Source organism: Triticum dicoccoides, chromosome 6B (genome assembly GCF_002162155.2).
Source record: "Triticum dicoccoides isolate Atlit2015 ecotype Zavitan chromosome 6B, WEW_v2.0, whole genome shotgun sequence".
Lineage (NCBI taxonomy): Eukaryota > Viridiplantae > Streptophyta > Magnoliopsida > Poales > Poaceae > Triticum > Triticum dicoccoides.
The window spans coordinates 254,052,723-254,196,901 of NC_041391.1; positions in this window are offsets into that span (position 1 = coordinate 254,052,723).

Sequence of the window (144,179 nt, forward strand, 5' to 3'; positions counted from 1 at the left end):
GACGGGCGGACAATGGACCACAAGGAGATGGCAGCCACTGCTGCCGACTGGCTGGCCGGTTGGCAGCTGGAGGACGAAGACGTCCCAATGGAGAACATGGTAGTCGACGATCCGGCGCCAACCCCCTCCTCCGCACCATCCTCGCCGGTGCATTGCACCGTGACCATCAGCGAGGCCCGTGCCCAATACATGAACACGGTGAGGCAGAAGCATGAGGAGCCGTTCCGGGAGGCGCAGGTCGATGCCTCCTACAACCACCATCTCCTCTAGGAGCACCTGGAGGCGGAGGAGGAGATCGCTGCGGAGCGGGCGGAGCATGAGGCACTGCTCAACTCATACCGCTTCGCCCGTGAGGGCCGCCTCGAGCGCTGGCGGTACCGCATGCGGGTGGCCGAGGATGCCGCCTACAAAGAGGGCGATGAAGCAGGAGAGGCGCTATTTGGTGAGATCGAGGATGAGGCAGAGGACAATGCCGGCTCCGACGAGTCCCCGCTCCGCTGGCGTCGATGAGGCCCTGGTCCGCCAAGGCCCCGCGGTGCCAACAACGAGGCAGAGGACATCGCTGGCTCTGCCGAGGCCCCGCCCCGCACACAACGAGGCAAATGACATCATTGGCTCAGCCGAGGCCTCACCCTGCCAGCAACGAGGGGGAGGATTTCCCTCGCTACACCGAGGCACCGCCCACCGACAATGAGACAGAGGACATCGCCGGTTCCACCGAGGCCCTACCCCACCGACATAGAGGGGAAGGCCCTACTCCGTCGAGGCCCCGCCCCGCTGCCAACGAGGCCACGCCACACAGAAAACGAGGAAGAGTAAAACATGGTAGATCGCCGCCGCTCGGGTCCAAGTAAGGCCAGCGCTGCTACCCTCTGATTGAAGCCATGCTAGGAGGGATGACCATTGACGGCCGATTAGCTTCTTGGCGGCGACGTGGAGTCGGAGAGCTATGTTGAAGAAGGACGCTGCTTCTACTTAACTACTGGTGCAGTTGGCTGACTGACACGTGGGCCCAACAGCCATCTGGGCCACATGTCAGTAATGCAACTGCACCTGCAGTTAAGTCAGTGAAGCTTCTGTTTGGCTCAACCGGACACAGGTGGGTAGCTTCGGTTAATTAATTATACCTACAGCACACCCCTTTTTAGTTGAAGAATATATGAAATGTAATGAAATCCGGCATGTTTATATAAAATCCGACCGTTTATGAATGAGTTTATTTCGATTAGTTCGAATTCTTGTATCACTAGCATTGGATGAACATGCAAAACAATATGTACTAGCATTATTCCTAGGGTGATCACCTCATTTGTAGCAGTTTCACAGGTACTCCCTCCAGTCCGAAGTTTTGTCTGCAGTCAAAGTATCTCTACTTTGACCAATCTTATAGAAAAAAGTATGCACTTTCACAATGTGCGAAGTAAAAAGGAACAGAAGTAGTACAAAGAGTTTGAGCTGCTTTTTAGCGTTCCTGTACATTGCAATCAAACACACATGCCTCGCAATTCATAGAGAACATTCAAAACAATTGATGATTATGCATCTCAGAGATTCACATGTCAGAGCCAATATTTACTTCACAACTAAAGAATAAAGAAAAAATTGATCGACGCTGCTAACAACAAAGGGCGTCCCATTCGAAAATATCAAACGCATGTCTTCTTGCTAACATCAATGAGCAAAATTTGACAAGGTTGTCCCATTCCAAAATATCAAATGCGTACGGTTGTGGAATGGGCAAGGTTTTCCATCAGTTCGGACATTAACATGGCACCTCGTGCTAAATAAACCAGCTGTTCTTTTTATGCAGTTCCACCTAAATCAACCAAATTCGTGTAGCTTGTATGATTTCGCCCTTATATGTTGCAACACCTTGAACTTATCGGAACCTCCTTTGTTGTGGTGGAAATGAATGATTCGATGTATTCATGAACATTTTGTGCAGTTCCCATTGAAATCAAGCTGAGCACCCCTGTTTGCACAAATACAAAAAAGTGATTAGTATAAAGCAAACTGTACTATGAATTGATAGTTTAAACAGGCACCTACATGGTCCGTGTAGAGCACACTTTTAGAAAATGGAACTCATCGGAAAGAATCGTAGAACAACATTGTACTTGTGCATCACAACAAGAAAATGGAGATTTATCAGTCCTTCTGAGCCGAAGTTAGTTTGGTTTTGTGGGGAGTAATGTAACCACCCTTCAGCTACTCCTTCGGATGAGAAGATAGACAGGGCTTCTTCATCCTGGCATAATCGGAACTAGTCACTTCACGTACTCCATATTCTTCTTCAGAGGAGGATGATCCTGTTGTGCAAAGATAAGAGCACAACTAAATGCTAGCATCCCTGTTTGCTTGAAAAAAAGGAAAGGAAATATTAAAAACATCACAAATGAAGCACTTCTCAAGGACAATACCACTTTTTCATGACAGTATCTAAACAGTAGCACAACACTAATAGAGATGACAAAGATCAATCATATGGATGAAATCAGTGGGCGAGTACTAACCTTTGTCAGGAGGCTTATGGCGTAGAGCATACAGATGAAGCACTTCTCCGGAACCATCTGTTGCTATCTACTGTGGTGGCCATGCTTACTATATACTGGACGATTAGTTTAATGTTTCCAACATCTTCTTGTGCAGTTCCACTAAAATATATGGTATCTTCAAAGAAGATCCCTGTTTGTACAAGTAGACATAATTACGTATTACGTTAAGAGTGGCATCAAATCAGTGGCAAAACAATTGCTCGTTCCATCCATAGCAATAAATTAAGATGCAAAACTATATCATTACTTGTGTCATCACAGTTCCAGTGCTTCATTACAGCACCGAGAGTTGATTTTTGTTTTTCTACCGCTTGTTCTTCCCCTTCATCACTTGGTTCAATAACAGACAAGCTTCGCCTTCAATGTAAGATTTGGCATGTCAATTAGGGAGCACAAGTATAGCACTAAACACCAACATTAAATTTTTGATGAAAGTGGCAAAATACAGGCTAACAGTTGTGAAATATCCTTCTTACCTCAATTGGATACTACAGTGCACATACAGATTGGAAGTCTTGTCTCCATTTGTGCAGTTCACTAAAATCAAGCAACATTATTGTACAAGTAGCACAACATATGAAAGCACGCTACAGAATCACGTGAAAGAAGGCTATTACTGACCTCTCATGACGCGGAATTCAAACAACTCACAAGAAGAAGATTTGAACCAAGTTTGCAAACACGGATAGGAAGTAAGATCTCCTGTTGTGCAGTTCGACTAAGATCGAGCAATCAAGCAACATTGTCGGTGTGACATTTTGGTTGAACTGCACAAAACACTCTTAAAACAAAAGTGTTTTGTGCAGTGCAACAAAAGGTCACAATGGCAACGAGGTGAAGTAGATAACCCTATTTACACAGAGGTGCAAAGGAAACAACTAGTGGTCAATAACGGTGGATGACACAGAAGCCAACAAAAAGAAGCATCTACCTTATCTAAATGGGAAATAAAGCAAGACAGTAGCATTTCTCAAAACGGTGGCATTGATTAATATTAACAGAGAGATTATATTAACAATACAATTCATTAAACATGTAATTTGCTTTTAACTATGGCATTGCATCAATTTTCGAGCGGCATTATTAGAGGGTGTTTGTTGACAGGGACATTTTGGTGTAGGGACTAAAAAAACTCCGTGTCAGTCCCATCTAAACCAAACAGGAGGGACTTTTAGGGACTAAAAGTGTGCATTTTTGGGACTAAAGACAAAAGAGCCCGAGGGAGAGTCTTTTTGGGACTTTTTCCACAGTTGCCCCTGCCACGCATCACACCTTGTCTCTATTAGTTCATTACTAGGGGCAACATGGTCTTTTAGCATGTCATTTAATAACCTCTAGTCCATGTTTAGTCCCTGGAACCAAGCAGGTAGGGACTAGGGAGTTTTTAACCAAACAGGGCCTTAGATTAACAACAGCTAAAGAGTTGCACGGGACAGTGGACGCACCAGCACCATGTGCATCTATCAATGTACTCGGGTGATGCACAGTCTGTTGCAACAAAGAACAAACAACCAAGGAGCATATTTGTTGTGTTGGTCCCAGTTTTGTTATCTTGAGACACCTTTCCCTACGTGAGCAAAACAAATCTAGTCCTACTCAAACTGTACAGCCTTGTCCCCCAAAACAAAAGATCAGTTCGTTACAGATGTGTGTACTGCGTTTGTCATTGTTTTCCCTTTTCGACCAACGTAGGTGCTGGATAGCCAGTTTGTACTAGTACTTTCCCCCCTTCCTTACCTCGTTGAACCACGTCCTAGATTTATGCTATACAACTTTCCCCACTACTTTCCCCCATTCCTTCCTCTTTGAACCACGTCCTAGATTCATGCTATACAACTTTCCCCACTACTTTTCTATTTGATCCAACACCTAGATTCGAGTACAGAAGCGGAAAAATCCCACATGCAGCTAGAGCAATGCATGTGGAATAAGTAAATTATACCTTAAGGGTGTGGTTCAGTGGGCGACCGAAGGCTGTTCGGCCCACACTATGTATGGCGGCAAAGAAGAAGGGGTCGGAGGCCCTCCCGCGCCACCGCTGGGTGAAAGTGAACAACTGCGTCGGTAGTGGATTCCCTCCCTCGCCGACGGCGACAGTGTTAAGCCTCCTTCCCTTCCCGGCGAACGGATCCTGCCGGCTCTTTAACCAGCAGTGAGGGGAGAGAGAGGGGCCAACGAAGTCTTGTTTAGATCTGGAGAGGGTGAGAGAGTGTGAAGAGAGCAACTACAAGCGCTGAGGCTCCAGCGTGTATATATATATACGGGAGAGAGAGTGTGAAGAGTGCAAACCCTAGAAAACAACCGCCGAGGCTGCAGCTTATATGTGATGAGGTGATTATACAGTCACTACGAGAACGTATAGCTCCGTATCCATCCATTTTGACAAGACAAATAATCCTCCTGGCATGAATTATGCTCAAGTGAAGTTATCGAACCCGAGACCTCAAGTTTGTTGAGCGAACAGGCTAACCAGCTACACAACCCTCCCGTTATATTCAACGAGAGGAAAATAACCTTTTAGACATTCCTGCATCATGTGACAAGCATGCCGTGTTTTTTTGTGTGGGAGTCATTTGGATTTAAATCATAATCGTGTCATGTGGCTTTGGTGGTAAGACTATCAAAAGTGGTGCAGAAATAATGCAGCCTTAGTCACCTAACCTCGCTCCACGTAGTACGTTGGGTCACACCAGTCAGAGTGTGAAACAAACTAATTAATAAGAAAAATTAAAAGCGCCAGCGTTGTTTCTTACCTCACACATCTCGCTAATGATCGTGAACACTTCCAATTGATCCCTCTGTTTGCTCACGTACTATTTTAACTGAATCCTTATTATAACATGCACACAATTCTGGGCACGTGTATTCGATCTAATGTAGTGTGCCACCGTATCTCGTACTACTCCCTCCGTCTAGGTGTAATAAGTCATGTTAGAAGGTGCAGCGGGACCAAGGTGCAAGTAGTTTGCAAGAGAAGGAGAAACTTGACCGGTCATTCCTCCAATCAAAGCCCTGATTTCTGTCTCGAAACGCAACAATTAATCCAGACAACTAAGAGATGCGGTTTTAGCTACCATGCAATGACACGTATTAACTCGCATGCAAGCCGACTTTGATTTCTTGACTGGTCAACGCGTAGTTGTGCTCCATGCATTGGGTTTCCGGTGGAGATAACAAGTCAGAGTAAGGAGCGTTTGGTTACATTGCTTAGGATGGTCATAGTGGTGAGTAACTTGGACTGGTAACATGCATGTATTGCTAGTCTATGTTACCACTACGCGAAATTTGCCATCGGAAGCGAGCCGATCTGGCTCTCCTGAGCTAGCAAGGTTTTTCTAGCCCACCCAAGCTAGCTGGCCCACAAAACTTAACATATTTTAACAGTTCCAAACGCTTAACCTTACCCGGTGATACGTCTCCAACGTATCTATAATTTATGAAGCATTCATGCTATTATATTATCTATTTTGGATGTTTACGGGCTTAAATATACACTTTTATATTATTTTTGGGACTAACCTATTAACCGGAGGCCCAGCCCATACTGTTGTTTTCTTGCCTATTTTAGTGTTTCGAAGAAAAGGAATATCAAACGGAGTCCAAACTGAACGAAACCTTCGGGACGTGATTTTTGGAACGAACGTGATCCAGGAGACGTGGAGCTGAAGTCAGGGAAGCTTCGAGCAGGCCACGAGGCAGGGGGCGCGCCCTCCACCCTCGTGGGCCCCTCGTGGCTCCCTTAACCGACTTCTTTCGCCTATATAAGTCCATATACCCTAAAAGCTTCGGTGAGCACAATAGATCGGGAGTTCTGCCGCCGCAAGCCTCTATAGCCACAAAAAACCAATCGGGACCCAGTTCCGGCACCCTGGCGGAGGGGGGGTCCCTCACCGGTGGCCATCTTCATCATCCCGGTGCTCTCCATGACGAGGAGGGAGTAGTTCACCCTCGGGGGTGAGGGCATGTACCAGTAGCTATGTGTTTGATCTTTCTCTCTCGTGTTCTTGATTTGGCACGATCTTGATGTATCGCGAGCTTTTCTATTATAGTTGGATCTTATGATGTTTCTCCCCCTCTACTCTCTTGTAATGGATTGAGTTTTCCCTTTGAAGTTATCTTATCGGATTGAGTCTTTAAGGATTTGAGAACACTTGATGTATGTCTTGCCGTGCTTATCTGTGGTGACAATTGGATATTCACGTGATCTACTTGATGTATGTTTTGGTGATCAACTTGCAAGTTCAATGAACCTATGCATAGGGGTTGGCACACGTTTTCGTCTTGAATCTTCGGTAAAAACTTTGGGGCACTCTTTGAACTACTTTGTGTTGGTTGAATAGATGAATCTAACATTGTGTGATGCATATCATATAATCATGCCCACGGATAATTGAGGTGACATTGGAGTATCGAGGTGACATTAGGGTTTTGGTTGATTTGTATCTTAAGGTGTTATTCTAGTATGAACTCTATGATAGATTGAACGCAAAGAATAGCTTCGTGTTATTTTACTACGGACTCTTGAATAGATCAATCAGAAAGGATAACTTTGAGGTGGTTTTGTACCCTACAATAATCTCTTCATTTGTTCTCCGCTATTAGTGACTTTTGAGTGACTCTTTGTTGCATGTTGAGGGATAGTTATATGATCTAGTTATGTTATTATTGTTGAGAGAACTTGCACTAGTGAAAGTATGAACCTTAGGCCTTATTTCCTACCATTGCAATACCGTTTGTGCTCACTTTTATCATTAGTTACCTTGCTGTTTTTATATCTTCAGATTACAAAAACCTATATCTACCATCCATATTGCACTTGTATCACCATCTCTTCGCCGAACTAGTGCACCTATACAATTCACCATTGTATTGGGTGTGTTGGGGACACAAGAGACTCTTTGTTATTTGGCTGCAGGGTTGCTTGAGAGAGACCATCTTCATCCTACGCCTCCCACGGATTGATAAACCTTAGGTCATCCACTTTAGGTAAAGTTTCTACTGTCCTACAAATCTCTGCACTTGGAGGCCCAACAACGTCTACAAGAATAAGGTTGTGTAGTAGACATCAAGCTCTTTTCTGGCGCCGTTGCCGGGGAGGTTAGTGCTGGAAGGTATATCTTTAGATCTTGCAATCGAATCTTTTTGTTTCTTGTTTTATCACTAGTTTAGTCTATAAAAGAAAACTACAAAAAAATGGAATTGAGTTTGCCTCATACTCTTCATATTTTTAATATCTTTCGTGAAAATGATGGAAAGGAAAATTGTGCTCAATTACTAGAAGAAGAATGCATTAAATTGTTTGGTACTAGATCTTTGTATGATGAGCATGACTTCAATGTTGTTAGTATGAATTCCTTGAATATCCATGATGCTAATGATATGCAAAGCCACAATCTTGGGGAAGCTATGTTTGATGAAGATGATATTTTTAGTCTCCCAAGATTTGACATGCAAAGTTGTTATGATAGCATGCCTCTTACCTATGATGATTATATAGATGAAAGTGGGTTTGGAAGAGTGTCAACTTTAGTAAGTAATGATCCCACTATTTCGGAGGATGTTGAATCTTATTATGATGAATATGAAAGTGGATTTGGAAGAGTGTCAACTTTATTTAGTGATGATTCCACTCTCTTGGAAGAGGTTTCAATCAATTATCATGAGAACAAAGTTGCTACTTATGATGATTATTGTGAAGAAACTTATGCTATAAAAAGTAGTGATGATTATATTTATAAAACTTGTCATGATTATGATTACCCTTTTTCTGAAAATTACTCTTTTAATATGGAAACAATTTATAGTATTCGAGTCTCTTATGATACTGTCACTATTCCAAATGAGAAGAATTTTGCTTATGTGGAGAGTAGTAAATTTTCTATGCTTGTAGATCATGAAAAGAATGCTTTAGGTGTTGTTTATATTGTTGAATTCATTCATGATGCTACTGACAATTATTATGAGGGAGGAACATGTGCTTGTAGGAAATGCAATAATGTCAAGTTTCCCCTCTATGTGTCGAAAATCTTGAAGCTATGCTTGTTTTTCCTTCCTATGCTAGTTGATTATTGTTCCCATAAGTTGATTTCTCAAAACATCCCTATTCATATGAAGAGGGTTAGACTTAAATGTGCTAGTCATATGCTTCATGATGCTCCCGTTATGCCTCAATTCCTATCTTTTACGTGAGCATCATTGTCATCTTCATGCCTAGCTAGAAAGGCATTAAAGAAAATAGATTGTTGGGAGACAACCCAATATTTACCCTTAATGTTTTTGTGTTTCCACATGATTATGCTACTGTAGTAATCATGTTTTATAGCTTTTATTTCAATAAAGTGCCAAGTAAGACCATTAGGATAGCTTACGGTGATAGTTGTGTTGATCCTGCTGAAAATCAGAAACTTTTGCACTCAGTAAATTAGTTTTGATAATTCACAGAAACGTGCTTTTGATCTGATTGTTTTTTATCTGGAATGGTACACAAATTTCTCAGGTTTTCCTAATTTGGTAGAATTTTTGGAGTTACATAAGTATTCGAGAGTTACATATTACTATAGACTGTTCAGTTTTTGACAGATTCTATTTTCTTTGTGTTGTTTGCTTATTTTGAAGAGTCTATGAGTAGTATAGGAGGGTATGAATCATAGAGAAGTTGGAATACATTAGATATTACACCAATATGAATTTATAATGAGTTCATAACAGTACCTAAGTGGTGATTTATAATGAGTTCATAACGGAGTTTATGAGTTTTCTGTTAAGTTTTGTGTTGTGAAGTTTTCATGTTTTGGGTAAAGATTCGATGGACTATGGAATAAGGAGTGGCAAGAGCCTAAGCTTGGGGATGCCCATGGAACCCCAAGGTAATACTCAAGGATAACCAAGAGCCTAAGCTTGGGGATGCCCCGGATGGCATCCCCTCTTTCGTCTTCGTTCATCTGTAAGTTTACTTGGAGCTATATTTTTATTGACCACATGATATGTGTTTTGCTTGGAGCGTCATTTTCTTTTGTTTTCTTTTGCTTTCTGTTTGAATAAAATACCAAGATCTGAAATTCTCGAATGAGATAGAGTCTTCACATAGTTACATAATTATTTAGCTACGCATTGATCTTCACTTATATCTTTTTGGAGTAGTTTGTCATTTACTCGTGTGCTTCACTTATATCCTATGAGTAAATGGTTGAATGAGTTGAATGTCATAAATCTGAAATTATATATGTTTCATATGCTTACCCCGTTGGGAGTAATGACTTCACATATAAGAATCAGAGTAGTAAATTTATTGAAGGTTAGCAAGCATTGTATTGGTCACTTGAACAATTCATGAAAGTATATTGAAGGAAGAGAAATTTCACATATAAATATACTATCTTAGACATCTTCTATGATTGTGAGACCCATTAATTATTTTCAAACCTGAGCAAATTAGTTGAAGTTAAACAAGGAAGACAATGTAATGAGTTATGCTTGGGTGTATTTGTATAGAAGTTATATTGTTATAGATCCTCCAACATGTGGCGCTTGCTATTTAGAATCCTTTGCTAGCCAAAATATCTGTACTAAGCGGGCATACTGCTTGTGCATCCAAATTCCTTGAACCAAGTTTCTTCCATGAGTGTCCACCATACCTACCTATATGCGGTATTTACCTGTCGTTCCAAGTAAATTTGCATGTGCCAAACTCTAAACCTTCAAATAATAATCTGTTTTGTATGCCTGAATCGCTCATGTAGCGACCATGGGCTGTCAGTATCTTCCATGCTAGGTGGGTTATTCTCACGATGAGTGGACTCCGCTCATCATTCACGAGAAAAATGGCTGATAACTAGGATGCCCAGTTCCATGATCAAAAGATCAAAATCAAATCAAAAATAATTGCATACAAAACTTCCCCCAGGATTGATGTTAGTTGGAGGCACCCGTTGTTTCGGGCAAGCCATGGATTGATGATTGTTGGTGGAGGGGGAGTAAAAACTTTACCATTCTGTTTGAGAACCGCCTATAATGTATGTAGTATAAAAGATATTGGGAACTCTTGGTTGTTATGTTGACAATGAAACCATAACTCTCAAAATTATTTTCATCTCTATTTCAAAATCAAGCTCTGGCACCTCTGCAAATCCCTGCTTCCCTCTGCGAAGGGCCTATCTTTTACTTTTATGCAAGAGTCAGTAGTATTCCTTCTCATTCCTACCTACTCTTTAGTTGGCAAGCATCGTGTGTTGGGGAAAGATCTAAGCATATATGGACATGCAAATATATTTGATCATGAATTATTATTGTTGACAATTATCTATATGATAAGTGAGTTGGGAGGCGAAACACTAAGCCCCTATCTTTCTCTGTGTTTGATGGATGCTATTTGTTCTAAGAATATACTTTGAGTGGTAGCAATCATGCAAGACTATATGATAGTTGAGTATGTCGAGTTTGCTAAATCAAAGCTCTAACATAGACCCTTCCAGAAAATAAGATGAATTGTAATTGTTTGATGACTGAGAATGAAGTTTGCTAGTTTTCAAGAAAGTTTATGGTCTATGCTTTAAAATGTGAATAGCTTGTTACTTGATCTTGAGTAGTTTTGTGAGATGAAGTACTGTTATGACATATAGTCATGCTAGAAAAGGTGATTGAAATTATCATTCATCAAACTTGTGCACCTGGTAGCATTCACACTTCATAAATTCTTTCTTTTATCATTTACCTACTCGAGGACGAGCAGGAATTAAGCTTGGGGATGCAAATACGTATCCAACGTATCTATAATTTATGAAGCATTCATGCTATTATATTATCTGTTTTCGATGTTTACAGGCTTTATTATACACTTTAATATTATTTTTGGGACTGACCTATTAACCGGAGGCCCAGCCAATATTGTTGCTTTCTTGCCTATTTCAGTGTTTCGAAGAAAAGGAATACCAAACAGAGTCCAAACGGAATGAAACCTTCGGGAGCGTGATTTTTGGAACGAACGTGATCCAGGAGACGTGGAGATGAAGTCAGGGAAGCTTGGAGGAGGCCACGAGGCAGGGGGCGCGCCCACCCCCTGGGTGCGCCCTCCACCCTCGTAGGCCCCTCGTGGCTCCCTGACCGACTTCTTTCGCCTATATAAGTCCATATACCTTAAACCTTCGGGGAGCACAATACATCGGGAACTTCGCCGCTGCAAGCCTCTGTAGCCACCAAAAACCAATCGGGACCCTGTTCCGGCACCCTGCCGGAGGGGGGGATCCCTCACCGGTGGCCATCTTCATCATCCTGACGCTCTCCATGACGAGGAGGGAGTAGTTTAGCCTCGGGGCTGAGGGTATGTACCAGTAGGTATGTGTTTGATCTCTCTCTCTCTCTCTCTCATGTTCTTGATTTGGCACGATCTTGATGTGTCGCGAGCTTTGCTATTATAGTTGGATCTTATGATGTTTCTCCCCCTCTAATCTCTTGTAATGGATTGAGTTTTCCCTTTGAAGTTATCTTATTGGATTGAGTCTTTAAGGATTTGAGAACACTTGATGTATGTCTTGCCGTGCTTATCTGTGGTGACAATGGGATATTAACGTGATCTACTTGATGTATGTTTTGGTGATCAACTTGCGGGCTCAATGAACCTATGCATAGTGGTTGGCACACGTTTTCGTCTTGACTCTCCGGTAGAAACTTTGGGGAACTCTTTGATGTACTTTGTGTTGGTTGAATAAATGAATCTGAGATTGTGTGATGCATATCGTATAATCATTCCCACAGATACTTGAGGTGACATTGGAGTATCTAGGTGACATTAGGGTTTTGGTTGATTTGTGTCTTTAGGTGTTATTCTAGTACGAACTCTATGATAGATTGAACGGAAAGAATAGCTTCGTGTTATTTAATACGGACTCTTGAATAGATTGATCAGAAAGGATAACTTTGAGGTGGTTTTGTACCCTATAATAATCTCTTCATTTGTTCTCCGCTATTAGTGACATTGGAGTGACTTTTTGTTGCAAGTTGAGGGATAGTTATATGATCTAGTTATGTTATTATTGTTGAGAGAACTTGCACTAGTGAAAGTATGAACCTTAGGCCTTATTTCCTACCATTGCAATACCGTTTGTGCTCACTTTTATCATTAGTTACCTTGCTGTTTTTATATTTTCAGATTACAAAAACCTATATCTACCATCCATATTGCACTTGTGTCACCATCTCTTTGCCGAACTAGTGCACCTATACAATTTACCATTGTATTGGGTGTGTTGGGGACACAAGAGACTCTTTGTTATTTGGTTGCAGGGTTGCTTGAGAGAGACAATCTTCATCCTACGCCTCCCACGGATTGATAAACCTTAGGTCATCCACTTGAGGGAAATTTTCTACTGTCCTACAAACCTCTGCACTTGGAGGCCCAACAACATCTACAAGAAGGTTGTGTAGTAGACATCGCCCGGCTATCCTATAAGCTGTTCTTGCTAAGGATCCAAATGCTTCCTAAGAAACAACGCTCGCTAGCAACGAGGCCAGGAGGGCATTGAGAGGCAAAGTTAATGGAGGACGCCTAAACATTTTGGGAATACCTGATTTCCGTAAAATGGCTTAACACCTAGACGGAGGGAGTACTACTCCTCAGTCCAGGTTTGATGGAATATTCGTCACCTCTTCTCTCCTTGTACATACTCCATTTGTATCTCACTTCCTGTGGCTTCGCACTCGCACGATTTTCCTATTCTATGAAACTGTGTGTGTGTGTGTGTGTTTAACATCATGTTTGTGTTAGAGAGGGAGACAGATCGACCTACTCCTACGTAGAGATGGTGTGTAGTGTATGATATTAGCCACGAGAGTCGGTGCATCCTCTCATTTCTGGGCATCCGATAGGGACATGCGGACAGCTGCCATGCCCGCTCCTGACTAGCCTAGCCCACCCAAAGCCCTTACATCACCCGCGCGCGCTTCCCACCCGAAAATATCAGCGCCGCTCCAAAGAATCGGTGCCACATTCAAGCCTGGGAAGAGCGGAAGCGACCTCTCACTGGCGCCTGCATTGAAGGGAGAAGCGGATTCAAGAGTAATGGTTGCTTCGTCCGTCCAACTTACTGTTGGGTCTATGTGATTTGACGGCTCATTGGTCATTATTACTGAGGTGGTAGGACTATTGGATGTCCCACACTTTCGGCGAAAGGAGGTACTACTAGATTACAATTTTCTCCATTCTTACAGCGGAGGTGTGCAAGAGCAGTGAAAACAAACATGCTTAGTGATTACATGGCCCACCTCACACTATCACCATATTTTCTGGACACCGTGCGATACCTAACTCTTTACATAGTACTCCCTCCATTCCTAAATATAAGTATTTGTAGAGATTCCACTAGGTGGACTACATACGGAACAAAATGAATGAATCTACACTTAAAATGCATCTATATACATCCGTATGTGGTTCATGGTGAAATCTCTACAAAGACTTATATTTAGGAACAAAGGAAGTACTAGTACAGTACGTACTACAAGTTATCAGCAAGATAAATTTGTACAATGCTATGGAGCCTCCAGCTTCTGTTACATGTATCTTGCGTCCAAGGTTGCCCGTTGCAACATTTCATCAAATACAAAGGAGACTAACATGAATGCTATTGCATCTCAATGATTGACAGATCATAGCAAATATGTACTCCCTCCGTTCCAAAATAAGTGTCTCAACTTTATGCAAACTTTAGTACAAAGTTGTACTACTACTAAAGTTGACACTTATTTTGGAACAGAGACAACTAAAGAAAAAAACGATCCATGCAGTCCCTAGCCCTTGAAGCGTAAACCCTAACCAGGCTTTAATTTGCTGGCAATGTTCGAGCTTCCCAATAAATGAAGTTTGCAAGCATTTAACCATCGGATCATTTTGTGCAATTTCACCAAAATCGAGATGAGCATCCATGTGGAAAAGAAATTGAAGAACCATGATTAGAATAAGATTACTGGGACTAGTTGATGAGACATAAACTCATCACAAATACATTATGTAGAGCCAGTAGAGGTATGTGCGGGGCAAAGAAGTAGAGAAATATCCACATGGAGTGATGTGGGCAACTGGAGCAGTGGTGCCAGCAGGCTTTAAAGGGAGTTGCACCTGAGGGATGTCGGGACGTAGCTCAACCTTGAGGAGGGCAGCGGGAGGCGGCAACTTCCCATGTCACGGCAGTGAGCAAGGAATGAATGCAACCTCACCGGCTTTGTGAGAGAGAACGGCGGGGAGCCCTGATCGGAACGTGCCGACAGTGGGTTTTCGCGGTCGTCGACGTCGACCGCATCTACACTAAGCATCCACCCCTTCCCCCGGCGGACGTGATCAGCCGGGATGTTAGAGATGTGGGCACAATTGTTTTGTGTGGGAGAGTGTGAAGAGAGAAACCCCAACAAGCAACCGTGTAGACTGGCCTGTCCTGACTATGTATATTGTGGAGCGGTTTCCTTTTCTCTCCATATGAACCTATTATATTGCGTACGTGCCACTAGAGAAAAAACCTTTGTTTATAAATGATGCGGCACCTACTACATGTTCTCCTATAAACCTTGCACTTGGCATTTCTAAAACATTCACCATGCGATTGGCTCTTCGCCTATTCGGGAAGTCGAGCAATAATGGTACTGCAATATATATCGTTCTAGCTATATGAGACAGAATGAATTGCTGCACGTCCACCACATGGGTGAGGGTCGAGGAGCGAGGGAGAGTGTGTACTATTATGTCCGTTTTTGGGGGTGTTTGTTTCTAGGGACTTTTTAGTGTAGGGACTAGAAAAAGTCCCTCTTAGTGACTTTTTAACCAAATAGGAGGGACTACTAGGGACTAAAAGTTGCTTTTTGGGACTAAATGAAGAAGACACTCAAGGAGAGTTTTTTGGGACTTTTTGGGCCTTTTCCAACAATGCCCCTCCCTGCACCCATTGCCCCGCCGCCCCATGGTGTTGTTTGGTTGTTATTTTTCTATATAATAGGGGTAACATGGTCATTCAATAACCTCTAGGGAGGGACTAGGGACTTTTTAGCCCTAAAAACAAACAGGGAGGGACTTTTAAAGAGTAGGGACTTTTTTGCTAGGACAAGAAAAAGTCCAAGGACTTATGAACCAAATAGGGCCTCAATATGGACTACATACGGAGCAAAATGAGTGAATCTACGCTCTAAAATACGTCTATATACATCAGTGTTTGGAGTATGTACTAGTAGTTCATATTGAAATCTACTAAAGGACATATATATTCCAAACAATATGATAATCTCTCTAACCAAGGTAGGGACAAGTAGTAGACGGAGGGAGTAGTAAAATTTTCTCCTCGTCCTGCGAGCCACCGCGCACGTGGGCGAGTGAGAGGGCGTAAGGCGTACAGTACTAGGAGTAATAGTAAGCAAGCTTCACCTCATCCTGCGAGCCACCGCGCCCGTGGGTGGGGGAGACGGCATACTAAGCAAGCTTCCCCTTGTTCTGCGAGTTGACAGGACAAATCAAAAGTACTCCAGTGTATAGAGCCTTGCCTCTAAGGTAGGCCCCACATGGTTTGCCTCTTTTTTAACATAACACGTCAAGTCGCAATTTTTTTGTTCACCTGTGACGATTCTCCCTCCATCAAGTGGACAACCAGTGCACGTGTCAAATTACCACGTGGGCTACCTTTTCATACAGAAATGATCTCCACCATGTAACCGCGCGGGTGTGGTTGGGAAAGAGACGGGAGTACGTGCGCCATGCGTGCACCTCTTCTCTTCGTGCACGTCCCCCACCTACGTGGGTGTGTGGGAGAGAGATACAAACCTAGACAGATGGCGTGTGTGTTCATGAGTGTTTTTTGTTTTGGGGGGGGGGTTGATTTCGTGAATGTATTTGTGGGAATATGGGTCGATGACATCTCAAACAAACTTTTGCATGCAATGTGTGTGAAATGGAGGCCTATCCATACCATATATAGAGGGTCGGGCGATCCACGAGAAGAGAGGGAGGGGTCACAGATATCGATAGAGTCGAAGAGAGGATCAAGTGGGTGGGTGGGTGCGAGATCGATGAAGAGAGCCATCGAAATTGTGTGTGTGTGTGTGCAAGTCAAAGATAAAGGTCGACTGACCTACCGGAATGTCAGAGGGCACAGGTCAAGTTTGTCTGTGGCAGGGAGACATGACTAGAGCGCTTGATGTATTGGTGTGTGTGGGGAGAGGGGGTGGGGGAGGGGTAGGCACAGGCCTAACTATAGATGTAGAACGACTCGTATATGTGTTGAGAGGGAGAGACCCAGCTAGGTCTTGAGGGAGATTGGTCGACATCCATACATAACTGAAGGATGGGAAATAGGATGGGACAGAGTGAGAGAGGAGAGAGAGAGGGATGGATAGGGGTAGAGTGCGAGATGGGTGATGGAGTTGCTTCTCGAAGATGGTGGGAGAGGCCTACTAGACAAGCTGAGTGTGGAACTGCAATATTATCAATAAGAGTGGAGATGTGTTTCTGTGTGTGATAGATCTGTCGGGACGCATCCATGGATGATGAAGGGGAATCATGTGTTTGGTAAGCAAACCTAACTATGTCGGTAGATCAATTGTTGTTTGTCGGAGGAAGGGAGAGACATAACTAATGAGGTAGATTGATCGACGCGTGGGGAAAAATGAGTTATAAGGACCTAGCTAGCTATATGTATAGCGGGAGATCAGTCGGTGTACGTCCATTTGTTAGAGGCAGATAAGGACCAGCGAGACGGATAGACAGAGAGAATGGAGCTAGGAGGTGGTGCGAGAGGCCCAACTACTAGCTAGATAGGGGGAGGAGTGTGCGGTTGTGAGATCGATGAAAAGAGGGGCGAGAGTTTACACGTGTGTGGGACCGTATGGGAGACACTAGGCAAGGACACATAAAGGAGGATATTCAAGGTGCGTGTGTATGTTGTAGGCAGACATCACTGGAGAGGGTTATCCATCGGTGTGTGCCGGAAAGGAGTTGTAGAGACTGTGGGAGAGCGACCTAAAAACATGAATGTGTGCGATGGATAGAATGCTGAGGTAGGGGGAGGGAGAGGAGGGTATGTGCATGCACAAGAGAAAGTTAGTGGTAGCTACAAAGGTTAGAGGATTGTGTGGGTGTTAGAGACTAACAAATATCATAATTTGATATGAAAGTGGATTCATATATTTGAATAGGATATCATAGTGTTATAAACATATGCATGCATGAATATAGCGGTGATACGCATGTTGTGGGTTTGCACATGTTATACCATAATGTGATAATGCATGGCATTTGCAACTCACAGCTAAATGTCGACCAATCTAAACCATAGTATACATCAAACAATCTCACATTTTATTTGAATTTGTGATAATGTGTGGCGTTTGCAGCTTACAACTAAATATCGAACAATCTGAACAATACTATATATCAAAGATTCTCATATTTTATTTGAATTTGTGGTAATGTGTGGTGTTTGTAACTCACATCTAAGTACTTGTAGGCGTAGGGGGCGGGGTGTAGGTGTCAAAACCAGCGGATCTTGGGTAGGGGGTCCTGAACTGTGCGTCTAAGGCTAATGGTAAAAGGAGGCAGGGGACACGATATTTTACCCAGGTTCAGGCCCTCTCGATGGAGGTAATACCCTACTTCCTGCTTGATTGATCTTGATGATATGAGTGTTACAAGAGTTGATCTACCACGAGATCGTAGGGGTTAAACCTTAGAAGCTAACCTATGATTATGATTGTTCTTGTCCTACGGACTAAACCCTCCGGTTTATATAGACACCGGAGGGGGCTAGGGTTACACAGAGTCGGTTACAGAGAAGGAGATCTACATATCCGAATTGCCAAGCTTGCCTTCCACGCAAAGGAGAGTCCCATCCGAACACGGGACGAAGTCTTCAATGTTGTATCTTCATAGTCCAACTGTCCGGCCAAAGTATATAGTCCGGCTGTCCGAGGACCCCTTAGTCCAGGACTCCCTCAGTAGCCCCTGAACCAAGCTTCAATGACGATGAGTCTAGAGAACAGATTGTCTTCGGCATTGCAAGGCGGGTTCTTCTCCAAATCCTCCAGAGTATTGTTGTAACAAGCAGTGTCCGGCTCCTCATCAATGTCGCGCTCCTCGGCTTTGGTTCTTCAATAATGCCGTCTCCACTGTAACGCCCCGGATGTATCTTTCCATATTTGTAACTCCAACTCTTGCCATTTTCGGCTATGTGTCATGATATTCCCTCCGTGGTGGGGTTTTGTCTTTCGTTTTGCATTTTGTTCATGTCATGCATCTCATATCATGTCATCATGTGCATCTCATTTGCATACGTGTTCGTCTCATGCATCCGAGCATTTTCCGCGTTGTCTGTTTTGCAATCTGACACTCCCACGTGCACCCTCCGCACCCCTCTTGTTTCTTTCCGTTTACGGGTGTTAAACTTTCTCGGATTGGCCCGAGGTTTGCCAAGCGGCCTTGGTATAGCACTGGTACACCGCCTGTCAAGTTTCGTGCCATTTGGAGGTCGTTTGATACTCCAACGGTTAACCGGGTACCCGCAAAGGCCTCTTTTGGGTTCCAGCCCAACACCCCTCCAAAACAGCCCAATAACCCATCTAAGTCACTTCCATGCTCTCGGTCGTTCGATCACGATCGTGTGGGCGAAAACCTCTCCTCAATTGGAGTCTCCTAGCTCCCTCTACCTATAATTGTGACCCTCACCGAATTCCCGCAGTCCAAAACCCTAGCCCCGCTCCTCTCTCCGTGCCGGACACGTCTGGACAGCGCCAGACGCATCTGCCACCGCGCCCTCAACCAACCAGAGGCCGCCATGTGGCCTGCTCCGCCGCCCACCGCCGCCGGCCCGCTCGGCCGCTTCCGGCCCCCGCGGGCCCAGCCGCCGCCCTCCCGCGCCTCCCCACGCATTATCGCCGGTAGGGAGACGCCGCATCCCCACCGCCGACCGCTCCAGCTCGCCGAGCCGCCGCCGGCCCCCGCGCCCCGCGACCGCCCTGGCCGCCGCCTCCCGCGTCCAGCCCTAAACATTGCTTCCTGATGCTGTTTCTGCCATGTTCACAAACATGTATTCTCGCTGGTGCTATGCTTATCTTGTCATGCAATGACTTGTGGTGAGCGAATCGAGCTCGCAAAGATGCCTTCATAATTCTGTTAATGCGATGCTCTGTTTGCTGAATCTGTTAACGGAACTTGCTATGTTTACATGGGTGCCATCATATCTTCTGGTACTTTTTGGCTCATGGACATTAAGGGACTTTTGTTCTATGCATTTATTAGTATCATGACATGCCTTAAATTTCTATGATATGGTCCTGTAGCATGATGTTTGCTTGCCCTAAACATTGCTTCCTGATGCTGTTTCTGCCATGTTCAGTATTTTCACCAAGTCTGTGGTGCTGTTATCTTTTGCACTTATGCCATGCTTGTTTGAACCTGCTATTGTGTGATCTAGCCGTAGCCCAGTGTTCATCTGTTGTCAAGCATCCCTCGTACTTCACTGCCATCTTCTTTGTTGCTATGTTGGAGTAGAGTAGCTTAGTTTCTTGTTGCGTGCTAAGTAGCATCGTGCTGTTAGTCGCAGAATTGTGCTATCCTTGTTTTGCTTGCCATTTGCAAACCGTACATCCGATTCCGGTGATCTTTATATCGATTTCAACCGAAATCATCTCATCTTTCCAGCGGCATACTTGGTTTGCCAAGTTGATGCTTTGTTAATAATTTTCCTTCCGGAGCACGCATATGCATTGCATATCACATCTTGCATATCATGCCATGTATTGCATCATGTTGCTTGTCCATTGCACCGTGGTTGATTGTGATTCCATTGCTTGTGTTCTTGCTTTGGGTAGAGCCGGGAGACGAGTACGTGTGCCAGGAACCTGTTGTGTACGCTAACAAGGATCAAGCTCTCGACAACTCTGAGAACCTTGCAGGCAAGATGACCATACCCTCGATATCACTTCTATCTTTGCTTTGCTAGTTGATCGCTCTATCGCTATGGTTTCTCTACCTACCATTTGTTTATCATGCCTCCCATATTGCCATGTCAAGCTTCTAACCATCCTTTCCTAGCAAACCGTTGTTTGGCTATGTCACCGCTTTGTTCATCCCCTCTTATAACATTGCTAGTTGCAGGTGAAGATGAAGTTTGTTCCTTGTTGGAACATGGATATTTTGGGATATCACAATATCTCTTGTTTAATTAATGCACCTATATACTTGGTAAAGGGTGGAAGGCTCGGCCTTATGCCTGGTGTTTTGTTCCACTTTTGCCGCCCTAGTTTAAGTCATACCGGTCTTATGTTCCTTGATTTTGCGTTCCTTACGCGGTTGGGTGATTTATGGGACCCCCTTGACAGTTCGCTTTGGATAAAACTCCTCCATAGGGCCCAACCTTGGTTTTACCATTTGCCACCTAAGCCTTTTTCCCTTGGGTTTTCGCGAGCCCGAGGGTCATCTTTATTTTAGCCCCCCCCGGGCCAGTGCTCCTTCGAGTGTTGGTCCGAACTGAGCTGCCTGCGGTGCCACCTTGGGGAAACTTGAGGGCTGGTTTTACTCGTAGGTAGTCTCATCCGGTGTTGCCCTGAGAACGAGATATGTGTAGCTCCTATCGGGATTTGTCGGCACATCGGGCGGCATTGCTGGTCTTGTTTTACCATTGTCGAAATGTCTTGTAAACCAGGATTCCGAGACTGATCGGGCCTTCCTGGGAGAAGGAATATCCTTCGTTGACCGTGAGAGCTTGTGATCGGCTAAGTTGGGACACCCCTGCAGGGTATTATCTTTCAAAAGTCGTGCCCACGGTTATGTGGCAGACGGGAATTTGTTAATATCCGGTTGTAGAGAACTTGACACTTGACATAATTAATATGCATCAACCGCGTGTGTAGCCGTGATGGTCCCTTCTCGGCGGAGTCCGGGAAGTGAACACGGTTTGAGTTATGTATGAATGTAAGTAGTTTCAGGATCACTTCTTGATCACTTCTAGCTTCTCGACCGATGCGTTGCTTCTCTTCTCGCACTCACTTGTGTATGTTAGCCACCATATATGCTTAGTGCTTGCTGCAGCTCCACCACCTTACCCTTTCCTACCCATGAGCTTAAATAGTCTTGATCTCGCGGGTGTGAGATTGCTGAGTCCTCGTGATTCACAGATTCTACCAAAACAGATGCAGGTGCCGAGGATATCAGTGCAAGTGGCGCAACCGAGCTCAAGTGCGAGTTTGACGAGGACCTTGGTCGTTACTATGTTTCGTTTCTTGATGATCAGTAGTGGAGCCCAGTTGGGACGATCGGGGATCCAGCATTTGGGGTTATCTTCTTTCCTTTTGGATTTGACCGTAGTCGGTCTATGAGTGTATTTTGAATGATGTATGAACTTATTTATCTATTGTGTGAAGTGGCGATTGTAAGCCAACTCTCTTTATCCCATTCTTGTTCATTACATGGGATTGTGTGTAGATGACCCTTCTTGCGACAAAACCTACAATGCGATTATGCCTCTAAGTCGTGCCTCGACACGTGAGAGATAGAGCCACATCGTGGGCGTTACAAGTTGGTAATCAGAGCCATCCCCAACTTAGGAGCCCCCCTGCTTGATCGAATCACTGGCGTTGTTGAGTCTAGAACAAAAATGTTTTGAGTCTTAGGATTATATATATCGGAGAGTAGGATTCTTTTTACTCCTCAGTCCCTTCGTCACTCTGGTGAGGTCCCTGACATAGATGTTTTGCCTTTCCTGTCCTCAAATGTAACTAAAAAAATTTAGGATCACGCGGGTATCTTGGAATCATTCAGATGGTTTTGTGACGAGAACATTGTTCTTGGTGCCTCCTGACATTTAGGAGTTCTGGCAGTGTCCCAGAGAGTTGAGCTCCGAGGTGTTGTCGTCACAATTTTATCAATGTAGTTCTGGAATACCTGAGTTTTGTCGACATAGAAAATCCCTTTTATGCAGTTGTTGGTGAGATAACCTCGACGTCACCCAGTACTGGGGAGTTCGGGAGTATTGCCATAACTCGTATAATGGATTCTTTTCGAAGGTTGAGGTACACGATTTCCAAAGGTTTCTTTGTTATGTGTTGACGGATGGATACAGTTGGATGTAGGGATTGTTAGTTTGGGTGAGATATATTTCTTCCCCTGTATCCCCAATACCTGATTGCATAACCAGAAAGTTTTGGGAGTTTATAGGTGGGGTTCAATTAGCTCTTAGCATTTCTTCCCGCAGATATTTCGTTTGTGATTGTGTAATCCTTACCACTTATTTGTTCCAGTTGTACCTTGTTATTTCATTCATCAACCCCTTATCAAGTGGCTTCTCACCTTAATGGACATGTGGTGTTAGCTTTGGAATTCATTCGTTCATCCTTGTTCAAATGTTTATTGTGAAGACTATATGTTGCAATTTCTATCCATTGATTCAACTTGTCTATCTGTCTATCAAGATGCTAACGGATGTCACCCTCTTCAGGATGGCTCCGCCAACGCGTCGGAATTCGGATCACAATGATGGGAGTCAGGCGAACCCTCCACCTCCACCTCCGCCTCCGGAGGCATGGCAAGCTTTGATGGAAGCCACAAACGCCAATGCTCAGATGATGATTTAGCTCCTGCAGGAGCGCAACCAAGGCCAAGGCAACCAAGGGGATCAAGGTCAAGGGCAGTTCAATCATCAGCCTCAGTTTCATACCCTTAACCAGTTCCTTGCAAATTAGCCGAAGTCTTTCAGCTACTGTACCGAGGCCACAGACGCCGATGATTGGCTCATGGATATCAACAAGCATTTTGAATGTAGCAATGTCAGGCCTGAGGACTACGTCAAGTTTGCTTCTTTTCAGCTCAAGGACCAAGCAGCTCATTGGTTCCAGCAATACAAAGATTCCATAGGAGGTAGAGTGATTACTTGGACTGACTTCTGTCGGGACTTTAAAGCTCACCACATCCCTACTAGTGTTGTTGAGAGCAAACGTGAGGAGTTCCGCAATCTCAAGCAAGGCAGCATGTCTGTGTACGAATACAACAAGCAGTTTCAGAAACTTGCTCGCTTCGCTAAACAAGACGTTCCTGATGAGAAGAGTATGATTTATTAATTCAGAGGTGGCCTCAGAGAGGATCTATAGTTAGCTCTCGTTCTTGTTGAGCCTACTCAGTTCGATCAATTCTACATTATGGCCCTCAAGCAAGAAGATGCTCAGCTCAAGTGTGAGGCTTCTAAGAAGAGAATCAGGGATGCAGTTCAGTCTTCTTCTTCCTCACAAGTGGCAGCTAAGCAGCAGAAGTTCTACCTTCCTCCTCCTCCGTTTCGTCAGCCTTACCAGCAGAAGAACTCAGGTGGTCGTGGATCTTCCCACCCACCCAACCCAGGCTATCAGAACAAGTGTCATTCTCAAGCTCGAAGGTCAAATGCTCCTTATCATCGTCCGCTCTCAGAGGTGACTTGCAACAAGTGCCAATAGAAAGGTCACTACGCGAACAAGTGCTTAAACCAAAGGCGCCTTCCACCTCCTCCTCCTGTGAGATCTTCAAGCAATGCAGTGGTCAAGCATAATCCAAAGTGTGCAAAGGTGAACATGATGAATGCAGCTCAAGCGGAGGAATCTTCAGAAGTGATAATGGGTAATCTTCCAGTTAATGATATTCCTGTAAAAGTCTTATTTGATACCGGTGCATCGCATTCTTTCATGTCATATCCTTTTGCATCGAAGAACAATTTTGACACAGAGGAATTACCTAAAGAAATGCAAGTTATTTCTCCGGCTAAGTGTTTGAGCTCTAGCATGATGGTACCGATTGTCAGTATCAAGATGGGCTAATATAAATTTTTGGCTAAACCAATTGTTCTTGGTGGCTCGGATATCGATCTAATTCTCGGGATGGACTGGCTTTCTAAGCACAAAGCTCAACTTGATTGTGCTGCCAGAGAAATTCAATTGACACACTCTTCTGAGGATGTTATCATCTATGCCGCTCGTGATGAAACCATTTGGTTCTTTTCTCTCAATGAGAAGGGCGAGCTAGACGCAATCTGTGAGATTCCAGTCGTTTGTGAGTACCAAGATGTCTTTCCAGAAGAGCTTCCGTGTATGCCTCCGCACCGGCCAGTCGAGTTCGTTATAATCTTGAGCCCAGCACTGAAACCGTTTCCAAGCGTCCATACAAGCTTGGACCTAAAGAGCTGAAGGAAATGAAGAAACAGCTCGATGAACAAGAGCGTCTGGGTTTGATCAGACCGACTTCATCTCCATGGGGTTGTGGAGTTCATTTTGTCCAGAAGAAGGATGGCACGGACCGACTTTGTGTTGATTACCGTCCATTGAACAAGAAGACAATCAAGAACAAGTATCCAATTCCCAACATCAATGAGCTATTAGAGCAACTCAAAGGAGCTAAAGTTTTCTCCAAGGTTGACCTTCGTATGGGTTATCATCAGATTCGCATTCGTGAACAAGATATTCCAAAGACAGCATTCAGAACAAGCTATGGTTCTTATGAATATACTGTCATGTCTTTCGGCCTTGTCAATGCTCCTCCAACATTCTTTTGAATGATGAACTTCATGTTCAACCCCTACACCAATGAATTCGTTCTGGTGTATCTCGATGATATATTGGTCTTCTCCAAGAATAAGAAGGATCATGCCAAACATTTGCAATTGGTGATCGACAAGCTTAGAGAGCATCAATTCTATGTGAAGTTTTCCAAATGTGAGCTCTGGCTTGATGGAGTTCTTTACCTTGGTCATATCATCTCCGCCAAGGGCATTGCTGTTAATCCCGAGAAGGCGTCTGCAATTGTGAATTCGGAACCTCCTCAGAATGTCAAGCAGCTCCGCAGTTTTCTTGGTCTTGCAAGCAATTGCCGGAGATTCGTTGAGAATTTCTCTAAGATTGCAAAGCCTCTTTCCAACCTCCACCAGAAGCATGTCAAGTATGTCTGTTCGCTTGAGTGTGACATTTCTTTCAACACCCTCAAAGAGAAGCTAGTCACAGCTCCTATCTTGACTCCTCCTGATGATTCCAACCCATTCGAAGTTTTCTGTGGTGCCTCCTTGCAAGGTCTCGGTGCTGTGTTAATGCAAGAGAAGAAAGTTGTGGCCTATATCTCTCGCCAGTTGAAGCCCAACAAAAAGAAATACCCCACTCACGATCTTGAGTTGGCGGCAGTTGTCCATGCATTAATAACTCCAACTCTTGCCATTTTCGGCTATGTGTTATGATATTCCCTCTGTGTTGGGGTTTTGTCTTTCGTTTTATATTTTGTTCATGTCATGCATCTCATATCATGTAATCATGTGCATCTCATTTGCATACGTGTTCGTCTCATGCACCCGAGCATTTTCCCCGTTGTCTGTTTTGCAATCCGACACTCCCACGTGCACCCGGCGCACCCCTCTTGTCTCTTTTCGTGTGCGGGCGTTAAACTTTCTCGGAATGGACCGAGGTTTGCCAAGCGGCCTTGGTATAGCACCGGTAGACCGCCTGTCAAGTTTCGTGCCATTTGGAGGTCGTTTGATACTCCAACGGTTAACCGGGTATCCGCAAAGGCCTCTTTTGGGTTGCAGCCCAACACCCCTGCAAAACAGACCAATAACCCATTTCAGTCAGTTCCATGCTCTCGGTCGTACGATCACAATCGTGTGGGCGAAAACCGCTCCTCAATTGGAGTCTCCTAGCTCCCTATACCTATAAATATGTGACCCTCCCCGAATTCCCGCAGTCCAAAATCCTACCCCCGCTCCTCTCTCCGCGCCGGACACGTCCGGATGGCACCGGACGCATCCGCCACCGCGCCCGCAGCCAACCAAAGGTCGCCACGTGGCCTGCTCCGCCGCCCACCGCCGCCGGCCCACTCGGCCCCCTCCCAGTACCCGCTGGCCCCGCCGCCGCTGCCTCCTCCGCGCTCGTGCCGCCGCCGCCTCTTCCGCCTCCACGCGCGTTCGCGCCGCCCGGGAGCCGCCGCATCCCCGCCACCGACCGCTCCAGCTCGCCGCGGCGCCGCTGCCTCCCGCGCCCCGCGACCGCACCGGCCGCCGCCTCCGCCGTCCCGCGGTCGCCAAGCTCTGCCGCGGCCGGATCCAGACGCCGACGACCTTCCCCGCGCCTCCCGCACCAACTCCGGCGAGCTCCGGCCGCCTCAACGTCCGCGCCGTGACAAGCCCTAGTTCTAGATCGGGACAAGGTTGACCCTGGTTTTCTTCCAAGTCTTTCTTTGTAGTTATTTTTGTGCCATGTTCATCACATCATAACTCATCATCCGTAGCTCTGTTTCGTGCGTGCGATATATCGAAATGTTCACCATGAGATGCTCTTCATTTTGTTCCGTTGTGTCATGTCCGTTTGAGCTCATCTTAATGCCTAAATCATCATTGCAAGAGTGCTATATGATGTTTACTGCTGTCTGTTAACAGAACTTGATGTTTTGTCATTTTTGTTGCATTTGATGTGTGCATCTTATGAGCATGAGCTCTACATGTGTTTTGAACTATGCCATGCCTTATTTACAGAGGTGCTTGCCATGTATTTTTTGTGATTTATGTGGTGACTAGAACAAGCATGCAAACTAGGCTCCGTGATGTTGCTGATTTTAGTCCCTGTTCTGCGGTTATTTTGATGCCATGTAAACTTGATGCTACAGAGGGATCCATGCTTATTTTGAGATACTTAAGTAAGGATGTTTTTAACATATGGTTATGATATATCCATACATAACCCTGTTTGCAATTAGGGAGTGCTCTAGCATGTCGTTTTCTTGCTCTACTTTTGCTATAAAATGTTTCCTGGCAGATTGTTTACATGTTATTCAATTTTGCCAAAGTTGTTGTAGTTAACCCTTGCATGATATGAGCTTGTTCTTGCCATGTGTAGTTTCACAAACATGTATTCTCGCTGGTGCTATGCTTACCTTGTCATGCAATGACTTGTGGTGAGCGAATCGAGCTCGCAAAGATGCCTTGATAATTCTGTTAATGACATGCTCTATTTGCTGAATCTGTTAACGGAACTTGCTATGTTTACATGGGTGCCATCATATCTTCTGGTACTTTTTGGCTCATGGACATTAAGGGACTTTTGTTCTATGCATTTATTAGTATCATGACATGCCTTAAGTTTCTATGATATGGTCCTGTAGCATGATGTTTGCTTTCCCTAAACATTGCTTCCTGATGCTGTTTCTGCCATGTTCAGTATTTTCACCAAGTCTGTGGTGTTGTTATCTTTTGCACTTTTGCCATGCTTGTTTGAACCTGCTATTGTGTGATCTAGACATATCCCAGTGTGCATCTTTTGTCACGCATCTCTTCTACTTCACTACCATCTGCTTTGTTGCTATGTTGGAGTAGAGTAGCTTGGTTTCTTCTTGCATGCTAAGTAGCATCGTGCTGTTAATCGCAGAATTGTGCCATCCTTGTTTTGCTTGCCATTTGCAAACCGTGCATCTGATTCCGGTGATCTTTATATCGATATCTACCAAAATCATCTCATATTTCCAGTGGCATACTTGGTTTGCCAAGTTGATACCTTGTTCATCATTTTCCTTCTGGAGCATGCATATGCATTGCATATCACATCTCGCATATCATGCCATGTATTGCATCATGTTGCTTGTGCATTGCACCGTGGTTGATTGTGATTCCATTGCTTGTGTTCTTTATTTGGGTAGAGCCAGGAGACGACTACATGCACTAGGAACATGTTAAGTACGCTAATGAGGATCAAGCTCTCGACAACTCTGAGAACCTTACAGGCAAGATGACCATACCCTTGATATCACTTCTATCTTTGCTTTGCTAGTTGCTCGCTCTATCGCTATGGTTGCTCTACCTACCATTTGTTTATCATGCCTCCCATATTGCCATCTCAAGCCTCTGACCATCCTTTCCTAGCAAACCGTTGTTTGGCTATGTCATCGGTTTGCTCAGCCCCTCTTATAGCGTTGCTAGTTGCAGGTGAAGATGAAGTTTTTTCCTTGTTGGAACATGGATATTTTGGGATATCACAATATCTCTTGTTTAAATAATGCACCTATATACTTGGTAAAGGGTGGAAGGCTCGGCCTTATGCCTGGTTTTTTGTTCCAGTTTTGCCGCCTTAGTTTCCATCATACCGGTGTTATGTTCCTTGATTTTACGTTCCTTATGCGATTGGGTGATTTATGGGACCCCCTTGATAGTTCGCTTTGAATAAAACTCCTCCAGCAAGGCCCAACCTTGTTTTTACCATTTGCCACCTAACCCTTTTTCCCTTGGGTTTTCGCGAGCTCGAGGGTCATCTTTATTTGGAACCCCCCCCCCCGGGCCAGTGCTCCTTCGAGTGTTGGTCCGAACTGGTTTTACTCGTAGCTAGTCTCATCCGGTGTTGCCCTGAGAACGAGATATGTGCAGCTCCTATCGGGATTTGTCGGCACATCGGGCGGGTTTGCTGGTCTTGTTTTACCATTGTCGAAATGTCTTGTAAAATGGGATTCCGAGACTGATCGGGCCTTCCTGGGAGAAGGAATACCCGTCGTTGACCATGACAGCTTGTGATGGGCTAAGTTGGGACACCCCTACAGGGTATTATCTTTCGAAAGCCATGCCCGCGGTTATGTGGCAGACAGGAATTTGTTAATATCCGGTTGTAGAGAACTTGACACTTGACTTAATTAAAATGCATCAACCGCGTGTGTAGCTGTCGGTGTCAAAACCGGCGGATCTCGGGTAGGGGGTCCCGGACTGTGCGTCTAGGCGGATGGTAACAGTAGACAAGGGACATGATGTTTTTACCCAGGTTCGGGCCCTCTCGATGGAGGTAAAACCCTACTCCTGCTTGATTGATATTGATGATATGGGTAGTCCAAGAGTAGATCTACCACGAGATCAGAGAGGCTAAACCCTAGAAGCTAGCCAATGGTATGATTGTTGTTCGTCCTACGGACTAAAACCCTCCGGTTTATATAGGCACCAAAGAGGGTTAGGGTTACACAGAGTCGGTTACAATGGTAGGAGATCTACATATTCGTATCGCCAAGTTTGACTTCCACGCCAACGAAAGTCCCATCCGGACACGGGACGAAGTCTTCAATCTTTTATCTTCATAGTCCAGGAGTCCAGCCAAAGGCTATAGTCCGGCCATCCGGACACCCCCTAATCTAGGATTCCCTCAGTAGCCCTTGAACCAGGCTTCAATGACAACGAGTCCGGCGTGCATATTGTCTTCGGCATTGCAAGGCGGGTTCCTCCTCCGAAAACTTCGTAGAAGATTTTGGACACAAGGATAGTGTCCGGCTCTGCAAAATAATTTCCACATACCACCATAGAGAGAATAACATTTACACAAATTCAATCTGCTGACGTATTCCATGGCGTGACATCACACCATGGCCAAGCCTTTATTCGAATTGTTTTTACTGTTCCACCTCAGCGCGTTTAGCGAGGCGGTTTCCTTGGCACGTCTTGTCAAAGTAGAGATCATGTCCCCTTCTTCCGGGATTCTCATCAATACCGGCGTGGGTAACCCAACCGCGCCATTGATTACGGCGCTTGGGAGATAAGCGAGTTTTACTAGGCTGGTGGGGACGCATAGTTTCGTCCGTCCATATAAGGGGATAAGGGCCTGTTCGGCCTTCCGCCAGCTCCGCGGATCTGCGGAGCGCGTATATCCCAGCTCCACCTTTTCAGCATGCAGCTCCGCCGGCTCTGCGAGCTGACTCGGGAGTGGAGGGATTCCGAACGCTCCCTAAGAATCCACCTTTCTACCTACGCCTTCTTCCTCCTTTGCTTATCCATTTCCGCGCACTCGAGCTCCAGTGCCCAAGTCTGCCCATCTCGCCTCAACCTTCCCCGGCCATGTCAGGAGCGGGAGGCAAGTGGATGGCCTCCTCTGTCATGGAGGGGCACATCAAGAGGCTGCGGAAGGCTGGATACTTGTCCAGCGACATCGGGCATCAGCTCCCCGACAAGGGGAAGCTCATCCCCACCCCCGGGCCCCATGAGAGGGTGGTGTTCCTCACCCACTTCCTCTGCGGACTTGATTTTCCACTTCACCCATTTGTCTGGGGGCTCATGTTCTACTACGGCCTGGATTTCCACGATCTGGCCCCGAATTTCATCCTCAACATCTCAGCGTTCATCGTCGTGTGTGAGGCCTTCCTCTGGATCCAGCCTCACTTCGGCTTATGGCTGAAGACCTTCAATGTCAAGCCGAAGGTTGTGGGCGGCCTCCAAGCGGAGTGCGGAGGTGCCATGGTGGGCAAGATGGCCAACGTCCTATAGCTCGAGGGCTCCTTCGTGGAGACCATAAAGGGGTGGCAATCGGGGTGGTTCTACATCACCGAGCCGCATGACCCTAAATGGGTAGCAGCCCCCGAATTCTGATCTGGCTTCCCTACACAGCTCACCTCTTGGAAATAGAAGGGCCTATCATGGGGTGATTCGGAAGAGCTGACCAGACTCCAATCCTGCGTCAAAACCTTGGTGAACAAGAAGCTCAAGATCGTCAACGTAGTCCAGGTCATGCTTATCCGCCGGATCCTCCCGTGCCAACAACGGTCCTTTAATTTGTGAGAGTTTGATCCAGCAAAGCACCAAACATTGAGCAGGCTCTTCGATACTACGTACGAAGATGCCTGGAAGGTGCTGTTCAAGGGTGCCGAGGCTCCCGCGTCCGCTACCGAAGATCGCGGATTTAGCTCGCAGCGTCAAGCCGACGAGGTAAGCTATTTTACCCTTTACATGACACTTGTTTTTCATAGTTTGACTCTATGCGGGATCTAAACTCCATTTACCTTTGATAGGCCTGGCAAAAGACGTCCTGGCAGGTTAATTGTCCAGCTCCCTTGCCAGAAGACCCAGCGGACGCCCAATTAACGGGGCCGCTGGTTCCGGCGCCTTACGTGGTGCCAGAGAAGAAGGCCCAGAAGAAGGCCACGGGAACTTGAAAGAGTTCCCGGTGCCAGGTGTTGTTGGACTCATCGTCCGACGACTCCGAGGCGGACTCCTCCCGCGAAGGCGAGGAGGAGGAAAAAGAGGCCTATCCCCCAGCGGGGGGAGAGAATAAAAGGAAGGTCGCCCCAACTGGGGAGGCCGAAGGGTCCAAGAAGGGAAGGACCCTCCCTCCGGACTACTCTACCAACGCCGACGACGGCGAAGAGGAGTGGCCACCAAGGACTAAGCCCCTGGCAACATCGTAAGTGTCCGGATACCAGAATAACTCATGGCGTTTCGTTTGTCGTACAGAATTTCCTAACGCCAAACATAACCCTGCAGCCCGCCCAAGGACGGGCTCGACACTTCAACGAGCGGCTCCCTAGCATCGTCAGACGTGAATAGCACTTCACTTCCGGCCGTCTCCTCTCCTCGCGCTGCGGATGACGCCGAGGTGGGGTCCCAAAAGGGGCCCAGCCAGGAGGAGGAGGTCCCGGAGGTGGCGCAAGGCAACCTCCAAGACTTTGGGCGCAAGGGGGATCAAATTCCGATGGGTTGGGCCGGACTCCGCACCGGAACCTTCAGTGGTTCCGGAGTCCAGCAGGCGGCCCCTTCCTAAGAAGGGCGAGACTGCGACACCAGTGACCTCCGTCCAACCGGAGGCACCGGATAATTTGCTGGAGGCGCTTAACGGCGCCTCCATCGACGAGGAGCACCGCACTGTTATGAGTGTGGTGATCCAGAAAGTTCAGTCCGCCAAGAGCGGGCTGACTGAAGCCTGTGCTAGCCTTCTAACAGGCTTTGAGGTATGTATTAAGATATGTAAAAATATTGCCGCATAGACAGTAGCCCCTGATGCTCAGTTTGGTGTTCTGAAAGAAAAGCCGAATTGAGGATCTAAAAAGATGTACGCAGGAGTCTAACATAAGTATGTCAATATGGGAATACAAGCTGCGCTGCTGACCTCTGCCTCACTGACTGCGGAGGTCAATGCATTGAAGCAGAGCCTCGAGCGGTCCGAGAACGAGGTCGGCCTTGCCAAGAAGCAGCTCGAGGACAAGGAAGGTAAGTAATACCTTATGGAAGTGTATAAAAGATGTGGTTGCAAAAAATAACAGGAATAACGTGAGAATTGCAGGGGCCACGAACGAGGTGGCGACCCTGAAGGAAGCGGTGTCCAGGGCCGAAAGCAATGCGGCCGCGGAACGCACCGAGCGAGAGAAGCAGGAGGCGCGGGTGGCGGAGGTGCGGCAAGAGCTCCAGGCTCTCGTGGAAAAACACGAGAGTTTGGAGCGTGACTCAAAGACTCGAGAGTCTGAGCTCGCCTTGGCTCTTGAGAGCGCCAAAGCCGCTAAGGCCGAAGCCCAAAAAGCCCTCCAGGAAAGTGAATTACTTGTTACTTACCCGAATCCGGAGCTCTCCAGGAGCATTCGCAGATCTGCCCCGCAGTGTGTCCGACGCTGCCGCATTCTACCGGGCCGAGGAAGGAGCTCGATGGAGAAGGTGTTCTGGTCTCAGTATGCTGAGGCCGGACACCCGGTGCCCTTGAGCGACGAGCTGAAGCAGCTGGTCGAGGTCCATAAGGTGGCCGAACAGGCCATGAAGGGCCTCATAGTTCGGCTGTGGCCGAAGGAGGCCATGCCTGGGAGCTACTTCAGGCTGGTGAGGCGGCTGGTGGACGCCTGTCCGTGGATTGAAGTCGTCAAGCACCCCGTCTGTATCGAAGGTGCCCGTTGGGCCCTTGCCCGTGCTAAAGTGCACTGGGGCAAGATGGACGCTGAGAAGCTTGTGACGGACCCTCCACCGGCGGGCAGGGAGTATCGCAAGCCCAAGATGTATTATGCGGGCGTCCTGAAGGGTGCCCGCCTTATAGAGAGTGAATGCTCCAAAGATGTAATTTTTGAGTGAACTCACATTTGTTATCATGTACGCTTGAAAACTTGTTCATATGCGCTAAGCAACGCTTGTGAATTTAAAATATTACCTTCTGTGCGGCCATTTATTAAATTTGAGAGATGGCGAGTCGTCGGCTTTTGCCCCCATGCCACGAGTGCTGGGGTGTTCGGGATAAACTTGAGTGCTCTTTTTCCCATTCTTGGGTCCTTCGAGGGAGGCGCTCAACGCAACGAACAAGGCAACCGGACTATAATGCTTGAACACTCTCACTTAGCCATAGAATTCTATAATTTTAAATTTTGGCGAAGCCCCTAGTCTTCGGAAGACCGAGTTCGGGGCGCTATCCACGCCTGGGACGGACAAAGCCGACTCCTCGCTCTAAGCGGCATAAGTCTTTAGGGACTCGAAAAACCTCTCGAACAACGACTGGCTCTCACCTTATCATGACGGTCAATTTTAGCTTTCTCCACTTAGGTGCTTAACCCAGCTCAACCGGGGCACAATCGCAGTGGTTGTCCCAGCGCTACCTTAGCCGATATAACGGAACGTAAGGTACCAAAACATGGGAGCCGGGCAAACCCAACTATTTACCCAAGACATGATTTGGAGCCGATGCATATAATGCTATAAGTTCGGGGTGCCGCACTTGTGAAAGTACTTTGGGGTACTTAAGCCCGTGGTGTATTTGGCCGTACCAAAGCGTACGGGTGCGACATGTCATAAGTGAACATGTATAGATAAAATAAAATAAAAAAGGAATGCAATAATAGGCAAAAGCTATGCATTCTTTATTCAAAAAAGCTGTGGTAAAAGCAGAACGATACAAATAGTGTGATAAGCAAGGGACGGGACTATTTGACATGTCTCCCTCCGGGAGCGAGCTGCGGGATGATATGTAAAACAGGTATACTGCTCGTTATAGAGACCACCAGGACACTCGACGTAGCTTTCTGCTTCCCTGGCTGTTGCATTGTGTGTTCGGCAATTCTACTGCCGGACAGGGCTTCTTGAGAAAGGAGTCCTGAAAGTAAGAGAAAAAGAAGAATGACACAATTGGGAGCCCCTGGTGCGCTTGAGCCGCATTCTGGACCTGCTGTGGTCGTGCCCCTCCCCCTATGCCGATGGTATTTCTAGAGCGTAATTATGTACGCGTAGTACTGGTTTCACAATTTCGCGAGGGCTGGGGTTGGGGCCGCATTGCTACGCGTGCTCGGAAAGTGCCAGGCGGTCTTGTTGTTGGTTACTTCGGGCACGCTTGACGGTGTCCGGACATTTAATAGGCGGACTCGAGAATTGCCTTAAGAGGCTGCTTTGTATTTCTGCCGCGAGGGCTGCCGTATGCTCCTCCGTTCGGAGAGAGCGTTCATTGTTTCCTTTGACCGTAATGACTCCTCGAGGGCCTGGCATCTTGAGCTTGAGGTATGCGTAGTGCGGCACCGCATTGAATTTTGCAAATGTGGTTCGTCCGAGCAGTGCATGATAGCCGTTGTGGAACGGGACTATGTCGAAGATTAATTCCTCGCTTCGAAAGTTATTCGATGATCCGAAGACCACTTCAAGTGTGACTGAGCCTGTATAGTTGGCCTCTACACCTGGTATGACGCCTTTGAAGGTCGTCTTTGTGGGTTTAATCCTTGAGGGGTCTATGCCCATCTTGCGCACTGTATCCTAATAAAGCAGGTTCAGGCTGCTGTCGCCTTCCATCAGGACTCTAGTGAGGTGAAATCCATCAACGATTGGGTCTAGAACCAATGCGGCGAATCCACCATGGCGGATGCTAGTGGGGTGGTCCCTTCGTTCAAAAGTGATCGGGTAGGAGGACCACGAATTGAACTTTGGGGCGACTGGCTCCATCGCATATACGTCCCTTAGTGCACGCTTCCGCTCCCTTTTAGCTATGTGGGTTGTGTATATCATGTTCACCGTCCGCACTTGTGGGGGGAAGCCCTTCTGTCCTCTATTGTTCGGCTGCCAGGGCTCCTCCTCGTCATCACTATGCGCCCCTTGTCATTGTTTTTGGCATTTAACTTGCCTGCCTGCTTGAACACCCAACAATCCGTGTTGGTGTGATTGGCTGGCTTTTCGGGGGTGCCGTGTATCTGGCACGAGCGATCGAGTATTCGGTCCAAATTGGACGGGCCCGGAGTATTTCTTTTGAATGGCTTTTTCCACTGACCGGGTTTAGAGTCTCTGAATCCGGCATTGACTGCCGTATCTTCAGCATTATCGCCATTAATGCAGCGCTTGTGCTTGTTGCGACGCGACCTGCCGTTGCTGTCCTTGGTATCCGAATTACCAGGGCTCTTGGTCATATTGTTACTACGAGCTAGCCAGCTGTCCTTTCCCGCGCAGAAGCGGGTCATGAGTGTTGTGAGGGCTGCTATGGATTTCGGCTTTTCCTGTCCTAGGTGCCGGGCAAGCCACTCGTCGCGGATGTTATGTTTGAAGGCTGCGAGGGCCTCTGCATCCGGACATTTGATGATTCAATTTTTCTTGGTTAGGAACCGTGTCCAGAATTGTCTGGCCGATTCCTCCGGCTGCTGAATTATGTGGCTTAGGTCATCGGCGTCTGGTGGTCGCACATAGGTGCCCTGGAAGTTGTCGAGGAATGCGGCTTCCAGGTCTTCCCAACAACCAATTGACTCCGCTGGCAAGCTGTTAAGCCAATGTCGAGTTGGTCCTTTAAGCTTGAGTGGGAGGTATTTGATGGCGTGTAGATCATCACCACGAGCCATGTGGATATGAAGGAGATAGTCCTCGATCCAGACCGCAGGATCTGTTGTGCCATCATATGATTCAATGTTTACGGGTTTGAAACCCTCAGGGATTTGATGATCCATCACTTCGTCTGTGAAGCATAGTGGGTGTGCGGTGCCTCTATATTGGGCTATATCCCGACGCAGCTCAAATGAGCTTTGTCTACTGTGTTCGGCCCGGCCGGAATTGCCATATCCGGCGTGACGGTTATCATCACGTATCGTGGGGCGCCCACGCGATACGTAGATCGATCTTGTTTGCCTTCCCTTGTTCTCCAATATATCCCGCAGGTCTGGCGCATTTTCCCGCGCCTTGGTATTTTTTGAACGGCGACGGGGTGCGGCTTGAGTGGAGGGCCGAGAGGCCTCTCTGTCACAGCCACGAGGTGGTCGGTCCGCCGTATTATGCACTGGTGATGTAGGTTTAGGTGCTTCCTCCTCTAATTGGGGTAGCAGCCTGCGTTTTGGGTAGCTCTTGGAGGGGCGTTTGAGTTTGTACTATTCGGCCGCCAGGACTTCAGTCCATCTGTCGGCTAGCAAATCTTGGTGAGCTCTGAGCTGCTGCTGCTTTTCTTGAGGCTGCTTGCCATGGCCATAAGCCTGCATTTGAAACGCTCTTGTTCCACGGGATCCTCAGGCACGACAAATTCGTCGTTGTCGAGGCTTGCCTCGTCTTCGGAGGAAGGCATGTAATTGTCGTCCTCTACCTCTCTGCCTGCTGCTCTCTGATGAGGGCTGGCTTCTCCATCCTCCTGCGCTGAATCCTGCTGGAGGGGATTGTCTTCGGCACTGTCCGGGGTGTTATTGTCTCCGGTGCCGGAATCGCCGTTTTTACTGTGGCGGGATTTAGAGTAGCGTCGCTGACGCCGACACTTAGGCTGTTTCTTGGAGGGGTCATCCTCCGTTGTTCCATCGCCATCCCCATCTTTTGGGATGTCCACCATGTAAATGTCGTATTACGAGGTGGCCTTCCAGTGCCCTATAGGCGCTGGTCCTTGGTCGTCTCCTACATCGTCGTCCATACCGTCGATGTCTTTGGAGTCGAAGTCGAGCATGTCGGTTAAATCATCGACAGTGGCTACGAAGTGGGTGGTGGGTGGGCTTTGAATTTCTTCGTCATCCGCATCCCAACCTTCCTGACCATAGTCCGGCCAGGGCTCTCCTGATAAAGAGAGAGAGTTTAGTGAACTCAGGATGTCGCCAAAGGGTGAGTGCTGAAAGATGTCCGCGGTAGTGAATTCCATGAGCGGCGCCCAATTAGATTTGATTGGCAGGAGCGCGGAAGGTTCGGAGTCCGGAGAGGAGTCGGGCACCTTAGAGTCACAAGCTTCGCAAAGGACAGGGTTGGTGTTCGGCTCAATCGCCATAGAGATTGCAGCCCCCGAGGTGGTGTCCAGCCACCCGTCCTTGATCGGCGCAGTCGGCTCCGAGCTAAGGGTCGGAGCGGACACTGGTGCGTCCTCCAGGGCACTGTTTGGCGGCAGAGCTAGATCATGCCCATCGTGACAGTGCGGCGCGCTTGGCTGTGGCTCGAACCCGTCGAAGATCAAGTCTCCGTGGGCGTCAGCCGTGTAGTTCAAACTTCCAAATCTGACCTGATGGAAAGGGGCATAGCTTTTAATCTGCTCCAAATGGCCAAGCGAATTGGCCCGCTGTGCAAAGCCGCCAAATACGAAGATCTGTCCGGGGAGAAAAGTCTCACCCTGGACCACATCGTTGTTGATGATCGAAGGAGCCATCGGGCCTAAAGATGATGACACAGAGAAACTCACAATGAAAGCACCAATGTCGGTGTCAAAACCGGCTGATCATGGGTAGGGGGTCCCGGACTATGCGTCTAGGCAGATGGTAACAGGAGACAAGGGACACAATGTTTTTACCCAGGTTCGGGCCCTCTCGTTGGAGGTAAAACACTACTCCTGCTTGATTGATATTGATGATATGGGTAGTACAAGAGTAGATCTACCACGAGATCAGAGAGGCTAAACCCTAGATGCTATCGTATGGTATGATTGTTGTTCGTCCTACGGACTAAAACCCTCTTGTTTATATAGGCACCGAAGAGGGTTAGGGTTACACAGACTCGGTTACAATGGTAGGAGATCTACATATCCGTATCACCAAGTTTGCCTTCCACGCGAAGGAAAGTCCCACCGGACACGGGACGAAGTCTTCAATCTTGTATCTTCATAGTCCAGGAGTCCGGCCAAAGGCTATAGTCTGGCCATCCGGACACCCCCTAATCCAGGACTCCCTCAGTAGTGTGGGGACCCCAACTCATAAGTCGAGATCACCGAATGCACGTGTACAGTGATCCCAGAGATCAATGCTCACTGAACACACAGAAGCTGAATAACAAGAGTCTTACATCATACATACCGTTTTACACAAGTAGGACCATTATGCTCAAGTCTTGAGTGTATCATCGCGGCGGATATCTTCAATAACAACTTGGACCCATGCCATCTGCCTTAACCCTACAGGCATTCTGACTGGGAAGCGTCCTAGCTCGCATGTTCGTCACCAAGGTACTCTTCATTATATCCTGTTCTTTCATGCCTGGCCAATAAAATAACCAGTGGCGAGCCAATGAGTACTTTGAATGTACTCGCAAGCAACCCATGTTTTGGTCTAAGATGTAACAATACATGATATAGGTAATTTTTTGCAGAAAGCTAGTTTTGAGTGCAATGACATGTTCAACAACTTGTAAGACATGCTTCAAGAGAATTCAAGTAACCATGAGGACAGGTTACAGGTATCAACATAAATAGAGTGGGCACCAGCCCATCTCAACCACATCAAGTCCTTTGACTTGACCCAAGTAGTTATCCAAACACACACACTTGCTCGTAAACTCTGGACATAGTTTAAGCAGCACCGCCCAACTGTGCTTGACCGTGGACACGGCTATTCGAATAGTTTTACACTCTGCAGAGGTTGCACACTTTACCCACAAGATCCGGGGAACTTCCGTGTCATCCACGACCCGCGATACCTCAAGTACCCGGGGTAAGCACCCGATCACTACCTTTCCCTAGACGACACTAACATAGAGTCCACTCGATTGGTAGTAACCCCCGTGCCCAACATTTCACATCTTAAAATTGTGGAGCATCGCTCCATATTCATCACATACTGGCACGGGGTACCAACGGTGTGTCCGGTGCCCCATAAAAATGTTCTTGGCCGCCCTACCTGGCACGACCCCGTCCCGAGAGAGCGCACCAAAAACTCTCCCGTCATTAGTAATGCGGGCTCCAAGCTAGTATCGGTCTAGGTAATCAATAATGCCCTTTCCCATATAAGGGTAGAGTTGTTGCGCATGTAAGGTTGGGACAGTCGACAAACCTTAAATCTAATCCGTTTTCGAAAACAACACACACACTTGCCTCGGTACACCACTTCGTCATCAAGTGGTTACCCATCTCATCATCTCCCTCGGGCATAAGTGGCACCCGACGAGGTTTTCGAAAAGTCTTTTGAAAACACTTTGTCTCCTTCATCATGCATATACCCGTCCCTTTTGCGTAGCATCTACTTTAGCATCCTATCTACTCCCACCAGCATAACCCTCATAAGAAGGTAGGGTCGTGCACAATGCAAGTACCAACGAGGAAGTAACGGTGGCAAACCGTCAAAGTGGTTACTACCTCATCATGATTCTGTTGCAACACTAATATGTGCTATATGACATGCATAAAAAGGGTTTCATAGACATGGTCAAAGGGTTGCTTGCCTGTTTTAACAAAGTCTTCGAGGTCTTTAAATATCTCTGGTCCAACTTCGGGCATTTCATCTACTTCGTCAACTATCTTCGAAAACAACCATAATAAGCAACACGACAAGGCAAGAACAAAAGTGCTCTAAAAATGTGAGTTGGACTTTTCTAGGATACCTCTGGTCATATGAGGAATGACCAAGGTGATTTCATTGGAAGTGGATCAATGGATATTTCTAAACATTTCAATATGATGGAATCAATGGATTTGATGGATCCACAAGTTGAACACATAATGCCATTTTTTAAAAATGAGTAAAAGTACCCATTAATTCAGGCATGATTTTAGAAACATTTAGAAATTGGTCTCACTGGATTTGGAGTTGAAATGAATATAATATGGATTTTTGAAGTGGAATTATGTGGATAAATGACCTTTTTAAAAGGTTCAGTGAAAACTAAGGACAACAAAAATGTCCACTGTGGCCTATTAAATAGGACTTGATTTATGGAGTCTCTGGAAATTTGAATCATCAAATTTGGAGTTCATTTGATTTACTTGTGGATTTTACAAATTTATAGTAAAATAAAAGGAAAGGGAAAGGGTTTTAACCTTATCCAGCGCACTCGGCGCAGCTTAGCAGTGGGCCGGCCCAGTGGCTCGGCTGGACGGGAGGAGGAGGCGACATTGGAGGCGGGTTCGCGAAGTGCGCCAACGCGCGAGGAAAGTGGATCCGGCCGAAGCCGTCCCCACTTAAACGGGCGGGGCCCGCCCACTGGGTCGCTAACGTGCGGATCCCAGCTGCAGGTCGCCGTCAACCTCCTGTGCGGTGCGACGGGAAACAGAGGAGGCGAGGCCGAGCGGCGCCGGCGCTCTTCCCGGCGGCACTGGCCACCTCCGTCGGTGCCTAGCACACCAGCGTGCTCAGGAGACCGTGCCGCATCCTCTGAGGTGCGCCATGACCGCAGGGGTGGCGGACGCGAGCACATCATCGGCCGCAGCCGCGAGGCCGACGGTGGTAATGGAACTCGACAGCACGGCCATGGGAAGGAGAGGGAGAAGCACGGGAGAGGTCGCGGTGGTGGTGGAGGTGCTCTAGTGCGGTCTAGAGGGGAGGAGGAGGAATGGTGGGTGCGAAGTTAGGCGGAGGCCGACGGCAAGGCCCCGACCATGGTGGTGGATGGAGGGTGCGGGGAGAGGAGTGAGCTGGTCGAGATGATGCACAGGAGGGAGAGGGAGCGAACGGAGGCCAGAGAGGGCTCGGGGTGGCCTTTTACGGGCGTGGCCGGGAGGTGCCGTAGGCGGGGCGCACGGCCACGGCCCGTGGCGTTGCCAGAGGCCAAAAGGGCGTTCTGGTGCGTGCCTGGGGTGCTCGTGGTCGTTGTCCAGGCCGAGAGGAGAAGAGAGAGGGAGCAGGGCGAGCTCCAGGAGGTCCCGCATGAGTGCGGCGACTGGCGGACGTGAGCGGCGCTCGGGCACGCATGTCAAAGGTCGCCGGAGAGAGAAGGAGGAGGGGGCCGACCATCTTGCGTGTCTCGGACGCCGAGGCGGCCTCGGGGGACACAAGGGGAAGGCCCTAGGTGGTCAGAAGCCTCGGGCAGGATGCGGCTACAGTGCCCTGGTGCACTGTAGCGCGCTCCAGAGCATGCATATGGTTGGCATTGGCATCTTTTTGGCGCCCAAGGCGTGGCCACTAGTGTCTAGGGGGTCAGGGTAGGAGTAAACAAAGGGGTGGTGGCCTTGGATGCCCTGGTGACCCAATGGGAGAGAGGTGGGGTTGAGAGAGAGAAGTTGCTGTCCAGGAAGGTAAATGCGGGTGTTTCACCCCTTAATCATTGAGCAATCGCCAGGGGAGGGTTACTGGAGGTAGAAGAGGACTAGGAGGAACTGTGGTAAAAAGTTGGGCTCAAGGAGAACAGTGTTAGTGGTCAAAATGGTGATTTTTGAAAAGTGGCAGAAGGTGTTTGATAATGGTTTGGACCAGCAGATGATTTCCAACTGCCATGAGACTCCATAGGGTGAAATGACACATATAAATAGGGCCTTCCACCAATTTGGAGCTTAGTTGGGCAAAGTTTCCAATGCAACTTTTGTAAACCCTAGAAATGAGCAGAAATAGACTTGTGTAGATCTAGTTGAGCATAACACTTCTCCTTGATTCACCACTTGGTGTAGTGGCCTCATTTGGTCATGTGAATATGCTCACCAAGGTTGGGGTCATGGAGAGAAAGTTGGTAGTACAAAGTTGTTCAAATTAGATTCTGGTCAGAGAGGGTTTTGGGGCACTTTGATCAATATAACATTTTCTCCAACTTGTGCCATTTGGTCTAGATGAATGATTACACCATTTGAGCATGTTCATAAGATTTGAGACCATTTGGACATGTTTGGCAATGTAAAGTTGCTCAAACTTCAAAATGGACATAAATGGAGGGGATTTCATGGGGTTATACTATTCTCCATGACATGATACTTGTCAAGATCATCCAGCATGTCATATGTGACATGCTAGAATTTTCTTGGAATTTTTGGAGAATATTTCCTTTGTAAATATTTCAAAATCTTGAAATATCCAGAAAGGGTTTTTGAGGGATTTGACCAATATTTTGAACAGTACCATGTGTTGAAACTCTCATATATGGACAATATATGTCCACTGAGTTTCCCTAGGTTTTTGTCAAATATTTTTGAAACAATAAAATAATTTTTCCCTATTAAAGACCATTTCTGGCCTTAAAAAAGCTTTTAAATAAAGTATGAAAATAACTTTTAAAATTATATTTTTGTGGTTTATGGGAACCCTATACCTAATAGGTTTCAAATATACCTTTTGAAATATTTTTCATACCCCAAATCAAGTACTTGCAGTGCAAACCTCAATTCAGGGGTTTTTGGAATACTAATTTTTGAAAATACTTTTTGGCCAAATTATTTTTGTATAAAAATTCTATATTGCTCTATACACATGGCATGATCATTGGGAAAGGTTTTTGGATCAAGGAGAAGGAGTATAAGAGTTGGACGATTTATTTTATTTTTAGAGCACTTGCAAACAACAGACAAAAACCAATCAAGGCAAGGTCCAAAACACTCAAAAGTTTTTGTCAAACCAAATTTTATCATGATTGATAGCTTAAGTGTAGTGGCACGAAAATTAGGGTGTGACAGACCTACCCCCCTTACAAGAATCTTGTCCCCGAGATTCCCAAACTAGGCGTGGAAAGGAATATGAAAAACAGGATCCGGGGTAGTCTTCAAGTCCTCATGGTGCTTCTGCTTCCGTGTAGTGCTCCATTGAATCTTGAAGTACCTGGTGTTGTAGCTTCGTGTTTGTCGCTCTCGGTTGATCCAGGTTGCTAAGGGGTCTCTCATGTTAGGTTAGGTTGGATCAGGCTGGAGGTCGATGGCTCGGTGATCGATGCCCTCGTAGAGATCGGGCAAGTTAGGAAGTTGGAAACACTTCCGGGGTTGTGATGCATGGAAAGCGTTGTGCACATCAGGTAACTCGGGTGGCAACTCCAGCTGGTAACTGTCTTCTCTTCGTCTTGTAGTGATCTCAGAGGGGGTTGTTAAATCTTGGAGTGATCTCGAAGGGGGCCGATGAATCTTGGTGTGGGTCTCCTTGTCATGTAAATGCTTGGTTCCTTAGAGAGGAGTGGCTTGCAGATACACATGGTCTTTGACGTGGAAGTATACTTCTGGAAGATGGTGGTTGGTGTAGTTCTTCCTCCTAGACATGACGATCTTCAGATGTTCCTTGACCAGCTCAACGATTCTTCTTCCGTCTTCGGGTAGACAAGTATGTCAATAAAGAAAGATGACAATTAACTTGTTCAAGCACTCCATGAAGTCTATGGGGTACGTAAATTGGGTTCAGGCATTGGTGGTGGTCACGGTTGAGTATTGGCCAAATTCTTCTCGTCCTAGGTCCAAAGCCCATGGTCATGATCCAACCATGTTGTGGCTTGGTAGGGCTTAAGGGTTTCAAGGATTCTAGGGTGCGAGTGAACGTTTATCATCTTATCCTAGAGCACAGTTTCTGAGATGCCAATTGTTCTACCTAGTCCTTTAAACAATGCACATCATATCACCGTTAGCATCATCTCCTATAGGTCAACTCCAATCATCACTCATGCCATTTATATCCTTATGGCTCCTGAGAAGATGTCTAACAAAATCATATATGTCTACAATCCCCAAACTCATATGTATGTCTACCCCTAAAAATCCATGGGTAGAGCATACAAGTGCTCATCCTATTCTTCCAAGGTCCAAGGTAGTGCATCTCTATCCTAAGGAAACACGTCGTATGCCAGTCAAAAATATTGTTTCCTTCCTATGAATCAACTCCAACAACCCATTAACTACACCAATCATTACATGATCCAACAGTTCTTCAAATCCAATCTCTATGGTGTTCCACACGATCTTCTAATATCCTTTAATCCACAAATACTGGGAAGGCTACCTTACTATAGTCAGTCCACCAATTTCCATTATCATGGTCAAGTAAACTCCAAGGTCAACCTTATATAGTACCCTAAATAAACTCCGACAATTAGTCCAATCTCCTAGTTTATCGTCCACCGAGAAACATGGTATCATGATCAAGATCATCAGTCTAAATCCAATTTACACCGAACCATGTAGACATACTCAGCATCTATATTCAACTAGGATCACCTATTTAAATCCAAATCTCATGCCTAACAAGAATTTCTACACTTTTCCCTCAAGTCATTATCATAATATCAACTATCACGTATTAATATCCCCTGCCTAAGACAAATCCAAATTATTCCAAGAATTCCAGCTTGCGATCACAATTGTCCTATAAATCCAATTTACTCAGGGGTAATGAAAGTTATGCTACTCTATAATCATGATCCCACCAAGTTCATCTACCAACATGGTAGCCTTATAATCCACTAAAGAATCTCAGATAATTCCTCAAAGTCATTGATATAAACTCATCAAGTCATTTGTCCTCTATTCCTATATCCTCAGATTGGTCCTCCCTATGGCATCGTCAGTTCTGGTGCTATCTTAGGAAGATAATGTGCTCGTTCACTATGCCCATTAGTCCCATAATGAACCCAGTGATAAGCAAGGCTTACTGCAGCTTAACTTGTTCTCTTGTGATTCCGTAGGTTAAGCTCATTGTTAAGGATTCGAGCTAGGGTATCTCGTGAAGTCCTGTAGGGTCTAGGGATAGGGTTCTAGTCTTGAGGTGTAAACATAAGGGGTTGTACTTGGTCGAGGAGGTTGTAGCAAAAGTCTTCAGTGCTTGTTGGTCGCCGAGGTGGAATCCTTGGTGCATATTTTCTTGCTTGTCTTCAGTTGAGGAGAGAGATGAGAGGGAAAAGTAGCATAGAGGAGGGGAATGCCTAAAGGGGGTTCTATAGTGCAAGTGCAAACAAACAGGTGTAAAAAGGGCCAAACAGAAGAAGCAAGGTAAGGAAGGTGATATAGTCGCATACTTGTCGCCTAGGGCAAAAGTGCGACCTATATCAAAACACAAACAAATAAAAACAAGCAACACACAGTCATGGTTCTATTCGAACCATCATACGGACTCGACTGTGCATAGGGGGTACACGACTTATCCTACCCTAGGGGTTCTCGGACTTAGTAGTCGTGCCTTGTGCCTCGTGCAGTCTTCCGGGTTATCCCCAGGTGTTGCTACGTCTCTTGTAGTTGTTCGATGAAACGATCCCGGTTGAGCTTGAAACACCCCCTAATCCAGGACTCCCTCAGTAGTGTGGGGACCCCAACTCATAAGTCGAGATCACCGAATGCACGTGTACAGTGATCCCAGAGATCAATGCTCACTGAACACATAGAAGCTGAATAACAAGAGTCTTACATCCATACATACCGTTTTACACAAGTAGGACCATTATGGTCAAGTCTTGAGTGTATCATCGCAGCGGAAATCTTCAATAACAACTTGGACCCATGCCATCTGCCTTAACCCTACAGGCATTCTGACCGCGAAGCGTCCTAGCTTGCATGTTCATCACCAAGGTACTCATCATTATATCCTGTTCTTTCATGCCTAGCCAATAAAATAACCAGTGGCAAGCCAATGAGTACTTTGAATTTGTTAATATCCGGTTGTAGAGAACTTGACACTTGACATAATTAATATGCATCAACCGCGTGTGTAGCCGTGATGGTCCCTTCTCGGCGGAGTCCGGGAAGTGAACACGGTTTGAGTTATGTATGAACGTAAGTAGTTTCAGGATCACTTCTTGATCACTTCTAGCTTCTCGACCGATGCGTTGCTTCTCTTCTCGCACTCACTTGCGTATGTTAGCCACCATATATGCTTAGTGCTTGCTGTAGCTCCACCACCTTACCCTTTCCTACCCATGAGCTTAAATAGTCTTGATCTCGCGGGTGTGGGATTGCTGAGTCCTCGTGACTCACTGATTCTACCAAAACAGATGCAGGCGCCGAGGATATCAGTGCAAGTGGCGCAACTGAGCTCAAGTGCGAGTTTGACGAGGACCTTGGTCGTTACTATGTTTCGTTTCTTCATGATCAGTAGTGGAGCCCAGTTGGAACGATCGGGGGATCCAACATTTGGGGTTATCTTCTTTTCTTTTGGATTCGACCGTAGTCGGTCTATGAGTGTATTTTGAATGATGTATGAACTTATTTATGTATTGTGTGAAGTGGCGATTGTAAGCCAACTCTCTTTATCCCATTCTTGTTCATTACATGGGATTGTGTGCAGATGACCCTTCTTGCGACAAATCCTACAATGTGGTTATGCCTCTAAGTCGTGCCTCGACACGTGAGAGATATAGCCACATTGTGGGCGTTACAAGTTGGTAATCAGAGCCATCCCCAACTTAGGAGCCCCCCTGCTTGATCGAATCGCTGGCGTTGTTGAGTCTAGAACAAAAATGTTTTGAGTCTTAGGATTATATATATCGGAGAGCAGGATTCTTTTTACTCCTCAGTCCCTTCGTCACTCTGGTGAGGTCCCTAACGTAGATGTTTTGCCTTTCCTCTCCTCAAATGTAACTAAAAAAAATTAGGATCACGCGGGTATCTTGGAATCGTTCAGATGGTTTTGTGACGAGAACATTGTTCTTGGTGCCTCCTGACATTTAGGGGTTGTGGCAGTGTCCCGGGGAGTTGAGCTCCGAGGTGTTCTCGTCACAATTTTATCATTGCACTTCTAGAATACCTGAGTTTTGTCGACATCGAAAATCCCTTTTATGCAGTTGTTGGTGATATAACCTCGACGTCACCCAGTACTGGGGAGTTCGGGAGTATTGCCATAACTCGTATAACGGATTCTTTTTGAAGGTTGAGGTACATGATTTCCGAAGGTTTCTTGGTTATGTGTTGACGGATGGATATAGTTGGATGTAGGGATTGTTAGTTTGGGTGAGATATATTGATTCCCCTGTATCCCCAACACCTGATTGCATAACCAGAAAGTTTCGGGAGTTTATTGGTGGGATTCAAGTAGCTCTTAGCATTTCTTCCCGCAGATATTTGGTTTGTGATTGGGTAATCCTTACCACTTATTTGTTCCAGTTGTACCTTGTTATTTCATTCATCAACCCCTTATCAAGTGGCTTCTCACCTTAATGGACATGTGGTGTTAGCGTTGGAATTCATTCGTTCATCCTTGTTCGAATGTTTATTGTGAAGACTATATGTTGCAATTTCTATCCATTGATTCAACTTATCTATCTGTCTATCAAGATGCTAACGGATGTCACCCTCATCAGTATGGCTCCGCCAACGCGTCGGAATTCAGAACACAATGATGGGAGTCAGGCGAACCCTCCACCTCCACCTCCGCCTCCGGAGGCATGGCAAGCTTTGATGGAAGCCACAAACGCCAACACTCAGATGATGATTTAGCTCATGGAGGAGCACAACCAAGGCCAAGGCAACCAAGGGGATCAAGGTCAAGGGCAGTTCAATCATCAGCCTCAGTTTCCTACCCTCAACCAGTTCCTTGCAAATCAGCCGAAGTCTTTCAGCTACTGTACCGAGGCCACAGACGCCGATGATTGGCTCGTGGATATCAACAAGCATTTTGAATATAGCAATGTCAGGCCTGAGGACTACGTCAAGTTCGCTTCTTTTCAGCTCAAGGACCAAGCAGCTGATTGGTTCCAGCAATACAAAGATTCCATAGGAGGTAGAGTGATTACTTGGACTGACTTCTGTCGGGACTTTAAAGCTCACCACATCCCTACTAGTGTTGTTGAGAGCAAACGTGAGGAGTTACGCAATCTCAAGCAAGGCAGCATGTCTATGTATGAATACAACAAGCAGTTTCAGAAACTTGCTCGCTTCGCAAAACAAGACGTTCCTGATGAGAAGAGTATGATTTATTAATTCAGAGGTGGCCTCAGAGAGGATCTACAGTTAGCTCTCGTTCTTGTTGAGCCTACTCTGTTCGAACAATTCTACATTATGGCCCTCAAGCAAGAAGGTGCTCAGCTCAAGTGTGAGGCTTCTAAGAAGAGAATCAGGGATGCAGTTCAGTCTTCTTCTTCCTCACAAGTGGCAGCTAAGCAGCAGAAGTTCTACCTTCCTCCTCCTCCGTTTTGTCAGCCTTACCAGCAGAAGAACTCAGGTGGTCGTGGATCTTCTCACCCACCCAACCCAGGCTATCAGAACAAGTGTCATTCTCAAGCTCGAAGGTCAAATGCTCCTTATCATCGTCCGCTCTCAGAGCTGACTTGCAACAAGTGCCAATAGAAAGGTCACTACGTGAACAAGTGCTTAAACGAAAGGCGCCTTCCGCCTCCTCCTCCTGTGAGATCTTCAAGCAATGCAGTGGTCAAGCATAATCCCAAGTGTGCAAAGGTGAACATGATGAATGCAGCTCAAGCGGAGGAATCTTCAGAAGTGATAATGGGTAATCTTCCAGTTAATGATATTCCTGCAAAAGTCTTATTTGATACTGGTGCATCGCATTCTTTCATGTCATATCCTTTTGCATCAAAGCACAATTTTGACACAGAGGAATTACCTAAAGCAATGCAAGTTATTTCTCTAGCATGATGGTACCGAATGTCGATATCAAGATGGGCGACTATAAATTTCTGGCTAAACCAATTGTTCTTGGTGACTCGGATATCGATCTAATTCTCGGGATGGACTGGCTTTCTAAGCACAAAGCTCAACTTGATTGTGCTGCCAGAGAAATTCAGTTGACACACTCTTCTGAGGATGTTATCATCTATGCCGCTCGTGATGAAACCATTTGGTTCTTTTCTCTCAATGAGAAGGGCGAGCTAGACGCAATCTGTCAGATTCCAGTCGTTTGTGAGTACCAAGATGTCTTTCCAGAAGAGCTTCCGTGTATGCCTCTGCACCGGCCAGTCGAGTTCGTTATTATCTTGAGCCCGGCACTGAAACCGTTTCCAAGCGTCCATACAAGCTTGGACCTAAAGAGCTGAAGGAAATGAAGAAACAACTCGATGAACAAGAGCGTCTGGGTTTGATCAGACCGACTTCATCTCCATGGGGTTGTGGAGTTCATTTTGTCCAGAAGAAGGATGGCACAGACCGACTTTGTGTCGATTACCATCCATTGAACAAGAAGACAATCAAGAACAAGTATCCACTTCCCAACATCAATGAGCTATTAGAGCAACTCAAAGGAGCTAAAGTTTTCTCCAAGGTTGACCTTCGTATGGGTTATCATCAGATTCGCATTCGTGAACAAGATATTCCCAAGACAGCATTCAAAACAAGCTATGGTTCTTATGAATATACTGTCATGTCTTTCGGCCTTGTCAATGCTCCTCCAACATTCTTTCGAATGATGAACTTCATGTTCAACCCCTACACCAATGAATTCGTTCTGGTGTATCTCGATGATATTTTGGTCTTCTCCAAGAATAAGAAGGATCATGCCAAACATTTCTAATTGTTGATCGACAAGCTCAGAGAGCATCAATTCTATGCGATGTTTTCCAAACGTGAGCTCTGGCTTGATGGAGTTCTTTACCTTGGTCATATCATCTCCGCCAAGGGCATTGCTGTTAATCCCAAGAAGGTGTCTGCAATTGTGAATTGGGAACCTCCTCATAATGTCAAGCAGCTCCGCAGTTTTCTTGGTCTTGCAAGCAATTGCCGGAGATTCATTGAGAATTTCTCTAAGATTGCAAAGCCTCTTTCCAACCTCCTCCAGGAGCACGTCAAGTATGTCTGGTCGCCTGAGTGTGACGTTGCTTTCAACACCCTCAAAGAGAAGCTAGTAACAGCTCCTGTCTTGACTCCTCCTGATGAATCAAGGCCATTCGAAGTTTTCTGTGATGCCTCCTTGCAAGGTCTCGGTGCTGTGTTAATGCAATAGAAGAAAGTTGTGGCCTATACCTCTCGCCAGTTGAAGCCCAACGAAAAGAAATACCCCACTCACGATCTTGAGTTGGCGGCAGTTGTCCATGCATTAATAACTCCAACTCTTGCCATTTTTGGCTATGTGTTATGATATTCCCTCCGTGTTGGGGTTTTGTCTTTCGTTTTATATTTTGTTCATGTCATGCATCTCATATCATGTAATCATGTGCATCTCATTTGCATACGTGTTCGTCTCATGCACCCGAGCATTTTCCCCGTTGTCCGTTTTGCAATCCGACACTCCCACATGCACCCAGCGCACCCCTCTTGTCTCTTTTCGTGTGCGGGAGTTAAACTTTCTCGGAATGGACCGAGGTTTGCCAAGCGGCCTTGGTATAGCACCGGTAGACCGCCTGTCAAGTTTCGTGCCATTTGGAGGTCGTTTGATACTCCAACGGTTAACCGGGTATCCGCAAAGGCCTCTTTTGGGTTACATCCCAACACCCCTCCAAAACAGACCAATAACCCATTTCAGTCAGTTCCATGCTCTCGGTCGTTCGATCACGATCGTGTGGGAGAAAACCGCTCCTCAATTGGAGTCTCCTAGCTCCCTATACCTATAAATATGTGACCCTCCCCGAATTCCCGCAGTCCAAAACCCTAGCCCCGCTCCTCTCTCCGCGCCGGACACGTCCGGACAGCACCGGACGCATCCGCCGCCGCGCTCGCAGCCAACCAGAGGTCGCCACGTGGCCTACTCTGCCGCCCACCGCCGCCGGCCCACTCGGCCCGCTCCCGGTCCCCGTGGGCCCCGCCGCCGCTGCCTCCCCCGCGCTCGTGCCGCCGCCGCCTCTTGCGCCTCCACGCGCGCTTGCGCCGCCCGGCTGCCGCCTCCGCCGTCCCGCCGTCGCCGAGCTCCGCCGCGGCTGGATCCGAACGCCGACGACCTTCCCCGCGCCTACCCGGCCGCCTCCCGCACCAACTCCGGCGAGCTCCGGCCGCCTCAACGTCCGCGCCGTGACAAGACCTAGATCTAGATCGAGACAAGGTTGACCCCGGTTTTCTTCCAAGTCTTTCTCTGTAGTTATTTTTGTGCCATGTTCATCGCATCATAACTCATCATCCGTAGCTCTGTTTCGTGCGTGTGATATATCAAAATGTTCAGCATGAGATGCTCTTCATTTTGTTCCATTGTGTCATGTCCGTTTGAGCTCATCTTGATGCCTAAATCATCATTGAAAGAGTGCTATATGATGTTTACTGTTGTCTGTTAACAGAACTTGATGTTTTGTCATTTTTGTTGCATTTGATGTGTGCATCTTATGAGCATGAGCTCTACATGTGTTTTGAACTATGCCATGCCTTATTTACAGAGGTGCTTGCCATGTATTTTTTGTGATTTATGTGGTGACTAGAACAAGCATGCAAACTAGGCTCCGTGATGTTGCTGATTTTAGTCCCTATTCGGCGGTTATTTTGATGCCATGTAAACTTGATGCTACAGAGGGATCCATGCTTATTTTGAGATACTTCAGTAAGGATGTTTTTAACATATGGTTATGATATATCCATACATAACCCTGTTTGCAATTAGGGAGTTCTCTAGCATGTCGTTGTCTTGCTCTACTTTTGCTATAAAATGTTTCCTGGCAGATTGTTTACATGTTATTCAATTTTGCCAAAGTTGTTGTAGTTAACCCTTGCATGATATGAGCTTGTTCTTGCCATGTTTAGTTTCACAAACATGTATTCTCGCTGGTGCTATGCTTATCTTATCATGCAATGACTTGTGGTGAGCGAATCGAGCTCGCAAAGATGCCTTCATAATTCTGTTAATGCCATGCTCTGTTTGCTGAATCTGTTAACGGAACTTGCTATGTTTACATGGGTGCCATCATATCTTCTGGTACTTTTTGGCTCATGGACTTTAAGGGACTTTTGTTCTATGCATTTATCAGTATCATGACATGCCTTAAGTTTCTATGATATGGTCCTGTAGCATGATGTGTGCTTCCCCTAAACATTACTTCCTGATGTTGTTTCTGCCATGTTCAGTATTTTCACCAAGTCTGTGGTGCTGTTATCGTTTGCACTTTTGCCATGCTTGTTTGAACCTGCTATTGTGTGATCTAGACATATCCCAGTGTCCATCTTTTGTCACGCATCTCTTCTACTTCACTGCCATCTGCTTTGTTGCTATGTTGGAGTAGAGTAGCTTGGTTTCTTCTTGCATGCTAAGTAGCATCGTATTGTTAATCGCAGAATTGTGCCATCCTTGTTTTGCTTGCAATTTGCAAACCGTGCATCTGATTCCGGTGATCTTTATATCGATATCTACCGAAATCATCTCATATTTCCAGTGGCATACTTGGTTTGCCAAGTTGATGCCTTGTTCATCATTTTCCTTCTGGAGCACGCATATGCATTGCATATCACATCTCGCATATCATGCCATGTATTGCATCATGTTGCTTGTGCATTGCACCGTGGTTGATTGTGATTCCATTGCTTGTGTTCTTGATTTGGGTAGAGCCGGGAGACGACTACGTGCACTAGGAACCTATTAAGTATGCTAGTGAGGATCAAGCTCTCGACAACTCTGAGAACCTTGCAGGCAAGATGACCATACCCTTGATATCACTTCTATCTTTGCTTTGCTAGTTGCTCGCTCTATCGCTATGGTTGCTCTACCTACAATTTGTTTATCATGCCTCCCATATTGCCATATCAAGCCTCTGACCATCCTTTCCTAGCAAACCGTTGTTTGGCTATGTCATCGCTTTGCTCAGCCCCTCTTATAGCGTTGCTAGTTGCAGGTGAAGATGAAGTTTGTTCCTTGTTGGAACATGGATATTTTGGGATATCACAATATCTCTTGTTTAATTAATGCACCTATATACTTGGTAAAGGGTGGAAGGCTCGGCCTTATGCCTGGTTTTTTGTTCCAGTTTTGCCGCCCTAGTTTCCGTCATACCGGTGTTATGTTCCTTGATTTTGCGTTCCTTACGCGGTTGGGTGATTTATGGGACCCCCTTGATAGTTCGCTTTGAATAAAACTCCTCCAGCAAGGCCCAACCTTGGTTTTACCATTTGCCACCTAACCCTTTTTCCCTTGGGTTTTCGCGAGCTCGAGGGTCATCTTTATTTGAACCCCCCCCCCCGGGCCAGTGCTCCTTCGAGTGTTGGTCCGAACTAGTTTTACTCGTAGCTAGTATCATCCGGTGTTTCCCTGAGAACGAGATATGTGCAGCTCCTATCGGGATTTGTCGGCACATCGGGCGGGTTTGCTGGTCTTGTTTTACCATTGTCGAAATGTCTTGGAAACCGGGATTCCGAGACTGATCGGTCCTTCCTGGGAGAAGGAATATCCGTCATTGACCGTGACAGCTTGTGATGGGCTAAGTTGGGACACCCCTGCAGGGTATTATCTTTCGAAAGCCATGCCCGCGGTTATGTGGCAGACGGGAATTTGTTAATATCCGGTTGTAGAGAACTTGACACTTGACACTTGACTTAATTAAAATGCATCAACCGCGTGTGTAGCTGTCGGTGTCAAAACCGGCAGATCTCGGGTAGGGGGTCCCGGACTGTGCGTCTAGGCAGTGGTAACAGGAGACAAGGGACACGATGTTTTTACCCAGGTTCGGGCCCTCTCGACGGAGGTAAAACCCTACCCCTGCTTGATTGATATTGATGATATGGGTAGTACAAGAGTAGATCTACCACGAGATCAGAGAGGCTAAACCCTAGAAGCTAGCCAATGGTATGATTGTTGTTCGTCCTACGGACTAAAACCCTCCGGTTTATATAGGCACCAAAGAGGGTTAGGGTTACACAGAGTCGGTTACAATGGTAGGAGATCTACATATCCGTATCGCCAAGTTTGCCTTCCACGCCAACGAAAGTCCCATCCGGACACGGGACGAAGTCTTCAATCTTTTATCTTCATAGTCCAGGAGTCCGACCAAAGGCTATAGTCCGGCCATCCGGACACCCCCTAATCTAGGACTCCCTTAGTAGCCCTTGAACTAGGCTTCAATGACGATGAGTCCGGCGCGCATATTGTCTTCGGCATTGCAACACGGGTTCCTCCTCCGAACACTTCATAGAAGATTTTGGACACAAGGATAGTGTCCGGCTCTGCAAAATAAGTTCCACATACCACCGTAGAGAGAATAACATTTACACAAATTCAATCTGCTGACGTATTCCATGGCGTGACATCACACCACGGCCAAGCCTTTATTCGAATAGTTTTTACTGTTCCACCTCAGCGCGTTTAGCGAGGCGGTTTCCTTGGCACGTCTTGTCAAAGCAGAGATCGTGTCCCCTTATTCCGGGATTCTCATCAATACCGGCGTGGGTAACCCAACCGCACCATTCATTACGGCGCTTGGGAGATAAGCGAGTTTTACCAGGCTAGTGGGGACGCATAGTTTCGTCCGTCCATATAAGGGGATAAGAATCCAGCTTTTTACCTACGCCTTCTTCATCCTTTGCTTATCCATTTCCGCGCACTTGAGCTCCAGCGCCCAAGTCTGCCCATCTCGCCTCAACCTTCCCCGGCCATGTCAGGAGCGGGAGGCAAGTGGATGGCCTCCTCCGTCATGGAGGGGCACATCAAGAGGCTGCGGAAGGCTGGATACTTGTCCAGCGACATCGCGCATCGGCTCCCCGACAAGGGGAAGCTCATCCCCACCCCCGGGCCCCATGAGAGGGTGGTGTTCCTCACCCACTTCCTCCGCGGACTTGATTTTCCACTTCACCCATTTGTCAAGGGGCTCATGTTCTACTACGGCCTGGATTTCCATGATCTGGCCCCGAATTTCATCCTCAACATCTCGGCGTTCATCGTCGTGCGTGAGGCCTTCCTCTGCATCCAGCCTCACTTTGGCTTATGGCTAAAGACCTTCAATGTCAAGCCAAAGGTTGTGGGCGGCCTCCAAGCGGAGTGCGGAGGTGCCATGGTGGGCAAGATGCCCAACGTCCTATGGCTCGAGGGCTCCTTCGTGGAGACCATAAAGGGGTGGCAATCGGGGTGGTTCTAGATCACCGAGCCGCATGACCCTAAATGGGTAGCAGCCCCCGAATTCCGATCTAGCTTCCCTACACGGCTCACCTCTTGGAAAGAGAATGGCCTATAATGGGGTGATTCGGAAGAGCTGACCAGACTCCAATCCTGCGTCAAAACCTTGGTGAATAAGAAGCTCAAGCTCGTCAACGTAGTCCAGGTCACGCTCATCCGCCGGATCCTCCCGTGCCAACAACGGGCTTTTAATTTGTGGGAGTTTGATCCGGCAAAGCAACAAACCTTGAGCAGGCTCTTCGATACTACGTACGAAGATGCCTGGAAGGTGCTGTTCAAGGGCGCCGAAGCTCCCACGTCCGCTACCAAAGATCGCGGATTTAGCTCGCAGCGTCAAGCCGTAAGCTATTTTACCCTTTACAGGACACTTGTTTTTCATAGTTTGACTCTATGCGGGATCTAAACTCCATTTACCTTTGACAGGCCTGGCAAAAGACGTCCGGGCAGGTTAATTGTCCGGCTCCCTTGCCAGAAGACCCAGCGGACGCCCAATTAACGGGGCCGCTGGTTCCAGAGCCTTACGTGGTGCCGGAGAAGAAGGCCAAGAAGAAGGCCACGGGAACTCGAAAGAGTTCCCGGTGCCAGGTGTTGTTGGACTCATCGTCCGACGACTCCGAGGCAGACTCCTCCCGCGAAGGCGAGGAGGAGGAAAAAGAGGCCTGTCCCCCAGCGGGGGGAGAGAAGAAAAGGAAGGCCGCCCCAACTAGGGAGGCCGAAGGGTCCAAGAAGGGAAGGACCCTCCCTCCGGACTACTCTACCAACATCGACGACGGCGAAGAGGAGTGGCCACCGAGGACTAAGCCCCTGGCGACATCGTAAGTGTCCGGATACCAAAATAACTCATGGCGTTTCGTTTGTCGTACAGAATTTCCTAACGCCGAACATAACCCTGCAGCCCGCCCAAGGACGGGCTCGACACTTCAACAAGTGGCTCCCTGGCATCGTCGGACGTGAATAGCACTTCACTTCTGGCCGTCTCCTCTCCTCACGCTGCGGATGACGCCGGGCCCAGCCAGGAGGAGGAGGTCCCGGAGGTGGCGCAACGCAACCTCCCGGACTTTGGGCGCAAGGGGGATCAAATTCCATTGGGTTGGGCCGGACTCTGCACCGGAACCTTCAGTGGTTCCGGAGTCCGGCAGGGGGCCCCTTCGTAAGAAGGGCGAGACTGCGACACCAGTGACCTCCGTCCAACCGGAGGCACCGGATAATTTGGTGGAGGCGCTTAACGGCGCCTCCATCGACGAGGAGCACCGCACTGTTATGAGTGTGGTGATCCAGAAAGTTTAGTCCGCCAAGAGCGGGCTGACTGAAGCCTGTGCTAGCCTTCTAACAGGCTTTGAGGTATGTATTATGATATGTAAAAATATTGCCGCATAGACAGTAGCCCCTGATGCTCAGTTTGGTGTTCGGAAAGAAAAGCCGAATTTAGGATCTAAAAAGATGTACGCAGGAGTCTAACATAAGTATGTCAATATGGGAATGCAAGCTGCGTTGCTGACCTCTGCCGCACTGACTGCGGAGGTCAATGCATTGAAGCAGAGCCTCGAGCGGTCCGAGAACGAGGTCGACCTTGCCAAGAAGCAGCTCGAGGACAAGGAAGGTAAGTAATACCTTATGGAAGTGTATAAAAGATGTGGTTGCAAAAAATAATAGGAATAACGTGAGAATTGCAGGGGCCACTAACGAGGTGGCGACCCTAAAGGAAGCGGTGTCCAGGGCCGAAAGAAACGCTGCCGCGGAACGCACCGAGTGAGAGAAGCAGGAGGCGCGGGTGGCGGAGGTGCGGCAAGAGTTCCAGGCTCTCATGGAAAAACACGAGAGTTTGGAGCGTGACTCAAAGACTCGAGAGTCCGAGCTCGCCTCGGCTCTTGAGAGCGCCAAAGCCTCTAAGGCTGAAGCCCAAAAAGCCCTCCAGGAAATTGAGGCAACAAACAAGATAGCGGCAGGTAAGGCATTCTTCATGCAAAGCAAGCACGTGAAAGTGAATTACTTGTTACTTACCCGAATCCGGAGCTCCCCAGGAGCATACGCAGATCTGCCCCGCAGTGTGTCCGACGCTGCCGCATTCTACCGGGCCGAGGAAGGGATCTCGACGGAGAAGGTGTTTTGGTCTCAGTATGCTGAGGCCGGACACCCGGTGCCCTTGAGCGACGAGCTGAAGCAGCTGGTCAAGGTCCATAAGGTGGCCGAACAGGCCATGAAGGGCCTCATAGTTCGGCTGTGGCCGAAGGAGGCCATGCCTAGGAGCTACTTCAGGCTGGTGAGGCGGCTGGTGGACGCCTGTCCGTGGATTGAAGTCGTCAAGCACTTCGTCTGTATCGAAGGTGCCCGTTGGGCCCTTGCCCGTGCTAAAGTGCACTGGGGCAAGATGGACGCTGAGAAGCTTGTGATGGATGCTCAACCGCCGGGCAGGGAGTATTGCAAGCCCAAGATGTATTATGCGGGCGTCCTGAAGGGTGCCCGCCTTATAGCGGATCAATGCTCCAAAGATGTAATTTTTGAGTGAACTCGCATTTGTTATCCTGTACGCTTGAAAACTTATTCATATGCGCTAAGCAACGCTTGTGAATTTAAAATATTACCTTCTGTGCGGCCGTTTATTAAATTTGAGAGATGGCGAGTCGTCGGCTTTTGCCCCCATGCCACGAGTGCTGGGGTGTTCGGGATAAACTTGAGCGCTCTTTTTCCCATTCTTGGGTCCTTCGAGGGAGGCGCTCAACGCAACGAACAAGGCAACCGAACTCTAATGCTTGAACACTCTCACTTAGCCATAGAATTCTATAATTTTAAATTTCGACGAAGCCCCTAGTCTTCGGAAGACCGAGTTCGGGGCGCTATCCACGCCTGGGCCGGACAAAGCCAACTCCTCGCTCTAAGCGGCATAAGTCTTTAGGGACTCGAAAAACCTCTCGAACAGCGACCGGCTCTCGCCTTATCATGACGGTCAGTTTTAGCTTTCTCCACTGAGGTGCTTAACACAGCTCAACCGGGGCACAATCGCAGTGGTTGTCCCAGCGCTACCTTAGCCGATATAACAGAACATAAGGTACCAAAACATGGGAGCCGGGCAAACCCAACTATTGACCCAAGACATGATTTGGAGCCGATGCATATAATGCTATAAGTTCGGTGTGCCGCACTTGTGAAAGTGCTCGGACTTATCACACCATATTTTGGGGTACTTAAGCCCGTGGTGTATTTGGCCGTACCAAAGCGTACGGGTGCGACATGTCATAAGTGAACATGTATAGATAAAATAAAATAAAAAAGGAATGCAATAATAGGCAAAAGCTATGCATTGTTTATTCAAAAAAGCTGCGGTAAAAGCAGACCGATACAAATAGTGCGATAAGCAAGGGACAGGACTATTTGACATGTCTCCCTCCGGGAGCGAGCTGCGGGATGATATGTAAAACAGGTATACTTCTCGTTATAGAGACCACCTGGACACTCGACGTAGCTTCCTGCTTCCCTGGCTGTTGCATTGTGTGTTCGGCAATTCTACTGCCGGACAGGGCTTCTTGAGAACAGAGTCCTGAAAGTAAGAGAAAAAAGAAGAATGACACAATTGGGAGCCCCTGGTGTGCTTGGGCCGCATTCTGGACCTGCCGTGGTCGTGCCCCTCCCCCTATGCCCATGGTATTTGAAGAGCGTAATTATGTACGCATAGTACTGGTTTCGCAATTTTGCAAGGGCTGGGGTTGGGGCCGCATTGCTACGCGTGCTCGGAACGTGCCAGGTGGTCTTGTTGTTGGTTACTCCGGGCGCGCTTGACGGTGTCCGGACGTTTAATAGGCGGACTCGAGAATTGCCTTAAGAGGCTGCTTTGTATTTCTGCCGCGAGGGCCACCGTATGCTCCTCCGTTCAGAGAGAGCGTTCAGTGTTTCCTTTGACCGTAATGACTCCTCGAGGGCCTGGCATTTTGAGCTTGAGGTATGCGTAGTGCGGCACCGCATTGAATTTTGCAAATGTGGTTCGTCCGAGAAGTGCGTGATAGCCGTTGTGGAACGGGACTATGTCGAAGATCAATTCCTCGCTTCGAAAGTTATTCGGTGATCCGAAGACCACTTCAAGTGTGAATGAGCCTGTAGAGTTGGCCTCTACACCTGGTATGATGCCTTTGAAGGTCGTCTTTGTGGGTTTAATCCTTGAGGGGTCTATGCCCATCTTGCACACTGTATCCTAATAAAGCAGGTTCAGGCTGCTGCCGCCGTCCATCAGGACTCTAGTGAGGTGAAATCCATCATCGATTGGGTCTAGAACCAATGCGGCGAATCCACCATGGCGGATGCTAGTGGGGTGGTCCCTTCGATCAAAAGTGATCGGGTAGGAGGACCACGAATTGAACTTTGGGGCGACTGGCTCCATCGCATATACGTCCCTTAGTGCACGCTTCCGCTCCCTTTTGGGTATGTGGGTTGTGTATATCATGTTCACCGTCCGCACTTGTGGGGGGAAGCCCTTCTGTCCTCTATTGTTCGGCTGCCGGGGCTCCTCCTCGTCGTCACTATGCGCCCCTTGTCATTGTTTTTGGCATTTAACTTGCCTGCCTGCTTGAACACCCAACAATCCGTGTTGGTGTGATTGGCTGGCTTTTCGGGGGTGCCGTGTATCTGGCACGAGCGGTCGAGTATTCGGTCCAAATTGGACGGGCCCGGAGTATTTCTTTTGAATGGCTTTTTCCACTGACCGGGTTTAGAGTCTCTGAATTCGGCATTGACTGCCGTATCTTCAGCATTATCGCCATTAATGTGGCGCTTGTGCTTGTTGCGACGCGACCTGCCGTTGTTGTCCTTGGTATCCGAATTACCAGGGCTCTTGGTCATATTGTTACTACGAGCTAGCCAGCTGTCCTCTCCCGCACAGAAGCGGGTCATGAGTGTTTTGATGGCTGCTATGGATTTCGGCTTTTCCTGTCCTAGGTGCCGGGTAAGCCACTCGTCGCAGATGTTATGTTTGAAGGTTGTGAGGGCCTCTGCATCCAGACATTTGACGATTTGATTTTTCTTGGTTAGGAACCATGTCCAGAATTGTCTGGCCGATTCCTCTGGCTGCTGAATTATGTGGCTTAGGTCATCGGCGTCTGGTGGTCGCACATAGGTGCCTTGGAAGTTGTCGAGGAACGCGGCTTCCAGGTCTTCCCAACAACCAATTGACTCTGCTGGCAAGCTGTTAAGCCAATGTCGAGTTGGTCCTTTAAGCTTGAGTGGGAGGTATTTGATGGCGTGTAGATCATCACCGCGAGCCATGTGGATATGAAGGAGATAGACCTCGATCCAGACTGCAGGATCTGTTGTGCCATCGTATGATTCAATGTTTACGGGTTTGAAACCCTCAGGGATTTGATGATCCATCACTTCGTCTGTGAAGCATAGTGGTGTGCGGTGCCTCTGTATTGGGCTATATCACGACGCAGCTCAAATGAGCTTTGTCTACTGTGTTCGGCCCGGACGGAATTGCCATATCCGGCGTGACGGTTATCATCACGTATCAAAGAAGACCATTTCTGGCCTTAAAAAATCTATTAAATAAAATAGGAAAATAACTTTTAAAATTATATTTTTGTGGTTTATGGGAACCCTATACCTAATAGGTTTCAAATATACCTTTTGAAATATTTTTCATACCCCAAATCAAGTACTTGCAGTGCAAACCTTAATTCAGGGGTTTTTGGAATACTAATTTTTGAAAATACTTTTTGGCCAAATTATTTTTGTAGGAAAATTCTATATTGCTCTATACACATGGCATGATCATTGGGAAAGGTTTTTGGATCCAGGAGAAGGAGTATAAGAGTTGGACGATTTATTTTATTTTTAGAGCTTGCAAACACCAGACAAAAACCAATCAAGGCAAGGTCCAAAACACTCAAAAGGTTTTTGTCAAACCACATTTTATCATGATTGATAGCTTAAGTGTAGTGGCACGAAAATCAGGGTGTGACAGACCTACCCCCCTTACAAGAATCTTGTCCCCGAGATTCCCAAACTAGGCGTGGAAAGGAATATGAAAAACTGAATCCGGGGTAGTCTTCAAGTCCTCATGTTGCTTCTGCTTCCGTGTAGTGCTCCATTGAATCTTGAAGTACCTGGTGTTGTAGCTTCGTGTATGACGCTCTCTGTTGATCCAGGTTGCTAAGGGGTCTCTCATGTTAGGTCAGGTTGGATTAGGCTGGAGGTCGATGGCTCGGTGATCGATGCCCTCGTAGAGATCGGGCAACTTAGGAAGTTGGAAACACTTCCGGGGTTGTGATGCATGGAAAGCATTGTGCACATCAGGTAACTCGGGTGGCAACTCCAGCTAGTAACTGTCTTCTCTTCGTCTCGTAGTGATCTCAGAGGGGGTTGTTAAATCTTGGAGTGATCTCGAAGGGGGCCGATGAATCTTGGTGTGGGTCTCCTTGTCATGGAAATGCTTGGTTCCTTAGAGAGGAGTGGCTTGCAGATACACATGGTCTTTGACGCGGAAGTATACTTCTGGAAGATGGTGGTTGGTGTAGTTCTTCCTCCTAGACATGACGATCTTCAGATGTTCCTTGACCAGCTCAACGATTCTTCTTCCGTCTTTGGGTAGACAAGTATGTCATCAAAGAAAGATGAAAATTAACTTGTCCAAGCACTCCATGAAGTCTATGAGGTACGTAAAGTGGGTTGAGGCATTGGTGGTGGTGACGGTTGAGTATTGGCGAAATTCTTCTCGTCCTAGGTACAAAGCCCATGTTCATGATCCAACCATGTTGTGGCTTGGTAGGGCTTAAGGGTTTCAAGGATTCTAGGGTGCGAGTGAACGTTTATCATCTTATCCTTGAGCACAGTTTCTGAGATGCCAATTGTTCTACCTACTGTGTTAAACAATTCACATCATATCAACATTAGCATCATCTCCTATAGGTCAACTCCAATCATCACTCATGCCATTTATATCCTTATGGCTCCTGAGAAGATGTCTAACAAAATCATATAGGTCTACAATCCCCAAATTCGTATGTATGTCTACCCCTAAAAATCCGTGGGAAGAGCATACAAGCTTACAAGCTGGAATAAAACACGACAATCCAAGTGCTCATCCTATTCTTCCAAGGTCCAAGGTAGTGCATCTCTATCCTAAGGAAACATGTCGTATGCCAGTCAAAAATCTTGTTTCCTTCCTACGAATCAACTCCAACAACCCATTAACTACACCAATCATTAAATGATCCAGTAGTTCTTCAAATCCAATCTCTATGGTGTTCCACACGATCTTCTAATATCCTATAATCCACAAATACTGGGAAGGCTACCTTACTATAGTCAGTCCACCAATTTCCATTATCATGGTCAAGTAAACTCCAAGGTCAAGCTTATATAGTACCCTAAATAAACTCCGACAATTAGTCCAATCTCCTAGTTTATCGTCCACCGAGAAACATGGTATCATGATCAAGATCATCAGTCTAAATCCAATTTACTCCGAACCATATAGACATACTCAGCATCTATATTCAACTAGGATCACCTATTTAAATCCAAATCTCATGTCCAACAAGAATTTCTACACTTTTCCCTCAAGTCATTATCATAATATCAACTATCACGTATTAATATCCCCTGCCTAATACAAATCCAAATTATATCAAGAATTCCAGCTTGCGATCACAATTGTCCTATAAATCCAATTTACTCAGGGGTATTGAAAGCTATGCTACTCTATAATCATGATCCCACCAAGTTCATCGACCAACATGGTAGCCTTATAATCCACCAAAGAATCTCAGATAATTCCTCAAAGTCATTGATATAAACTCATCAAGTCATTTGTCCTCTATTCCTATATCCTCAGATTGGTCCTCCCTATGGCATCGTCAGTTCTGGTGCTATCTTAGGAAGATAATGTGCTCGTTCACTATGCCCATTAGTCCCATAATGAACCCAGTGATAAGCAAGGCTTACTGCAGCTTAACTTGTTCTCTTGTGATTCCGTAGGTTAAGCTCATGGTTAAGGATTCGAGCTGGGATATCTCATGAAGTCCTGTAGGGTCTAGGGATAGGGTTCTAGTCTTGAGGTGTAAACATACGGGGTTGTACTTGGTCGAGGAGGTTGTAGCAAAAGTCTTCAGTGCTTGTTGGTCGCCGAGGTGGAATCCTTGGTGCATATTGTCTCGCTTGTCTTCAGTTGAGGATAGAGATGAGAGGGAAAAGTAGCATAGAGGAGGGGAATGCCTAAAGGGGGTTCTATAGTGCAATGCAAACAAACAGGTGTAAAAAGGGCCAAACAGAAGAAGCAAGGTAAGGAAGGTGATATAGTCGCATACTTGTCGCCTAGGGAAAAAGTGCGACCTATATCAAAACACAAACAAATAAAAACAAGCAACACACAGTCATGGTTCTATTCGAACCATCATACGGACTCGAGTGCGCATAGGTGGCTCCTTGTAGCTGGCATTGACTTGGTCTCCTCTTGTCTTCTTAATCACGACGATCCCTTTTTCCTTCTAAGGCGTCGAGTGTACCAGGTAGGCAATCCTTTATGTAATGACACTAACAAGGCATAGTAGAGGTCCAATCTGCCGGATACACTCTTGCCAATATCGTCACCGAGAGCGGGGGATGAAGAGAACCGTTTTCCTGCTCACTATAGTGAGGCGGACCAAATGGCTAGGTTCTCATCCACCGGTGGTTGCCGATGCAACAATGATAAGGGCAGGGTTGCTCTACTAGCGATGTATATCATGATCTTGCTTATCCTATGCCCTGGTCATCATAGGCCAAGGTTTCATAATCCTGGGGCAATTTCAAAGGTGTCATCATCCTCTAGGTCTTCATGTCCTCATTCCTTGAGGGCGTACCTTCTCTTGGCATCGTCTTGCTATGGTGTTGCCAATCTTGTGTTCAGGAGATGTGGGTGAATGTCTGGCAAGGCATCTTCCTTCTAGATTATCCACGAGGATTACAAGGAATCCAGTGGTCAGGGGCATAAGGGTTCTATCGACCAAAGGTTTTGAAGGGAAGAGATCAATAAGGAAAGTATAGCTTAGTTTTCGAAAAAAAACCTGAGAAGAGAAGAGAAGTACACATAGTTTTGAAAACTAGTAGTAGTTTTGGAAATAGTTTTACCCTAACTAACGACCATGCTAACTAAGGCTTCCTACAGTCAGGAGGGCTCTGATACCAGCTCTGTGGGGACCCCAACTCATAAGTCGAGATCACCGAATGCACGTGTGTAGTGATCCCAGAGATCAATGCTCACTGAACACATAGAAGCTGAATAGAAAGAGTCTTACATCCATACATACTGTTTTACACAAGTAGGACCATTATGGTCAAGTCTTGAGTGTATCATCGCAGCGGAAATCTTCAATAACAACTTGGACCCATGCCATCTGCCTTAACCCTACAGGCATTCTGACTGGGAAGCGTCCTAGCTTGCATGTTCGTCACCAAGGTACTCTTCATTATATCCTGTTCTTTCATGCCTGGCCAATAAAATAACTAGTGGCAAGACAATGAGTACTTTGAATGTACTTGCAAGCAACCCATGTTTTGGTCTAAGATGTAACAATACATGATATAGGTAAATTTTTGCAGAAAGCTAGTTTTGAGTGCAATGACATGTTCAACAACTTGTAAGACATGCTTCAAGAGAATTCAAGTAACCATGAGGACAGGTTACAGGTATCAACATAAATAGAGTGGGCACCAACCCATCTCAATCACGTCAAGTCCTTTGACTTGACCCAACTAGTTATCCAAACACACACACTGGTTCGCAAACTCTGGACATAGTTTAAGCAGCACCGCCCAACTGTCCTTGACAATGGACACGGCTATTCGAATAGTTTTACACTCTGCAGAGGATGCACACTTTACCCACAAGATCCGTGGAACTTCCGTGTCATCCACGACCCGCGATACCTCAAGTACCTGGGGTAAGCACCCGATCACTGCCTCTCCCTAGACGACACTAACATAGAGTCCACTCGATTGGTAGTAACCCCCGTGCCCAACATTTCACATCTTAAAATTGTGGAGCATCGCTCCCATATTCATCGCATACTAGCACGGGGTACCAACGGTGTGTCCGGTGCCCCATAAAAATGTTCTTGGCAGCCCTACCTGGAATGACCCCATCCCGAGAGAGCGCACCAACAACTCTCCCGTCATTAGTAATGCGGGCTCCAAGCTAGTATCGGTCTATGTAATCAATAATGCCCTTTCCCATATAAGGGTGGAGTGGTTGCACATGTAAGGTTGGGACAGTCGACAAATCTTAAATCTAATCCGTTTTCGAAAATAACACACACACTTGCCTCGGTACACCACTTCATCATCAAGTGGTTACCCATCTCATCATCTCCCTCGGGCATAAGTGGCACCCGACGAGGTTTTCAAAAAGTCTTTTGAAAACACTTTGTCTCCTTCATCATGCATATACCCGTCCCTTTTGCGTAGCATCTACTTTAGCATCCTATCTACTCCCACCGGCATAACCCTCATAAGAAGGTAGGGTCATGCACAATGCAAGTATCAACAAGGAAGTAACGGTGGCAAACCGTCAAAGTGGTCACTACCTCATCATGATTCCGTTGCAACAACAATATGTGCTATATGACATGCATAAAAAGGGTTTCATAGACATGGTCAAAGGGCTGCTTGCCTGTTTTAACAAAGTCTTTGAGGTCTTCAAATATCTCTGGTCCAACTTCGGGCATTTCGTCTACTTCGTCAACTATAGTCGAAAACAACCATAATAAGCAACACGACAAGGCAAGAATAAAAGTGCTCTAAAAATGTGAGTTAGACTTTTCTAGGATACCTCTGGTCATATGAGGAATGACCAAGGTGATTTCATTGGAAGTGGATCAATGGATATTTCTAAAGATTTCAATATGATGGAATCAATGGATTTGATTGATCCACAAGTTGTACACAGAATGCCATTTTATAAAAATGAGTAAAAGTACCCATTAATTCAGGCATGATTTTAGAAACATTTAGAAATTGGTCTCACTGGATTTGGAGTTGAAATGAATATAATATGGATTTTTGAAGTGGACTTATGTGGATAAATGACCTTTTTAAAAGGTTCAGTGAAAACTAAGGACAACAAAAATGTCCACTGTGGCCTATTAAATAGGACTTGATTTATGGAGTCTCTGGAAATTTGAATCATCAAATTTGGAGTTCGTTTGATTTATTTGTGGATTTTATAAATTTACAGTAAAAGAAAAGGAAAGGGAAAGGGTTTTACCCTTATCTAGCGCACTGGGCGCAGCTTAGCAGTGGGCCAGACCAGTGGCTCGGCTGGACGGGCGGAGGAGGCGACGTCGGAGGCGGGTTCGCGAAGTGCGCCAACGCGCGAGGAAAGCGGATCCGGCCGAAGCCGTCTCCACTTAAACGAGCGGGGCCCGCCCACTGGTCGCTGACATGCGGGTCCCAGCTGCAGGTCGCCTTCAACCTCCCGCGCGGTGCGATGGGAAACAGAGGAGGCGAGGCCGAGCGGCGCCGGCGCTCTTCCCAGCGGCACCGGCCACCTCCGTCGGCGCCGAGCACACCAGCGTGCTCAGGAGAGCGTGCTGCATCCTCCGAGGTGCGCCACGACCGCAGGGGTGGCCGGACGCGAGCACATCATCGGCCGCAACGGCGAGGCCGGCCGTGGTAATGGAACTCGACAGCACGGCCATGGGAAGAAGAGGGAGAAGCACGGGAGAGGCTCGCGGTGGTGGTGGAGGTGCTCTAGTGCGGTCTAGAGGGGAGGAGGAGGAATGGTGGGTGCGAATTTAGGCGGAGGCCGACGGCAAGGCCCCGGCCATGGTGGTGGATGGAGGGCGCGGGGAGAGGAGTGAGCTGGTCAAGATGATGCACAGGAGGGAGAGGGAGCGAACGGAGGCCTGAGAGGGCTCCGGGTGGCCTTTTACGGGCGCGGCCGATAGGTGCCGTAGGCGGGGCGCACGGCAACGGCCCGTGGCGTTGCCAGAGGCCAAAAGGGCGTTCTGGTGCGTGCCTAGGGTGCTCGTGGTCGTGGTCCAGGCCGAGAGGAGAGGAGAGAGGGAGCTGGGCGAGCTCCAGGAGGTCCCGCACGAGTGCGGCGACTGGCGGACGCGAGCGGCGCTCGGGCATGCATGTCCGAAGTCGTCGGAGAGAGAAGGATGAGGGGGCCGACCGTCTTGCGTGTCCCAGACGCTGAGGCGGCCTCGAGGGACACAAGGGGAAGGCCCTAGGTGGTCAGAAGGCTCGGGCAGGACGCGGCTACAGTGCCCTGGTGCACTGTAGCGTGCTCCAGAAGCATGCATATGTGGCATCTTTTTGGCGCCCAAGGCGTGGCCACTAGTGTCTAGGGGGTCAGGGTAGGAGTAAACAAAGGGGTGGTGGCCTTGGATGCCCTGGTGACCCAATGGGAGAGAAGTGGGGTTGAGAGAGAGAGAAGTTGCTGTCCAGGAAGGTAAATGGGGGTGTTTCACCCCTTAATCATTGAGCAATGGCCAGGGGAGGGTTACTGGAGGTAGAAGAGGACTAGGAGGAACTGTGGTAAAAAGTTGGGCTCAAGGTGAACAGTGTTAGTGGTCAAAATGGTGATTTTTGAAAAGTGGCAGAAGGTGTTTGATAATGGTTTGGACCAGCAGATGATTTCCAACTGCCATGAGACTCCACAGGGTGAAATGACACATATAAATAGGGCCTTCCACCAATTTGGAGCTTATTTGGGCAAAGTTGCAAATGCAACTTTTGTAAACCCTAGAAATGAGCAGAAATAGACTTGTGTAGATCTAGTTGAGCATAACAATTCTCCTTGATTCACCACTTGGTATAGTGGCCTCATTTGTTCATGTGAATATGCTCACCAAGGACGGGGTCAAGGAGAGAAAGTTGGTATTACAAAGTTGTTCAAATTAGATTTGGGTCAGAGAGGGTTTTGGGGCACTTTGATCAATATAACATTTTCTCCAACTTGTGCCATTTGGTCTAGATGAATGATTAGACCATTTGAGCATGTTCATAAGATTTGAGAGCATTTGGACATGTTTGGCAATGTAAAGTTGCTCAAACTTCAAAATGGACAGAAATGGTTTTGAGGGGATTTCATGGGGTTATACTATTCTCCATGACATGATACTTTTCAAGATCAGCCAGCATGTCATATGTGGCATGCTAGAATTTTCTCGGAATTTTTGGAGAATATTTCCTTTGTAAATATTTCAAAAGCTTGAAATATACAGAAAGGGTTTTTGAGGGATTTGACTAATATTTTGAACATGACCATGTGTTGAAACTCTTATATATGGACAATATATGTCCACTGAGTTTCCCTAGGTTTTTGTCAAATATTTTTGAAACAATAAAATAATTTTTCCCTATTAAAGACCATTTCTGGCCATAAAAAAAGCTTTTAAATAAAATAGGAAAATAACTTTTAAAATTATATTTTTGTGGTTTATGGGAACCCTATACCTAATAGGTTTCAAATATACCTTTTGAAATATTTTTCATACCCCAAATCAAGTACTTGCAGTGCAAACCTCAATTCAGGGGTTTTTGGAATACTAATTTTTCAAAATACTTTTTGGCCAAATTATTTTTGTAAGAAAATTCTATATTGCTCTATACACATGGCATGATCACTGGGAAAGGTTTTTGGATCAAGGAGAAGGAGTATAAGAGTTGGACGATTTATTTTATTTTTAGAGCACTTGCAAACAACAAACAAAAACCAATCAAGGCAAGGTCCAAAACACTCAAAAGTTTTTGTCAAACCACATTTTATCATGATTGATAGCTTAAGTGTAGTGGTACGAAAATCAGGGTGTGACAGACCTACCCCCCTTACATGAATCTCGTCCCCGAGATTCCCAAACTAGGCGTGGAAAGGAATATGAAAAACTGGATCCGGGGTAGTCTTCAAGTCCTCGTGTTGCTTCTGCTTCCGTGTAGTGCTCCATTGAATCTTGAAGTACCTGGTGTTGTAGCTTCGTGTATGACACTCTCGGTTGATCCAGGTTGCTAAGGGGTCTCTCATGTTAGGTCAGGTTGGATCAGGCTGGAGGTCGATGGCTCGGTGATCGATGCCCTCGTAGAGATCGGGCAAGTTAGGAAGTTGGAAACACTTTCGGGGTTGTGATGCATGGAAAGCATTGTGCACATCAGGTAACTCGGGTGGAAACTCCATCTGGTAACTGTCTTCTCTTCGTCTCGTACTGATCTCAGAGGGGGTTGTTAAATCTTGGAGTGATCTTGAAGGGGGCCGATGAATCTTGGTGTGGGTCTTCTTGTCATGGAAATGCTTGGTTCCTTAGAGAGGAGTGGCTTGCAGATACACATGGTCTTTGACACGGAAGTATACTTCTAGAAGATGGTGGTTGGTGTAGTTCTTCCTCCTAGACGTGATGATCTTCAGATGTTCCTTGACCAGCTGAACGATTCTTCTTCCGTCTTCGGGTAGACAAGTATGTCATCAAAGAAAGATGACAATTAACTTGTCCAAGCACTCCATGACGTCTATGGGGTACGTAAAGTGGGTTGAGGCATTGGTGGTGGTCACGGTTGAGTATTGGCCAAATTCTTCTCGTCCTAGGTCCAAAGCCCATGGTCATGATCCAACCATGTTGTGGCTTGGTAGGGCTTAAGGGTTTCAAGGATTCTAGGGTGCGAGTGAACGTTTATCATCTTATCCTTGAGCACAGTTTCTGAGATGCCAATTGTTCTACCTAGTCCTTTTAACAATTCACATCATATCACCGTTAGCATCATCTCCTATAGGTCAACTCCAATCATCACTCATGCCATTTATATTCTTATGGCTCCTGAGAAGAGGTCTAACAAAATCATATAAGTCTACAATCCCCAAACTCATATGTATGTCTACCCATAAAAATCCATGGGTAGAGCATACAAGCTTCCAAGCTAGAATAAAACACGACAATCCAAGTGCTCATCCTATTCTTACAAGGTCCAAGGTAGTGCATCTCTATCCTAAGGAAACACGGTGTATGCCACTCAAAAATCTTGTTTCCTTCCTATGAATCAACTCCAACAACCCATTAACTACACCAATCATTACATGATCCAGTAGTTCTTCAAATCCAATCTCTATGGTCTTCCACACGATCTTCTAATATCCTATAATCAACAAATACTGGGAAGGCTACCTTACTATAGTCAGTCCACCAATTTCCATTATCATGGTCAAGTAAAATCCAAGGTCAAGCTTATATAGAACCCCAAATAAACTCCGACAATTAGTCCAATCTCCTAGTTTATCGTCCACCGAGAAACATGGTATCATGATCGAGATCATCAGTCTAAATCCAATTTACTCCGAACCATGTAGACATACTCAGCATCTATATTCAACTAGGATCACCTATTTAAATCCAAATCTCATGTCCAACAAGAATTTCTACACTTTTCCCTCAAGTCATTATCATAATATAGACTATCACCTATTAATATCCCCTGCCTAAGACAAATCCAAATACATCCAAGAATTCCAGCTTGCGATCACAATTGTCCTATAAATCCAATTTACTCAGGGGTAATGAAAGCTATGCTACTCTATAATCATGATCCCACCAAGTTCATCTACAAACATGGTAGCCTTATAATCCACCAAAGAGTCTCAGATAATTCCTCAAAGTCATTGATATAAACTCATCAAGTCATTTTTCCTCTATTCCTATATCCTTAGATTGGTCCTCCCTATGGCATCGTCAGTTCTGGTGCTATCTTAGGAAGATAATGTGCTCGTTCACTATGCCCATTAGGCCTATAAGGAACCCAGTTATAAGCAAGGCTTACTGCAGCTTAACTTGTTCTCTTGTGATTCCATAGGTTAAGCTCATGGTTAAGGATTCGAGCTAGGGTATCTCGTGAAGTCATATAGGGTCTAGGGATAGGGTTCTAGTCTTGAGGTGTAAACATACGGGGTTGTACTTGGTCGAGGAGGTTGTAGCAAAAGTCTTCAGTGGTTGTTGGTCGCCGAGGTGGAATCCTTGGTGCATATTGTCTTGCTTGTCTTCAGTTGAGGAGAGAGATGATAGGGAAAAGTAGCATAGGGGAGGGGAATGCCTAAAGGGGGTTCTATAGTGCAAGTGCAAACAAACAGGTGTAAAAAGGGCCAAACAGAAGAAGCAAGGTAAGGAAGGTGATATAGTCGCATACTTATCGCCTAGGGCAAAAGTGCGACCTATATCAAAACACAAACAAATAAAAACAAGCAACACACAGTCATGGTTCTATTCGAACCATCATACAGACTCGACTGCGCATAGGGGGTACACGACTTATCCTACCCTAGGGGTTCTCGGACTCAGTAGTCGTGCTTTGTGCCTCGTGCAGTCTTCCGGGTTTTCCCCAGGTGTTGCTACGTCTCTTGTAGTTGTTCGATGAAACGATCCCGGTTGAGCTTGAAGAGTCTTCAACAACTTCTCGCCTGTTGGAGTGATGGGCTGATGGTGGCTCCTTGTAGCTGGCATTGACTTGGTCTCCGCTTGTCTTCTTAATCATGACAATTCCTTTTGCCTTCTAAGGCGTTGAGTGTACCAGGTAGGCAATCCTTTATGTAATGACACTAACAAGGCATAGTAGAGGTCCAATCTGCCGGATACAATGTTGCCAATATTGTCACCGAGAGCGGAGGATGAAGAGAACCGTTTTCCTGCTCACTATAGTGAGGCGGACCAAATGGCTAGGTTCTAGTCCACCGGTGGTTGCGGATGCAACAATGATAAGGGCAGGGTTGCTCTACTAGCGATGTATATCATGATCTTGCTTATCCTATGCCCTGGTCATCATAGGCCAAGGTTTCATAATCCTGGGGCAATTTCAAAGGTGTCATCATCCTCTAGGTCTTCATGTCCTCATTCCTTGAGGGCGTACCTTCTCTTGGCATCGTCTTGCTATGGTGTTGCCAATCTTGTGTTCAGGAGATGTGGGCGAATGTCTGGCAAGGCATCTTCCTTCTAGATTATCCACGAGGATTACAAGGAATCTAGCGGTCAGGGGCATAAGTGTTCTAGCGACCAAAGTTTTTCTAGGGGAAGAGATCAATAAGGAAAGTATACCTTAGTTTTCGAAAAAAAACTGAGAAGGGAAGAGAAGTACAGATAGTTTTGAAAACTAGTAGTAGTTTTGGAAATAGTTTTACCCTAACTAACAACCATGCTAACTAAGGCTTCCTGCAATCAGGATGGCTCTGATACCAGCTCTATGGGGACCCTGACTCATAAGTCGAGATCACCGAATGCACGTGTACAGTGATCCCAGAGATCAATGCTCATTGAACACACAGAAGCGCAAAAACAAGAGTCTTACATCCATACATACCGTTTTACACAAGTAGGACATTATGGTCAAGTCTTGAGTGTATCATCGCAGCGGAGATCTTCAATAACAACTTGGACCCATGCCATCTGACTTAACCCTATAGGCATTCTGACTGGGAAGCGTCCTAGCTCGCATGGTCATCACCAAGGGACTCTTCATTATATCCTGTTCTTTCATGCCTGGCCAATAAAATAACCAGTGGCAAGCCAATGAGTACTTTGAATGTACTCGCAAGCAACCCATGTTTTGGTCTAAGATGTAACAATACATGATATAGGTAAATTTTTGCAGAAAGCTAGTTTTGAGTGCAATGACATGTTCAACAACTTGTAGGACATGCTTCAAGAGAATTCAAGTAACCATGTGGATAGGTTACAGGTATCAACATAAATAGAGTGGGCACCAACCCATCTCAATCACGTCAAGTCCTTTTACTTGACCCAAGTAGTTATCCAAACACACACACTGGTTCGTAAACTCTGGACATAGTTTAAGTAGCACCGCCCAACTATCCTTGACTGTGGACACGGGTATTCAAATAGTTTTACACTCTGCAGAGGTTGCACACTTTACCCACAAGATCCGGGGAACTTCTGTGTCATCCACGACCCGCGATACCTCAAGTACCCGGGGTAAGCACCCGATCACTACCTTTCCCTAGACGACACTAACATAGAGTCCACTCGATTGGTAGTAACCCCCGTGCCCAACATTTCACATCTTAAAATTGTGGAGCATCGCTCCCATATTCATCGCATACTGGCACGGGGTACCAACGGTGTGTCCGGTGCCCCATAAAAATGTTCTTGGCCGCCCTACCTGGCACGACCCCGTCCCGAGAGAGCGCACCAACAACTCTCCCGTCACTAGTAATGCGGGCTCCAAGCTAGTATCGGTCTAGGTAATCAATATTGCCCTTTCCCATATAAGGGTAGAGTGGTTGCGCATGTAAGGTTGGGACAGTCGACAAATCTTAAATCTAATCCGTTTTCGAAAACAACACACACACTTGCCTCGGTACACCACTTCGTCATCAAGTGGTTACCCATCTCATCATCTCCCTCGGGCATAAGTGGCACCCGACGAGGTTTTCGAAAAGTCTTTTGAAAACACTTTGTCTCCTTCATCGTGCATATACCCGTCCCTTTTGCGTAGCATCTACTTTAGCATCCTATCTACTCCCACCGGCATAACCCTCATAAGAAGGTAGGGTCGTGCACAATGCAAGTATCAACGAGGAAGTAACGGTGGCAAACCGTCAAAGTGGTTACTACCTCATCATGATTCCGTTGCAACAACAATATGTGCTAGATGACATGCATAAAAAGGGTTTCATAGACATGGTCAAAGGGTTGCTTGCCTGTTTTAACAAAGTCTTCGAGGTCTTCAAATATCTCTGGTCCAACTTCGGGCATTTCGTCTACTTCGTCAACTATCGTCGAAAACAACCATAATAAGCAACACGACAAGGCAAGAATAAAAGTGCTCTAAAAATGTGAGTTGGACTTTTCTAGGATACCTCTGGTCATATGAGGAATGACCAAGGTGATTTCATTGGAAGTGGATCAATGGATATTTCTAAACATTTCAATATGATGGAATCAATGGATTTGATGGATCCACAAGTTGTACACAGAATGCCAGTTTATAAAAATGAGTAAAAGTACCCATTAATTCAGGCATGATTTTAGAAACATTTAGAAATTGGTCTCACTGGATTTGGATTTGAAATGAATATAATATGGATTTTTGAAGTGGACTTATATGGATAAATGACCTTTTTAAAAGGTTCACTGAAAACTAAGGACAACAAAAATGTCCACTGTGGCCTATTAAATAGGATTTGATTTATGGAGTCTCTGGAAATTTGAATCATCAAATTTGGAGTTCATTTGATTTATTTGTGGATTTTACAAAATTACAGTAAAAGAAAAGGAAAGGGAAAGGGTTTTACCCTTATCGAGCGCACTGGGCGCAGCTTAGCAGTGGGCCGGCCCAGTGGCTCGGCTGGACGGGTGGAGGAGGTGACGTCGGAGGCGGGTTCGCGAAGTGTGCCAACGCGCGAGGAAAGCGGATCCGGCCGAAGCCGTCTACACTTAAACGGGCGGGGCCCGCCCACTAAGTCGCTGACGTGCGGGTCCCAGCTGCAGGCCGCCATCAACCTCCCGCGCGGCGTGACGGGAGACAGAGGAGGCGAGGCGGGGCGGCGCCGGCGCTCTTCCCGGCGGCACCGGCCACCTCCGTCAGTGCCCAGCACACCAGCGTGCTGAGGAGAGCATGCCGCATCCTCCGAGGTGTGCCACGACCGCAGGGGTAGCCAGACGCGAGCACATCATCGGCCGCAGCGGCGAGGCTGGTGGTGGTAATGGAACTCGACAGCACGGCCATGGGAAGGAGATGGAGAAGCACAAGAGAGGCTCGCGGTGGTGGTGGAGGTGCTCTAGTGCGGTCTAGAGGGGAGGAGGAGGAATGGTGGGTTTGAATTTTGGCGGAGTCCAACGGCAAGGCCCCGGCCCTGGTGGTGGATGGTGGGCGCGGGGAGAGGAGTGAGCTGGTCGAGATGATGCACAGGAGGGAGAGGGAGCGAACGGAGGCCAGAGAGGGCTCGGGGTGGCCTTTTACGGGCGCGGTCGGGAGGTGCCGTAGGCGTGGCGCACGGCCACGACCCGTGGCGTTGCCAGAGGCCAAAAGGGCGTTCTGGTGCGTGACTCGGGTGCTCGTGGTCGTGGTCTAGGCCGAGAGGAGAGGAGAGAGGGAGCAGGGCGAGCTCCAGGAGGTCCCGCACGAGTGCGGCGACTGGCGGACGCGAGTGGTGCTCGGGCACGCATGTCAGAGGTCGCCGGAGAGAGAAGGAGGAGGGGGCCGACCGTCTTGCGTGTCCCGGACGCCGAGGCGGCCTCGGGGGACACAAGGGGAAGGCCCTAGGTGGTCAGAAGCCTCGGGCACGACATGGCTACAGTGCCCTGGTGCACTGTAGCGCGCTCTAGAGCATGCATATGGCTGGCATTGGCATCTTTGTGGTGCCCAAGGCGTGGCCACTAGTGTCTAGGGGGTCAGGGTAGGAGTAAAAAAGGGTGGTGGCGTTGGATACCCTGGTGACCCAATGGGAGAGAGGTGGGGTTGAGAGAGAGAGAGAGAGAAGTTGCTGTCCAGGAAGGTAAATGGGGGTGTTTCACCCCTTAATCAATGAGCAATGGCCAGGGGAGGGTTACTAGAGGTAGAAGAGGACTAGGAGGAACTATGGTAAAAAGTTGGGCTCAAGGAGAACAGTGTTAGTGGTCAAAATGGTGATTTTTGAAAAGTGGCAAAAGGTGTTTGATAATGGTTTGGACCAGCAGATGATTTCCAACTGCCATTAGACTCCACAGGGTGAAATGACACATATAAATAGGGCCTTCCACCAATTTGGAGCTTATTTGGGCAAAGTAGCCAATGCAACTTTTGTAAACCCTAGAAATGAGCAGAAATAGACTTGTGTAGATCTAGTTGAGCATAACACTTCTCCTTGATTCACCACATGGTGTAGTGGCCTCATTTGGTCATGTGAATATGCTCACCAAGGTTGGGGTCAAGGAGAGAAAGTTGGTAGTACAAAGTTGTTCAAATTAGATTCTTGTCAAAGAGGGTTTTGGGGCACTTTGATCAATATAACATTTTCTCCAACTTGTGCCATTTGGTCTAGATGAATTATTAGACCATTTGAGCATGTTCACAAGATTTGAGAGCATTTGGACATGTTTGGAAATGTAAAGTTGCTCAAACTTCAAAATGGACAGAAATGGTTTTGAGGGGATTTCATGGGGTTATATTATTCTCCATGACATGATACTTGTCAAGATCATCCAGCATTTTATATGTGACATGCTAGAATTTTCTTGGAATTGTTGGAGAATATTTCCTTTGTAAATATTTCAAAAGCTTGAAATATCCAGAAAGGGTTTTTGAGGGATTTAACCAATATTTTGAACATGACCTTGTGTTGAAACTCTTATATATGGACAATATATGTCCACTGAGTTTCCCTAGGTTTTTGTCAAATATTTTTGAAACAATAAAATAATTTTTCCCTATTAAAGACCATTTCTGGCCTTAAAAAAGCTTTTAAATAAAATAGGAAAATAACTTCTAAAATTATATTTTTGTGGTTTATGGGAACCCTATACCTAATAGGTTTCAAATATACCTTTTGAAATATTTTTCATACCCAAAATCAAGTACTTGCAGTGCAAACCTCAATTCAGGGGTTTTTGGAATACTAATTTTTGAAAATACTTTTTGGCCAAATTATTTTTGTAAGAAAATTCTATATTTCGCTATACACATGGCATGATCATTGGGAAAGGTTTTTGGATCAAGGAGAAGGAGTATAAGAGTTGGACGATTTATTTTATTTTTAGAGCACTTGCAAACAACAGACAAAAACCAATCAAGGCAAGGTCCAAAACACTCAGAAGTTTTTGTCAAACCACATTTTATCATGATTGATAGCTTAAGTGTAGTGGCACGAAAATCAGGGTCTGACAAGTAGCCGTGATGGTCCCTTCTCGGCGGAGTCCGGTACGTGAACACGGTTTGAGTTATGTATGAACGTAAGTAGTTTCAGGATGACTTCTTGATCACTTCTAGCTTCTCGACCGATGCGTTGCTTCTCTTCTCGCTCTCACTTGCGTATGTTAGCCACCATATATGCTTAGTGCTTGCTGCAGCTCCACCACCTTACCTTTTCCTACCCATGAGCTTAAATAGACTTGATCTCGCAGGTGTGAGATTGCTGAGTCCTCGTGACTCACAGATTCTACCAAAACAGATGCAGCTGCCGAGGATACCAATGCAAGTGGCGCAACCGAGCTTAAGTGGGAGTTTGACGAGGACCTTGGTCGCTACTATGTTTCGTTTCCTGATGATCAGTAGTGGAGCCCAATTGGGACGATCGGGGATCCATCATGTGGGGTTATCTTCTTTTCTTTTGGATTTGACTGTAGTCGGTCTATGAGTGTATTTTGAATGATGTATGAACTTGTTTATGTATTCTGTGAAGTGGCGATTGTAAGCCAACTCTCTTTATCCCATTCTTGTTCATTACATGGGATTGTGTGAAGATGACCCTTCTTGTGACAAAACCTCCAATGCGGTTATGCCTCTAAGTCGTGCCTCGACACGTGAGAGATATAGACGCATCGTGGGCATTACATCCACGTGTCGAGCGAATGCGAGAAGTCAAGGCATTTTTACATTTGCCACCCCGACCATGCGAGTAAATCGTCTATTTAAAGAGACGGGGATCCTCAGATCCAAATCGCACCATCTCCTCCCAGCCAGTATCCATCAGAGCGCGCCCAGAAAAATCCATACCACCATGGCCGGTCGTCGCGGTTCCTCCTCTCGCTCCCGTAGCACCAGGCTAGGTGATTGGGAGAAATGTTCTGCCCCCCACAGCCGACTAGTAGAGTTGTAGACCAAGGGGTTTCTCCCATCTGTGTATATGGTCCCCGTCCGAGTTGGACTAGCCACTTATAATGGGGGGGAGCAAGCGGAGAGCTCTCCAAACCCATCCAAGGGAGAGCGGGTATGCTTCGTCCCCTATTTGCTGAGGGGACTCGGATTTCCAATCCATCCTTTCCTCCGCGGGCTCCTGGAGTTCTACAGCCTCCAGCTGCATAACTTTACCCCAGCCTCCATACTGCATATCGCAGGCTATGTTGCCTTCTGCGAGCTATTCTAGGCTGCGAAGCCCATTTCAAGCTGTGGAAGAGGCTATTCTGCCTCCTACGCCGCACTCAGGAGGGGTCGGTATATCAAGTGGGCGGAGCAGAAATATGAATGATGATGATTAGGAGGATGATGCATAAAGTGATGACGGCAAGAGAAGCCCCACACCCAACTCGGTTTCATACTCGAAGCCAAAATGACCGGATGGGTGCAAGAAAGACAAAACCGAAAAGAAGAAGAGGAAAGGAGATGATGAGCTCAAAATTGCTATGGAAGCTATTGTGAAGGCAAGGGTCGAAGCCAATGAGGTGAGCAAAATGGCAAGGAACCAAGATGCCGAGGCCGAGGAGAGGAGGTTGGCGGCCGAGGAGAGAAGGGTGGCGGCCGAGGAGAGAAAGGTGGCTTTGGAGGAGAGGAAAGTGAGCAATGAGGAGCGAGCTAAGTTGTTGGATTGGGAGAAGCACTTGTTCTTCTTGGACACATATAACCTCAATGCGGCGCAAAAGGAGTATGTCAATCTTGCCCAACAAGAAGTCTTGATCCAAAAAAGAGCCATGGTTCGTGCAATGAGTGGCGGTGGCCTCGACGCCATGGGTGGTGGTGGCTTCGGCGCCATGGGTGGCGGTGGCCTCGGCGCCATGGGTGGCGGTGGCCTCGGCGCCATGGGAGGCATGGGTGGCTTCGGAGCCATGGGAGGCATGGGTGCACATCCGGCCGCCATGGGAGGCATGGGTGCACCTCCGGCTGCAATGGGAGGCATGGGTGCACCTCCGGCCGCAATGGGAGGCATTGGTGCATCTCCGGCCGCCATGGGAGGCATGGGTGGCTTTGGAGCACCCTCCGACGCTATGGCCGCCATGGGAGGCATGAGTTTTGCTTCTCTCATGGGAGGCATGGGTGCACCTCCGGCCGCCATGGATGGAATGTCTTTCGATGTGCCTTCTCACACACATTCCCATGAAGATGTCGTTGAAGATCTTGCCAACACCGTCGAAGCTTCATGTGATGCGGTGCGTGATGAGGAGAGGGGGGAAGATTCATCTTCGGAGGCGGAAGAGTCGTCTTCGGAAGATGAGGACGAAGACGAGGAAGATGGAGATTGATGTGTCTTTCATGTCTTGAACTTTAGTTTGCATTTGAACTTGGTTGGATGAACTTGTGGGCATGATTTTGAACTTGTGGGCATGAACTTTATTCATCAACTTGTTTGTGTCAAATTTCAAATGTTCATTGCATTTTGATTAATGTTTCAAACTCATTTTTATGTCCAAAATATCGTATATGCAAAATTCCCGGCGGGTCGCGCGCGCTGTATTTTTGTGATCAGCGCGCGCGTTGTCACGCCCAATATGCGATACTATCCTAAAGAGACTCGAAGGTCCCACCAAGGATAGAACCGCATATTGAAACACTTTTGCAAGGTGGATATCATTACATCAACATTACATAATAGATGGGGATACATACAAGAGGCATACAATGCCACACGAATACAACATCATAATACATAAGAGCAACATCCGACTACGGATGAAACACAAACAGAAGCTCAAACGACATCCACCCTGCTAGCCCAGGCTGCCGACCTAGAACCTATCCCCTGATCGAAGAAGAAGCAGAAGAAGAACTCCAAATCAAGCAAACATCGCTCTCGCATCATGACCATCGCAATAACCTGTACCTGCAACTGTTGTTGTAGTAATCTGTGAGCCACGAGGACTCAGCAATCCCATTACCATGGGTATCAAGACTAGCAAAGCTTAATAGGAAAGGAAGGGGTAAAGCGGTGAGGTTGCAGCAGCGACTAAGCATGATATGGTGGCTAACATACGCAAATGAGAGCGAGAAGAGAAACAAAGGAACGGTCGTGAAGCTAGCAATGATCAAGAGGTGATCCTGAACATCTACTTATGTCAAACATAACCCAGAAACCGTGTTCACTTCCCGGACTCCGCCGAGAAGAGACCATCACGGCTACACACGTGGTTGATGCGTTTTAATTCGGATCTGGTGTCAAGTTATCTACAACCGGACATTAACAAATTCCCATCTTCCACATAACCGCGGGCATGGCTCTCGAAAGTTTATACCCTGCAGGGGTGTCCCAACTTAGCCCATGATAAGCTCTCGTGATCAACGAAGGATACACCTTCTCCCAGGAAGACCCGATCAGTCTCGGAATCCCGGTTTACAAGACATTTCGACAATGGTAAAACAAGACCAGCAAAGCCGCACATATCTCGTTCTCAGGGCACACCAGATGAGCAAGACGACGGGTTGGCATAGACCCTGGTTGCCCAGGGGGCGCCGGACATCGCTCAGTTTGGACCAACACTTAGACAAGCATTGGTCCGGGGGGGCTAAACTAAAGATGACCCTTGGGTTAATTACTCCCAAGGGAAAAGTAGGTGGTGGTGAGGCAAATGGTAAAACCAAGGTTGGGCCTTGCTGGAGGAGTTTTAGTCAAAGCAAACTGTCAGGGGGGTCCCATAAATCACCCGACCGCGTAAGGAACACAAAATCTGGGAACATAACACCGGTATGACGGAAACTAGGGCGGCAAGAGTGGAACAAAACACCAGGCATAAGGCCGAGCCTTCCACCCTTTACCAAATATATAGATGCATTAATAATATAAGAGATATTGTGATATCCCAACATAACCCTGTCCACCATGGAGCAATCTTCAACTTCACCTGCAGCTAGCAACGCTATAAGAGGGGATGAGCAAAGCGGTAACATAGCCAAACAACGGTTTGCTAGGAATGGTGTCAAAGGTTAGAGGTTCATGGTAATTTGGGAGGCTTGATGAGCAAAAGATAGGTAACGCAGCAAAGCGATAGAACGAAGCAACTAGCATAGCAATGATAGTAGTGAGATCCAGGGTAGTGGTCATCTTGCCTGAAATCCCACAAGGAAGAAGAACGAGTCCATGAAGAAGATGAAGCCACGAAGACGAACCAAGCGTAGACGAACGCATCCTCACGATCGCAACGAAACGGGAACTATCCAGAAGAAGCAGACAACATGGTAAACACACCACACATAGGCAAGACATGATGCACAACAAGCATGATGCATGACAAAGCTACATGAAGCTACTCATGGCAAGAGATGATGCATACAAGAGCAACACATCAAGGCAAGTTTAAATGAGGCCGGAAACAACATATAACAATTCCGGTAAGTCCTCATATGCATATTTTGAAATTGGTCCAGATCTGAACAAACCTTATGTTCAAGTTGTTAAACAGCAAGTTAAGATGCACCAAGATGATCTACACGAAATTCTAGTCAAGCTACATATAAAGTTCATTAGATTCAGAGCTACGGCCTAGAAGATATGAGCAAAACAAGTTAAACATGGCATTGATGCAAAATGCATACAAACATCCAGCAAACACCTCAAAACAATGATGCAACATGATAATATGAAACTACATGCAAAATCAAGCAAGTTTCATATAGAGCACACTCAAAACGGAGCAACGGTTCAACACATGCACTCTATACAAGTTATAGCAACAATATGTCCATAACAGCAACTAGGCATATTGCAAGCATCAAAACAACATGCTACAGCACCCCAACATAAGAACAAAAGGTATGGGCATGAAGAACAGGTAAAGCACAACAAAACAAGAACACTGAGCTATCTCCATAAACAACTAGAACATGCTCAAAAAGACATGGAAAGATTGCAAATAATAACAGTTTCAGACTTTGCAGAAATAACATCAGGTTGCATTGTTTAGAGCTATCAAACAACATGTTACAGGAACTTATCATGGCAAACAAAGGCATGGCATGAATCTACTAATTGCATAGAACAAAAGACCCTTACTGACCATGATCCAAAAAGGCATAGGAAATATGATGGCACCCATGTAAACATGGCAAGTTATATTACAGATTCATACATGGCAGGAACAACAATAAGTAGGCATGTTGGTGAGCTTGAACCACTCACCACAGAGCAATACATGGCATGGCAAGGCAGCCAACAGTAAGAAGGCATGTTTGTGAAGCTAAGCATGGCAAGAGCAAGTTCATAGGGTGCATGGATCACTAGCAAACAATCATGGAAACATTGAACTTAATGTTAACAGGCTGACAGCAACATCATTTAGCAACTTTGGAGCAAGATTACAACAAGCTACAGCAGGCTATAAATGCAACCAGGGGCATGAATGGATAGAGCAAGACATGTATATCAAATCATCCTTAGTGAACATCTCCAAAATAATGCACGAAATGACTTGTAGAAGCACGTTAACATAGCAACAAAATATAACAGAATCTGTCAGGAAAACAACAACAGCAAGTACACTACTTAACAAGCTTGATGCACTCAGCACACAACTCACAAAAATACATGGTATGCACCTCTGGAAAGATGACATGGCATAGATCAAAACACATGTAGACATCAACCTCATAGGATGCACACATCAAACATGGAAAAAATGACAAATGAGCATGTTATAACAGTTTCAGCAGATTAACAGCAACATACACTGTTCCAACAGCATTTCGGGCATCAAGATGAGCTCAAATGAAAATGATAAATGACAAATGAGCATGTTATAACAGTTTCAGCAGATTAACAGCAACATACACTCTTCCAACAGCATTTCGGGCATCAAGATGAGCTCAAATGAAAATGATGCAATGGAATGAAATGAAGTACCCGTTGAGACGAACAATTTGACATATTACACGCATGAAACGGAGCTACGGATGCAGAGATACAATGCGATGAACATGGCATGATTATGCACAATACTTCGGGACTTAGGCGATTTTCAGAGGGGGGGGGGAAAGTCAACCTTGCAGATCCAGATCGGGCACGGAACCCGAGGTTCGCCGGAGTTTCCGCCGGAGTTGATGGGGACAATGGCCGGAGCTGCAGGGTTAACATCATATATTCGAATAGCCGTGTCCGCGGAAAAGGACTTCTGGGTTGCCTATAACAGTTCATAGACAAGTGAAAGTGGATACTCTAAAATGCACAAGATAAGCGTGAGTGCTATGGATGGCGTTCTCGTAGGGTGACGGAGCGGATCCATAGTGGTGTATTGATATGGTGAATATGTGGACTCGTGTGCGCCACCTTAAAAGAGTTACTTGCAGTCGTAGTTCAGGATAGCTACCGAGTCAAAGCTGGCTTGCTGCAGTTAAACCCCACCATCCCTTTGTTGATAATGATGCATATGTAGATAGTTCTGATGTAAGTCTTGTTGGGTACATTTATACTCACGTTTGCCTATTTTATGTTTTGCAGAGAGACTTCGGTCTCGCTAGTAGTTGCACGTGGACTTCGACGTTTAGCTTGTTACCTCAGCTACGATCTTGTGCCCTCGGCAGGATCTGGTAGATAGTCATGCTTCTCAGCCTTTTCCATTTGTAGATGTCTGTACTCAGACATGTTAAGCTTCCGCTTGTGCTTTGACTTGTATGCTCTAAATGTTGGGTCATGAGACCCATGTTTGTAATATCTCGCTCCTCGGAGCCTATTGAATAAAATACTTGAGTTGTAGAGTCATGTTGTGATGCCATGTTGTATTTGCACATATCAAGCATACTGTGTGTATGTTATTGAAATGCTTGGTATGTGTGGGATCTGACTATCTAGTTTTTTATCCTTGGTAGCCTCTCTTACCGGGAAATGTCTCCTAGTGCTTCCACTGAGCCTTGGTAGCTAGCTACTGCTGCGGAACACTTAGGCTGGCCGGCATGTGTCCTTCTTCGTTCCTGTGTCTATCCCTTCAGGGAAATGTCACGCGGTGTCTTCTGGAGTCCTGTTAGCCTGCTACAGCCCGGTTTGCCGGAGTCCTGCTAGCCCAGTTGCTACAGCCCGGGTTCACTCGCTGATGACCGACATGTTTGTTGTTGGGTCATGTATGCATGTCCCTGTAAGTTAGTGCCACTTTGGGTTCACGACTAGCCATGTCAGCCCGGGCTCCTTGTCATATGGATGCTAGCAACACTATCATATACGTGTGCCAAAAGGCGCAAACGGTCCCGGGCAAGGTAAGGCGACACCCGTCTGAATACCGTGCGTGAGGCCGCAAAGTGATATGAGGTGTTACATGCTAGATTGGTGTGGCTTTGAGTCGGGGTCCTGACAGCTTTGGCATCAAAGCCTGACTGCCTGTAGGATTGCCAAGCCAAACTGGTCGAAGTTGAGTCTAGAAATGCTTTAGTTATGTGTAAGAGAATTGATTGTGGGATGGAACGTAAGGCTCTTTTTACTCCTTATACCTTATGCCCTTCTGATCTGAGTCATTATATCTTTCCTACGGGGTTAAGGAACTAGGCGTTCTCTTCTTTCTATCAGGATCACGTGTTACTAATCCATAGACTTATAAGATTGGTGGATTCAATTCCTACTATCTCCGTGTATTGATAGTTGATCTCAAAACCTTGATATTGTGCTTCTGAGTGGTTATGCCACCTTTTTTGTAGCATGTCTCAAATTCTTTTGAGCATTTACAGCCGATATGTTGTCTGAGTCATCCCAGGTTTCTAAACAATCTGATGCACTTCCAAATCCTTTCCCTCTGGTTTTGATGTTCCTTTGGGCCAGGTTAATCACACTAATTGATGAGTTGAGGTATTCTATTACCTCGACATATATGTTGGAGTTAATATTATGACCCTAGGTGTCTTAGGGGATCATCTAGTAATCTAGCCATGATTTGTGTCCCAGTGTGATGATTCTAGCCTTTATTCCCGAAAGCATCCTGTGATGCAATTTAGTTAGTAGGTATTCTACTCCTGGGTTTTGAACCCGTTATTCACCCTACTCTCTTCATATTGATAGTGTTTGCTCATTCCTTTAGGTTATTAGTAAACTTTGCGATAGTTCTCGAGGTTTGTGGTATATCGTTCTTCCAAATACCATGAACTACTTATGACAGCAGTTCCTCGTTGCACCAAAACATCACAACAAAAGTGCTCGATGAGTTCTCGATTCTATGTTGTGACTCTACCAATTCTACCTTTTCTACATGGGTTGTCCGGAAGAACTATGTTGAACTCGTTCGACATCCTAATCCATGCATCCACAACTCAGGAAATCATATGTTCTTTTGGGTTGTCCCTCTTCAGTCGTATTCCGACCTTCGTCTATCAATTGATAGTCAGGAGTAATTGTGCATTCGTGTTATCGATGCTTATTATTCTTGTGGTCCGTCAAGCCATACTATTCAGAATGACCAGGAGAAACAAACTCCAGTACCTCATCCATCTCCAGGATTGGGTCAAAGCAGTTGTATTCCGTAGATCAAAATTCCATCAAGCTTTTGATCCCTTTTACCCTGAAGTATTACCCTCTTTACGTCAGGATCGTCATGAGAATTGCACTATCTCTTATGAATTCTTGATGCAGTAATACTTCTTGCCATCATTGTTCATTCCTCGGTTTCCGTGTTATTGTAACCGGAATGCCGACAAGTGAATCGTGGTGTGTGAAATCAATACTGCTAGCAACTTCGTTGCTTGGTAGTTAAATGGACAACAACCTCATTCTTAGCGTGCTGATTATTGAATCATCATTCTAAGATAGATTGTGCTACCTAGTCCTTATTTCCGGTGCACTCCTCGATCAATGAGTTAGGATTGTGCCGATCCCTCGCTCTTGTGATCATATCATCTTGCCCTAAAAAGCAAGGTTGTTCTCGAGCTTAGTAACATATCGGTGGTTTGTGATTTTCCGAATATCTTCTCGGAAGTATTACCAAGTTGTCACCTGACTGCTATGTTGAGTTCGTGATCAAGATGGTTTCTTGTAAACAACCCCTTCTCCAAGAATCTATGTGGGATACCCCTGAGCTAGTTGGTTAAGCTGAACAACAACTTGGAGAGTTGGGAGATAAAAGCCGCCTGACTTAGTTCATGTTAAGGGATATCTTGTGTGTGTGTTGAAGAAAGATGATATCTTCATCAATTGATCCTCGAGACTAGTTGTTGGAGCTATTGTCTTGCCAAAACTTTGATTTGAGTGTGGGCTATTCTCAAATCAAATCAGAACCAACGATGTTCGTAATGTTGTCTTACTCGTGGATTTTCCTCGAGCATACACCATTATGTCTTTTGGGTCTGACCAATACTATCACCTTGTTCACATAGTTATGGAATTCCATCTCCATGGGAATCTGGATGAATTGTTGTTGAGCCCATCGACAACACCCTTATCTCCTCCATGATTTTGTTGAACATTAAGCTAGTGTTGGAAACTTCTATAAGCATTATCTTCATGTCCCGTTCATGAAGCATATGTTCGGATGTAAGAAGTGACTTCCTCAGATTCACGTGCATTTAATGTAAGTTGCCGCCATGAATTCAATAAAGTCAATGTTGCTTCCTTGGAATCATCCCAAGTTAGTCACACATTTGCAAAGTATATTATGGTTTGGTAGATTAATTTCCTCCACTCCATATGTATTCCGTAGCACACCAAGCCACTGATTGATTTGTTCAAGGAGTAGAAGTTCCTTCTGAAGAGCAAGACTTATGCAAGGACTTAGATATCCTTGATGATGGTTTCCCTCCTGAAATCGGTAGTGTTTTATTATAAGACAACTGTGTGGTCATGCTTGTCTCGGACAACGTGTTCACATGTTGTAGCAGAACCAGCTCATGTTTTGGATCTTGCTATCGTAGTTCATTTTCCGAGAATCTCGCGACGTCATCTCTTCGATTTGTGTTGCAAACTTTCATTTTTCCTTCTAGACTTTATGAGTCTAGAATATTCTGACACCAACCAGATCTGAATCTCAGGCAGATATGATGGTTGGAACATCTCCCAAGGACTATAATATTGGTCTCTCTGTAACCCGGTAAAGAGAATGTCGTGGCTAACACACCCAACCGGAAGACCTGTTATTGTAGTATCTTGATTGAGAAAGTTGGCCACCTCCCCATGAGGATTTCGTAGGATTTAGTCCATAGTTATTCCTTATGGATTCTTGTGCTTCCGAAGTCCGACCTTTTACTTGATGTTCTAGATAACTAACCATATCTATGAATGGATTATGCTAGCACATCAAGGAGAACAATAGAAGCGGAGTGCTAAATGTCTCTTAGTCGATCGTCCAAATTCTATTCCCTTGGCCCCGCTAAGGTGAAATCTGAGAAGGTGTTATCTTCCTTTGCTTCTGCATCATCCATCGCTATTCGTCATGGTGGTATGTTGTGTTGCCAGGACCCTTGACACGGATATTGGTAAACCTTGATGAATATGGAAATGCTCAAGTTCTTGAGAGCACGCACAAGCACTAGGTGTTATCATCGGCACTAATTGGGATTGCTCCCAGTTTTCTTCGGTTATACTATAACCATTCCAATAGTGGATTCACTCTCTACTGTTGAGCTTCTCCCTAGTTACTAGAATCATTCCAAGCATTAGCATTTTGTTCCATCTTGCCCCACAATTGTGCCATTCCACCATGGACCTCATCCATTTCTGATGATAAGCAAAATCATTCTTGCGTTGTCTTCAACAAGGTAATCCACATCATCCATACTAGTCCGAGTATGCCATTCTACCGAACTTCCTCGAACGATCACTCGAGATTTGCCTTAGGCTCGTATAGATTGTTTTAGTGATCTCTATATCAAAGGTAATTCTTTTGCTACTTAAGGTATTGATCCTATAATGTCGGTGTCAAAACCGGCGGATCTCGGGTAGGGGGTCCCAAACTGTGCGTCTAGGCGGATGGTAACAGGAGACAAGGGACACGATGTTTTTACCCAGGTTCGGGCCCTCTCGATGGAGGTAAAACCCTACTCCTGCTTGATTGATATTGATGATATGGGTAGTACAAGAGTAGATCTACCACGATATCAAGGAGGCTAAACCCTAGAAGCTAGCCTATGGTATGATTGTTGTTCGTCCTACGGACTAAAACTCTTCGGTTTATATAGACACCGGAGAGGGCTAGCGTTACATAGAGTCGGTTAGAATGGTAGAAGATCGACATATCCGTCTCGCCAAGCTTGCCTTCCACGCCAAGGAAAGTCCCATCCGGACACGGGACGAAGTCTTCAATCTTGTATCTTCATAGTCTTGGAGTCCGGCCAATGATATTAGTTCGGCTATCCGGACACCCCCTAGTCCAGGACTCCCTCAGTAGCCCCTGAACCAGGCTTCAATGAGGACGAGTCCGGCGTGCATATTGTCTTAGGCATTGCAAGGAGGGTTCCTCCTCTGAATAATTCATAGAAGATTTTGAACACCAGGATAGTGTCCAGCTCTGTAAAATAAATTCCACATACCACCGTAGAGAGAATAATATTTACACAAGTTCAATCTGCTGACGTATTTCGTGGCATGACGTCACACCACGGCCAAGCCTTTACTCGAATAATTTTTATTGTTCCACCTCAGCGCGTTTAGCGGAGCGGTTTCCTTGGCACGTCTTGTCAAAGCAGAGATCATGTCCCCTTATTCCGGGATTCTCATCAATACAGACGTGGGTAACCCAACCGCGCCATTGATTGCGGCGCTTGGGAGATAAGCGAGTTTTACCGGGCTGGTGGCGACGCATAGTTTCGTCCGCCCATATATAAGGGGATAAGGATCCACCTTTCTACCTACGCCTTCTTCCTCCTTTGCTTATCCATCTCCGCGCACTCGAGCTCCAGCGCCCAAGTCCGCACATCTCACCTCAACCTTCTCCAACCATGTCCGGAGCGGGAGGCAAGTGGATGGCCTCCTCCGTCACGGAGGGGCACATCAAAAAGCTGCGCAAGGCCGAATATTTGTCCAGCGATATCGGGCACCGGCTCCCCGACGAGGGGCAGCTCATCCCCACCCCCAGGCCCCATGAGAGGGTGGTGTTACTTCCCCATTTCCTCCACGGACTGGGCTTCCCACAACACCCATTTGTCCGGGGGCTCATGTTCTACTATGGCCCCAAATTTTATCCTCAACATCTCGGCGTTTATCGTCGTGTGCGAGGCCTTCCTCTGCATCCAGCCCCACTTCGGCTTATGGCTAAAGACTTTTAATGTGAAGCCGAAGGTAGTGGGTGGCCGCCAAGCGGAGTGTGGAGGCACCATGGTGGGCAAGATGCCCAACGTCACCTGGCTCAAGGGCGCCTTCGTGGAAACCATCAAAGGGTGACAATCGGGGTATTTCTACGTCACCGAGGCGCGTGACCCTGAATGGGCAGTAGCCCCCGAATTCAGATCTGGCGTCCCCACATGGCTCACCTCCTGGAAAGAGAAGGGCCTATCATGGGGCGATTCGGAGGAGCTGACCGGACTCCAATCCTATCTCCAAACCCTGGTGAACAAGAAGCTCAAGTTGGTCAACATAGTCCAGGTCATGCTCATCCGCTGGATTCTCCCGTGCCAACAGCGGGATTTCAACTTGTGGGAGTTCGATCCGGCACAGCACCAGACCTTGAGCAGGCTCTTCGACACTACATACGAAGAGGCCTGGAGGGTGCTGTTCAAGGGCGCCGAGGCTCCCGCATCCGCTACCGACGATCGCGGATTCTGCTCGCAGCGTCAGGCTGGCGAGGTAAGCTATATTATCCTTTACGGGACACTTGCTTTCCATAGTTTCACTCTATGTGGGATCTAAACTCCCATTACCTTTAACAGGCTTGGCAGAAGACGTCCGGACAGGTTAACTGTCCAGCTCCCCTTCCAGAAGGCCTAGCGGATGCCCGTTTGACAGGGTTGCTGGTCCCGGCGCCTTACGTGGTGCCGGAAAAGAAGGCCAAGAAGAAGGCCACGGGAACCCGGAGGAGTTCCCCGCACTAGGTGTTATCGGACTCATCGTCCGATGACTCCGAGGCGGACTCGTCCCACGAATATGAGGAGGAGAAGAAAGAGGCCTCTCCCCCAGCGGGGGGAGATAAGAAGAGGAAGGCTTCCCCAACGGGGGAAGCCGAAGGGTCCAAGAAGGGAAGGACCCTTCCTTCGGACTGTTCCACCAATGCCGATGATGGCCAAGAGGAGTGGCCCACGAGGGCCAAGCCCCTAGTGAGATCGTAAGTGTCCGGATTCCTGAATAACTCATAATTTTTCTTTCGTCGCATACTGTCCTCCAACGCCGCATACAACCATGTAGTCCGCCCAAGGACGATCTCCCCGCTTCGTCGAGCGGGTCCTTGGGTTCGCCGGATGTGAATAGTGCTTCACTTTCGACCGCCTCCTCCCCTCGTGACGCAGACGACGCCGAGGTGGGGTCCCAGAAGGGGACCCGCCAGGAGGAGGAGGCCCCGGAGGTGCCGCAGGGCAACCTCCCGGACTTTGGACCAGACTCCGCACCGGAACCTTTGGTGGTTCCGGAGTCCGGCGGGCGGCCCCTTCGTGAGAGGGGAGAGACAGCGACGCCGGCGGCCTCCGTCCAACCGGAGGCGCCGGATAATTTACTGGAGGCGCTCAATGGTGCTTCCATTGATGAGGAGCACCGCACTGTTATGAGTGCGGTGATTCAGAAAGTTCAGTCCGCCAAAAGCAGGCTGACCGAGGCCTGCACCAGCCTTCTAACAGGCTTCGAGGTAAGAATTTTTAAGATATGTAAAATAGTACCGCATAGACAGTAGCTCCTGATGCTCGGTTCAGTGTTCAGAAAGAAAAGACGAACTGAGGATCTAAAAATATATACGCAGGAGTCTAACACCAATATGTCAATATGGGAATGCAGGTTGCGCTGCTGACCTCTGCCGAAGTGACTGCGGAGGTCAATGCCTTGAAGCAGAGCCTCGAGCGGTCCGAGAGCGAGCTCGGCCGTGCCAAGAAGCAGCTCGAGGACAAGGAAGGTAAGTAACACCTTATTAAAGTTATACCTTATAGAAAAGGATTTGGTTCCAAAAAATGACAGGAATAACGTGGGTATTCCAGGGGCTATGAACAAGGTGGCGACCCTGAAGGAGGCGGTGTCCGCGGCCGAACGCAATGCGGCCGCGGAACGCACCGAGCGTGAAAAGTAGGAGGCGCGGGTGGCGGAGGTACGGCAAGAGCTCCAGGCTCTCATGGAAAAACACGAGAGTTTGGAGCGTGACTCGAAGACTCGAGAGTCCGAGCTCGCGTCGGCTCTTGAGAGTGCCAAAGCCTCTAAGGACAAAGCCCAAAAGGCCCTCCAGGAAATCGAGGCAGTAAAGAAGATAGCCGCAGGTAAGGCATTCTTCATGCAAAGCAAGCATCTAAAAGTGAATTACTTGTTACTTACCCGGATCCGGAGCTCTCCAGGAGCATTCGCAGATCTGCCCCGTAGCGTGTCCGATGCTGCCGCGTTCTACAGAGCCGAGGAGGGGACCTCGACGGAAAAGGTGTTCTGGTCTCAGTAGGCTGAGGCCGGACATCCGGTGCCCCTGAGCGACCAGCTGAAGCAGCTGGTCGAGCTCCACAAGGTGGCCAAACAGGCCATGAAGGGCCTCATATTTCGGCTGTGGCCCAAAGAAGCCATGCCTGGGAACTACTTCGATCTGGTGCGGTGGCTGGTGGACGCCTGTCCATGGGTTGACGTCATCAAGCACTCCGCCTGCATTGAAGGTGCCCGTCGGGCCCTTGCCCGCGCTAAGGTGCACTGGGCAAGATGGACGCTGAGAAGCTTGTGACGGACGCGACACCGTCGGGCAAGGAGTATCGCACGCCCGAGATGTATTATAAGGGTGTCCTAAAGGGTGTCCGCATTATTGCGGGTGAATGCTGCAAAGATGTAATTTTTGAGTAGACTCGCATTTTGTTATCCTGTGCGCTGAAAACTTTGTTCATATGCGCTAAGCAACGCTTGTTAATTTAAAATATTACCTTCTGTGCGGCCGTTTATCAAATCTGAGAGATGGCAAGTCATTGGCTTCGGCCCCCATGCCACGAGTGCCGGGGTGTTCGGGATAAACTTGAGCGCTCTTGTTCCCATTTTTGGGTCCTTCTAGGGAGGCGCTCAACACAACGAACGAGGCAACTGGACTTATAATGCTTGAACACTCTCACTTAGCCATAGAATTCTATAATTTTAAATTTCGGTGAAGCCCCTAGTGTTCGGAAGGCCGAATTCGGGGCGCTATCCACGCCTGGGCCGGACAAAGCCGTTTCCTCGCTCTAAGCGGCATAAGTCTTTGGGGACTCAAAGAAACCTCTCGAACAACGACCGGCTCTCGCCCCATCATGACGGTCAGTTTTAGCTTTCTCCACTGAGGTGCTCAACCCAGCTCAACTGGGGCATAATCGCAGTGGTTCTCCCAGCGCTACCTTAGCCGATACAATGGAACGTAAGGTACCAAAACATGGGAGCCGGGCAAACCCAACTATTGACCCAAGACATGATTCGGAGCCGATGCATATAATGATATAAGTTCAGGGTGCCGCACTTGTGAAAGTATTCGAACTTACCACACCATAATTTGGGGAACTTAAGCCCCTGGTGTATTTGGCCGTACCAAAGCGTACGGGTGCAACATGTCGTAAGTGAACATATATAGAAAGGAATGCAATGATAAGCGAAAAGTGATGCATTGTTTATTCAAAAAATACTTCAGTGAAGGCAGAACGATACAAATAGTGTGATAAGCAAGGGGTGGGATTATTTAACATGTACCTCTCCAGGGTAGGCTGCGGAATGGTATATAAAACAGGTATAATGCTCGTAATGGAGACCACCTGGATACTCGTCGTAGCCTTTCTGCTTCCCTGGCTGTTGCATCGTGAGTGCGGCAGATCTACTGCCGAACAGGGCTTCTGGAAAACGAAGTCCTAAGAATAAGAAGAAAGAAAGAAAAAAAAGAATGACAAACTTCGGAGCCCCTGGTGTGGTTGATCCGTACTCTGGGCATGCCATGGTCGTGCCCCTCCCCCTATGCCCATGGTATCTCCAGAGCGCAGTGATGTACGCGTGGTACTGGTCTCGCAATTTTGCGATGGCTGGGGTTGGGGCCGCATTGCTACGCGTGCTCGGAACGTGCCAGGTGGTCTTGTTGTAGGTTACGTTGACCGTGATGACTCCTCGAGGGCCTGGCATCTTGAGCTTGAGGTATGCGTAGTGCGGCACCGCATTGAACTTTGCAAATGCGGTTCGTCCGAGCAGTGCACGATAGCCGCTGCAGAACGAGACTATGTCGAAGATTAACTCCTCGCTTCGAAAGTTATCCGGGGATCCGAAGACCACTTCAACTGTGACTGAGCCAGTACAATTGGCCTCTACACCTGGTATGACGCCTTTGAAGGTCGTCTTTGTGGGTTTAATCCTTGAGGGGTCTATGCCCATCTTGCACACTGTATCCTGATAAAGCAGGTTCAGGTTGCTGCCGCCATCCATCAGGACTCTAGTGAGGTGAAATCCGTCGATGATTGGGTCTAGAACCAATGGGGCGAATCTGCTGTGGCGGATACTGGTGGGGTGGTCCCTTCGATCAAAAGAGATCGGGCAGGAGGACCACGGATTGAACTTTGGGGCGACTGGCTCCATCGCGTATATGTCCCTGAGCGCACGCTTCCTCTCCCTTTTGGGTATGTGGGTTGCGTATATCATGTTCACCGTCCGCACTTGTGGGAGGAAACCCTTCTGTTCTCTATTGTTCGGCGGCCGTGTCTCCTCCTCGTCATCGCTATGCAGCCCCTTGTCATTGCTTTCGGCGATTAACTTGCCTGCCTGCTTGAACACCCAACAATCCCTGTTGGTGTGATTAGCTGGCTTTTCGGGGGTGCCGTGTATCTGGCACAAGCGATCGAGTATCCGGTCCAAATTGGACGGGCCCGGAGTAGTTCTTTTAAATACCTTTTTCCGCTGACCGGGTTTAGAGCCTCTGAATCCGGCGTTGACTGCCGCATCTTCAGTATTATCGCCGTTAATGCGGCGCTTGTGCTTATTGCGAAGCGACCTGCCATTGCTGTCTTTGGTATCCGAACTACCAGAGTTTTTTGTTAGGTTGTTACTGCGGGCTAGCCAGCTGTCTTATCCCGCACAGAAGTGGGTCATGAGCGATGTGAGGGCTGCCATTGATTTCGGCTTTTCATGTCCTAGGTGTCGGGCAAGCCATTCGTCACGGATGTTATGTTTGAAGGCTGCAAGGGCCTCTGCATCCGGATAGTCGACTATTTGATTTTTCTTGGTTAAGAACCGTGTCCAGAATTGTCTGGCCGATTCGTCTGGCTGCTGAATTATGTGGCTTAGGTCATCGGCGTCTGGTGGTCGCACATATGTGCCCTGGAAGTTATCAAGGAATGCAGCTTCCAGGTCTTCCCAACACCCAATTGATTCTGCTGGCAAGCTATTGAGCCAATGCCGAGCTGGTCCTTTAAGCTTGAGTGGGAGGTATTTGATGGCGTGAAGATCATCACCACGGGCCATGTGGATACGAAGAAGATAGTCTTCGATCCAAGCCGCAGGATCTGTTGTGCCGTCGTAGGATTCAATGTTTATGGGTTTGAAACCTTCGGGGATTTGATGATCCATTACTTCATCTGTGAAGCATAGTGGGTGTGCGGCGCCTCTGTATTGGGCTATATCACGACGCAGCTCAAGCGAGCTTTGTCTACTGTGTTCGGCTCGGCCGGAATTGCTATATCCGGCGTGACGGTTGTCGTCGCGTATCGTGGGGCGCCCACGCGATCCGTAGATCGATCTTGTTTGTCTTGCCTTATCCTCCAATATGTCTCGCAAGTCCGGCGCATTCCCCCGTGGCTTTGTACTTTTAGAGCGACGCCGGGGTATGGCTTTAGTGGAGGGCCTAGAGGCCTCTCTATCGCGGACACGAGGTGGCCAGTCGGCCGTATTGTGCGCTGGTGATGTAGGTTTATGTGCTTCCTCCTCTAATCGGGGTAGCGGCTTGCGTTTGGGGTAGCTTTTGGAGGGGCGTTCGAGTTCATACTCTTCGGCCGCAAGGACTTCAGTCCATCTGTCGGCTAGCAAATCTTGGTCAGCTCTAAGCTATTGCTGCTTTTTCTTGAGGCTGCTTGCTGTGGCCATAAGCCTGCGTTTGAAACGCTCTTGTTCGACGGGATCCTCAGGTATGACAAATTCGTCGTTGTCGATGCTTGCCTCGTCTCCGAAGGGAGACATGTAATTATCGTCCTCTACCTCTTTGTCTGCTACTCTCTCACGAGGGCTGGCTTCTCCATCCTCCTGTGCTGAATCTTGCTGGAGGGGGTTGTCTTAGGGACTGTCCGGGGTGTTATTATCTCCGGTGCCGGTATCTCCATTCTTGCTGTGGCGGGATTTGGAGTGGCGCCGCTGACGCCGGCGTTTAGGCTATTTCTTGGAGGGGTCATCCTCCGCTGTTCCATCGCCATTCCCATCCTTTGTGATGTCCACCATGTATATGTCGTATGACGAGGTGGCTTTCCAGTGCCCCGTAGGCGCTGGTTCTTGATCGTCTCCGGCATCGTCTTCCATACCATCAATGACTTCTTAGTCGAAGTCTAGCATGTCGGTTAAGTCATCGACGGTGGCTACGAAGTGGGTGGTGGGTGGGTTTTGAATTTCTTCATTGTCCGCATCGCAACCGTCCTGACGGTAATCCGGCCAGGGCTCTCCTGATAAAGAGAGACACTTTAGCGATTTAAGGATGTCGCCGAAAGGCGAGTGTTGAAAGATGTCCGCAACAGTGAACTCCATGATCGGCGCCCAGTCAGATTTGATTGGCAGGGGCGCGGATGGTTCGTGGTCCGGACAGGAGTCCGGCACCTTGGAGTCATGAGCTTCACAAGGGACAGGGTCGGTATTCGGCTCTATTGCCATGGAGGTAGCAGCCCCCGAGGCGGTGTCCGGCCACGCATCCTCGATCGGCACGGTCGGCTCCAAGCTAAGGGTCAGAGCGGACTCTGGTGCGGCCTCCAGGGCACTGTCCGGCAGCAGAGCTAAATCATGCCCATCGTGACAGTGCGGCGCGCTCGGCTGTGGCTCGAATCTGTCGAAGATCAAGTCTCCGCGGATGTCGGCCGTATAGTTCAAACTTCCAAATCTGACCTGATGGCCAGGGGCGTAGCTTTCGATCTGCTCCAGATGGCCAAGTGAATTGGCCTGCAGTGCGAAGCCGCCGAATATGAAGATCTGTCCGGGGAGAAAAGTCTCACCCTGGACCGCGTTGTTGTTGACGATCGAAGGAGCCATCGGTCCTATAGGTGACGACACAGAGGAACTCTCAATGAAAGCACCAATGTCGGTGTCAAAACCGGCGGATCTCGGGTAGGGGGTCCCGAACTGTGCGTCTAGGCGGATGGTAACAGGAGACAAGGAACACGATGTTTTTACCCAGGTTCGGGCCCTCTCGATGGAGGTAAAACCCTACTCCTGCTTGATTGATATTGATGATATGGGTAGTACAAGAGTAGATCTACCACGAGATCAAGGAGGCTAAACCCTAGAAGCTAGCCTATGGTATGATTGTTGTTCGTCCTACGGACTAAAACCCTCCGGTTTATATAGACACCGGAGAGGGCTACGGTTACACAGGGTCGGTTACAATGGTAGGAGATCTACATATCCGTATCGCCAAGCTTGCCTTCCACGCCCATCTGGACACGGGACGAAGTCTTCAATCTTGTATCTTCATAGTCTTGGAGTCCGGCCAATGATGTTAGTTCGGCTATCCGGACATCCCCTAGTCCATGACTCCCTCACACATCATCCATACTAGTCCGAGTATGCCATTCTACCGAACTTCCTCGAACGATCGCTCGAGATTTGCGTTAGGCTCGAATAGAGAGTTTCAGTGATCTCTATATCAAAGGTAATTCTTTTGCTACTTAAGGTATTGATCCTATGAGGCACCTTCCCTGAGGTGTCTCGATATGGTGTCTTGGAAACCTAACTCCTCGCCACGTTGACAACCGTTCACCACCCTCTTAAGTGTGAAATTGTTGTCTTCCTGGTGAACCTCCATCATATGTTCCACTCCATTCCTCTAGATGTGTGCTTCGTGTCTCAGCTCGAGAGATGTTGCTATGACTCACCCCGTGAGCTGATCCTAAGTTGTTTGATCTTCAAGAAGAACGATTCTTTTAGAGTCTTTCCTTTCCTCTCGTTGTCATGTTAGTTGGAGTTCTCAGAGCAAGACTTCGAGACAATGATGGTGAACGAATCAACGTTCATTTGAAGTGCAACCTGGATCATGAAGATTGTGTGAGTTTCCGATCCCCCTCATCTTACCCTATGCTTGAATCTCGGGACGAGATTCTTGCTTAGTGGGGGTGAGATGTCACATCCCTAGTTCTATTAATGCCTAGTGCTAGCATCTGGTGTTGCATCATGTTTAAATTTCAGTTAAACCTGAAATGGGGATTGCCTAAACCCTAGCATCAAAGGACTCCACTAGGTTCAACTAAAATATTCTCAGTGAATCCAAATGGCTTTCAAAAATGTTCATCATTTCTGGAAAATGCTGGAAACATTAACCAGAGGTGTTGCACCTTTTTCCATGTCATATTTGGGCTCTGGATTAAATCATATGCTATTTGCAATTGGGCATTTAAATGCTATATAATATTTTAAATGCTCAATTAATTCTGAACTTAAGTGAGGGCTGTTGGGAATATTCCAAATAGAGCCCACAATTATTTTCAGGATTTTTGAAAACATGTTGGTATTTTAAATAAAGCCCAGAAGTTACAGAAAAATAGAAAACAAAAAACAATTTAGAAAAGCGAGAGAGAGAACGCCTACCTGGGCCACTTACCTGACCGGACCAGATGGCAGCCCACCTGTGCGGCCCAGCCCACCTGGCCCCTCCCAGTCGTCTTCCTCCCTGCCAGGAGGACAAGCGCGTGGCCAACGCACGCTGGCGCATGCCCGGCCACCTCCTGCTTGCCGCTTCGCCCTGGCCTCTTCGGGTGATGCCACGCAGCCCTCTCGCTCCTATCACTCACTCTCTGCTCTCTCCCTCGCCCTCCAGTCCCTTCCCCGAGCGCGACCGAACGCAGTCGTCGGCGCCGATGAGCTCCACCATGGCCACAACCATCTCTGAGCCTCTCCGACGCGCCCCCGAGCTCTGCCATGACGTTCCCGTCCTTACCACCGATCCAAAAGATGCCGGACGCCCTGGAGCGCCGTCATCGATGCCATCTTCGTCCTCTGCACCGACGGCCTCGTCCATCGATTCGTCATCACCAGGTCGTCCCCGAGCCCTCTGAGATCACCGACGACCCCGTCGTGAGTTCCTCTACCTAACCCCTCTCTCCCCGCCGTCGTTCTCCTCCTCTAGCCCCGCGGTCCACCGGAGCCGAAAGCTCACCGCCGCCGTGATTCCTTGCCGCCATGGCCATGGTCACCGCAGCCCGCGCCTGAGCACGTCACCGTGCTCGGTGAACCCCCAGGAGCGCGTAGCACCTACCAGTTTATCCCCTAGCGCCCGTAGCGTCGACCCAGTCCACACCCGAACTCCGGCCGCCGCGGAAGTTCTTGCCGCCGTTAACTCCGGCCATCGCAGCTGCTGCCGCCACCACCACTAGATGCGCGAGAGCTCCAGCAAGCCGTAGCAGCAAACTGCGCTCAAAACGGAGCCCCATAGCGAAATACCGAGCCACCCCAGTGCGTCCCCGCCGCATTTTTGGTCGTCGCCTGCGACTCTCCGGCGAGCTGACGTGGCACCGTCACTAGTGGCTAATGACGCCACTAATTAACCCCCTGACCCACTTACACCTGGGCCCCACGCCCTAAATAATCTAGGTTTTATTTCTGTTTAGATTAGTTTATAAGCACGCGGGACCCACCAGTCAGAGTTGACTGTGCTGATGTGTCTGTTGACCCGGACCCACCTGCCATTGACACTGAACAGCACTAGGTCACTGACCAGTGGACCCCACTAGTCAGGTTTGACCCTGGTCAACTCGGTTGACCTGCTGAGGTCGTGATGATGTCATGCTGACGCAGTAAATCTATTTCTAGATTTAGCTTAATCTTAAATAATCCAGAATTGCAAAAAATGCTCTAAACTTCTAAAATTCATAGAAATTTAATCGTAACTCAGAATGAAATAATTTATATATGAAAAATGATCAGAAAAATCCAATCTATCCGTCTGTGCCATTTTCATGCATGTTAGAACAACTTAAAGCTGCTGAATACAACAAATTGAATTAATGGCATTTGAAATGTCATATATGGAGTTTGAATTTGAATCTTGGATTCAAACCAACTGCATTTAATCTTCTGCTAGTTGCATTAGCTCAAATCACAAAATTTTGACATGTCGTGATCATGCATCATATTGTGCATTGCATTGATTGTGTTCTTCCTTGTTTGCTGGTAATTGTCACCTCTTAGTAGACGACGTTACGACGATGAGTTCGATGACACCGATGAAGAACTATACTATCTTCAGAAGTGCCAGGCAAGCAAAACCCCCTTGTTCATTCCGATACAATCCCACTCTCTCACTCCTGCTCTCTTTTACTGCATTAGGACAACAACGAATCATCTATTATTTGCTGCAGTAGCTGAACCCCTTTATCCTCTGCATGACCTGTCATTGCCACAGTAAATAGATGAAACCCACTAGCATGAGTAGGAGTTGTTTGAGCCCTGTTGTGCCTACTCATTCATGCTTGTTTGTCATGCCTGCTATTGCTTAGAGTTGAGTCAGGTCTGATTAATCGGGGATGAATCAGAGGTGTGTGAACATGTCCTTCTGTGTGTGAGCTAAGTGTGTGAACACGATTTGGTAAAGGTAGCGGTGAGAGGCCATGTAGGAGTACATGGTGGGTTGTCTCATTGAAGCCGTCCTCAGGAACTGAGTTCTGTGTTTGTGATCCATGATTCAACTACTACCATGCGTTGGGCCCTGAAATATGACCCCGCTCGACTTCTTAACCACCCTAGTCCTCTGTCCAGGAGTTGCAAGTAGTTTCTGGTGTTTGTAGTATGCTGGAGGCCGTGCGCAGCACTGACCGGAGGGGTGGGCTGTGATGCGGTAGGCACGTGGCCGGGTATACCGGGCGCCCGTTTGGTGTCTCGGAACCCTGTTCACATCGTTCGGGGTCGTACGTGGAAACCTCGGCCGGACTCCTTGCGGATGGAACCTGAATAGGCGATAAACCTGGACTAGAGACTTAGGTGTTTAGGTAGGTCGTGGTCTACACCCACGTCGGCTTTCGCTTGAAGTCTGCCGAGGACATGTCGTGTGCAGACGCTAAGTGGTGGAAACATGTATGAAGAAGTACACCCCTACAGGGTTAACATCATCTATTCGAATAGCCGTGTCCGCGGAAAAGGACTTCTGGGTTGCCTATAATAGTTCATAGACAAGTGAAAGTGGATACTCTAAAATGCGCAAGATAAGCGTGAGTGCTATGGATGGCGTTCTCGTAGGGTGACGGAGTGGATCCATAGTGGTGTATTGATATGGTGAATATGTGGACTCGTGTGCGCCACCTCAAAAGAGTTACTTGTAGTCGTAGTTCAGGATAGCCACCGAGTCAAAGCTGGCTTGCTGCAGTTAAACCCCACCATCCCTTTGTTGATAATGATGCATATGTAGATAGTTCTGATGCAAGTCTTGCTGGGTACATTTGTACTCACATTTGCCTATTTTATGTTTTGTAGAGAGACTTCGGTCTCGCTAGTAGTTGCACGTGGGCTTCGACGTTTAGCTTGTTACCTCAGCTACGATCTTGTGCCCTCGGCAGGATCTGGTAGATAGTCAGGCTTCTCAGCCTTTTCTATTTGTAGATGTCTGTACTCAGACATGTTAAGCTTCCGCTTGTGCTTTGACTTGTATGCTCTGAATGTTGGGTCATGAGACCTGAGGGAGTCCTGGACTAGGGGGTGTCCGGATAGCCGGACTATCATCATCGGCCGGACTCCAAGACTATGAACATACAAGATTGAAGACTTTGTCCCGTGTCCGGATGGGACTTTCCTTGGCGTGGAAGGCAAGCTTGGCAATACGGATATGTAGATCTCCTACCATTGTAACCGACTCTGTACAACCCTAGCCCTCTCCGGTGTTTATATAAACCGGAGGGTTTTAGTCCGTAGGACGAACAACCATTACAACAATCATACCATAGGCTAGCTTCTAGGGTTTAGCCTCCTTGATCTTGTGGTAGATCCACTCTTGTACTACCCATATCATCAATATTAATCAAGCAGGAGTAGGGTTTTACCTCCATCGAGAGGGCCCGAACCTGGGTAAAAACACCGTGTCCCTTGTCTCCTGTTACCATCCGCCTAGACGCACAGTTCGGTACCCCCTACCCGAGATCCGCCGGTTTTGACACCGACATTGGGGCTTTCATTGAGAGTTCCTCTGTGTCGTCACTGATAGGCTTGATGGCTCCTTCGATCATCAACAACGACGTAGTCTAGGGTGAGACCTTTCTCCCCGGACAGATCTTCGTATTCGGTGGCTTTGCACTGCGGGCCAATTCGCTTGGCCATCTAGAGCAGATCGAAGTTACGCCCCTGGCCATCAGGTCAGGTTTGGAAGTGTAAACTTCACGGCTGACATTCGCGGAGACTTAATCTTTGATGGATCTGAGCCACAGCCAAGGGCGCCGCACTGTCACGATGGGCATGATTTAGCTCTGCTGCCGGACAGTGCCCTGGAGGCCGCACATGAGTCCGCTCCGACACATAATTCGGAGCCGACCACGCAGATCGAGGATGGGTGGCTAGACACCGCCTCGGGGGCTGCAACTCCTACGGCGATGGAGCCGAATACCTACCTTGTCCCTTGTGACTCCGAGGTGCCGGACTCCTTGCCGGACTTCGAAGCTCCTGCGCCCCTACCAATCGAATCCAACTGGGCGCCGATCATGGAGTTCACCGCCGCGGACATCTTTCAGCACTCGCCTTTCGGCGATATTCTGAATTCGCTAATGTATCTCTCGTTGTCAGGAGAGCCCTGGCCGAACTGCGGTCAGGACGGTTGGGATGCGGATGGTGAAGAAACTCAAAGCCCACCCACCACCCACTTTGTAGCCACTGTCGATGATTTAACCGACATGCTAGACTACGACTCCGAAGACATCGATGGTATGGACGACGATGCCGGAGACGACCAAGAACCAGCGCCTATGGGGCACTGGAAGACCACCTCGTCATACGACATATACATGGTGGACATCCCAAAGGATGGGAATGGCGAAGAAGCAGCGGAGGCAGATTCCTCCAACAAACAGCCCAAGCGCCAGCGTTAGCGGCACCGCTCTAAATCCCGCCACAGCAAGAATGGAGATTCCGGCACCGGAGATAATAACACCCCAGAGAGTGCCGAAGACAACCCCCTCCAGCAGGATTCAGCACAGGAGGACGGAGAAGCCAGCCCCCACGAGAGAGCGGCAGACGAAGAGGTAGAGGACGATAATTACATGCCTCCCTCCGGAGACGAGGCAAGCCTCAACGACGACGAATTTGTCGTGCCCGAGGATCCCGTCGAACAAGAGCGTTTTAAACGCAGGCTAATGGCCACGGCGAACAGCCTAAAGAAAAAGCAGCAACAGCTTAGAGCTAATCAAGATCTGCTAGCCGACAGATGGACTGAAGTCCTCGCGGTCGAAGAGCATGAACTCGAACGCCCCTCCAAAAGCTACCCCAAACGCAAGTTGCTCCCCCGATTAGAGGAGGAGGCATATAGACCTTCATCACCAGCGCACAATACGGCAGACCGACCATCTCGTGGCCGCGACAGAGAGGCCTCTAGGCCCTCCACCAGAACCGTACCCCGGCACCGCTCGAAAAGTACGAAGCCACGAGGGAATGCGCCGGACTTGCGAGACATATTGGAGGACAAGGCAAGACAATCAAGATCGATCTACGGATCACGCGGGCGCCCCACGATGCACGACGAATACCGTCGCGCCAGATACAGCAACTCCGGCCTGGCCGAACACAGTAGACAAAGCTCGCTTGAGCTACGTCGTGATATAGCCCAATATAGAGGCGCCGCACACCCACTATGCTTCACAGACGAAGTAATGGATCATCAAATCCCTGAAGGGTTTAAACACGTGAACATTGAATCCTACGATGGCACAACAGACCCCGCGGTTTGGATCGAAGACTATCTCCTTCATATCCACATGGCCCGCGGTGACGATCTTCACGCCATCAAATATCTCCCACTCAAGCTTAAAGGACCAGCTCGGCATTGGCTTAACAGCTTGCCAGTAGAGTCAATTGGCTGTTGGGAGGACCTGGAAGCCGCATTCCTTGACAACTTCTAGGGAACATATGTGCGACCACCAGACGCCGATGACCTAAGCCACATAATTCAGCAGCGAGACAAATCGGCCAGACAGTTCTGGACACGGTTCTTAACAAAGAAAAACCAAATAGTCGACTGTCCGGATGCAGAGGCCCTCGCAGCCTTCAAACATAACATCCGCGACGAGTGGCTGTCCCGGCACCTAGGACAGGAAAAGCCGAAATCCATGGCAGCCCTCACATCACTCATGACCCGCTTCTGCACGGGAGAGGACAGCTGGCTAGCCCGCAGTAACAACCTCAGCAAAAAATCTGGCAGTCCGGATACCAAGGACCGCAATGGCAGGTCGCGTCGAAACAAAAACAAACGCCGCGTTAACGGCGATAACACTGAGGATACGGCAGTCAACACCAGATTCAGAGGCTCTAAACCCGGTCAGCGGAAAAAGTCATTCAAAAGAACTACTCTGGGCCTGTCCAATTTGGACCGAATACTCGACCGCTCTTGCAAGATACATGGCACCCCCGAAAAGCCAGCTAATCACACCAACAGGGATTGTTGGGTATTTAAGCAGGCAGGCAAGTTAATTGCCGAAAACAATGACAAGGGGCTGCATAGCGATGACGAGGAAGAAACCCGGCCACCGAACAATAGAGGACAGAAATGTTTCCCCCCACAAGTGCGGACGGTGAACATGATATACGCAACTCACATACCCAAGAGGGAGCGGAAGCGTGCACTCAGGGACGTATACGCGATGGAGCCAGTCGCCCCAAAGTTCAACCTATGGTCCTCCTGCCCGATCACTTTTGATCGAAGGGACCACCCCACCAGTATCTGCCATGGCGGATTCACCGCATTGGTTTTAGACTCAATCGTCGATGGATTTCACCTCACTAGAGTCCTGATGGATGGCGGCAGCAGCCTGAACCTGCTTTATCAGGATACAGTGCGCAAGATGGGCATAGACCCCTCAAGGATTAAACCCACAAAGACGACCTTCAAAGGTGTCATACTAGGTGTAGAGGCCAATTGTACAGGCTCGGTTACACTGGAAGTGTTCTTCGTATCCCCGGATAACTTCCGAAGCGAGGAGTTAATCTTCGATATAGCCCCGTTCCACAGTGGCTATCATGCTCTTCTCGGACGAACTGCGTTTGCAAAGTTCAACGCGGTGCCGCACTACGCATACCTCAAGCTCAAGATGCCAGGCCCTCGAGGAGTCATCACGGTCAACTGAAACACTGAACGCTCCCTCCGAACAGAGGAACACACAGTGGCTCTCGCGGCAGAAGTACAGAGCAGCCTCTTAAGGCAATTTTCGAGTCCGGCCGTTAAGCGACCGGACACGGCCAAACGCGCCCGGAGTAACGTATAACAAGACCACCTGGCACGTTCCGAGCACGCGTAGCAATGCGGCCCCAACCCCAGCCCTTGCATAATTGCAAAACTAGTCCTTCGCGTACATCATTACACTCTGAAGATACCATGGGCATAGGGGGAGGGGCACGACCACGACAGGCCCAGAGTGCGGCTCAACCACACCAGGGGCTCCCAAGTGTGTCGCTCTTTTTCTTTTTTATTTTTTCTTACCCACAGGACTCCGTTCACCAGAGGCCCTGTCCGGCAGTAGACCTGCCGAACTCACGATGCAACTGCCAGGGAAGGAGAAAGGCTATGATGAACACTCACATGGTCTCCATTACGAGCATTATATCTGTTTAATACACTATTCCGCAGCCTACCCCTGGAGGGGGACATGTTTAATAGTCCAATCCCTTGCTTACCGCACTATTTGTATCGTTCTGCATTCATGGCAGTATTTCTGGAGTAAATAATGCATCGCTTTTTGCTTATAATTGCATTTCTTTATTATATATGTTCATTTATGACATGTTGCATCCGTACACTTCGGTACGGCTAAATACACCAGGGGCTTAAGTTCCCCACATTATGGTGTAATAAGTCCGAACACTTTCACCAGTGCGGCACCCCGAACTTATAGCATTATATGCATCGGCTCTGAATCATGTCTTGGGTCAATAGTTGGGTTTGCCCGGCTCCCATGTTTTGGTACCTTACGTTCCGTTGTATCGGCTAAGGTAGCTGTCGGTGTCAAAACCGGCGGATCTCGGGTAGGGGGTCCCAAACTATGTGTCTAGGCGGATGGTAACAGGAGACGAGGGACACGATGTTTTTACCCAGGTTCGGGCCCTCTCGATGGAGGTAAAACCCTACGTCCTGCTTGATTAATATTGATGATATGGGTAGTACAAGAGTAGATCTACCACGAGATCAAGGAGGCTAAACCCTAGAAGCTAGCCTATGGTATGATTGTTGTAATGTATGTTGTCCTACGGACTAAAGCCCTCCGGTTTATATAGACACCGGAGAGGGCTAGGGTTACACAGAGTCAGTTACAATGGTAGGAGATCTACATATCCGTATTGCCAAGCTTGCCTTCCACGCCAAGGAAAGTACCATCCGGACATGAGCCGGAGTCTTCAATCTTGTATCTTCGTAGTCTTGGAGTCCGGCGGATAATGATAGTCCGGCTGTCCGGACACCCCCTAGTCCAGGACTCCCTCAGTAGCCCCTGAACCAGTCTTCAATGACGATAAGTCCGGCGTGCACAATGTTCGGCATTGCAAGGCGGGTTCCTCCCTTGAATAATCCAGAGAAGATCATGAACACCAGGATAGTGTCGGGCTCTGCAAAATAAATTCCACATTCCATCGTAGAGAGAATAAAATGTACACTTAGTTCAATATGCTGACGTATTATGCGGCATGACATCACACCGCCACCAGGCCTTTGTTTGAATTACTATACCGCCTCAGCATGTTTAGCGAAGCGGTTTCCTTGGCACGTCTTGTCGAAGCAGAGATCGTGTTCCCTTATTCCGGGATTCTCATCAATACGTGCGTGGGTAACCCAACCGCTCCCGTCGCCACGCCTCCTCTATCGAAGGGGAATCCCAAACGGTCACGGAGACGGCCCTTGGTATTTCTTCCCCTTTATAAGAGGACCAAGGCTCGCCATTGTTCTTCAAACTCGCATCGAATCTCTTCTCCGCTCCCAGTTCCAACACCCAGAGCCTCAGATTCGAGCGCTTCGGATCCTCAATCATGTCCGGCTCCGACCTCCAGGGCCGGTGGATGCCCTCCTCCGTCACGGAGGAGGACATATTGAAGTTGCGTGAGGCCAAGTACCTGAACTACGAGGTTTCGCACAGGTTGCCTGCCCAAGGGCAGGCCGTGCCAGCCCCCGAGCCCGGAGAATACGTCGTTTTCGTATCCCACCTCCGTCGGGGTTTAGGCTTCCCGACGGATCCCTTCGTGAGGGGGCTCCTGTTCTACTACCGGCTGGACTTTCACGACTTGGCTCCGGAGTCCATCCTCCATATCTCCGCATTCATTATCGTCTGTGAAGCCTTCCTCCGCCTCATTCCCCACTTCGGCCTATGGCTGAAGACCTTCAAGGTGGAGCCAAAGATGATCGGGGAGCGCCAAGCGGAGTGCGGCGGGGCAACCATAAGCAAAAAGGTCGATGCCCCGTGGCCCAAGGGTTCCTTCCAAGAGGAACTTGGACCGTGGCAGCAGGAGTGGTTCTATATCACCGCTCCAAGGGGCAGCAGGCAAAAGCCGCCGCCCTTATTTCGCCCGGGACCTCCACGCCAACTGATGTCGTGGGTCAACCAAGGGCTCAATTTGGGGCCGTCCGAAGACGTGCCTTCACTACAGGGCCGGATTCGAGATCTCCAAGCGAGGGAGATCGACCTGATCAACGTGACGCAGGTTATGCTAATCAGGCATCTTCTTCCCTGCAAACGCCGTCCTCTCCGTCTATGGGAGTTTAGCCCAGAGGGACCTCAGATTCTCCAACACTTCATGGGTGCGACACCCGTGGAGATGTACAAGTTATTCTTCGGACCGCAGGTGGCGTGTCCGGATTTAGCCAAGGATGCAGGCCTAAGCCGCGATCGCCCGGATACTCAGGTAAGTAGCTCAGAGTCCGGACATTCTGTTTATGTGCCTTTCTAGAGTTCGCCTCCTGACCCTTTGTTCTTTACAGGAATGGGTGGCGCGATCAAGGCTGATAAGGTGTCCGGCCCCCCTCCCAGAGACCGCACTGGAGCCCGTGCTGGTCAGAATGTTGGAGGTTGCACCCACAGAAGGGGGCGACGGGGAAAATAGAGGAGCTAATATTTCGCCCAAAGGGGCGACTGAAGAGGGGGGAACCAAGAACCCCTCCCTTCAGGGGGAGAAGAGGACCGGCTCCGAAGATCCGGAGGCCAAAGCCCCTAAGCGTGGGAAGAGATCTACCCCGGGGGGTCCGGCGCCCGGAAAGAATCCGGATGCACAATCATCAAAGGATCGGCCCTCCAGCGAGCCGTGAGTATGAAAGAGGGAGTTAATTAGTAAGGAAATACCTTCCTTTGTGCTTCTGTAGATAACCGAAATATTTATATTGCAGTTCGGATCTGCAGCCTTCTCAGATGAGTTCATCTTCGGGGGACCTTCTTCCGGAGATGATGGAGAGCGATACGCCTCCGTCCGCAGCGCCGCCAGATGAGGCAGGCGAACCCGAAGTGTCATCACGGAGGGTATCCCCGAGTCCGGAGGGGCCAGAGAGTTCGGCACCTACTAGTGTCCGGTCGGGAGAACTGAAGAATCTGCTTGAGAGGGCGTCCATTTCAGAAGATCACCGCGCGTTAATGCGTATGGTGATTGGAAGGATTTCGTCCGCTGAGAGCGAATTGCGTAATGCCGCCATGAGTTTGCTGGCGGGATTTGAGGTATGCAGAATGACGCACCCCTTTGTCTTTTAACAGTTTTGCATATAAAAAATGCGCCCTGTATAGATAGTAGCCCCTGAGACACGGTAGGTTGTCGGAAACGACAGCGTACCAAGGATCGAAATCTAAAGGAATGAATTCCGTCGTTCCTATGCAGGTGGCGGATAGTCCGGGGGCTAGCCGGACTAGTGAGTTTGCCGAGTTAAATCGGCAATTTGACTTGGCAGATGCGGACATCGCACTTGTCAACAGGCGACTTGACGAGTCGCAAGGTAAAAGAGTTCTCCGCAGTCGCTTTATTAAGGGGGTCGAAGCCCTCCTCTGATAAATTATATGCTGTTTGTACAGACGATGCTGCTGCTGTGGAGGGCCTTCGGGCCGAACTTGCTCGAGCTAAGGAGCAAGCCCGAAGGAGTGAAACGGCTGCCTCGAGGGCGGCCGAGGAGTTGAAAGCCGAAAAGGCTGCGCACTGCCTAAGCAGGGCCGAGGTGGCCTAATTGGCCATAAAAGTAAAGGATGCTGCCGACCGCAATGAGGGTCTTGAAAAGGAGCGCTTATCGGAGCGGGAAGACCTGAAGAAGGCCACCGCCGAAGCCAAGGATGCCCGCTCTGCAATGCGGGCTATGAAGGAGGAACTGTGCCAGGCCGGAGAGATCGTGGCTGGCAAGCCTTTTCAGCTGCGTCGCCGGTTTATGGATGGAAGGTATGCTCAATTTGAGCGGCTGTGGAGTCCGGAGGATCCGTATATGGACTTAGCTGCAAGTGCGGCTGATACCATTAAGCACTTCCGGAGCCAGAAGGATCACGAGATGGAAGAGCTATATTGGTCTCAATTCCACAGTCCGGATCGCCCACTTCCATTGACAGACCGGTTGGCCGAATGGGCCGAGCTAATTAGATTGTCCGGACTTGCCATGACTGACATCGTGGCCCATGTCTGGCCAGAGAGGTCCAAGGCGACGAGCTACTTTGGCTTACTACAGCAATTCCTTGGAGCGGTGCCACATATAAAGGAGATGAAGCGGTCGGCCTGCATAGAGGGCGCGCGGATGGCTCTTGCCTGTGTGAAGGCGCATTGTCCAGAGATGGACGCCACCGCTGTTACTGCCCAGGGTTCGGATGAAGACCGGCTCCCTGCCGAGCACTATTTCGGGGAAGTTATGCGTGGCGCTCGTGTAATAGAGTCATAGTGCTCAAAGAATGTAACGTTCGAATGAACGCATTAGCTTGTAAATCGATGATTATGTTATAACTGCTTTTTATACTTGTGCGTCCAAGTAGTAAAACTTCTCCTGTGCGGCCGTTTACGTATACTTGTGTATAACCTGAAAGATGGCAGTCTTCTGCTTCAGCCCCCACGCACAAGGTGCTGGGGTGTTCGCAAAAATAGCGTGTTTTCACACTTAATCCGACGTCTCGGTCCTGTTATAAGGAGGTGGTAGCGTAGCGAACGAGGCAATCCGGAATATAATGCTTTATCACTTTCACTTAGCCAGTGGAGCTCGAGGGTGGGGCTATGATATAGCCCCTGGTGGCATCGCCCTTCTCCGGATTCGGAGTGCGTGTGCCTGACCGGGAAACGGCCCTTCGTCAAAGCGGGGAATTCTAAACATTCCGATAGTCGATCGAGTGGTTGACCAGTCTCTCGCTGTATCATGACAGTCAGTTTTCGGCTTTCTCTACTGAGGTGCTCGCCCAGCCGAACTGGGGCACAATCGCAGTAGTTCTCCTTGTGCCGCGTTAGCCGATGATACGGAACGTAAGGCAGCAAAACACAGGAGCCGGGCAAACCCAACATTTGACCAAAGACATGATTCGGAGCTGATGCATATAGTGCCTAACTCGAGACGCCGAACACTCCCTAAGGTGTTCAGTCTTTATAATAATGGGCAGAACGATGCCCTAAGCCCCTAGTGTCCAGGTACGGGCATGGTCTTCTAACGCGGGCGATGCCAAAACGTCAGGCTCCGCTTTGGCTATAGGAAGAAACCAAGGGAGAATAACAACAAGAGACAGTAAAAAAGGTTTACACAGGGTCCTAATCTGAAAAGAATCCTCACAACGGGTCCCTACTGCACGTCTGCGCCTGTGTCTCCGTTGCGCTGTTATCCTGGACGGGTATGCACGTTGTTCATCTGTAAAAAGAGAGGAACGTTTAGTTTTAAAAATAGTTCGTGCGAAAAATATTAGAAATATTAATAATTAAAGCAGGGTTTGTATGAACCCGCGGTGATTTGTGCGCGCAGCCCCCTGTGAAGGGGTATGCGGCTAGGGAGCCCCTAGCCCACTGACGCCGGATTCGTCTATCCAAGTCCGGGGTCTTTAAGTGACCTTCGCACTAAAATTACGCCACGCGGTCCGGGCATCTTGAGTGTAAGAGATGCGTAATGTGGTATGGCGCTGAAGCGGACAAAAGCCTTTCGTCCCAAGAGTGCTTGATATTCACTTTCAAATGGGACGATATGAAAAATTAATTTTCCGTGTCGAGAATTGTTCGGCGATCCGAACACGACTTCTAGTAATATGGAGCCTGTGCACTTGGCGTAATGGCCTGGCGTCACTCCTTTGAAGGAAGTGTGGCTGTGTCGAATTTTGGTAGGGTCTATCCCCATCCTACGGATTGTGTTTGAATATAGCAGGTTTAAGTCACTGCCTCCGTCCATTAGGACGTTAGTAAATTGCAATCCATCTATTATGGGATTCAATATCAGGGGAGTCTGTCCCGCATTTCGAACGCTTCTGGAGTAGTCCAGGTGGTCGAAAGTGATTGGTTTTGATATCCAATCTCTACGGTCTGCTGGGTTGGACCGCGCGAAGCTCTTTTTGGAAAGTGCCGCACTATTTTTCCGTAGTATCACATGAAGTGAGTTTACTGCTTTGTCCCCTTGTGGGAAAGTCTTTTGTTTTCCGGTGCTCTGTTGGTGGGGTTTATCTTCTTTGCTTGACACGTCGAGCCCCTTGTGTTCGGCATTTAGTCGGCCGGACTGTTTAAAAACCCAACAATCCCTATGGGTGTGATTTGCAGGCCTTCTGGGGGTACTGTGGATTTGGCATATCCGACCCAAAATTTTGTTTAAATTGGACAATTCGTCACTATCATCCTTAAGAGGCTGTGTTTTATTATTGGGCCGCGAGCTTTTGAATCCGGCGTTGACTGTCGTGCTCTTTGGACTTTTCTCTTTATTCCGGCGCTGCTCTTTTCTGTGCCATGATTTTCCGTTTCCATCTCTTATCTCTGATGTACTTGGGTCGCTGGTGCTGCATCGTGCTAACCAGCTATCCTCGCCCGCACAGAAGCGGGTCATGAGGCTTGTTAGTGCGGACATTGTCCTCAGTTTCTCTTGACCGAGGTGCCTGGTGAGCCATTCATCTCGGACATTGTGCTTGAAAGCTGCTAAGGCTTCGGCGTCCGGACAGTCGACTATTTGGTTCTTTTTTGTAGGGAACCTGTTCCAGAATTTCCGCGCTGACTCTCCCGGCTGTTGAGTTATATGACTTAGATCATCTGCATCCGGAGGACAGACATAAGTCTCTTGAAAATTTGCTCTAAACGCGTCCTCCAGCTCTTCCCAACTTCCAACAGTATTTTCTGGGAGGCTTTTAAGCCAATGACGGGCTGGCCCTTTGAGCTTGAGGGGTAGGTATTTTATGGCGTGGAGATCATCTCCTCTGGCCATATGTATATGTAGTATATAATCTTCTATCCAGACTCCAGGGTCTGTTGTTCCATCGTAGGCCTCTATGTTTATGGGTTTAAATCCTGCTGGGAATTCATGGTCCAGCACCTCGTCAGTGAAACATAGTGGGTGTACGGCGCCCCTGTATTTGTGCGTGCCGCTATCATCAGACACTTGACGTGTTGCCTTGCTTCCTGGGGCCTTCTTCTTTGGCCCGTAGATGGACCTGGCTGGGCCATCTATCCTTCCAAATTCGTTGGTTGGTTTATGTGTGGCGCCGCTGTCAGAATTTGGCCTATCATCTGGCCGTCTATCCAGCCAGGCAGCCCCTTTATTTTTGGATGGTGGGGGCTCTATGGCCTCCTCGTCGAATTCTGGTAGCAGCTTGCGCTTCGGGTAGCTCTTTGATTTGTGGCCATTGCCGTACTTATCTGCGGTTTTGAGCACTTTGCTCCATCTTATTCTGAGTATGTCTTCCGCTGTTTTGAGCCTCCGTTTTTCCTTCTTCAGGCTTTTTGCAGTACTGACGAGTCTTTTCCGAAGGTTCTTGCTCTCCGGCGGTGTGTCCGGCGCGAGGTCGTCCGGACTGTTGTTTTCACCTGGCCTGGACTGATTATCTGACTCGTCATGATCGGACGGTTGCTTATCTGCGTGTTCGTCGTCCGTTTGTGAGCCCTGCCGTATTGCGGGCTCTTTGGGAGCGTTGTTGTCGAGGCGGGACTTAGGACGGCGCCTGCGCCGCTGTTTTGGTCGTTTATCGGCGTGGTCATCTTCTGCCGCGGCCCGTTGATCCTCGTTATCGCTTTCCTTTGGGGTGTCTACCATATATATGTCATGTGAAGAGGTAGTGCTCCCGTGCCTTATAGGCTTTGTTTCTTGTTCGTCTCCAGCATTGTCATCTATTCCGTCAATGTCTTCGGAGTCAAGGTCTAGCATGTCGGTTAGATCGTCGACAGTGGCTGCAAAGTGGGTGGTGGGTGGGCTCTGAATTTCTTCGTCGTCCGTATCCCAACCATCCTGGCCATAATCCGGCCAGGACTCTCCTGATAACGAGAGATGCTTTAGTGAATTCAAGATATCGCCAAAAGGCGAGCATTGGAAGATGTCCGCGACGGTGAATTCCATAACCGGCGCCCAATCCGGATCGATTGGTAGGGGCGCGGGAGGTTCGGAGTCCGGCGAGGAGTCCGGTGCCTCAGAATCACGAGTTTCGCAGGGGACAAGATTAGTGTTCGGCTCCATCGCCGTGGATGTTGGAGCCCCCAGGGCGGCGTCTATCCACCGGCCCTCGATCTGGGTGATCGGCTCCGGGCCAATGGCCGGAGAGGACCCGTGTGCGGCCACCAAGGCACTGTTCGGCGGCAGAGCTAGATCATGCCCATTGTCACAGTGCGGCGCGCTCGGCTATGGCTCGAGTCCGTCGAAGATCAAGTCTTCGCGGACATCGGCCGTGAAGTTTAAGCTTCCAAATCTGACCTGACGGCCAGGGGCGTAGCTTTCGATCTGCTCCAGATGGCCAAGTGAATTGGCGCGCAGGGCGAAGCCACCGAATACGAAGATCTGTCCGGGGAGAAAAATCTCACCCTAGACAGCGTTGCTGGTTGAAGATGCCATCAAGCCTATCGGTGACGACACAGAGGAACTCTCAATGAAAGCACCAATGTCGGTGTCAAAACCGGCGGATCTCGGGTAGGGGGTCCCGAACTGTGCGTCTAGGCGGATGGTAACAGGAGACGAGGGACACGATGTTTTTACCCAGGTTCGGGCCCTCTCGATGGAGGTAAAACCCTACGTCCTGCTTGATTAATATTGATGATATGGGTAGTACGAGAGTAGATCTACCACGAGATCAAGGAGGCTAAACCCTAGAAGCTAGCCTATGGTATGATTGTTGTAATGTATGTTGTCCTACGGACTAAAGCCCTCCGGTTTATATAGACACCGGAGAGGGATAGGGTTACACAGAGTCGGTTACAATGGTAGGAGATCTACATATCCGTATTGCCAAGCTTGCCTTCCACGCCAAGGAAAGTTCCATCCGGACACGAGCCGGAGTCTTCAATCTTGTATCTTCGTAGTCTTGGAGTCCGGCGGATAATGATAGTCCGGCTGTCCGGACACCCCCTAGTCCAGGACTCCCTTAGTAGCACTGGGAGAACCACTGCGATTGCGCCCCGGTTGAGCTGGGCGAGCGCCTCAGTGGAGAAAGCTAAAACTGACCGTCATGATAAGACGAGAGCTGGTCGCTGTTCGAGAGGTTTTTTCGAGTCCCTATAGACTTATGCCGCTTAGAGCGAGGAACCGGCTTCGTCCGGCCCAGGCGTGGATAGCGCCCCGAACTCGGTCTTCCGAACACTAGGGGCTTCGCCGAAATTTAAAATTATAGAATTCTATGGCTAAGTGAGAGTGTTCAAGCATTATAAGTCCGGTTGCCTTGTTCGTTGTGTTGAGCGCCTCCCTAGATGGACCCAAACATGGGAACAAGAGTGCTCAAGTTTATCCCGAACACCCCAGCACTAGTGGCATGGGGGCTGAAGCCGACGACTTGACATCTCTCAGATTTGATAAACGGCCGCACAGAAGGTAATATTTTAAATTAACAAGCGTTGCTTAGCGCATGTGAACAAAGTTTTCAGCGCACAGGATAAAAAAATGCGAGTCTACTCAAATATTATATCTTTGGAGCACTCACCCGCAATCATGCGGGCACCCTTCAGGACACTCTTATAATACATTTCGGGCGTACGATACTCCTTGCCCGCCGGCGGCGCGTCCATCAGCAGCTTCTCAGCATCCATCCTGCCCCAGTGCACCTTCGCACGGGCAAGGGCTCGACGGGCACCTTCAATGCAGGCAGAATGCTTGACGACCTCAACCCAGGGACACGCGTCCACCAGCTGACGTACCAGGACGAAGTAGCTCCCAGGCATGGCCTCCTTGGGCCACAAACGAACTATGAGGCCCTTCATGGCCTGTTCGGCTACCTTGTGGAGCTCGACCAGCTGCTTCAGCTGGTCGCTAAGGGGCACCGGATGTCCGGCCTCAACATACTGAGACCAGAAGACCTTCTCCGTCGAGCTCCCCTCCTCGGCCCGGTAGAAAGCGGCAGCATCTGACACGTTGCGGGGAAGATGCACGAACGCTCCTAGAGAGCTCCAAATTCGGGTAAGTAATAGGTAATTCACATTCACATGCTTGCTTTGCATGAAAAATGCCTTACCCGCTGCTATTTTCTTCAAATCCTTGATCTCCTGGAGGGCCTTGTGGGCTTCGGCCTTAGCGGCTTTGGCGCTCTCAAGAGTCCATGCAAGCTCGGACTCTCGCGTCTTTGAGTCGCGTTCCAAACCCTCATGTTTTTCCATGAGAGCCTAGAGCCCTTGCTGCACCTCCGCCACCCGTGCCTCCTGCTTCTCTCGCTCGGCTCGTTTCGCGGCCACATTGTGTTCGGCCGCGGACACGGCCTCCTTCAGGGTCGCCACCTCGTTCGTGGCCACTGGAGTACCCATGTTATCCTTGTTATTTCTCTTGCAACAAAAATCCTTTTCTGCAAGGTACAAATTTAATACGGTGTTACTCACCTTCCTTGTCCTCGAGCTGCTTCTTGGCACGGCCGAGCTCGCTCTCGGACCGCTTGAGGTTTTGCTTCAAAGCATCGACCTCCGCAGTTAGTGCGGCAGAGGTCAGGAGCGCAGCCTGCAATCCCGTATTGACATATTTTTTAGAACTCCTGCGTATATCTTTGTAAGATCCTCAGTCCGGCTTTTCTTTCTGAACACCGAACCGAGCATCAGGGGCTACTGTCTATGCGGTATTATATTACATGTCTTAAAATTCTTACCTCAAAGCCTGTTAGAAGGTTGCTGCAGGCTTCGGTCAGCCTGCTCTTGGCGAGCTGAACCTTTTGAATCACCGAATTCATGACAGTGCGGTGTTCTTCTGCGATGGAAGCGCCGTTGAGCGCCTCCAGCAAGTTATCCGGGCCTCCGGTTGGACGGAGGCCGCCGGTGTCACAGTCTTGCCCTTCTTACGAAGGGGCCGCCTACCAGACTCCAGAACCACTGCAGGTTCCGGTGCGGAGTCCGGTGCGGAGTCCGGGAGGTTGCCTTGCGGCACCTCCGGAGCCTCCTCCTCCTGGTGGGTCCCCTCCTGGGATCCCACCTCGGCATCGTCAGCGTCACAAGGAGTGGAGGCGGTCGGAAGGGAATCCATATCCGACATGCCCAAGGACCCGCTCGACAAAGCGGGAAGATCGTCCTTGGCCGGACTACAAGTTGTATGCGGCATTAGAAAGACATCACATGGCAGAAAGAAAAATTATAAATCATTCAGGAATCCGGATACTTACGATCTTGCCAGGGGCTTGGCCCTTGAGGGCCACTCCTCTTCGCCGTCGCCGGCGTTGGCGGAGCAGTCCGGAGGAAGGGTCCTTCCCTTCTTGGACCCTTCAGCCTCCCTCGCTGGGGAAGCCTTCCTCTTCTTCTCTCCCCCCGCTGGGGGGAGTCTTCTTTCTTCTCCTCCTCGTCCTCAGGGGAGGAGTTCGCCTCGGAGTCATCGAACAATGAGTCCGATACCACCTGATGCCGGGAACTCCTTCGGGTTCCCGTGGCCTTCTTCTTGGCCTTCTTCTCCGGCACCACGTAAAGTGCCGGGACCAGCAGCCCCATCAAACGAGTGTCCGCTGGGTCTTCTGGAAGGGGAGCCGGATAGTTAACCTGTCCGAACGTCTTCTGCCAGTCCTGTTAAAGGCATTGGGAGTTTAGATCCCACATAGAGTCAAACTATGAAAGAAATGAGTGTCCCATAAAGGATAACATAGCTTACCTCGCCGGCCGGGCGCTGCGTGTTGAATCCGCGATCTTCAGTTGCGGATGCGGGGGCTTCTCCGCCCTTGAACAGCACCCTCCAGGCAGCTTCGTACGTCGTGTCGAAGAGCCCGCTCAAGGTCCGGTGCTGTGCCGGATCAAACTCCACAAATTGAAGGCCCATTGCTGGCAGGGGAGAATCCGGTGGACGAGCATGACCTGGATCACGTTGACAAGCTTAAGCTTCTTGTTCACAAGGGTCTGGAGACAGGACTGGAGTCCGGTCAGCTCCTCCGAACTACCCCATAGCAAGCCCTTCTCTTTCCAGGAGGTGAGCTGCATGGGGATACCAGACCTGAACTCGGAGTCCGCTGCCCATTTAGGGTCACGCGGCTCGGTGATATAGAACCACCCCGATTGCCACCCTTTGATGGATTCCACGAAGGGACCCTCAAGCCAAGTGACGTTGGGCATTTTGTCCACCATGGCGCCTCCGCACTCCGCTTGGACGCCCTTCACCACCTTCGGCTTGACAATGAAGGTCTTTAGCCACAAGCCGAAGTGGGGTTGGATGCAGAGGAAGGGCTCGCACACGATGATAAACACCGAGATGTTGAGGATGAAGTTTGGCGCCAGATCATGGAAGTCCAGGCCGTAGTAGTACATGAGCCCCCGGACAAAGGGGTGAAGTGGGAAGCCCAGTCCGCGGAGCAAGTGGGGAAGAAATACGACCCTCTCATGGGGCCTGGGGGTGGGGATGAGCTGCCCCTCGTCGGGCAGCCGGTGCGCGATGTCGCTGGACAGGTATCCGGCACCGCGCAGTTTCTCGATGTGCCCCTCCGTAACGGAGGAGGCCATCCACTTGCCTCCCGCTCCGGACATGGCTGGAGAAGGTTGAGGCGAGATGTGCGGACTTGGGCGCTGGAGCTCGAGTGCGCGGAGATGGATAAGCAAGGGAGGAAGAAGGCATAGGTAAAAAAGGTGGATCCTTATCCCCTTATATATGGGCGGACGAAGACTATGCGTCCCTACCGGCCTGGCAAAACTCGTTTATCTCCCAAGCGCCACAATCAATGGCGCGGTTGGGTTACCCACATCCGTATTGATGGGAATCCCGGAATAAAGGGAACACGATCTCTACTTCGACAAGACGTGCCAAGGAAACCGCTTCGCTAAATGCGCTGAGGTGGTATAATAAAAACGATTCAAGTAAAGGCTTGGTAGTGGTGTGACATCACGCCACAAAATACGTCAGCAGATTGAACTTGTGTAAATATTATTCTGTCTACGGTGGTATGTGTAATTTATTTTACAGAGCCGAACACTATCCTGGTGTTCACAATCTTCTACGAATTATTCAGAGGAGGAACCCGCCTTGCAATGCCGAAGACAATATGCGCGCCGGACTCATCGTCATTGAAGCCTGGTTCAGGGGCTACTGAGGGAGTCCTGGACTAGGGGGTGTCCGGATAGCCGGACTATCATCATCGACCGGACTCCAATACTATGAAGATACAAGATTGAAGACTTCGTCCCGTGTCCGGATGGGACTTTCCTTGGGGTGGAAGGCAAGCTTGTCAATACGGATATGTAGATCTCCTACCATTGTAACCGACTCTGTGTAACCCTAGCCCTCTCCGGTGCCTATATAAACCGGAGGGTTTTAGTCCGTAGGACGAACAACCATTACAACAATCATACCATAGGCTAGCTTCTAGGGTTTAGCCTCCTTGATCTCGTGGTAGATCCACTCTTGTACTACCCACATCATCAATATTAATCAAGCAGGAGTAGGGTTTTACCTCCATCGAGAGGGCCCGAACCTGGGTAAAAACATCGTGTCCCTTGTCTCCTGTTACCATCCGCCTAGACGCAAAGTTCGGGACCCCCTACCCGAGATCCGCCGGTTTTGACACCGACAAGACCCATGCATGTTTGTAATATCTCGCTCCTCGGAGCCTATTGAATAAAATACTTGAGTTCTATTGTCATGTTGTGATGCCATGTTGTATTTGCACATATCGAGCATATTGTATGTATGTTATTGAAATGCTTGGTATGTGTGGGATCTGACTATCTAGTTGTTTATCCTTGGTAGCCTCTCTTACCGGAAAATGTCTCCTAGTGCTTCCATTGAACCTTGGTAGCTAGCTACTGCTCCGGAACACTTAGGCTGGCCGACATGTGTCCTTCTTCGTTCCTGTGTCTGTCCCTTTGGGGAAATGTCACACGGTGTCTTCCGGAGTCCTGTTAGCCTGCTACAGCCTGGTTTATCGGAGTCCTTCTAGCCCAATTGCTACAGCCCGGGTTCACTCGCTGATGACCAAAACGTTCGTTGTTGGGTCATGTATGCCTGTCCCTGTAAGTTAGTGCCACTTTGGGTTCACGACTAGCCATGTCAGCCCGAGCTCCTTGTCATATGGATGCTAGCGACACTATCTTCTACGTGTGCCAAAAGGCGCAAACGGTCCCGGGCAAGGTAAGGCGACACCCGTGGGAATACCGTGCGTGAGGCCGCAAAGTGATATGAGGTGTTACATGCTAGATCGGTCTGGCTTTGAGTCAGGGTCCTGACATCTCCCGCAGCTCTGGCGAAGATACTGTCTGATTCGTACAAAGGAGAAGAGGAGGAGTGCATCCATATCGAGCCACGGGATGGATTCTCCATGTACAAACCCCCGAGCTGGGTGATTCGCTAACTTTTATTCCAGTCTTTCCCGCACTTTTAGCACAAATGTTTACTTCGTCAACTCATAGCAGGAACTGCGAAGAGCTATGAAGGATTTTCACAGCCCATCTCCATAGCTACACGACCCCAACCGGGCTCTCGACCCCGGACTTAAAGAAGATCTGGACACATTTGTGGAGCTTGTTGGCAGGATATTTTATCAGTTAAGCTATGATGGTGTGATGGTGGCCATCATAGCTGATTATCCTGGCCTGCTCCTTGTATCCGAGGTAAGTAAAGTCAGAGTCCGAACTTCCAAAAAGGATTCACTCTTTACACTTCACCCACCGCACATGTATTGCTTCTTTACAGGGAAGGCCATCGGGGCGCCAAGTCGAACCCGTAGTGACTCGCCAACAAGGGGCACCGAAGTCCGGCAGGTTTAAAAGGAAGGCGGTCAGGACCGAGACGCCATTGCAAAGGTATGTCTAACAACCTGCCACGAAATTATCATCGTTAAAATATAACAATGTCCACTGTCTTCTGACAGAAAAAGCGCTCGCCGGACTATATCGAGCCTGCCGGTCACGCCTTCACCAACCGGACTCCGAGGCCGGACTCAAGGGTGGAGGTCAACGCGGACGGTCCTCCAATAGAGGATGTAGATGGATTTTCCGCTACAAAATCCGAAATGGAGAGCGCCATGAATCGTAGGCGCCGTCAGGCCGCACTACGCGACCCTAATTTCTCTGAAGAGGCGTTCGATGCCTTCAACTCAGGGGACGCGAACATCCGGGCTGCTCATGGTGGCCTCGCCAGGGCTACGGACCAGTACATAAAGGATATACGGGTAAGAAAATTTGATAAGTATGTATATCAGTAGACCCTGAGACTTGCAACAGTTGGCACAACTGATTTAAGGATCCTCGTGTGCACAGGTTCTGACAGAGAAGAATACCCAGCTATCCAAAGAGCTGGATGAGTGCAAGGCCCAACTGCGGGCCGCAATTGCCGTGATGGAGGAGGCTACGAAGGCCCCATCTGGTAATACTTGTTTTGATCGGGAATAATGGCATGTACCATTTTAGTATTTGGCATGAATGCAAATCTAACAATAGATTCTGCAGACAGTCCTGGAGGCAATCCAGAGATCGTATCAGAGCATGTGCAACATGTTTGGCGACAGCTGAAGGCTGGCGAGCGTGTGCTTACAAAGGTTATAAAGGAGAAAAATACTCTCCAGGACGCGAATACCCGATTGGACGTCGAGTTAAAGGATGTTCGGGCCCAGCTTGCTGACTCTGTAAAGGAGAATAGGAGGCTTCGGCGTAGCATATTCAGTAAGTGCTGTAACAAACCATTATAACGTTCATCCAAGAAGTGTGCTAACAGAATTATGGCTGTAGGTATGTTGACAGGTTGCCCCGAAGAGGAGATGCCTGGGTCTGCCGGCGAACTCTTGCAGGAGCTCTCACAATTGCATGAGCAAGTTCGGCAGGTGATGCTTGGTATTGCCCAGGCCTTATGGCCATCCGTCTTCCTGCCAGGATGCATGGGGGAGCTTATGGAGATGCTCAAGGGAGAGCGGCAGCGCTTCCGATTATGGAAGATATCGGCCTGCCGACAAGGCACAAGGGAAGCCTGGGCCATGGTGAAGACGCGATACACCAAGGCTGACCCGAACCACATGGCCGAGGTCGGACCTGTAGGGTCAGATGGGAAGGAGATCCCTGTACATCTGGTGTATGACCAGGTGGCATTAACCGCTAAGTATTCCCAACAGGACTGTAGGCTACACAGCATGTTGGATGGTATAGAGGAAGAATTTAGTCAGTCTAAGTGACTTTGTACTTCGAAGGACACATATTGTCTCTATACGGATTGTAAATCATTTGTCTTGGCCGACCTTTTCACATCAACCTCTGGACCCGACAGTCCGGAGTGTATCCAAATACCCGCTCAGTTACGTGAAAACCGGGGCACGCGTGGAAACCAGGCGTAGGGGTCATAAGTGCTTGAACAGACAAGTACCCAAGTAGTTATGTTATATTACATAGGTAGTAAGAAACATCTTCCAGGGAGAATAGTTCCGTTAAGGGTTCCTTTCCCTCGGTGTTCATGCATTGATGTGCATGTCCGAACTGCGAAAATTTACACAGGATATAAGCATCTGGGGGCATGTTTTCTAATAGGTAAAATAAATCTTTTGTTCACCGACCGAATATTCCCTTAAGAACGCTAGGTTTCGGCTTCACCCAGTCTGAGGTACACATCCGGCTGACCCGGCAGTAGCAATCGCAGAGGTGCTGCCCTTATGCCCTAGCCGAATTAACGGGAACGTAGGGCATAAACACAAGAGCCAGTCAACCCAGCTTGGCCAAAACTTAAGTCATATCGATGCATATAGTGGTGAAAAAAGGCACATTCAGAGAAGTGACGCATATGTGGTGGGAATAAAGCCCAGAAGACAATTAAGCTTCTGTGTAAGAAGCCCCCAGGTATATTGAGAGCGCATAGCGCGACCAGAGTGTGCGGTCAAAGCATACTTGAAGCTTTTAAGGCTATAAATGTAAATGGGAGAGATAGAGGGCATAATTTAAAAGGGAAGACGGAGGTAAGGAGACAAACACAGAGTTCGGCACTAGGCGTAGAATCTTCAAAGTCTGGCCGCGTTCCATCGGTTCGGCTCGAGTCGATTGTCTAATACATCACGCATATGGTACACACCTCCAGTGAGAACTTTGTCAATGATGAAGGGACCCTCCCACTTGGGCTTGAGCTTGTCCTTTTTCTTCTCTGGTAGGCATAGAACGAGTTCGCCAATGTTATAAGTTTTGGCCCGCACTTCTCTGCTTTGATACCTTTGGGACTGCTGTTGATAGAATGCGGAACGGGCCTTTGCAACGTCACGCTCCTCCTCCAGGGCATCTAAGCTGTCCTGCCGATCCATCTCGGCTTCTTTCTCTTTGTACATGCGCACTCTAGGTGAGTCATGGATTATATGACAGGGCAGCACTGCCTTTGTGCCGTACACCATAAAAAACGGTGAGTATCCGGTTGTGCGATTTGGCGTCGTCCGCAACCCCCATAGTACGGAGTCGACCTCCTCGAACCAGTGCGTATCTGACTCCTTCAAGGATCGCACTAGTCTGGGTTTAATGCCGCTCATAATAAGACCATTTGTTCGTCCGACATGACCGTTTGTTTGGGGGTGACAGACGGAGGCGTAATAGAGTTTTATGCCCATTTTGCTGCACCAGGTTTTCACCTCATCGGCTGTAAAGTTTGAGCCGTTATCGGTGATGATGCTGTGGGGGACACCGTAGCAGTGTACGACCCCGGATATAAAGTCTATCACTGGTCCAGATTTGGCCGTTTTAACTAGTTTGGCTTCTATCCATTTGGTGAATTTATCGACCATGACCAACAAGTATTTCTTCTTATGGCTTCCTCCTTTAAGGGGTCCAACCATATCGAGTCCCCAGACCGCAAAGGGCCAAGTTATGGGGATTGTTTGAAGGGCGGTGGGCGGCATATGGCTCTGATTTGCAAAATGCTGGCAACCGACGCAATGTTGGACAAGGTCTTGTGCGTCTGCCCGGGCTGTCGGCCAGTAGAAACCTGTACGGAAGGCCTTGCTTACGAGCGCCCGAGCTGCGGCATGGTGGCCGCCGAGTCCGGCATGAATTTCGGCCAAGAGCTACTGCCCTTCCTCTTCGGAGATGCACCTTTGGAGCACTCCGGTCGCGCTTTTCTTATAAAGCTCTCCCTCGTGGACTTTGTAGGCTTTAGAGCGCCGCACAATGCAACGTGCCTCGGGAGCTCCTGCCTATTTAAGTAAGCTAGGAAGGGTTCCGTCCACGAGGTGATGGCCGCCATAATCACGTGGGCCAAAGGTGTGATTTCGATGGCGGAGCCTCCGATTACGTTAGATTGTTCAGGATATGGGATTGTCTATGGATCCGGACTAGTATTGTCAGACTCCCCTTCCCATACCACGGATGGCTTGAACAACCTTTCCAAAAAATGTTTGGTGGGACGGGGTCGCGTTTAGCGCCGATGCGGGCAAGGATATCCGTCATTTGATTGTTTTCTCGAACCACATGGTGGAATTTGAGCCCCTCGACTCGAGCTGACATTTTAAGAATGATATTACGGTAGGCCGCCTTTTTTGGGTCCTTGGCGTCAAACTCACCGTTTATTTGAGATATTGCGAGATTTGAATCCCCACATACTTCTAGACGTTGAATGCCCATGGAGACTGCCATCCGAAGACCGTGTAATAATGCATCATATTCAGCTGCATTGTTGGAATCTGTGTAAAGTATTTGGAGTACGTATTGGACTGTATCTCCGGTGGGGGACGTCAGGACGATGCTAGCGCTAGACCAGCTAGCATCTTAGAGCCGTCAAAGTGCATGATCCAATTGGAGTATGCGCCGTACTCTTTAGGGAGTTCGGCTTCTGTCCATTCGGTGACGAAGTCAGTAGTACTTGCGACTTAATGGCCCACCGTGGTTTGTATGTTATGTAGAACGGGAGGAGCTCAATGGCCCATTTTGCAATCTGGCCCTCGGCATCGCGGTTATTTATTATGTCACTGAGTGGTACTTCGTAGGCCACCGTGATTGAACACTCTTGAAAGTAGTGTCGTAGTTTTCGGGATGCCATGAAGACCGCGTATGCTATCTTTTGATAATGTGGGTACCATGACTTGCATGGAGTGAGGACGGTGGATACGTAGTATACCGACTTTTGTAGTGGGAATTTATGTCCATTTGTCTCTCGTTCGACGACGAGCACTGCGCTTACAACCTGCACTACAAAAAAGACACATCCATGACATTTTGGTCCGAATGAATTTTTTCTCTGTCATACATATGATACTTCTATGACGATAATTGTGACAAAACTCGGTATCATCAAAGATTTGGTGGGATCCTACTTCTATGACAAAAAATCATGCCAGAAAATGGGCTTTTCGTCCTGGATGGGCCGGAGACGTAGCTGCATGACATTCTTTGGGCCGTCCATGATGGAAAAAACAGTGGTAGAAGCGAGGGCTAGGAAAATTCCGGGGAGTTCCCGGTTACGGTGGGCGGTCGGGGGCCGAGTGATGCGCGTTTCTCTCGTACACGTACGCGCGTGTGTGCGAGGCGTTGGCTCTAACTGAACCCGAGCGAGGCGTTGGGCTCTAACTGAACCCGAGCGATTGCACTGCAGGCTACACGTTACTGAACCCGAGCGATCGATCGATGGCTGTTAACTGAACCCGATCGAGTGATTCCTTCGCTACTGCTTCTAAGTAAAGCCGATCGATTGGATGAACAGTGAGTGTTGCGGGGGGGTGGATGAACAGTGAGAGGTGGGGGTGGATCCAGGACCCCGTGGCGTTGCCTCTAGATGAACAGGACCCTATGGTGTGGAGGGCTGGATGAACAGTAGACGGTGGAGGGGTGCCCATGGAGGGGTGTTTGAACAGTAGCCGGTGGAGTAGCGCGCGGTGGAGGCTGGATGAACAGGAGCCCGTGGAGGCTGGAGGAGGTCGACGGTGGAGATGAACAGTGTCCTGTGGAGTCCCGTTTTGCGCTACGCCACACCCCTCCCGATGAACAGGACCCCTGTTTTGACCGTAGCGCTCCAACACAAGTCCGTTTCGTCCGTTTTGCGGTACGCCACACCCCTCCCGATCAACAGGACCCCCATTTCGACCGTACCGCTCCAACACAAGTCTGTTTCGTCCATTTTGTGGTACTCCACACCCCTCCCGATCAACAGGACCCCCGTTTCGACCGTAGGAGGTATGTTTCCTCCATTTTGTGGTACGCCAGACACCTCTCGATCAACAGGACCCCCGTTTCGAATGTGGCCGGTCGAACACAAGGCCGTTTCCTCAGTTCTGCGCTATGCCAGGCCTCGTTTCCATCGCCCTCCTGATGAACACGAAGACGCATTCCGTTCCGACCCAGCCGGTTAGCTCCCCATGAACACGATGACGACGTAGTTTCTCCGTTCCGGCCCAGCCATGTACACGAGCCCTGGCCGTACGTATGCGCGAGTAGGCGTTTGAGACCCTGCCCGTATGTACGTATGTGGCCGTCTTTTCTTTCTTGCACCCTGGCCGCTGTACGTACGTGTACATGCTATGTGCGCGCCTCTACTACGACACATGCGCGCCTCTACATCGACTAGTATATAAGTACGTACACGTTCGCGACCAAAATTACAACGCTTCGTACAATTCGACCAGGTGGGTCCTGACTGTCATGCACTTCCTTGCCTATGAAGATGTAGCTGGTGGGTCCCAGCAGTCAGGGGGACGGATCGTTTTTTTTCGGACACACTTCCTTGCGTGCGAAGGTGTACCTGGTGGGTCCCAGCAGTCAGGGGCGAAACATTTTTTCACAAAATACAATGGCCCGTCCGATGGGTCCCCTCTATCAGGTGGAGGAATAATTATTTTGCGCGTAATAAGGAGGCACTTCCTTGTGGCCGCCATGGACCCAGCTGTCAGCCTCTCCATGCACAGTACTCTTCCGATGGAAGTCGGTCGTTGACCACATTGTCCACGCCGCGCCGAGAGCACCACGGCGGTGGACGACGGCGAGGCCTAGGAAGGGGACGACGCAGAGCTGGGGAAGACGCAGCAGTGCATGCCCATGCAAAGAGGAGTACGAGGGTTCACTGGTTCGGCTGCGGTTTGAGGCTGCCTTCGCCGCAGAATAATAGGGGGTGTGGGTGAGTAGAGGGATGACCTGGCTAGCGGTGGGAGTAGTAGGGGGCGGTGAGGCCTCTGCGGTATCACAGCCGGCCATGGGAGGCAAGAGCATGCGGCACGACCGGCGCTGGTTTGGGTGGCTGGAGAACGAATACCAGAGGTTGAAGAAGCACTACGATCGTTGGATGGACATCGTGCGGTCACTGGAGTATTGACTAGTTGACAAAGCCCTCCGTCCCCGTCAACTTAGTAGGCCCACAAGTCAGCCTGCCACTAAAATGTGTCCCAGCTAGCAGGGGTTGTATTCATTTTTTTGCGTAATAAGGAGGCACTTCCTTGCATGCGAAAATATAGCTGGTGGTTCCAAGCTGTCAGCGGCGGTAATGTTTTTTCGCAAAATACAGAGGCCCTTTCGGTGGGTCGCAGATGTCAGGTCGAGGAATCATTATTTTGCGCGTAATAAGGAGGCATTTCCTTGCATGCAGCCGTGGACCCAGCCGTCAGCCTCTCCACGTACAATCCACTTCAGATGCATGTCGGTAGTTGACCACGTTGACCAGGCCGTGCCGAGAGCACCAGGGCGGTGGACGACGGAGAGGCCTAGGAAGGGAATGACACGGAGGAAGGGAAGACTCGGCAGTTGTTTCCCACGTGGAGGGGAGTATGACTGTACGAGGGTTTACTGGTTCGTCTGCCGTCGCTGGAGAATAACAGCGGGTGTGGGTGAGTAGATGTCACATCCCTAGCTTCTGGTACTACCCGGTGTTGCATCTTGTTGCATCATGTTTAAATTTTATTTAAGTTGAAATGGGGATTGACTAACCCTGGAACCAAAATTAAATCAAATAGGGTCAACCATAAAATCTTTTCAATAAACCCAAAATGTCCCTAAGAAAAGTTCATGATTTTTGGTTAAGGTGGAAACCTCTGCCAAAAATGGTGAATATATTCTTAAATCATCTTTGGATTTTTAAATTAACTCATATTGTATTTGAATTAGGGCATGTAAATCCTATAAATATTTTAAATGCTCTAAAAATTCTGAAACTACTTGAGGGCTGTTGGGAATAATTTCACAAGTGCCCACAGTTATTTTCAGCATTTTATCAAATGGTTTGGTATATTTACTAAATCAAAACAAAACAGAAAAAAATAGAAAACATTAAATAAAAGAGAGAGAGAGAGAGGACTAACCTAGGCTTACCCAACGTGGCCTGCTCCTGTAGCAGAGGCCCAGCCCACCTGGCAAGCCCAGCCCACCAGCCTGGTGCCAGTCATCGCCTACCTCTGCCAGTAGGCAGAGGAGGGACACTGCGACGCCGCCGAGCTCGCCAAGCCACCACCCTGCCTGCCTGCCCTCGCCCGCGCTAGCGCAGCACCTCGAAGACTCTCCTCGGCGCCTCCCCGACCCCCTCTCACTCTCCCTCGTCCCCATCTCCTCCTCTGTCTCTCTCTCCCGCGATTGCCACGACCGCCCAAAACATCGACGAGCACCACCGCGGCCACCGGGAAACCCTCGCCGTGCCGCTGAGCTCAGGAGCTCCGCCTCGACCTATTCTTCCTCCCCACCAAGCCACGCCCCTCCGGAAGCCCTGCAGCGTCGTCCTCAAGCTCATCTTCAACCTCCGGCCACCGGCAACCTCATCGTCGATTCGCCGCCGTTCGTGCTTCCCCGAGCTCGCTGACCTTCCCTGCATGATTCCCGTGAGCTCACCGTCTATTTCCCCCTCTCCGTTCCTTTGCTTGCGCAGCGTAGCCTGCTACCTGTCGAACCCGCGAGCACCTCGCCGCCGTCCATGGCGCCACCGTGACCAGAACTCGAGCCAGCCGCTCCTGCGCATGTCACCGTGCTCCTGGTGACGCCAGGAGGCCGTAGAGGCCCTCCGCAGCCCCTGCCGTGCCCTGCAGCCACATCCCGCCCGGAGCCGTGTTTCGGCCGCCGCCCCGAGCTCCGCTCCGGCGAGCTCCGGCCACCCCGCGCCCTCCCGCGTGCCTCTCCTGGATGCGCGAGAGCGCCAGCAGCTCATAGGAGCAAGCCGCACCCCCAGCCGTTGCCTGTAGCGCCGCCCCGACCAACTCCGGCGAGTTCCTGCCGCTGCTGTGGTCGCCGGTGTCACCTGCTGACGTGGCACTGGTTAATTAGAGCTAATGACCCAGCTAACCACCCCTATAGCCACCGCCATGTGGGCCCCAGTGTCTAATTAGATTAGTCTAATTTTCTGTTAAGATTAGTACTAATTTGTGTGGACCCCACGTGTCAGCTTTGACTTTAGTCAAGTCAACGTTGACCGGTCCCACCTATCATGCACCCAAACCAGCCTGAGACACTGACGTATGGGTCCCACAGGTTAGGTTTGACCTGGCCGACCCAGTTGACCTGCTGACGTCACACCTATGTGATGCTGATGCAGTAACTTATTTCCTGGATTTATTCTTATATAGGAAATTCCAGAAAATGTTGCAAACTTCAAAAATTCATAGAAAATCAACCGTAGCTCCAAATCAAGCAATTTATATATGAAAAATGATCAGAAAAATGCAATCTATCCATCTGTACAATTTTCATGCATGTTAGAACACTTGAACCTTGCTGTTTAGGTGAAACAAGGTAATGTACTAATATGACCTCTTAAAATGGGTTTGCATTTGAATCTTTGGTTCAAATGGACTCATATCAATCTGTTCTAGCTTGCATTAGCCCAAAACACATTCATAATGCCATGTCATAGCATGCATCATATTGTGGATATCATTGATCGTGTTTCTTCTGTGTTTGCGGGTATTGTTCCCCCTCGGTAGATGTTGTCCTGACGTTGTGATCATTGACACTGATGAAGACTCAATGCTATCTTCAAAAGTGACAGGCAAGCAAAGCCTCCTTGTTCATTCCAATACAACCCCACTCTCTCACTCCTGCTCTCTTTTACTTCATTAAGCCAACAACGATTCAACTGTTACATGTTGCGGTAACTGAACCCCTTTCCTCTGCATGACCTATCATTGCCACAGTAAATAGATGAAACCCACTAGCATGAGTAGGAGTTGTGTTGGGGATATGACTATTTGTGTAAGCCGCCCAGGAGGGGCCGGGTTACGCAAAGAATCTTCATCAGAGGAAGCCCAAGACCAAGCATGAAGATGGCGGTTCAATAAAGAGCTTAAGGCCCAGGGGCGGCTTAAGCCCATTGTAGTAAACCGCCATAATGGCATGACTTGTAATGTAAGGTAGATTTAACTGGTCACCGAGCCGGACTCTGTTTATAAGCCGGCCGGGACTCTGTAAGCTACAGGTGTCAACCCGTGTATCTAAGGGGATGACCTGCGGGCGGCTTAGGGCAAGAACCAACTCATCGAGAGCCGGGCATAGCGTATCTCGCTCCCTGGTCATCGAAACATCAATACCAACCCAACTAGATGTAGGCCTTACCTTCACCATAAGGGGCCGAACTAGTATAAACTCTCTTGTGTCCCTTGTCCCAATTTAACCCCTTCAAGCTTCCTAGTTGCGATGGCTCCACAACTAAGTCCTTTCACGTGGACATATGACGTGACTATTCCACGACAGTTGGCGCCCACCGTGGGGCCAACGCATGGTGGATTTGAGCTCTTGAAGGGCAACTTCGAAGGGCTCAAGGGGTACGTAGTGGGCCGGATGACCAAGAGTCATCGCGGCAAGATCTACATCGACGACGAAGGCTGGGGCCCCGACATCGGCTCAATTGAGTACAGGTACCGGGTCCCCTTCGGCGGAATCCATGTCTTCATCGGCCGGATCGGTGAGCCGGGCCCTGAGCCAGACAACTGCACCGACCTCATCGAGACGGCTCAGCGTGCGAAGAAGACCCAGACTCAGCTGGTCATGAGGCGTGCCTTCGTGGGCTGCATCCATGGAGAAGAACTTTCTGGATCTGAAGATGGGGGTGAGAAGGCCGTCCTTTCAGACGGTGACTCGTCCGCCGGCTCAACAGATTCGTTGTATCAGGTACAAGACGGCGCGCTCAGGGGCTATTCCGATGGCAATAGTATTCCGGACCTCGATGAGCCGCCAAGATGGGCCGGAATCTTCATGGCTAGAACTCAGCCCGGCTCAAACTCTACAGCAGCTGCGGCGATCACGTCCGGGTCAGGAGCAGCCGGGGCAGGAGGCCCCATGCGCCCACCGGCTCAGGTGCTGATAGATCTCATGGACAAGCTTACGGCCCTGTTAACCGCCACGATTATTCCTGCAGATAAGGATGAGCATGACGCAGCGGTAGCTCAAGTGCGTGAGGAGATAGCTCAGGCCAAGGAGGCTTTGGCAGCTGAGGGTACCAGACTAGCCGCGGAGCGGGCGGCTCTCGACGCCCGGGCACAACGCTTGCAGTCAGAAGCTTACCAGCTCACAATGAGCTTAAACGCATCCAATGAGGTAATGAGGAGGAGACATCAGAAAATGCAGTCCCTTCTACCTCCGAATTACGACCCCTGGGTTCTCTTTGCTACACCCGGAGCCGGCCCTAGTAACCCGCCGGAGGCCGATCGGCTTATGACAGCCGGAACAGGAGGACCGGCTCAGCCTCGGGATATGGTGCCGCCTCATGTGAGCATGCCACCACCGCGTCTTGTGCCGATTCGACCGGGTCACTTTTCCAACCCCATGGAGAATTTAATTGCAGCTTTAGCGCGCTTAGCGGCTCTTCCTATGGAAGGTGATGACCCGACGGCGGTGGAAACCCGGAGGGTTAGAGAGCTCCACGAGACAGCCCTGGCTCAGCAGGAGACCTATTCTCATAGCTAGGACAGGATTCATTCAACCCCTCCACCCTGGGTAGCGCCACCTCGCCAGAACCGGAGCCCGAGTTACAGCAGACGCATGGAGTCGAAAGCTTTGTCAAGCCATGCCCAATGACGTAACCAGCCCGGGGGCTATAACCCAGCGCAGGACCAAGTACGTCAGGAGAATGATTACCCGGAGTATCCAATGACATCGGTTGAGGCGGGAGTAGCCACTAGAACCGGCGGTGTCCCGTGCCTGGTGCCGGCTCTGCGTGACGTATGTCTGCCCAAGGACTTCAAGGGACCTCGAAAGGTACCAAATTACACGGCCGATTTACAACACGCGGCGTGGATCGAGAGTTATGAGATGGCCATGGAGTTGCTGGAAGTCAATGACGCGGCAATGGCTAAGTATTTCACCATGATGTTGGATGGAACGGCCCGGTCTTCGCTAAAGAGCTTACCACCCAATTCCATTGGTTCATGGGGCGAGTTAAAGGCCCGGTTCATCCAGAACTTCAAGGACACCTGTAAACAATCTATGTCGATTGTGGACTTGACGGATTGCAAGCAGGAGGAAGGAGAATCCACCACCCATTGGGTACGCCGGGTCAAAGAGATAATTCATTCCACTGATAAGATGGATGCCGGCTCTGCAGTTCTTATGCTGTAGAAAAATTTCCGTTTTGAGCCGCTGAGGATGAAACTAGGGCACCTTAAGCGTGACCTCACAGATATGGGTACGCTGATGGCAGCTTTAGTCAAATATGCCGATTCTGATAGTACCAAGGATCCCACGTCTGACGATGAGAAGACAGGGAAGGGAAAAAGGAACGGCAATGGAAAGGGTCAGTAGCATAACCCGGGGGCTCAAGGCGGCAATAAGCATAAGGCGGACGGTAACCCGGAGTTCGTGGCCAATGCCAATGTACGAGGTAACAATCCGAGGCGTAAGGGTAAACCGCCGCGATCCGGCGGGTCAGGCCCATCACAGGAGCAACTACTCAATGAGCCCTGCCCAAGACACGGCACCCGGGAGCGGCCGTCCACACATCTATGGAAGGATTGTGCGATCATGAAGGCATTTAAAAACTCCAACACCTTCGACGGTGGTCAAGGATCTGGTGGCGGCTCAGGGGCCGGCGGCTTTCATGGCCCGGGCGGCGGTTCAAATTCCGGTTTTCAGCGGCATTCGGGTGGTAACAATCAGTAGCAGTCCTGTCAGGGCGGACAGCAGCAGCAACAGTCGGGTTATCAAAGCCATCCGAAGCAGTTAAGTGGTGGACAGTATCACGTGTTTACCACTAGCTTGTGCAAACGTGACTAGAAGGTTCATAAGAGGGCTGTGAATTCCGTTGAGCCGACAGTCCCTCGTTATTTAAGGTGGTCAGAGCAGCCCATCATATGGAGCAGGGAGGATCATCCTCCGCGGGTCGATAACCCGGGTCAGTTGGCTTTGGTAGTGGCGCCTCAGGTTGGTGGGTATAAATTCACCAAGGTACTCATGGATGGGGGTAGTAGCATCAACATCCTTTACTACGAAACCTTTCAGCGCATGGGGTTAACTGATAAACATCTGAGAACATCCAACATTGTTTTCCATGGAGTTGTCCCTGGTAAATCGGCTTACCCAGTTGGCAGGATTGAACTGGAGGTAGCCTTTGGAGATGAACATGACTCCTGAGCTGAGAAGTTGATGTTTGAAGTGGTCAAAATCAGGAGCCCATACCACGCCCTGTTTGGACGGCCGGCTTACGCTAAGTTTATGGCATGGCCGTGTTACGTTTATCTACAGCTCAAGATGTCGGGTTACAAGGGCACCATCACCGTACACGGCAGTCGTAAGGTAGCATCGGAGTGTGAAGAAGGTGACGCGGCTTATGCTGAGTCGCCCTGCGCAGCAGAGGAGCTCAAATTTTATCAAGATAACGTTGACCCGGCGGATATGACATCCCTGAAGAAGCCAACTACAAAGCATGACCCGGCGCTGAAGTTTAAGTCGGCGGCTGAGACGAAGCTTGTTGACTTTACCCCGGGTGATACTTCTAAACAGTTCAGCATCAGCAGCAACTTGGATCCCAAATAGGAAAGCGCGCTCATCGAGTTCATCCATGAGAACCGGGACATCTTTGCATGGAAACCTTCTGACATGCTGGGTGTACCGAGGGAACTCGCTCAGCACACTCTCAATATTGATCCAAAGTATAAGCCAGTCAGGCAGTTTCTTCGCCGTTTTAACGAAGAGCGAGGAAAAGCCATTGGAGAAGAAGTCGCCTGGCTCTTAGCGGCCGGGTTTATCATTGAAGTTTTTCACCCGGAGTGGTTGGCTAACCCGGTGCTCGTCCTCAAGAAGAATGGCACCTGGCGGATGTGTGTGGATTACACGGACTTAAACAAGGCTTGTCCGGCTGACCCTTTTGCTCTCCCCCGTATTGATCAAATCATTGATACTACGACGGGTTGTGAGCGTTTGAGCTTTTTGGATGCTTACTCCGGTTATCATCAGATTAAGATGGCAGTTAAGGACCAGGAGAAGACGGCTTTCATCACTCCATTTGGAGCCTTCTGTTATGTGTCTATGCCATTTGGGCTCAAGAGTGCCCAGGCGACTTATCACCGGTGTGTGCAGAACTGTTTGCACGACCAAATCGGGCGTAATGTCCATGCTTATGTGGATGACATTGTGGTGAAGCCCAGGGAAAAGGAAACTTTGATATCCTACTTAAAGGAGACCTTTGATAATCTTCGGGTCTACAGGATGATGCTTAACCCGGCCAAATGTGTGTTTGGTGTTCCTGCAGGCAAGCTTTTGGGCTTTCTGGTGTCCAACAGAGGCATCGAAGCTAACCCGGAGAAGATTAAGGCGATTACCTCTCTAGCTAAGCCGGCATGCATCAATGATGTTCAGCGACTGGCGGGTCGCGTTGCCGCCTTAAGTCGGTTCATAAGTCGGCTCAGTGAGAAAGACCTCCCATTATATCAGATGATGAAGAAAACTGACACTTTTGTTTGGAGTGAGGCTGCTGATGCTGCTTTTGAGGACTTAAAGAGACAATTGTCTGAGCCGCCGGTTCTTGCGGCTCCAATTGACAAAGAACCCTTGCTGTTGTATGTGGCTGCCAATTCGCGAGCCTTCAGCGTTGCCATCGTGGTGGAGCGTAAGGAAGCCGGTAAGGAGCATCCGGTTCAATGGCCGGTTTACTACATCAGTGAGGTGCTCATTGAATCCAAGAAAAGGCACCCTCATTGGCAGAAGCTTGTTTATGGGGTGTTCATGGCAAACCGGAAGTTGAAGCAGTATTTTCAAAGCCATCCTATAACTGTGGTAAGTTCTGCCCCTTTGGGAGACATTATTCAGAATAGGGAGGCCACAGGACGAGTCGCCAAGTGGGCTATTGAGCTTGGGCCTCATGGTTTGAAATACATGCCCCGGACGTCTATTAAGTCTCAGGCCTTGGTGGACTTCATCAATGATTGGACAGAGTTGCAAGCCCCTGAGGAGAAGCCGGATAACACATACTGGACTATTCACTTCGACGGGTCTAGGAAGCTAGAAGGCTCGGGGGCTGGAGTGGTGTTAACTTCCCCTCGAGGTGACAAATTTTGCTATGTACTCCGGCTTATGTTTCCATGTACTAACAATGCAGCCGAATATGAGGCATTACTTCATGGTCTCCGGGTGGCGAAGGAGATGAACTTAAGCTAGGTACGATGCTTGGGCGACTCAGATTTGGTGGCTCAACAAGTGTCAGTCACGTGGGATTCCAAAGACCCCCTCATGGCGGCTTACCGTCGTGAAGTAGATGCTGTGGCCGGTCACTTCACAGGTTATCAAGTGGAGCACATTGATCGAAGGAAGAACGAGGCGGCTAATGCTTTAAGCCGATTGGGATCCCAACGTAAGCCGGTGCCACCCAACACCTTTCTTGATGTGTTACACAACCCTTCTGTCAAGGTACCTACCAAGGAAGACTTAGCAGTGCCAGACCCGGAGGCACAACTGGTGGCGGCTCTTCATGGTATCCCGGATTGGACGGTGCCTTACTTGGCTTATATGACCCGAGGTGAGTTGCCGGAGGATGGAATTTTGGCAAGACAAATCGTCAGGCGCTCCAAATCCATGACGATTGTTAACGGCGAGTTACATCACCTCAGCGTCACGGGAGCGTTTGAACGCTGCATATCACCTACAGAAGGCTAAGAAATACTCCGTGAGATCCATGAAGGAGATTGTGGCCATCACGCCGGGTCAAAATCCCTTGTAGCCAAGGCTTTTCATCATGGTTTCTATTGGTTGACGGCTCACGCTGATGCGGAAGATTTGGTCTGTAAATGTGACGGGTGTCAAAAGTTCTCACGACGAGCTCATGTGCCGGCTCAAGAGTTGAGGATGATCCCAATTACTTGGCCGTTTGCAGTATGTGGGCTTGACATGGTTGGACCTTTCAAAAGGTCTAAAGACAAAAAGACACATCTGCTGGTGGCAGTGGACAAGTTTACCAAGTGGGCTGAGGTAGAGCCGGTCAGTAAGTGTGATGCAGCCATGGCGGTTCAGTTCATAAAAAAGGTGATCTTTCGCTCTGGTTTTCCACATAGCATCATAACTGATAGTGGCACTAATCTCTCTAAGGGTGCCATGGAAGAGTTCTGTCAAAGAGAACATATCCGTCTTGATGTTTCGGCTATTGCTCATCCCCAATCCAATGGTCAAACAGAGAGAGATAATCAAGACATCCTGAAAGGCATCAAGCCCCGGCTCTATGTCCCATTATAGCGGACTTTGGGTTGTTGGATGGAGGAGTTACCCTCCGTGTTATGGAGCATCAACACTACGCCTAACAGGTCCACGGGATACACACCTTTCTTCATGGTCTATGGAGCAGAGGCAGTCCTGCCAAGTGACATCCGGCACGACTCACCCCGAGTGGCGGCTTACGTTGAGGCGGATAATGAAAAGGCTCGTCAGGATGCACTTGGCTTGTTGGACGAGGAGCGAGACTTAGCAATAGCTCGCTCGGCGATTTACCAGCAAGACCTGCGCCGCTATCACAGCCGCCGGGTTAGGAGCAGAACCTTTCAGGAAGGCGACTTGGTGCTCCGGCTCATCCAGGATAAGTCTGATATGCACAAGCTATCCCCGCCTTGGGAAGGGCCCTTTGTGGTCAGCAAGGATCTGCACAACGGGTCATATTATCTCATCGATATTCGAGAGCGCAAGGACTCCTTTATATCGGAGGAGGAGACCCGCTGGCCGTGGAATATAGCTCATCTCCGGCCTTACTATACTTAAGTTTCTTCTTTAAGATACTTTTTATAATGTACATATTATATAAAGCAATAAAGCAGGACCTCTGTCCCTTTTTCCCATAAAGAATGTTTCATTTTTTCTTTATCAGGTGATGGACACTGCCAACTGGGGACGGATCATATCTGAATCTGGCTTTCCCTTTGGTCCGGCTTATGATCATATCTGAATCTAGCCTTGGTCACTTGGGGGCTTCCTGTTCAAACATTGGTCATATTCGAACCAAAGAGAACATAGCTGTCGATACCCACTTGATGGGCATATTGCCAAACCCACTTGGGGGCTTCCTGGTCAAAATTGAATCATAGCTTAACCCCTTTGGGTCTGATGTGGATCGTATTCAAATCAGTGTCATTAAACAACTCTTATGTTCACTTGGGGGCTTCCTGTTCAAACATAGGTCGTATTCGAACCAAAGAGAACATAGCTGTCGATACCCACTTGATCGGCATCGCCAAAAGCCACTAGGGGCTATATGATCGCATCCGAATCTTAGCTTAAACCCTTTGGAACGGTTTTTCTGATCGTATTCGAATCAGGAGCCTGTGAACACTTGTAAGTATGATTATCTTCACTATCATTGAAACCCTCTTGAGGAGATGGTTTTTGATCTTTCCGGTTTTATATTAGTTACTTCAGGTTCTATCAAGTGCCAAGTAAAAACTTATATGAGCCGGAGAAGTTATTAAAAAGAGTCGCAGGTATGCTATTCTGATTATGTTTTAAACTAATCATAAACCGGTTTATACATATGATTTTTGATTATATCTGGGTTATCAATATTCTATAACCCGCTGGTGCAGTGAATCGTCCAGGAAAGCCTTGCCTGTTTTACGTGCAGGTTAAAACGGAGCAAGGTGAAGGATCAAGGAAACACTTGATTAACATAAGCAAGATGAATTTGGTACTGGCGGCTTAACAAAAGCAATAAGTACCATAAGGCGTGACAGGCATTAAGGAGTTTTTCTATCCTATTACAAGACTCCCCGAGTCTGAATAAGTGAAGCATTGTTCTTTGCCAAGTTATAACCCGGCTGGCAGCTCATTCCTCCGGCTGGCTTCATGACTCCGGGTTATCCTTCCCCGCCTCTCCTTCGGTTGTTGTGTCCTGGAAGGTGGAGGAGGCCCAGTCAATGCCGCTCAAAGCTTCAAATTCAGCTTCATCATCTATTAAACTGGCCGGGTCCACTTCAGGGGCAAAGGAATGCTTACGCGTTGGAGGGAGCAGGCTGACTTGGTCATATGGGATATTCGGGATCCTCCGGTTCTCGCTATCATAACCCGGTGAATACTTGGTGAGGTTAGTATCCTCCCCAGTGAGAGTCGCCAGAGGGCGTACGACTTTGACACAGGCGGTGAAGTCCTATTCGCCAAAAGCAGTGCCGTCATCCTTATGACTTGGGTATCCAAGCGAGAGATCAGCAAGGTCAAGCTCTGGCACCCATGCTTTTGCCCGACTCAAAGCAGCTACAGCTCCGGCTCTCGCAGATGCCCGCCTTAAGTCTTGAATGCGTTGAGGTAGCACCGATAGATGTCTCAATACGTCTTGCAGGAGCCGGGGAGAGGTATTTGATAAAGCCACAGCGGTCAACGCACGCTGTGACCCGGAGTACAGCTGTTCTGTCAAGGTGTACACTGCTTTAAGTTTGACAAGCATATTTTCCTTCAGATTAGTACTCTTGGGGCCTGCATGTTCACAGGTATAACAATAAGCCGGAGGCAACTATCACGATAACTCTTGAAGGATTACAATATTTATGAGCGGCTTACCAAAGATAGCTGAGACCATTTGGGATATGTGCCACTTTAAGTCGGGTAGCTCATTTGTTGCCTCGGCAAGAGATGCCTCCGCTGTTTCAGCCCGGGTCACCAATGAAGCCCTCTCATCAACCCAAGCCTTCTTTTCCAATTCAAAATTCTTCTTCAGCTTCTCTTGTTTAGAGATATTGAATTCAAACTTGGAATTGGCTTTCTGAGCTTCGAGCTCTTGGGTTTTCAACTGGCTCTTCAAGTCAGCAATCTCCGCCTAAAATTGACTTGCGGTGGCCTGCATTGACATCAGGTTATGGTAAGAATCTTGGTAAGATAACATTTAAGTCCCAAGCATTTTACAAGTAAAGATACTTGTCACTTGGGGGCTAGTATGTTTAAAGAATTTTTAAGTCTATTTTACCAAGTTACACATATTAACTCTCAAGCACTTTACAAGTAAAGATACTTGACACTTGGGGGCTAATGTGACCCAAATTTAAAGTTCCATGTCACCTTCGGGTTAAACATATTCAATTTAAACCGGACAAAACTAAAGGCTAGCAGATTACTAAGTCTACAGCATATTCAGTCATAAGCAATAGACTTGGGGGCTGGTACAGTAAGTAAGATTCAGAGTGAAAGCTTAAATTTTACCTCAGATTTATGCTGTATTTGCTTCACCATGTCAATTTCTAGGTCACGGCTACTGTGTACTTGGTTCAGATAGCCCGAAACTATATCACCAATGCTTAGATGAGAGTAATTAGTGATGTCTTGTTTGGACCTCCGGCTCTGAGCAAACTCTTCCTTGGCAGTGCATTGGGCAAGGGCAGTGGGCCGGCCCGGTTTAACATACTGGCTCTTCACAATTTCAACTTCCGGATCAACTGTTTTGGCCGGGCTAGGAACTTCCGGGTCATCCGAGTTATGAATCATGTCTTCTGCAGGCGGGTCAGAAGTTGGCTCTGGAATGTCAGAAGCCGGTTCAGGCGGCGGCTAATGAGCATAGCTGTCTGGAACGGATGAGTCAAGCACCGGTTCAGTAACCACCGGGTCTTGGGACGGCTTATTTTTCTTTGCCTTCTTGCTGGGCTTTACTTGCCCACTGTCAATCAAAGTGGAAGGGTAAGTATCAAAGCATAAGTATGGACAAATTCAAAGTAAGAAAGTTTATATTACCCGGGAGCCGTTTTGAAAGCCGACATGTACGATTGCATCGACTCATCAGAAGAAGGGGAGGTATCCTGATAGTTGGAGTCAGATGAATTGAGAGGTTGGCGAATCAAACCCATCAAGGGTAAAACAAAACGTAAGTCGGAGTTAACCTCGGTCCGACGCTTCCTGGTTACATCGGGTAAGCCGGAGGAAAGCTCTGCGTCCTCGTTGGCCCGAGTCTGCCTCCGGTTCTCAAGCTGCTGTTGCTTCAAAAGAAATTGAGGATCTTGGTAAGCAAGAGGGTGTGAAAACCTTACTTTCCGAGTCACCCTTCGGATTCTTTGTGTTGGCAAAGGCTCTGAGTCGGAGGAAATTATAGTTACCTCTTCGCCAGCTGCCTGGCTGTTCCCAGTATCCTCCTGAAAGGATCTAAATATCAGTACGGTAACAGTGAAGGGATTAAAGAAAATTAAAAAAAATTACCTCTTCATCATCTAAAGAAGAGTCGTCCAATCTCATCATATCAGAGGCGCTGGGGTTCTTCTTTTTAGAGGTACCCATCCTGGCGGCTTTCCTTTCGGTCTTCTTGGTTGCTCGGGCCAGTTTTGCAGCCTCATGGTCATACTTAACCTTCCATAAGTTGTCATCGGCCTGTGGAAAAAGACAAGGAATCATAAGTACCAGAAGGTAACATATTAAAGAGTATTTGTGAAGATTAGTAACTTACTGCAGGAGCCAGATTCTTCTTACAGAAGGGAAGCAAACTGAAAGTATTACTGGTTACAGTGCCTTCCTTCAATAGTGATTGGACTGGAGCATCTACCACATCGTCTGGTAAGTCCTCAGGATTATGACGCATTGAGTCGTCCTTTTCGCCCGTGTAAGTACACATTAAGCCGGAGCGGCGGCTTAATGGTAATATCCGCCAGGTGACCCAGACCCGGACCAAATCAATGCCAGTTAACCTGTTGCCTAAGAGGGCCTTGATCTTTCTGATGGTAGGGTTAAGAGGCGGGCACTCAACAGCAGTTAACTTATCCGGCAGAGGATGTTCGGATTCAAGGCGCAGGGCGCGAAAGCCGGGCAGAGGCTTCTCGTTAGCCGGAGAGGTGTCTTGGCAATAGAACCACGTCTGGTTCCAGTCTTTGGGATGACTCGGCAGCTCAGCGTAAGGAAAAAGGCAGTCTCTCTGCCGCTGGATTGAGATGCCGCCAAGTTCAAGGCTAGGTCCGCTGGCGCGCTCATTCTGCCGGTTTAAGTAAAAAAGCTCCCTGAACAGTAGCAGACTTGGTTCCTCTCCTAAATATACCTCGCAGAAGACTTGGAAGTTACACAGATTGGACACGGAATTGGGTCCAATGTCTTGAGGCCTCTGGTCAAAGAAATTCAGAACGAATTTTGAGCCGGGAGGGGCAAATCCCCGGTTCATGTGGTCTGTGAATACTACTACCTCTCCATCTTTGGGTTGAGGTATCTCTTCAGACAGGTGAGGGGCATGATAGGACATGACCTCCTGTTTTGGCAGATGGCCAGACGCTACAAACTCAGCAAGCTTGCTTTTAGCGACTGTGGATGGAACCCAGTTGCAAGTCACAGGGGGCTTGGCCGCCTTAGGAGCCATAATGACAGTGGCCTACGACAAAGTAAAAGTTTCCGGTTCATATTTAACCCGGGAGAAATATTCAAGATTATTTAAGGTAGCAAGGGGCCTAATGATATAAGGGTGACTGTGCAACAATATTTAAGCCACTACAAGTATCAAGAGCAGTTTAAAATTCTTAAGGTCATGGGAAGAAGCTAGAAAGGCTTACAACTCAGTATTACTTATTTAAACCGGCTACATGGATAGTTGTGTTTATGGGCATTCAACAGAAGAAATTTTCCGGGTGATACAAACAGGTTTTACCATCTACCACTGTTATCTTGGATCAAACAACTGTTCTGAAAAGAAAATGTTCTAGACCTAAGACTGGAGCAGATAAAGTTCAAGGGCTTGAATGGGGCCTCTATGTGACAGAAAGGGGTTTATTTGCATTTCAAAGTAGGTGCAAAACATCGAACGGCCGCATCAGTTTTTATCATTTTCAAGATCAAGAAGGGCAAGGATAAAGAAATCTATGGAAGAAAGCTACTGAATAGCGAAGAACTCGAGGAACTCGAAGAACTCGAAGGCCTTGATGTAGATCTAATGAGCAGGAAAGGGGAGACTCACCGATGCAAGGTTGCTGCGGAAGGATGTCGCGTTCTTTCTGGTCCAACTAGGTTGATGCAGCGGCCTGAGTTGGTCAAGAAAGGAAGATCTGCGGCAGCGGCGGCGGAGCTCGAGTGGCAGGGAGGAGGCAAGAGGAAGAAGACGACTGGAAGGAGGAGAATGGGAGACCTAGGGCGCGCCTATTTATAAGGAGAGGATAACTGAGACGGCACGGGAAACGAGGAGATAAGAATTATTATCCAGCAGCCCCGACGCCTCGATTTTCGGAACAGTCAATAAAGGCAGAGATCCGTTGAAGGATACGGTGAAGTCACAGTAGCTTAACCCGGATCCAAGAGATGATGTCATGCAGGTTAAAAGACCTTTTGCGTAGACAGAAGATTAAGTATATATTAAGGTATTTTAAGATTAACATGAACAGGTTCAAATAATCTGGGTCCTAATGTTGGGGATATGACTATTTGTGTAAGCCGCCCAGGAGGGGCCGGGTTACGCAAAGAATCTTCATCAGAGGAAGCCAAGACCAAGCATGAAGATGGCGGTTCAATAAAGAGCTTAAGGCCCACAGGCGGCTTAAGTCCATTGTAGTAAACTGCCATAATGGCATGACTTGTAATGTAAGGTAGATTTAATTGGTCACCGAGCCGGACTCTGTTTATAAGCCGGCCGAGACTCTGTAAGCCGCAGGTGTCAACCCGTGTATATAAGGGGACGACCTGCGGGCGGCTTAGGGCAAGAACCAACTCATCGAGAGCCGGGCATAGCATATCTCGCTCCCTGGTCATCGAAACATCAATACCAACCCAACTAGACGTAGGCCTTACCTTCACCGTAAGGGCCGAACTAGTATAAACTCTCTCGTGTCCCTTGTCCCGATTTAACCCCTTCAAGCTTCCTAGTTGCGATGGCTCCACAACTAAGTCCTTTCACGAGGACATCTGACGTGACTATTCCACGACAAGTTGTTTGAGCCCTGATGTGCCTACTCATACATGCTTGTTTGTCCTGCCTGCTATTGCTTAGAGTTGAGTCAGGTCTGATTCATCAGGGATGAATTGGAGTTGTGTGAACATGTCCTACTGTGTATGAGCTAAGTGTGAGAACACGATTTGGTAAAGGTAGCGGTGAGAGGCCATGTAGGAGTACATGGTGGGTTGTCTCATTGCAACCGTCCTCAGGAACTGAGTTCTGTGTTTGTGATCCATGAACAGCTAATACCACACATTGGAATGCTTAAGTGCCCCTCTCGACTTATTAATCAACTCGATCTCTGTCCAGGAGTTGCAACTAGTTTCTGGTGTTTGTAGGTAGTGTTAGTAGTCTACCAAGTGGCACCCGGTACAGGTGGGCTTGGGACAGACTAGGCACAGTGGCGCGGTGTACCAAGTGGCACCCGGATGGTGGGCTTGGGAACCCTGCTCACATCGTTTGGGGCCGTGAGCGACACCTCGGCCGGATCTCCTTGCGGATGGAACCCGAATAGGCGATAAACCTGGACGAGAGACTTGTGTGGTTAGGCAGGTCATGGCCGACACCCTCGTTGTGCTTCCGCTTGAAGGTTGTCGAGTACATGTCGTGTAAACGGCGATAAGTGGTGAGAGCGTGTGTGAAGAAGTACACCCCTGCAGGGTTAATATGATCTATTCGAATAGCCGTGTCCGCGGAAAAGGACTTCTGGGTTGCCTGTACAGTTCATAGATAACTTGAAGTGGATACTCTAAAAATACGCAAGATAAGCGTGAGTGCTATGGATGGCGTTCTCGCAGGGAGACGGGAACGGATCCATAGTGGTGTATTGATATGGTGAATATGTGGACTCGTGTGCGCCACCTCAAAAGAGTTACTTGCAGTCGTAGTTCAGGATAGCCACCGAGTCAAAGCTGGCGTGCTGCAGTTAAACCCCACCATCCCCTTTGTTGAAAATGATGCATATGTAGTTAGTTCTGATGTAAGTCTTGCTGGGTACATTTGTACTCACGTTTGCCTATTTTATGTTTTTGCAAAGAGACTTCAGTCTCATTAGTAGTTCCGCTTGGACTTTGACGTTTAGCTTTTTACCTCAGCTACGATCTTGTGCCCTCGGCAGGATCTCGTAGTTAGTCAGGCTTCTCAGCCTTTTTCATTTGTAGTTGTCTGTAATCAGACATGTTAAGCTTCCGCATGTGCTTTGACTTGTATGCTCTGATTGTTGGGTCGTGAGACCCATGTTTGTAATATCTCGCTCCTCGAGCCTATTGAATAAAATACTTGAGTTGTAGAGTCATGTTGTGATGCCATGTTGTATTTGCACATATCGAGCATATTGTGTGTATGTTATTGAAATGCTTGGTATGTGTGGGATCTGACTATCTAGTTGTTTATCCTCGGTAGCCTTTCTTACCGGGAAATGTCTCCTACTGCTTCCACTGAGCCATGGTAGCTTGCTACTGCTCCGGAACACTTAGGTTGGCCCGCATGTGTCCTTCGTTCTTGTGTCTGTCCCTTCGGGGAAATGTCACGCGGTGTCTACCGGAGTCCTGTTAGCCTGCTACAGCCCAGATTCTCTGGAGTCCTGCTAGCCCAGCTGCTACAGCCCGGATTCACTCATTGTTGACCGACACGTTCGTTGTTGGGTCATGTATGCCTGTCCCTGTAAGTTAGTGCCACTTTTGGTTCACGACTAGCCATGTCAGCCCAGGCTCCTTATCATATGGATGCTAGCAACACTATCATATACGTGTGCCAAAAGGCGCAAACGGTCCCGGGCAATGCTAAGGCGACACCCGTGGGATTACTGTGCGTGAGGCCGCAAAGTGATATGAGGTGTCACATGCTAGATCGATGTGGCATTGAGTCGGGGTCCTAACAGCTTTTGTATCAGAGCCTGACTGCCTGTAGGATTACCAAGCCAAACTGGTTGAAGTTGAGTCTAGAAATTCTTTAGTTATGTAAGGGAATTGATTGTGGTTGGGAACGTAAGGCTCTTTTTACTCCTTATACCTTATGCCCTTCTGATCCGAG